The following is a 144,179-nucleotide window of genomic DNA, read 5'->3' on the forward strand; positions in this document are numbered from 1 at the left end:
CCCACTCCTCTAGCCCCGCCCTTTAGTCCTAAAAGGCCTCTTAGGGGAGATGTAGAGGCTCAGCCCTGTCTCCGGCACTTGGTTTCTTCACTCCACAGACGTGGGAGCTCCACGAAAGCTGGCTGCACTGGATCAACTACCTCAGCGAGGAAGAGCTCGAGTACAGCACGCGGTACCACTACCGGGTGCGGTGGAGCATCCCCACGTGCCGCAAGCCCATCCCGCGAGCCACGGCCTGCGTCTTCTTCATCCTCGAGATTTCCAAAGTCAGGCCTGATGTAAGTGTTCCGCTTCCCAGAGTCACATCCCTTTCGTTCTTTACGGCACAGCATTTAACGACGTCTTCTTTTCCATTTGCAACAGACTTTGCCCATCGAAGTATACTTTGTGGTGGAGACAAACAAGCTCATTCACAGGTATGTTCACAGGTATTGTGGGAGTTGGGAGTCCAAAACACCTGGAGGGTCGAAGTTTGACCATGCCAGCGTTAGACGGCCAGCTCTCTCTATCTCTCAGTGCCGATATCTGAATATTTCGAATTCCAAATTCCAGTTCTGAATATTTCAAATTCCATGAAATACTTACCGTATATACTTGAGTATAAGCTGACCCGAATATAAGCCGAGGCTCCTAATATTACCGCAAAAAAACTGGGAAAACATTGACTCCAGTATAAGCTGAGATACCAATAAAATTACCGTATATACTTGAGTATAAGCCGACCCGAATATAAGCCGAGGCACCTAATTTTACCACAAAAAAACTGGGAAAACATTGACTCCAGTATAAGCCGAGAATGGTAAATTTCAGAAATAAAAATAGATACCAATAAAATTACATGAATTGAGGCATTGGTAGGTTCAATGTTTTTGAATATTTACAGAAAGCTCAAATTTAAGATAAGACTGTCCAACTCTAATCAAATCATTATTCTCATCTTCTTCAATGTAAATGGGCTTATGTATCCTTTTTAATAATAATAAAGTAAAACAATACATGTAATAATAATAATAATAATAATAAATAATACAGGAAAATAATACATGGATAATAAATAGAGTAAAATAATAAATATAATAATAATATCAGAGTGAAATAATAAATGTATGAATAATAATAAGATCAAAGTGAAATAATAAATGTATTAATAATAATAATAAAAATAGAGTAAAATAAATGTAACAGTAGCAACAATAGAGAAAAATAATAAATGTAATAATACCAATAATAATAGAGAAAAATAATACATGTAATAACAAAAATAATAAATAATATGGGAAAATAATACATGTAGTAATAAATAGAGTAAAATAATAAATATAATAATAATTAGATCAGAGTGAAATAATAAATGTATAATAAGATCAGAGTGAAATAATAAATGAATGAATAATAATATGATCAGAGTGAAATAATAAATGTATGAATAATAATAAGATCAAAGTGAAATAATAAATGTATTAATAATAGAGTAAAATAAATGTAATAGTAGCAACAATAATAGAGAAAAATAATAAATATAATAATACCAATAATAATAGAGAAAAATAATAAATGTACCATATAATCTCGAGTATAAACTGACCCAAATATAAGCCAACCAGGACCCTCATCCGAGTATAAGCTGAGGGGGGCTTTTTCAGTCTTATAAAAAAGGGCTGAAAAACTAGGCTTATACTCGAGTATATACAGTATTCTCTCTGCTATTTGTCCTTTACAGGCCGGTAGAATCTCGATTTAAAGAAAAATGGCTCAAAGACGTCATTGAGAGCAAAACTTGCCTGATGGAGATGATCAACTTTTAGTACCGTTGGAACTGCAGTTAGTTAAAAGCTCGTATGCATATTTTCCTGCTTTTCCTATTTGGAAATAAACATTTCATTCCTCTGTAAGCCAGAGTATGCTGTTTGATTTGCGGATAGTAAAATAAACATAACCTGAAGGTGGTGAACCTTGCACTTGGTCAGGGATGGGAGATCGCAGAGGTCAGATCTCCATAGACTGCAACAACATTTGAGTCCACAAAACTGCAATTCTCTGAAATAATTATTATTATGCTTATTTGTACCCTGCTTTTTCTTCTCCACAAAGGAGACACATTGGTTATAGTGGATAAGGCTGATGGGAACCATAGTTCACTGTCATCTATATGGATAAGTTGCTGAACACTTTCAACAGAAAGAAGAAAATCAGGAAAATGAACAAAATCTGGTCACAAGTATTTAAAAAAACCAAAAATCAGGATAGTAAATAAAGAACACCACTAAGAAAACAGGCAAATTCAAGACAGAAAGAAAGAAGAAAATCAGGAAAATGAACAAAATCTGGTCATAAGTATTTAAAAAAAACCAAAAATCAGGATAGTAAATAAAGAACACCACTAAGAAAACAGGCAAATTCAAGACAGGAAACAATCAGGGCTAGGTAACACCTCCCAACAAAGGATTCCCCCCCAGACAAGAAGCAGCCAGGCTTTGAAGCTGAAAGGCTATTCAATGCTAATCAAGGTGGCCAATTGCAATTCACACTTGCCTCAAACAGACAAGAGTTCTCTTTCCCACCCTACAGATATATAAACCCCACTTGCCTAGTTTCCAACAGACTCACAACCTCTGAGGATGCCTGCCATAGATGTGGACGAAACATCAGGAGAGAATGCTTCTGGAACATGGCCAGACAGCCCGGAAAACTCACAACAACCCAAAGGTCAGAAATATATACATTACTGTCCTAGTTTCCAACAGACTCACAACCTCTGAGGATGCCTGCCATAGATGTGGGCGAAACGTCAGGAGAGAATGCTTCTGGAACATGGCCAGACAGCCCGGAAAACTCACAGCAACCCAAAGGTCAGAAATATATACATTACTGTCCTAGTTTCCAACAGACTCACAACCTCTGAGGATGCCTGCCACAGATGTGGGCAAAACGTCAGAAGAGAATGCTTCTGGAACATGGCCAGACAGCTCAGAAAACTCACAGCAACCTAGTGATTCTGGCCATGAAAGCCTTCGACGATGGATTAAGTTTTCATAAAGCAAGTGGTAAATGTAAAGATTGGTACCAATAGCTCTCCAAAATAATATAATATAATAATCAGGCGTACTTGGAATCAGCAATTTATTTAAACGTTCTCAGAAATAATACAAATATTGAGAACTGTGCAAAGAGAGGTACTTAGATAAAACCCACTCCACCCTCTATATATATACATCCTGCCTTGGGAAGAAGGGGCATTTCCTATGGCACCTTCGCAAGCTTTTTGTGTAGTGCGTTCCGTTTACTACACAATGGTCCAAGGTTTTACCTAAAATATGGCTGACTTTGAGTAAATAGCAGATTAAAAAAACTCCTGATTCCGACCCAAATATTGGTTGTGTTCCCCCCACAGAAATTCTACTTATAAATCCAACTGGATATTCTTCAAACAGTTCTCTCTTTCGTTAAGATGGGGTCAGGTTCTTCCACCTCCTTCAATGTACAATATTCCAAAAAGGAAGGAATAAAATCTGTCTTATTTACAACGGTTTAAAGCTGCTTTTGATGCATTAAAATAAAGAAACGATTTAAAACAACCGAAATATTTTACATCTATTCTGTGAAGTAATCAGCATGAGGCGGCATCCCCTTGTTAAGGATGTTTTTGCCTCATTTGGATCCAGTTAATTGTTTTTGGTTTCATACCATGGGCTCAAATACAAATGCAAACAACCTGAATAGAACCCTCAGATTTCGTTCCTGTTTATATGCTCAGAATTTTTTTTTTTTAAATGCTGTTTTCCAAGATTACCGAGCTGGTTCCCAACAACGTGTTTGCATAAATCTTCAGGATTGCTGTTTTCTCTATTTCTGACTCCATGTGTTGTGTTTTTGTATTCCGCAATGTCCTCGAAAGCATTGCAAACGACCCCGGAAAGGGCTCTTTGTCTGATATCCATATCCTTGCAAGTACACGCATTTGCAAATCTCTACGGACAGGCGATACAAAGCAGCACGCCGTTCATTTCTCATCCTTGCCCTTGGTTTTCCGGTAGACCATCTCCCGGAAGCTGGCCAGGATCTTGTTCTCCCTCTTGCGCCGCTCCTCCTGGTTGAAAGACGCCAGGGCCCGTTTCTCGTCCGCGCTGTAAATCTGGTTCTCTTTGCGCAGACGCACGGCCTCCATCCGCCGGTGCCTGGAGAGAAAGAGAAGCAAGTTCTCAGTCACCATATGGCTATCCCCCTATTTGGATTTCTGCAACCAATAAAACCAATAAATCATTTAATATATTACGATCCAGAAAGTAAATTACATTTTGGAATTAAAAATGAACGAAGTATAGGAGAAAACATTTACCATATGCAGTTGAAAGCCACACCCAAATACCACATCTCAGCATAGTCGCCATTCAAATCTAGGCACTTATCATAGCGATGAATGAGCTTGGCAACTCCTTCCCCACAAAACTTTGCCACTTGCGTCCTTTTATCTGTGACTTGTTTTTGTTGTACAGGCCTGTGCTGTGATTTTGTGGTTGCATGTCAATAAAGTGTGTGTGTGTGTGTGTGTGATAAGAAGGAACACTCCGCAATAACACTGTCCAACCAACTAGTAGCAAAAGAAGACTTTCACAAGGCCACCTGCCATTATTTGTAACACAAACACCTCTCTTTTTCTTCTTCAAAGCACACAGTGTTCTCAGTTCCCCATAAAACGCTTACCTGCTGCCACTCATGACATAGCCGGACTTCTCAAACGATGCAATCTCTTCGCTGGTTAGACCAATCTCACCTCTTCTAGGGATACGTTTCCCCGCTTTGACATACTCTGCCATGGCAGCACCTTCACCAGGGAGCAGAGCGTGACCGTAGCTTCAAGAGATAAATATATATACATATTTGCAATTTCAACTGACAACAACAATAACAAAAAACAAATGCAGTCTTCCGAATCAAAATGTATCCCATTTACAACTAAACAATTCTAGGAGGCTACACACCTGCAAAATGTGTTGGTCTAATTAAGTTTAAATAAAATATGAAGTTTCTAGGGTTTAGTTATAAGTCTAGAAACCTCATCTTTATTGATTATTATGTATATTATTTATTTATTAATATCCCTCATTTATATACAGTAGAGTCTCACTTATCCAACATAAACGGACTGACAGAATGTTGGTTAAACGAATATCTTGGATAATAAGGAGGGATTAAGGAAAAGCCTATTAAACATCAAATTAAGTTATGATTTTACAAATTAAGCACCAAAACATCATGTTAGACAACAAATTTGACAGAAAAAGTAGTTCAATACGCAGTAATGCTATGTAGTAATTACTATATTTACGAATTTAGCACCAAAATATCACGATGTATTGAAAACATTGACTACAAAAATGCGTTGGATAATCCAGAATGTTGGATAAGCGAGTGTTGGATAAGTGAGACTCTACTGTATTATTATAATGTCCTGGGATGCCTACTTATTATGATATAATTATTTATTTATATCCCACATTTAAATTATTATTGTTGTTGTTATTATTATATTTTATCCCAAATTTATATTATTATCAATTTATATATGTCCCACATTGATCTTATTATGTATTTATTTATATTCCACATTTATATTGCTATTATTATTATAATATCCCACAGGTGCTCTGTACATTTCAACGTTCCTAATTAGAGCAGTGTTTGGCATTTACATAAGATAATGTTCGATTACAAGAGCATTACAAAAAAACACAGAAAACTTACTTCAAGGGTCGGTCATCCTGAGAAGCATGGGTAATAGGAGCTTCTGGGCCAATGAAATCCACTGCGTCTGCATTTTCTGCAAGAGAACAAGAAACAAGAAGGGAAGTACGCCGGGTCAGAGTGGTATAGTGGTTTGAGCTCTGCATCACAGCTCTGGAAACCAGGCTCAAATCCATGCTTGGCCAGAGAAACCCATTGGGTGACATTTGGGCAAGTGACACTCTCTCAGCTTCAGAACAAGACCAAGGCAGCCTATGTAAATGGAATTTTGCCAAGCCTACGATCACTTACTTGACCTTTCGATCCACAGCTCATCCCCTGGGATGGTCTCACTGTCGGAATCTTCACTGCTTGAGTCGGTGGAGTCCTTCTTGCTCCTCTTGCTCTTTTTCTTCTTAGATTTCTTTCTGACGAGACACAAGAGGGAATTTCTAGAGACCAAGGATACATTAGGGAATGCAGAAAGACATGAACATTACAAATATATTTTTCTCACTTTCTGTGCTTCTTTTTCCTCTTCTTGGCTCTTTTCTTTTCCTCCTCACCTGAAATGTTAAAAACAAAACACTGAACAGAGAAAAGGCATGACATACTCAAGGTCAACAGAGATGGTAAGTTTTAATAATAGTAATAATAATAATATTTAATACCCGCCTCTCTTTTTGGCTTGAGGCAGGGCACAACATAGTTAAATACATCTATAAAATTACATATTATAATATTATATTAGTATTATTTCTATTGTTATTATTATTATTACTACTACTACTAATATATTATTATCATTTAATACTATATTATTTAATATTATAATATGACTCTTATTACTATTATTATTTAATATCTGCCTCTCCTTTTGGCTTGGGGCAGAGCACAAAATAGTTAAATACATCTATACATCTAGTACTACTACTACTACTAATATATTATTATTATTTAATACTATATTATTTAATATTATAACATGACTCTTATTACTATTATTATTTAATACCTGCCTCTCCTTTTGGCTTGGGGCAGAGCACAACATAGTTAAATACATCTATACATCTAGTACTATTACTACTACTACTAATATATTATTATTATTTAATACTATATTATTTAATATTATAACATGACTCTTATTACTATTATTATTTAATACCTGCCTCTCCTTTTGGCTTGGGGCAGAGCACAAAATAGTTAAATACATCTATACATCTAGTACTATTACTACTACTACTACTAATATATTATTATTATTTAATACTATATTATTTAATATTATAACATGACTCTTATTACTATTATTATTTAATACCTGCCTCTCCTTTTGGCTTGGGGCAGAGCACAACATAGTTAAATACATCTATACATCTAGTACTGTTACTACTACTACTACTAATATATTATTATTATTTAATACTATATTATTTAATATTATAATATGACTCTTATTACTATTATTATTTAATGCCCGCCTCTCCTTTTGGCTTGGGGCAGGGCACAACATAGTTAAATATATCTATAGAACTACATATTAAAATACAGCTAAAATGCAACCATAAGAGCAAATACTAAAACATACACATAGTAAAATACCTGAGACAAACGTTAAAACATAAAAAAGATTGTGTTTTAAAAGTCATAGTTCAAACGGACTCTGTATCCCTGCCAGAAGAGATAGGTCTTCAGTTGTGTTTTAAATTCTGACAGCTCATTCAGCTCTTTAGATCTCTTCTGGCAAATGATTCCACAGTTTTGGAACATTAGGCCTACATGGGAAGTTTGCACATACGTGAAGCAGCTTTTCTCTTCTTTTTCTTTTTCTTCTTCTTTTTCTTCTTCTCCTCCTCTGGAAAAATATGGCAAAGAACATGTTTTAACCATGGAGCACAAGGATGTTGTTGCACAAGGATGGGAGCTATCATTTGAAAACAATTTGCTTATAGACACTAGAGAAATATCCCCAAGTCAGAATACCTTCAGAGCTGGAATCTGAGGAGCTGCTCTTCTTTGAAGTCCCATCTTCATCTTCTGCAGGAGTATGTTCATCAGAACTAGAGCAAAGGCAGAATGAAAACAGCATTAATGTTCTGAGAATTCAGCGCATATGTGGCCAAAATCAAAGAAATGTTAATGTTTAGCATAGCTATTATTACAACAAATTCCAGGGTCTAAAGTCTCATTTTTTCCTGTTTTATTTCCTGTTTAACTGTTATTTTGGAAGAAGTTGTTATATTCCAGAAACTGCCACAAACTATGGTGAATTGGTTGAGACTCGAGATATTTATTGAAAAACTATAGCAAAATATGCTGCAGGATATCCCACAAAAACAAAGTTAATACATTTTCCCCATGTTTTTATGATAGAAAAGGAGATTGATAACCCAGGAACAAAAATTGTGTGACACAGTGTAATTTGCCCTGTTTGTAAACCACCTTCCTCTACATTTTAGATGAGGAATCAGATAAAGACTCCAGAAAACCAGATACAGGAAAAGGAATCAGAGAATATATATTCCATACCGCTGTAAAGAGACTGACAAAAGGAAGAAAAAATTAAATTAAAACTAAAATTATTTACTCTGGCTCAGGAACTTTCGGCGACAATCCCCAAACTTCAGGCGCTCCCAATTCACCTATTCGTTCCCTCTCATTTAATCGCCTGCAAAAGAGACATCAGTGAAAACAATGAGAACACAATTTCACTGTATAAACATTCAATACAGGAAACAGAGATGAGAAATAAACAGCAGTTGTTTGTTTATAGAGGCCCCTTCTACACTGCCATATACAATCCAGAGCGCCTGCTTTGAACTGGATTAGATGGCAGTGTGCCATACAAAATCCAGATTATTAAGGCACATCACCCACATTGCTTGCTTTGAACCAGATTATTTACTCTGCCATATGCAATCCAGAGAATATGCTTTGAACTGGATTATATGAGGCCCCTTGTACACTTCCATGCACAGCACAGATGATCTGCTTTGAACTGTATTATATAATAATAACAATAACAATAATAAATTTATATACCACCCTATCTCCCCGAGGGGACTCAGGGTGGTTTCCAATCAAAGCAACATACATTACATAGTCAAAAATTGGGAATATTAAAAAATACAACTATAGTAGAGTCTCACTTATCCAAGCTAAACTGGCCGGCAGAGCCTTGGATAAGCGAATATCTTGGATAATAAGGAGAGATTAAGGAAAAGCCTATTAAACATCAAATTAGGTTATGATTTTACAAATTAAGCACCAAAACATCATGTTGTATAACAAATTTGACATAAAAAGTAGTTCAATAAGCAATAATGTTATGTTGTAATTACTGTATTTACGAATTTAGCACCAAAATATATCATGATATATTGAAAACTTTGACTACAAAAATGCCTTGGATAATCCAGAACCTTGGATAAGCAAGTGTTGGATAAGTGAGACTCTACTGTATATACAATATAATTTACAATAATATATATTATATCGTAATTGCATATAATATTATTTTGTAATATCATATAATACTAATAATACAATATAATAATATTAATTATATATTGTATGTAATATTACTAATAATATTACACTATATTGATATAGTAAGGCTCTTGCACAAGGTCTGATGGATGACTGGCATATATATTCGGCGTTGCACTGTGTTAAATCTTTTATATATTATATTTTACTATGTTATTTAACTATTTTAATTGTTGTATTATTTTATTGTATTATGCCAGTTGTGTAAGCCGTCCTGGGTCCCCTCGGGGAGAAGGGCGGGGTAGAAATATCGGAAATAAATAAATAATAATAGTACAATATAGTAATTTAATGCTAGTATTGTGCTATGCTAATAATATAATATTGTATGTAAATTTAATTTGTAAGCCGCTCTGAGTCCCCTTCGGGGTGAGAAGGGCGGGATATAAATATATTAAATAATAAATAAATAAATATTATCGGATTTTCTGTTTTGATAATCCGGGTTATATGGCTGTGTAGAAGGGCCCTGAGTCTGCACTGCCAGATAACCCAGTTCAAAACCGAGATTGTGGATTGTACATGGGAGAGAGGAGAGTCTGCACTGTGGCGTGGATACGCTTCTATCCCGCTTCAAGGCCCGCTCCCTTGAAATAAATAAATAAATAAATAATAGTACAATATAGTAATTTAATGCTAGTATTGTACTATGCTAATAATATAATATTGTATATAAATAAACTCCCGCCCCAGACTGGCCTCTGCCGCAGCGCCTCCTCCTGCTCCTTGCCGGCCTCTCCGTGCCACAAGCCCCGCGGAGGCGGGCCAGGCCTCGGCCGGGACCTCGACCTCGACCGGGACCTCGACCTCCGGGCGCGGCTGCTGCGCGGCGGGGAAGGGCTCCGCGAGCGGGACACCGGCGCCATCGCTGCCTTCCCAAAACACAGGCCGCACTTCCGGGTCCTGACGTCACTTCCGCCGGTGCCGCCACCAAAACAAACAGGCAGCCGAGGCTCCGCTCGCCATAACGAAGACGTCACTTCCGGCCTTGTGCTCGTTCGCTCTTATTTCTCCCTATCTCCAGGTGCAACACGAATCTCCCTCCGCCGGAGCCTCCAACGGGTGCATCCCTTATTAGCGCCCGTGCAGCTAGCGGGCCGCTCCTTAACGTTCCGTGCGGCCGTCCCTTTGTGAAAAAGCGGGAAGCGCGAGGATGGATCCCGGCGCCATGAAGGAGGCGGGGAGCGAGGCTCCGGGTGAGAGAACCTTTCCCTAGCTTCCTTTGGATGCATCTGCACCGTGGAATGAATCTAGTTCGATGCCGCTTTAACTGCTAGGGCTCAATCCTGCGGGGGTCCTGGGATTTGTAGCCTGTTCAGGCCTCGGGCCCCTTCCCATCTGCACCGCCATAGACAGTCCAGATGATCTGCTTTGAACTGGGTTATCTGGCAGTGTAGACTCATATAATCCAGTCCAAAGAAGATAATCTGGATTGTCTGCTTTGATAATCGGGATTGTATGGCCGTGTAGAAGGGGTCTCTCTTGATTCCGTAGCATCGAGCCAGGACAATTCAAGTGGTGTCAAACTGCATTAATTCTTCAGTGTAGATTCATTTGTTCATTTGTCACAGCCTCATTTGTTTTATGATCTGTTTTATTGCTATGTTTTTGTCTGTTGCCTGGTCTTGGCCCCATGTAAACCGCCCCGAGTTCTTTCAGGGAGATGTGGCGGGGTTTAAAAATAAAATTATTATTATTATTATTATTATTATTATTATTATTATGACACAGCAAACAAGATAGATATGCTGGATTTCATATCACAAAACCACAAGTCGAACACTTCCCAAGTGTCTAGGACTGTGTGATGTATTTTTGGATGATGTGTGCAGAACCCAGTTGGGTGGCCTTTTGCAGTTGGCAGATCGTAATTTTGTCAATGTCTATTGTTTCCAAATGCCGGCTGAGATCTTTTGGCACAGCACCCAATGTGCCCATCACCACCGGGACCACCTGCACTGGTTTCTGCCAGAGTCTTTGAAGTTCAATTATTCATTAATTAATTCTATTATTATTATTATTATTATTATTATTATTATTATTATTGATGCCCAGTTTCTGACACTGTAAGCTTTTCATCAAAGGTGCCTTCTACACTGCCATATAATCCAGATTATCAGAGCAGATAATCCACATTAACTGCTTGGAACTGGATGATATGAGTCTACACTGCCATACAATCCAGTTCAAAGCAGATACTCTCGATTCTTTGCTTTTATCATCTGGATTATATGGCACTGTAGAAGGGGCTTCATATAATACAATTCATAGCAGACCATTTGGATTATATGGCACTGTAAAAGGGGCCTCATATAATCCAGTTCAAAGCAGATACTCTGGATTAAACCAGTACAGGTGGTCCCGGTGGTGATGGGCACACTGGGTGCTGTGCCAAAAGATCTCAGCCGGCATTTGGAAACAATAGACATTGACAAAATCACCATCTGCCAACTGCAAAAGGCCACCCTACTGGGATCTGCACACATCATCAGAAAATACATCACACCATCCTAGACACTTGGGAAGTGTTCGACTTGTGGTTTTGCGAAACGAAATCCAGCATCTCTATCTTGTTTGCTGTGCCATACAACGTTGTTGTGTTGATAATAATAATAACTTTATTTTTATACCCCGCCCCATCTCCCCAAAAGGACTCGGGGCGGCTTACATGGGGCCTTGCCCGATAAAACAATCAAATATCAAAACACAGCAATAAAACAGTTATCCAATAAAAACATCAGCAGTTATCCAATAAAAACATATAGCAGTGTAGAAGGGGCATCATATAATCCAGTTCAAATAAGATAATGTGGATTTTATATGTCAAAGTACAAGCAAGTGTTGTCTTGCTTTTGTTATTATTTCCCCCAAAATCTGGTGTGATGTAGGCTGGATTTACACTGCCAAATAATTCAGATTATCAAATCAGATAATCCAGTTCATCTGATTTGAACAGGATTATATGAGTCTACACTCTGATGAGGCTAATAGAGGAGTTGTGGACCAAAACACTGGAGGATCAGTGAAGCTCAGGCCCCTTCCACACAGCTGAATAAAATCCCACAATATCGATTTTGAACTGGAATATGTGGCAGTGTGGACTCAGATAACCCAGTTCAAAACCGATATTGTGGGATTTTCTGCCTTGATATTCTGGGTTATATGGCTGTGTGGATGGCACTGGATTAGTCATACTCTTCTTGAATTAATTCATAAAGTCTTGGGAATAATAAAAGGTGCAAAAAAAAGATCTACAGATACCTCACACTGCATTATTGGAAGGCCTATGCAAACTTCCTACAGGGTTCTTGCAGTGTGTATTCGAGTTGTTGATTCTTTTTGAGTTGTTAATGCTCTTTCAGGGAAAGCTGGGAAAGTACAAGAGCAATTGTTGCCATTTCAGATGAATGGGCTGCTGATTCCATATGAAAGGGAAATGGCAATTGCTGTCATTTCAGGCTGATAGGTCTTTAGCTGCCTAACTCAACATGCTATTCTAATTTTACATACATACATATATATAAAATATACAATAATTTATAAATATATAATATATTGTATATACTTATAATATTGATAATAATATTATTATAATGTAATACAATATTATATTAATTTATAATATAATATTAATTATATATTAAATGTAATATTACTAATAATATTAGCATAAAATTATATAGTACAATATAGTAATTTAATTGCTTATATTGTGCTGTGCTAATAATATATTGTATGTACATTTGATTTGTAAGCCGCTCTGAGTCCCCTTTGGGGTGAGAAGAGCGGCATATAAATGCAGCAAATAAATAAATAAATGTATCATGTATTATCATGCATTTATTATTATTATTCACGTATTATGTTAATATTATTATTATTAATAACATAATACATTAATAATAATAATACATGCATAATACATAATACATAACTAACAATAAATAAATATATATTATTATTAATAATACTATTAATATATATTTATTTATTCATTTATTTATTGTTAGTTATGTATTATGTATTATGCATTTATTATTATTATTAATGTATTGTTATTATTATTAATAATAATATATTATTATATATTTATTATTCATCCATTTATTATTATTTATGTATTATGTATCATCATGCATTTATTATTAATATTCATGTATTATGTTGTTATTATTATTATTATTATTGACACAACGACGTTGTATGACACAGCAAACAAGATAGATATGCTGGATTTCGTATCACAAAATCACAAGTAGTAGTAGTAGTAGTAGTAGTAGTTATTATTATTATTATTATTATTATTATTATTATTATTATTATTATTATTATTATTATTATTATTATTATTATTATTATTATTATTATTGGAGAAGAGGCTTCCAGTCCTTTCCCGGGCCCTGGCTGCACGTGGCTCGCCTTTCCAGCTGCCGGGTGGTTCATCCAAGGCGGAAAAGCCCGAACCCGGCAGCCGGAAAGCCCCGAAGCGCCTTCGCTTGCTTGAGCGGCTTCCGAAGCCTCCCGATCATTGATTTTCCGGAAGCAACCGAGCGCCTTCCCCCCCTCCGCCGTCTCCGGAGGTTGCCGAGCGCGTCCCGGGAAGGGCTGAGCGCCCGTGTAGCCTCCTCCCCCGCCCCTCAAGGGAGGGCGAAGGCTTCCGGAGACTGCCGAGCGGCGTCCGAGCGTGCGAAGGGACGCGGCGGCGTCGGGCCTGGTCGTTTTCGGGCGGAAAGGAAGGAAGAAAGGGAGGAAAGCGAGAGGTAGGGCGGGCCTCCGAAGGGGGGGTCCCGGGGGTCCCATCCCCGCCTTCCTTTGTTCCAGGAGCCCCCCCCCCCCCACGCCCTCCCCTTTTGTGACCCCAGCTGTCAATCAAGCCTCCCCTCCCGCCCCCTTTCCTCCATGTTTTCCTCTCTTTGAATCAACCCCTTCCAGTTCAAGGCAGGCAACCCGGATTATATGGTAGTGTAGACTCAGATCATCCAGTTCAAGGTGGATAATCTGGATTATATGGCAGTGTAGATTCATATCGCCAAATTCATGGCAGGTAATCTGGATTATATAGCAGTGCAGACTCATATCATCCAGTTCAAGGAAACTAATCTGGATTATATGGAAGTGTAGATTCATATAATTCAGTTCAAGGCAGGCAACCCGGATTATATGGTAGTGTAGACTCAGATCATCCAGTTCAAGGAGGATAATCTGGGTTATATGGCAGTGTAGACTCATATTATCCAGTTCAAAGCAGGCAATCTGGATTATATGGCAGTGTAGACTCTTATAATCTAGTTCAAAGCAAATAATCAGGATTATATGGCAGTGTAGACTCATATTGTCCAGTTCAAGGCACGTAGTCTGGATTATATGGTAGTGTAAACTCAGGGCCTTTCTACACTGTCATATGAACTGGATTACTAACTCAGATCATCCACATTATCTGCTTTGATCTGGGTTATATGAGTCTGCACTGCCATCTCATCCAGTTCAAAGCAGATCATCTGTATTACATGGCATTGTAGACCCAGGGCCCTTCTACTCTGCCATATAATCCAGATTATCAAAGCAGATTATCCATATGCTGTGCTTTGAACTAGATTATATGAGTCTACACTGTCATCCCATCCAGTTCAAAGCTGATCATCTGGGTTTTTATTCAGCAGTCAAAGGGATCTCATAATAATAATAATAATCCAGCATGTCTATCTTGTTTGCTGTGTCATACAATAAAATAATAATAATAATAAGTTTATTTGTATCCCGCCACCATCTCCCCCGGAGGGGACTCGGGCTGGCTCACAGAAATATCAGATGCAAAACAATAACAATGTATCGTAGCAAATGAGGTGAATCCGATAAACAATAACATGTACCAGTTATAATATTTAAACATTGACCAGAAAATGACACATACTTACTAAAAAACATAGAATTAAAAACAGTGAGGTTCAATGACAGATTAACAAAGTGCACATTATAAGTTGCGATAAATAATAATAAAGTATAATATGATCCGGTTCAAAGCAGGCAGTGTGGACGATCTGCTTTAATACTCTAGATTTTATAGCCGTGTTGATCTATTTTAAGGCCCTTCAAGATGAACCGTTCTATCGTAGGGAGAATAAATTGGACGTGCTTCTTTGTTGTTATAGGTATGGAGACCAGAAAGCTAATTACCGCAACAGACAACCAGTACTCTGGTATGCTCTTAAAGGCCTTGGACGAGCAGCGTGGCCATGGACTTTTCTGTGACGTCACCGTCATTGTGGAGGACCGGAAATTCCGAGCCCACCGAAACGTCCTCTCGGCCTCAAGCACTTACTTCCAGCAGCTCTTCTCGGTGGCCGGGCAAGTGGTGGAGCTGAACTTTGTCAGGGCGGAGATTTTTGCGGAGATCCTCAACTACATCTACAGCTCCAAAATAGTCCGAGTGAGGTCGGACTTGCTTGATGAGTTGATCAAATCGGGGCAGCTGCTGGGGGTCAAGTTTCTGGCCGACCTGGGGGCCCCTCTGCAGCAGGTGAAGAACATGTCCGGCGGGATGGGGCCCGGCGCTTCGGACATCCCCAACCCGGATGCAAACAGCCTCGAAGCGCAGAACCCTCCGGCCCAGCCCAAGACGCGGAATCTCATCGATGAGAGACCGGTGATAATGGAGACGTTTTCTCTGTGCGACAAGGAGTGCGACAACACGAAAATCACCATTAGCGATTCCGACGATGATGACGACGACGTCATTTTCTGTTCGGAGCTCGTGGCACCAAAGGAGCCCAAAGCGGCGACCCCAGGCCAGGCTTGCTCAAGCTCAGTGGGGGCCTCTGAGCAAACAAATTGTAGCAACAACACCTCTCCTCAATCTGTTGCGGCTTCGAGGCTGGACTCCTCCGCCGTTCAGCCAAACCCAAGCGAAAGCCAAGCACCGGCTGAACCGTCTGCGCCTTCTGCTCCGAAGGCAGCAGCTCCTAACATCCTGACATCGCCGGATGTTAGTTCGTCGCACGAAATAGAGGTGTCTCCTATCCCTGAGGAGAATCAGCCGCCGTGCCACAATGATTCTTTGACAGACATGGAAACCAACGCCGTTGACGAGGAGGAAGATGAGGACGAGGATGTGGAAGATGACGACGACATCCTTGGCGCGTCCAGCCCGGGCTCGGCGAGCAGTAGCTCCTTGGTCCAGCAGCCCACTACTCCCAAGCCTACTATTGCTGCTGCTGCTACTACTAGTACTACTACTGATGTTACTACTGCTGCTGTTGTGTCTACGACCGAGAACACGGGGCTTCAGAAGACGCAAGCGACCTCCCTCCTGCAGAAGCCGGTCCCACAATCGAACGAGTTCAACATAAAGATTTCGAACGTTATTTCTGCGAGTAAAAAGGAGGCTCCGCCGGGCGTTGGACCGAAGCACATAACCGAAGGCCAGAAGACGATCACTTTGGACACAGCCACGGAGATTGACAGCTTGTCGACGGGTTGCAAGGTGTACGCGAACATCGGCGAAGACACCTACGACGTGGTCATTCCGGTGAAGGACGAGGCCGACGGGGAGGTCCGGCTGGACGACGTGCCCAGGACGTCGGGGGACGATGCCACCGACAGGAAGCGGCTGAAGGTCAAGCACGACGACCATTATGAACTCATCATGGACGGGAAAGTTTATTATATCTGTATCGTGTGCAGGAGGTCCTACGTTTGCCTGACCAGTTTGCGGAGACATTTTAACGTCCACTCCTGGGAGAAGAAATACCCCTGCCGCTACTGCGAGAAGGTTTTCCCTCTCGCCGAGTACCGCACCAAGCACGAGATCCACCACACCGGGGAGAGAAGGTACCAGTGCTTGGCGTGCGGTCAGTGCTTCATCAACTATCAGGTCATGGCGACACACCTGCGGTCCGTGCACAGCCAGGATCCTTCCGGGGAGTCCAAGCACTATCGCCTGCACCCGTGTCGCTCTCTGCAGATCCGAAATTACGCATATATTTCAGGTAGTTCTAGCAATAATATTCCGATGGCGAATGACAATGCTCTCGTTTATCCCGTTGCTCCTGCAAAAGATGCTTCTTCTCAGGAACCGGCCCCGAACCCTCCGACAAAGCCAATGACATGGGATGATATCTTTGTTCCGCAGGGGAACGAATCCCTCTTTAAACAAAACCCATCCGACGGCAGTACTGAGTTTGAGTTTGTGATACCCGAATCTTATTGAAACGATCAGAAATGGAAATGTGTCTTTTTAAAATATACATAAAAAAGCAAAGTTAAAAAAAAATATCCCCACAACTCCTTAAATGGGCTGCTCGGAAAAAAAAGTTGTAGAACATCTCATGTTATGTAACAAAGTCTGTGTGTTTTATACCTAGCCAGCAAAAAGGTAGTGTTTTAAAAGTAGAATACCTGTGATGTTTTGGGTGACCTTGTGAAAGATGCTTGGACGGAAGGGAAACACCTTTATTTGAGTACAGGCAAAGTTGTTTAGGAAATTACACACTCGGAGCACTTAGCTCATCGGTATCAATCCGGATCTGGAACGTTTTTGTTTGGAAAAGCATTGTTTCTTCCCAACCACAACAAAATGTAGAATAATGGGAATATTGCCACCTGAAACACTTACTATGTATTCCCTTCTTTCATATTAGCACTTTAAAGCAGAAAGTCCTTTCATCATTAAGGCTTGAGACTGCAAAAGGGCAGTCGGGATAGGTTTTTAAAAAATATAAATCAATACGGTATTTGGGTTGCTGTGAATTTTCCGGGCTGTATGGCCATGTTCCAGAAGCATTCTTTCCAGACGTTTCACCCACATCTATGGTAGGCATCTTCAGAGATTGTGGGGTCTGTTGGAAACTAGGCAAGAGGGGTTTATTATATATCTGTGGGAGAAAGTTGCAATTAGTCACCTTGATTAGCATTGGATAGCCTTGCAGCTGCAAGCCTGGCTGCTTCCTACTTGGGGAAATCCTTTGTTAGCTGGTCCTGATTGTTTCCTGTCTGGAATTCCCCTGTTTTCAGAGTGTTGTTCTTTATTTACTGACCTGATTTTAGTTTTTAAAAAAAATACTGGTAGCCAGATTTTGTTCATTTTCATGGTTTCCTCCTTAATGTTGAAATTGTGGATTTCAATGGAATATGAAACAATCAGGGCCAGCTAACAGCAACAGAGGATTCCCCCAGGCTGGAAGCAGCCAGGTCTTGAAGCTGCAAGGCATTTCAATGCCAATCAGAGTGATTAATTGCAACATTCACACCTGCCTCGAACAGACAAGAGTTCTTTCTCCCACCCTGGACATTATTCCAGATATATAAATTCCACTTGCCTAGTTTCCAATATACCTCTGAGGTTGCCTGCCATAGAAACATCAGGAGAGAATGCTTCTGGAACAAGGCCATACAGCTCAGAAAACTCACAGCAACCCAGTGATTCTGGCCACGAAAGCCTTCGACAACACAATAAGGTAGCTTAGCTCAGTGCGGGTCCAACAGTCTTATTCACAAATCCCATTATTTTTTGGGGAACGCACCCTAATTCCATTTTTTTCTGCCTAAAAACACTCAAGGTGAATGTGAGCCATCCTGGGGAAGAAGTGAGATCCTCTGAATGGGGGGAACTCGGAAGTTTTATTTATATTTGGTCTTGAAATTTATCCGGTGGCTGGACCATCTTTTGACGTTCTGTCAGTCGAAAGTCCAAGTGATGCTGATGGAAGAACAACCTTTTGTTTTTTCTGATACTGAGGAATTATGTTGGACCTTCTTTTCTACTGAAAATACCTTGATGTCTTGGATTAAGTAGCTGTTTTGCCTTTTTTTTCTTGTTGCTTCTTATGGGGAAAAGTGGTGACAGATAGAGTTGTGCAGGTTCTTAAGGACATAGAAGCTGCTTCAGAAATGATGTTTTTGGTTTCAGAACCTATTTCAGGAATCAAGTTCACACACTTGAACATCTTTTGGTCAGTTTATGGCATCCACATTTCATTCCTTCGGTGGTCTGCTTCCCTTGCAGATTGATACACATGTTATATAATGTTTGGGTAAAAGCACGAGCAAGAAATACTCACCCTGAACATTCAATTATCATGTAGTCTTGTTGCTTTGTCAAGTATTCCCAATTGTGTAAGTTATAATACAGGGAATATTGAAGCAAACCCTCTAAGGACTCTCACGATTAGATCACATCAGTGGCATGTAATTACATTTTTTCCCCATATTTTGGGAATATTTTTAGTTTTCATTGCTGTTTTCCCAAGTAAGCCTCTGTTTCATATTGAAAAGAATAATCCCTGGACCTTTTTAAAAGTCAGTTCAAAAGTCAATGTTTTGTTGGAGTAAACGACTGATCTGTATCAAGCCGTGGGAATCAGTGCGTGTAATAACAAGACGAAGAAAAATGACGTGATGTTGATGTAAAACACAGCTCTTCTTGTTCTTTAGGCCGAGACTAAACTTGTTTAGAGGTGGAGTTTATGAAAGTAGTTTTGTAAACCATGTTTTGAAACGGGCACTTCGTATTTAAGTGCATGGTTGGTGATTTTATTTTGGTCATGCAGTCGGGTACAAGAGGCATCCTTCACTCACGTTTTAGGAGTTTGGATCTTTACAAAAAGAACATTGGATTGAAAAAGCTGCTTTGTGCACAATGGAAACTTGCCTCTTATTGTGATCCGTGATACCTTTTGAGATGTTAAACCAGTGCCTATTGAGACTGAATATTGCAAAGGAAGGCTGGAAGATTAGGGTTCGGAGCGGTGCAGTTTTGCACTTCCCATTCCTCTCAGGTTCCTCGTTTTGCTGAGGAAGATAGCTTCCCATATCCAAAGTTGGAAGAGTTCATATAAAGTGCATGTTTTTATGTTTTCATGAAATCCTTGCTTCCAAAATATTCTGGGGCTGGAAAGAAGCTGGGTCCCCTTTGCATCCCGCCATTGCAAACCCATTGCGTGCTGTTCCTTTTTATTATGAGGATTTCTCCAAACCATAATAATGTCAAGCTCACCTTTCCATAGATATGAAAATATTGCCTCCTGGAAGACCATATTCTCAGGATGCTGCTCTGACTAAAATGTACTTTGGAGAGAAATGTTGCTTATTGCAATTTTTGCAAATTTGCACCAACCCAGAACTCAAGTGTGTTCTGCAGCGTTCGTTTTGGTATCCATTGCAGTCCTTCCACCTGGAAGAACTTCTTTCCTGCTTGTAATGCTCTTTTTTTGTGCTGGTTTCCTTCATATTGGGAGAGAAAAGCCTCTTTTGCGACTGCAGACTAAAGGGATTACAGTCCAGAATGGTCTCACTTCATATTGTATCACGTTTGCAAACAGCGCTTATAGTCCTAAAGCCAACGTCTTGGGGAAGGAGTCTTGTTCAACTTCTCTTTAATTCCTTTCTTTTTAAAGAATTCACATCACGGCATTCCATTGTATGGCTATAAAACACAACAAAACCCCGATGCATTGCGTATTTATTTCCTATCGAAGCATATTAACAAAAAAGATGCAAAGGTGGTTTTGTAGCTCAGTGGGTTTTACTGAGCTGTATTTTTTTGGAGGAGGAGGAGGAAAAAGAAATCCAAACAGTACTGTAATGTATATATATATAACTTGTACAGTCTTTTCCTTAACCTACGTTTTTGGGAATTGTGTTTCCTTTTAACTAATACTTGACCTATAGTTCTTAGAGCTTTGTATGGCGAAAATAAAACAAGCTTTTAATTCTACCAAAGTGACGTTGGTTATTTTGAGAAACAAATGGTGCCTCTTCTGCTTGGGATTTTATCAGATATGGATCTGGCTTATAGTCTTGCACATATGCATCTTCTGCCTTCTGTAAAGAGGCAATTACTCTGAGTGGTAAACAAGACTCTGTTCTAATATGTATACGCATTGAAGCGTATAGGGGTGATTGCGTGGTGCTAAGACACCCAAGCCTTGGAACAATTTTTTTAAAAGTAACTTGCAGCATTTTTGTCATAGTTCTTACTGTTTGCTTTCTGTGCTTCTTGTTTATTCTTAAAATGAAAAGCACACGTCTTTGTTTTAGATAGATTAGGAATCATTTGATTTTCTCTGCAATAGGCAGTAAGAGCACCTAAAGCTTCAGAGAGCTTCTGGGCGGTGATGGCATGATCATCAGCATAGATGAAACTCTCTGTACCTTCTAGTAATAGGCAGTAAGAGCACCCAAAGCTTCAGAGAGCTTCTGGGCAGTGATGGCATGATCATCAGCATAGATGAAACTCTCTGTACCTTCTAGTAATAGGCAGTAAGAGCACCCAAAGCTTCAGAGAGCTTCTGTTTAACCGTTTCAAAGGCCTGTGCTTGAGCGGTGATGGCACAATCATCAGCATACACCTGTTCTTAATAAGGAAAGCATACCTCTGCATTTTAGATGGGTGAGGAATCAGCTCGTTTTCCTTGTAATAGGCAGTAAGAGCACCTCAAGCTTCAGAGAGCTTCTGTTCAGCCATTTCAAAGCTCTGCTTGGGCGTGATGGCATGATCGTCAGCATAGATCTGTTCTTAAGAAGGAAAGCATATGTCTGTTTTAGATGGATTAGGAATCGGCTGGTTTTCCCTGTAATAGGTAGTAAGAGCACCTAAAGCTTCAGAGAGCTTCTGTTCAACCTTTTCAAAGCTCCCTACTTGGGTGGTGATGGCATGACCGTCAGCGTAGATGAAATTCTCTGTACCTTCTGGCAGTGGCTGATCATTTGTGTAAATGTTAAATGTTGATGGAATAAGCACACTCCCCTGAGGCAGGCTGTTCTGTTTTCGCCATCTGCTTTTCTGACCCTGGAACTCAACAAAAAAGCTGCTTTGCAGCAGATTTCCTATGAAGCAGATGAAATGGGTGAATTGTGAGTATTTTAACACAGAGATGCAAACTGATTACACAAACCTTTGGGGGTGATTGCGCCGTGCCCAGAAACCCAAGCCTCTGAACAAAATCGTCACCGCTTTTATTTTGATTTTATAAATTATATCCAGAAGGTGCGTGAATTGTACGTATATATTACATTCCCAGCAGAAATGGATTTCAGGATGGATACAGTGCATATGACTCTTATTTACATGTAGAATTCATCGATATACGCCTACCGAGTCGCGGTCCCTGAGACTATTGGGAGGCCGGGCTATCATTTGGGAAGAAAAAACACGGAACGGATTCCTATGTCTTATATGTAAGAGAATTAAAAGCCATGAAAGGATAATACAACGTCGGAAATGAAGAAGAATTTTAACCAATATAACCTTAACCAGTATATTAATGGGAAGTGTGGGCTTGCTTTTGGCTGATGAGAGAGTCAAGTTAATTCTCTCTCTCTCTTTGCTATGTGAATGGCTGTGGCATGAGTGGAGCATAATAATAATAATAATGGAGTGAATGGTGAGAACTGGGAAAAAGCCTTGACAGGCCGGATGTGGCCCATAGACCTTAGTCTGAGGATATTTCTTATAGATTATGAACCACAGCTCTCCTGACGATTGGCTATGCTGACTCTGATAGCTGGGAGTTGCAGTTCATTAAGATCCCACTCTTGTCCTCAGGGCCGGCCCAAGGTAACTTTCAAGTGTAGGCGAACAGAATTTTGGCCCCCCCCCCCCAAACCAATCACTGAAAAATAAAAGCATTGGATAAGCGAAAATGTTGGATAATAAGGAGGGGTTAAGGAAAAGCCTAAATAAAGAACAACACTCTGAAAACAGCGGAAATCCAGACAGGAAACAATCAGGACCAGCTAGCACCTCCCAACCAAGGATGCCCCCAGGGAGGAAGCAGCCAGGCTTTGAGTCTGCAAGGCCATTAAATGCTAATCAAGCTGGCCAATTGCAACATTCACACTAGCCTCAAACAGACAAGAGCTCTTTCTCCCACCCTGGACATTCCACAGATATATAAACCCCACTTGCCTAGCTTCCAACAGACCTCACAACCTCTGAGGATGCGCCACAGGCAAGTGCCTAATTTGCCTCACGGTTGAACCGCCCCTGCTTGTCCTAAAAGAGCAACCCCAAAGCCATCTATACAATCTCTTTGGCACTCAATAATAATGAAATGTCAGTCTACTCTCAGACAGAAGGAATCCCTGACATCTTTTAGCATAGGAACAACAAGGCAGGGGGATTTTGGCCAAAAGAATAGGCAAATCTATGCCAAATTGCTGTCTGAATCATCCATATGGAAAACTAAGAGCCGCATGGTTGTGAATGACACAAAATGGCTTAATGCAAGAATGTGCTCATTTGAGCTCCTGATGCAATAAAAGTCTTTGTGACGTGGCATGGATGCTGTTAGCGCATGGTGAGCGTGTTGCAATATTCCAGTCTGTCGCACATTTAATGGCGTCTGTCGATCACAATAACATGCTCTGACGGCTAATACGGGTCTCAAAGCCCATCTGAACGAAACCGCTCCCGTCAAGGAAGGTGTTCATGACGTGCCTCGATGTGACCTTAAGCCCAAAGCTCTTCGATCGCAAAGACGCCTTGTTTCATATATCTGTGGATGCGGTGGCGACGGATTCCAGTACAAAAAGGTCTGCAACCAGTCCCAGTGGGCGTGCAACTCCTACGGCGTGTACGGCGGGGGCTTCTCGAATGGAGGGAAGTACGGCGGGGAGTAACGGGGAGGCGCCGTGGGCGTCCACACATAACTCGGCGACGGCGATAAGGACGGAGGCTCCTCCGAAAGCCCCGACGGCACGGAGGCCTGGAACAGGGTGGAATGCTGCAACGAAACGGGAGAAAGAAAGAGGCACGTTGTGATGCCCAAAAGAGAGGCAATGCTACAGAAGGGATCCCTCCTGAAATGAGAAGAGAGCCTTCCTTAGGAAATGGCTTGAGTGGCTTGCATCGTAGTTTTGGAGACTAGCCCGGAGGGGAAGTAAAGGAGAGAATTCCAGGAGAGCAATAAAACAGATAAGGCAAAACAGCTGTAGATACACATTTGTGGGTCCGTACGTCGCAAACAAAAAATTTATACTTCTTGGCTTATCTAAAATTGACCAATGGCTGAGGATCTTCCCCACCTTCCACACCTACAAGTGATACCAATGACCTAACTTGTTTACTCTGAGCTTTCTTCTCTCTCTGGATCTTCCTGAAGAAAGGCACCAGCTTACAGGAAAGGAGGGACACAGGTCCTGTGTTGCACATACTACTTTGGTTCATACAAAGTGCTTATATTGTCTATATAAAGGCTATATGATATATTTATTTATTTATTTATTTGCAGTATTTATATTCCGCCCTTCTCACCCCAAAGGGGACTCAGGGCGCATCACATCTATATATATAAAAGGGTAATGGAATCATGGCACCGGACAAAACAACTAAACGCCCCACAACCTTGAAAATTGACAGCACAACCTCTCACCCACGCCTCTATGTTCATACAACAAAAAGAAAAGAAAAATAAAGTCCTAGCCACAGCAACGCGTGGCCGGGCACAGCTAGTTACATATATAAGGCAAACATTCAATGTCTTGACATAGAACAAAGACAGAGACAAACGCAGGCTCCGAGCTGGCCTCAAACTCATGACCTCTTGGTCAGAGTGATTTGTTGCAGCTGGCTGCTCACCAGCCTGTGCCACAGCCTGGGCCCAATATATGCAGAGGCAAAGCTATGTTAGGCAAAAGTTTACTATTTTCTGGCTTATGGTCCCTATAGTAGCAAAGAGTGGAGAAACCTTATGGCAACGGGCCGTCCCCAAGACTTAGAAACAACTCCTAGTTTAGAGCTGAGACAACAGGTAGAGAGAGAAATCTACCTCTAAGAAGGGAAATCCACTCCTGGAAGATCTATTGTCAAGGGGAAAAGGGTTCTCCACTGAAGCTTTATCCCCACAACAAGCCACATTTTCCAAAATGCAGTTTCACAGGGACAGAAAGTGAGGTGGAATCTTCTGAACACAAAGCACACAAAGCAACACTACCTGGAAGTCATATGCTGAATATGGTGGCAGGTGGGGCGTGCTGTGGTAGTAGGTGTTGTACGACGTCACTTGGGGTCTCGAATAGTAGGAAACGGCTGGGCGCGGGTTTTCGACCGTGCAGTTCAGAGCCGGGAGCGAAGGAGTCTGCAGACAGAACGGAGAAAGGACAAAACATGGTTGGTAGACTGAACGGGAGAGAAGAGACCCGGGAAATGGCCAGAGGGATCTGAGAAGAGAGACGAATCCTATTCACTTCTGATTCTTCGACAAGTCTTTTATGACTTGCAAAACCACACAATGCAACAAAATTTGAAAAATGTTCTGTTCCTAGTTTGAAAGTGTTATTCCTTTTTAATTGTGCAGTCCTCACTTTGACATCAGTTGTTTTCCTCCAGAAACTTTGTTGTTTTTGTGGCACAAACTAGGCGGAATTGCTTAAGACTCGGTGATGAGATACTCATTGAAAAACTAGAGCAAAATGTGCTATAGCAGGATGCCCAGCCAAAACAAAGTTTTTGCAGCTAGGGCTTCTGGAAACTGAAATACAACAAATCTGAAGACTCAAATCTGCTTTAGATCAGGATTTTCCACACTTGGGTTTTCCAGGTATTTTGCATTTCATTTCCTGACCATTGAAGTCTAAAACACACAGAAGACTAAATCCGGGGAAAGCACTGCTTTAGATAAAATATGGCACAGATGGATGAGCAGAGTCGAATTCAGTCTATTTTCATATTATCTAGCTTGGAATTTGTGATGATTTTTTCCATTATGCAAAAAAACTGGACCCAATGACGTGGCCTTACCATATCTTTGAAGCCACCCAGGATGGCAGCCGTGATGATCCCCAGAAACAATCCCACGATGTTCAGGATGGTGGCCGACCAGAGCAAATGGTACAAGTGGATGATATCTTGACAACTGCTGACGTCGATGTACTCGTAATAGCCGCCGGAGATCTGCACTCTGCTGAAGCCAAAGAAGAGCCGGCTTTGAGAGAAATGCCCGGCTCCCCAGGTATCGTCCCTCGTCCCATGATGATGATGAGGAGGATGATGGTGACCCATGCTTAGCTCCCTCCCCTCGTCCACTCCCTCCTCGCTCACCTTCCACAGTTGTACAAGTCGCAACAGAAACAAGTATTGGTTTTGATCTTCGGCATGCAGCTCGCACCCGGCCTAGTGTTGCAGATGGCCTGAAGGAATGGCAAGAAAATAGAAGATATTGGCAGTAGTCTCCTCCGTTATCCCAAAAGACATAAGCACCGGGCCCAGATGGCCTAACACCAATCTATATATATAAAAGAGTGATGGCATCGCGGCGACCCACAAAACAACAAAACTACAGGCCCCCCAACCTCGAAATTTGACGACACAACCCATCATCCACGGCTCTAGGTTGATACAACAAAAAGAAAAGAAACATAAAGTCCTCATTAGCGGGAGAGGAATAATTGTTTTTATCCAGTTGCTGCCAGTTAGAAGGCTAAGCTCCTCCAACTTGGTCTCCTAGCAACCCAATAAAAAATAATAAAAAACACTAAAAAAGAATTAAAAACACTAAAAAATTAATACAATAAAATACCATAATAACAAAAAATAACTAAAAATTATACAAGAAAATAATAAAATATAATAAATAAAAAGATAACTTACAATAAAATTAATTAAAAAATAGAAATAACGTCAAATAAAATTATTTTTAACCAATACCACCACCACTTTGCCACAGCAACAAGTGGCCGGGCACAGCTAGTTTACTATAAAAGATTGAAAGATGATCTGATACCCCACTTACAAAAAGTTATGAATAACGCCCTTCGTCAAAAACAGATACCTAAATCTTGGAAAGAAGCTAACATAATACTGTTACCTAAAGACAATTCGGACCCCAATAACACCAAAAATTATAGACCTATTTCCCTATTAAATACGGATTATAAAATTATTATAATTAATTATTGCGGAAAGACTAAAATTATATTTAACAAATTGGATAAAAGAAGAACAATTGGGATTTGTAATTGAATGAAAAACATAATCAAAAAGAAGTAGCCATAATGACAGTTGATGCGGAAAAGGCATTTGACCGTATAAATTGGGATTTATTTAAAATGTTAATGAGAGAAATGGATATAGGGAATAATTTTATGAATGCGATACAAGCTGTATACGAAGACCAGTCGGCAAATATCTGGGTAAATGGTCAATCATTCAACAAAATTAGGGTGGAGAAGGGGACTAGGCAAGGATGTCCCCTATCCCCGCTAATATTTGTAATGTCATTGGAATTACTCCTTAATAATTTGAGAGATTTATTACAATTTAAAAGGCTTAAAAATAGGCAAAGAGACATACAAACTCCGTGCCTTTGCGGATGACTTAGTGTGCATTATAGAGGATCCATTAAGTAATATCAAAAAGTGGCTACGGGAAATAGAGGATTTCGGCAAAATATCAGGTTTCAGAATAAATAAAGATAAATCCGTGATATTAACCAAAAATGTATCGAAAGAAAGACAATCCCAGATAAGTGATATCGCAGGTATGAAAACGCCAACCAAAATAAAATATCTAGGAATATATCTAACGACATAATGGGATGGTCTTAAAGACCCTTCTCCTCAAATAAGGACTTCTCCCAAGGTGTTGGACGGACTCCCCAAAACAAGCAGGACATTGTCTATAATATAATTTGCTATAGTAGGTCGTGGAACCAAACCTTCGTGGATACCAAGGACCCGGTGAAAACATTTTCCCAACTGCAGAAATCTAGGAGCCCTCAGTGCTGCAGCGGGTTAAACCGCAGAGCTTTTGAACATGCTGACCAGAAGGTTGGCGGTTCGAATCCGGGGAGCGGAGTGAGCTCCCACTGTCAGCTCCAGCTTCTACCAATCTAGCAGTTCGAAAACATGCAAATGTGAGTAGATCAATAGGGAAGCTAACGGTGCTCCATGCAGCCATGACAACTGCCACATGACCTTGGAGGTGTCTATGGACAACGCCGGCTCTTTGGCTTAGAAATGGAGATGAGCATCAATGCACAGAGTCAGACGCAACTGGACTTAAGTGGAAGTAAGTGTTTTTCTTTGTTTAATGAGTGTTAAACCAATGAGAAATTGTTTAATGTTACTAGGTGCTGGCAACAGCAAATCTATTATGTTGTCTTTTTAAAAATATAGTTTACAGAAGCTTCAGAAAAGTCTACAAACACATGAAAGAACCTTCAGAAACTACCTGAAGAAGGGATTTTGACCCAGAAACAAGGGTTACAAAATACCCGGGAATCCTTGTTATTCTACATTCCTTTTGCGCATCTCCAAAACATTAACTTACATGGGACAATGATGAATTTATTTAAAGTGCGAACCACAATATACAGTTGTTTATTCCTTTGACCATGCATTTCTAAGACTTATCTACGTGGGACAATACTGGAATTCAAAGTGTTGTACTCAGTTACTGTAACATACTGATTTGTTACTGAAAAAACATACAAACATGAATATAATCTATATATATGAAAGAGTGATGGAATCCTGGCGACCGACAAAACAACAAAACTAAACACCCCACAACCTCGAAAATTGGCAGCACAACCCCTCATCCACGCCTCTAGGTTGATACAACAAAAAGAAAAGGAAAATAAAGTCCTAATTGGAGGGAGAGGAATAATTGTTTCTATCCAATTGCTGCCAGTTAGAAGGCTAAGCTCCGCCCACTTGGTCTCCTAGCAACCCACTCAGCCCAGGGGACAGGCAAAGTTAGGCCTCACTTAGGCCTTTTCCACACTGCCTATAAAATACAGACACCACCAGGCAACGCCACACTAACGCATGGCCGGGCACAGCTAGTGTTTGATATAATGCTGTAAACAGTTTGCATTTGTGCATTACTCATGCGCCAGTAAGGATTATAATTTGTCTGTTACCATTGTTCTATTCTGTATATTAGTTAGTAATATGACAACTGTATCTTTACACGTATTATAGATTTCTGTGTACTTTAGTGCAACTGGACTTAACGTCAGGGGAAACCTTTACCTTTAGTAGAAATCTAGTGTGCAAGGATACAACTGCATTAAAGCCCTTTATGTATGGAAACTAGATTTCTAAACAACTGGAGATCTAACACACTATCTGCTACATTGCCCCTTGTATAAGGATCCTAGGAAAAATCTCCTGGGAACACTCTTGGAAGAAAGGGCAGCATGGCAACAATCTGCTGTGATCTGTGACTTGCTAGCAGATTATTCCAAAAATATAACCCTAAAGGTTGCCACATTTGCAATTGCAGTCCAAAAGATCAGAGCTAAGGTAGCAAAATCCATACTTGAGGTCAGTGATGGTTTGGGATGATACAAATCAGACACTGTCATTGTTATGTTGCTGCTATCATAATTTTAAAGAGCCTGTTTTAATTTTTGAATAAGTTTTAATGTTTATATTGGAAAGTGTTTATAAAGGTTGTATATTACTGATGTCATGGCCTATGGCTAGTACAATAAACAATTCATTCAAATTCAGATTTCTAAACAACTGGAGAGCACAAGAAAAGCAATATTCTCTGATTCAGACTTACCTCTGGCGAGGCTGTGGTTTTGGAGTAGTAGTGACACCGTCCCGCGTACAGCGGCCGAAGATCCTGCGAGAAGGAAAGAACAACAGCAGCCTTTTTAATTGAAGGGAACGGAGATGAAGTCCAGGCTCCAACAGAGAAAAATCCAGTCCTAGATGGAGGCGTTAGTTATGTTTACATCGCAGATTTCCTCTAACAAACGTGGTGGGAACTCACCCACGTAACTCTTGCACTTGACGTTTACTCACTATGTGCCTGGCTGCGAAAACGCCGTCCACGATGGCACAGCAGAAGGCGGCGATGACACCAAAACTGATGAACACAATCGAAGCAACCAGCTGCAAAGGGAGAAAAAAAGAGAACGTTTCGAGTTGTGAAATGTGTCGGTGTTAAGCGTGTCAACAACACACCTCAATGCAACATGTCCTTCTGTGATGCCCTAAGGCACAGCTTTCCAAATTTAGATATAGATAATAATAATAATAATAATAATAATAATAATAATAATAATAATAATAATAATGGTCCCGGTGGTGATGGGCACATTGGGTGCCGTGCCAAAAGATCTCAGCCGGCATTTGGAAACAATAGACATTGACAAAATTACGATCTGCCAACAGCAAAAGGCCACCCTGCTGGGATCTGCACGCATCATCCGAAAATACATCACACAGTCCTAGACACTTGGGAAGTGTTCGACTTGTGGTTTTGTGAAACGAAATCCAGCATGTCTATCTTGTTTGCTGTGTCATACAACGTCGTTGTGTCAATAATAATAATAATAATAATAATAATACTTTATTTATACCCCGCCACCATCTCCCCAATGGGGACTCGGGGTGGCTTACATGGAGCCATGCCCAAAACAATACAACGTAAACAGCATATACAGTAGAGTCTCACTTATCCAACACTTGCTTATCCAACGTTCTGGATTATCCAATGCATTTTTGTAGTCAATGCTTTCAATAAATCGTGATATTTGGGTGCTAAATTTGTAAATACAGTAATTACTACATAGCATTATTTCATATTGAACTACTTTTTCTGTCGAATTTGTTGTATAACATGATGTTTTTGTGCTTAATTTGTAAAATCATAACCTAATTTGATGTTTAATAGGCTTTTCCTTAATCTCTCCTTATTATCCAACATATCCGCTTATCCAACGTTCTGCCGGCCCGTTTATGTTGGATAAGTGAGACTCTACTGTATTAAAAAAAAAAAAAACAGCACAGCACAAAACAATAAGCAATATAGTAAATAATATCCTTTACAAAATAAAACAAGGAGACAATGAAAACAAGGGCAGACCACATGAACATTAAGTTAAAACTCGGGGTGAGAAAGACATAAAAATAAAATGAGCTTTGCCCGGCCACGCGTTGCTATGGCTTATGCTATCAGAGTGTTGCTCTTTATTTACTGTCCTGATTTTAATAATAATAATAATAATAATAATAATTATTATTATTATTATTATTATTATTATTATTATTATTGACAAAAATTACGATCTGCCAACTGCAAAAGGCCACCCTGCTGGGATCTGCACGCATCATCCGAAAATATATCACACAGTCCTAGACACTTGGGAAGTGTTCGACTTGTGATTTTGTGATATGTAATCCAGCATATCTATCTTGTTTGCTGTGTCATAATAAAACAATAATAATAATAATAATAATAATAATAATAATAATAATAATAATAATACATCACACAGTCCTAGACACTTGGGAAGTGTTCGACTTGTGATTTTGTGATATGTAATCCAGCATGTCTATCTAGTTTGCTGTGTCATAATAAAATAATAATAATAATAATAATAATAATAATAATAATAATAATAATACATCACACAGTCCTAGACACTTGGGAAGTGTTCGACTTGTGATTTTGTGATACGAAATCCAGCATGTCTATCTAGTTTGCGGTGTCATAATAATAATAATAATAATAATAATAATAATAATAATAATAATACATCACACAGTCCTAGACACTTGGGAAGTGTTTGACTTGTGATTTTGTGATACGAAATCCAGCATATCTATCTTGTTTGCTGTGTCATAATAAAATAATAATAATAATAATAATAATACAGCAAAATCAAATACAAAGCAATGATAAAATATGAAACATCAAAGAACAATAACAAAACCAATAACAACATATACACAATAACCAGGGGGAAAAACACAACGCAGTATTAAAACCAGGGATTATTAGATATTATATTGTTCTGTATGATTATACCACAGTAATTATTTCATATTATATTTATAATCTTATATTATCTGCTTAGGAGTGGATTATATGAGGCCCCTTCTACACAGCTGTATAAAATTCACACTGAACTGGATTATATGGCGGTGTGGACTCAAGATAATCCAGTTCAAATCAGATACTGTGGATTATCCGCCTTGGCATTCTGGGTAATATAGCTGTGCGGAAGGGCCTTGAGTCTACACTGCCATATAATCCAGTTCAAATCAGATAATCTGTATTTTATAGGCAGTGTGGAAGAGGCCTGATTGAAGAGGCCCTGGGCGCCATTAAATGGCTGAGTGGGTTGCTAGGAGACAAAGTGGGCGGAGCTTAGCCTTCTAACTGGCAGCAATGGGAATGAAACAGTTCTTCCTCTCCCTCTAATTAGGAATTTATTTTTCTTGTTTTTTTTTAATGACCATGTCTTTTGTGGCCAAATTTGGTGTGTTTTGGTTGTGTAGTTTTGCTGTTTAAGTTAAGGGAAAAACTATCAGAACATTTTAATATAGATAGATATATAGATATAGATCTATGCCATGCATGGGCAGACTTTGTTCTTCCCTCCAGGTGTTTTGGACTTCAACTCCCACAATTCCTAACAGCTGGTTTGCCCATGTGTGACACATACACACTAAAGAATGTATTATATATATATCTATATCTATATATCTATATATATATATAAAAGAGTGATGGCATCAGGGCAGCGGACAAAACAACAAAACTACAGGCCCCCCAACCTCGAAATTTGACAACACAACCCATCATTCACGGCTCTAGGTTGATACAGCAAAAAGAAAAGAAAAATAAAGTCCTAATTACAGGGAGAGGAATAATAGTTTTTATCCAATTGCTGTCAGTTTGAAGGATAAGCTCCGCCCACTTGGTCTCCTAGCAACCCACTCAGCCCAGGGGACAGGCACAATTAGGCCTTACTTAGGCCTCTTCCATAGATTATCAGATTTTAACTGGATTATATGGCAGTGTAGACTCAAGGCCCTTCCACACTGCTATATAACCCATTTAGAATCTTATATTATCTGCTTTGAACTGGATTATCTTGACTCCACACTGCCATATAATCCACTTCAGTGTGCATACTAAACATAAAGACTACCATACAACAGACATTCAATACCACCACTACCTCAACAATTTCTCACCAACACTACCAGACAACGCCACAGCAACGCGTGGCCGGGCACAGCTAGTGTGTGTGTGTGTATATGTGTGTGTGTGTGTGTGTGTGTGTGTGTGTGTGTGTGTGTGTGTGTATATATATATATATATATATATATGTTTAATATACCACTAGGTAACAAAACTTGAAAAATATCCTCAAAACATACAACAACTCTGTCCTGTTCCTGGTTTGAAAGTGTTGTTCCTGTTGAACTGTGCGGTCCTTACTTTGCTATACTCCAGAGTGGTACCTATTGATCTACTCATATTTACATCCCAAGAACATGCTCCAAGCCTTCACTCCAGCCATGTGCTCGAAGTCTTCTCCTCCCAAATTCCCGGGACGCATTAATGTTGCTCCGAGGACCTGTCGAAGGGAGCCACCAACCGTGGCGACTGCTGATGCGATGAAGACCAAAGATCCGGAACGTTGGAGAGACAACCGAGAACGTGCCACGGAACGGAATGAGAAGGTCCTCATGTCCTTCCTGAAGCCTGGGCAACTGGCCTTTGAGGAAAGCTACCATGACCCACATCCCAGCCCCATAGGCTGCCAGACCCCGGTTGCTCCACCTCCTTGACGTCTACTTCTCTACTTCGTTGTTTATCCCAAGGTATGGGCAATTTATTTATTATGTTGAATTGGCCTTCTTTCCTTCTCAACCTTCCTAATACCACGACCCCTTACTACAGTTCCTCATGTTGTGGAGACCGCCAACCATAACCTTGTTTTCGTTGCTACTCCATAACCGTCATTTTTGCTCCTGTTATGAATCGTCATGTAAATATCTGACATGCAGGATGTATTCTCATTCACTTGACTAAATTTCACCCAAATACCCAATACACTCACATTTGAATACGGGTGGGGTTGGTGAAGGGATTGATTTTGTCATTTGGGAGTTGTAGTTGCTGGGATTTATAGTTCTAACTAAATAAGTGTCTATAATGCACAGCAAAAAGGAAACTTATGGTATATAATATATTCCGAGGTAAGTAGTGTTCAAGTTATGTACTTCTATTGTAATGAAATCCTTTATACATTCTAAATGTAACAACAATTTATATATTCAAAACTGTATGTGGTTCTACGCCCTTTCAAGTCTGAACTGGGTTTAAATGAACCCGGTGATTGATCGTACATCCAACAGGTAATGGTAATCTTATTATTTCAGTTCAAATAAACAACATGTGATATAGGATATAGGTATCCTATAGGAATATACACCTCTTAACATAAAGATATACATCACTCAACTCCATCACTCAACTCCGTCACTCAACTCCGTCACTCAACTCTGTCAATCAACTCCATCACTCAATCTGTCACTCAACTCCATCATTCAAATCCAACACGCAGCTCCGTCACTCAACTCCGTCTCTCAACTCCATCTCTCAACTCCGTCTCTCAACTCCATCACTCAGCTCCGTCACTCAGCTCCGTCACTCAGCTCTATCACTCAGCTCCGTCACTCAACTCCGTCACTCAACTCCATCATTCAAATCCAACACGCAACTCCGTCACTCAACTCCGTCACTCAACTCCGTCACTCAGCTCCGTCACTCAGCTCCGTCGCTCAGCTCCGTCGCTCAGCTCCGTCGCTCGACTCCGTCAATCGACTCCGTCAATCAACTCCGTCAATCAACTCCATCACTCAACTCCATCACTCAGCTCCATCACTCAGCTCCATCACTCAGCTCCATCACTTAACCCCATCACACAATTCCATCACTCAACTCCATCACTCAACTCTTTCACTCAACTCCTTCACTCAACTCCGTCACTCAACTCCATCACTCAACTCCAGTAGGCTGTTAGGAATTGTGGGAGTTGGAGTCCAAAACACCTGGAGGGCCAAAGTTTGACCATGGCTGGTCTAGCAGAATAACAGGTCATTTAAACTATTTTCTCCTCCTTATATGTGTGATATATACAAAACAGTCATTTCACAGCCATTACTTACCATTTGTCTTTTGTTTTCGATCAAGTTTGATCCAATAATCCCAAGAAATGACCCAAAACCGAGCTGAAAAGCAAAGATTTGTGAAAAAATAAATTAAATTATTGTATATTAAAACATGCAATAATAAAATAGTTCATCATTATATATTATTATATACTATCAGTAGTAATATACTGAATGTATGATTATATTATTATATACTATCAGTAGTATTATACTGAATATATTATTAATATATATTAGTAGTAGTAGTAGTAGTAGTAAATTTATTGATTAGCCCTTAGGCCATATCACAGTATCAAAAAGGCTTGATAAAACATACTTACACACCATATAGTAAGTTAAATACAACACTTATAACAATACAGTAAATAAATATAATAAAACTGACATCACGCTTCTGTATAATGGAATACTACTAATAATACAATATAATATGTATAATAATAAAAAGGAGTAGTAGTAAATTTATTGATTAGCCCTTAGGCCATATCATAGTATCAAAAAGACTTGATAAAATATATTTACACACCATATAGTAAGTTAAATAAAACACTTATAACAATACAGTAAATAAATATGATAAAACTGAATATATACATCATGCTTCTGTATAATGGAATACTACTAATAATATAATATAATAATAATAATAATAATAAAGGTTATTATTATATATTATTATATTGTATTATTAGTAGTACAGTAGAGTCTCATTTATCCAACATTCGCTTATCCAACGTTCTGGATTATCCAACGCATTTTTGTAGTCAATGTTTTCAATACATCATGATATTTTGGTGCTAAATTCGTAAATATGGTAATTACTACATAACATTACTGCGTATTGAACTACTTTTTCTGCCAAATTTGTTGTATAACCTGATTGTTTTGGTGCCTAATTTGTAAAATCATAACCTAATTTGATGTTTAATAGGTTTTTCCTTAATCTCTCCTTATTATCCAACATATTCGCTTATCCAACATTCTGCCGGCCCGTTTATGTTGGATAAGTGAGACTCTACTGTAGTATTCCATTATAATATAATTGATATAATATGTATATATAACATATTCTGAGGATGCCTGTCGTAGATGTGGGTGGAACGTCAGGAGAGAGTGCTTCTGGAGCATGGCCATGCAAAGAGGAAAACTCACAGCAACCCAGTGATTCTGGCCATGAAAGCATTCAATAACACAAGTTTTTGCAGTTTGATAAACTTTCCCCATGTTTTTATGATGGAACCAATTAGGAAATGACATTGATAACCCAGGAACAAAATATGTACATGATGGCAAGGAAGCTAAACAGTTGGATCAATATTATAAAAGCCTTTCCGTTCTCTTCCGTCGTCTATTTGCTCACAACGTTCATCCTGGATGAGCCTTGCATTACATTGGAGAAGAGCACGGAGAAGCCAACGGTTGCTGTGAACTCTCTGCTATGTCAAGTATGTGCCGGGCAGCTCAACACACTTTTCTATGTTCTCATGTATACGAAGCCACCTTAGGTCACTACTTATTCCTGGCCAGCTTACGATTTTTAAAAATATACCTGAAAGAGGCGGACAACAAACGCAGCACTTCCAAGAGAGCAGCCAGCCAGGCCCGGTTGATAATACGAGGGCTATCCAGAAAGTAGATTACGTTTTGTAATTAAAAATGAACAAAGTATAGGAGAAAATATTTACCATATGCAGATGAAAGCCACACCCACATACCACTTCTCAGCATAGTCACCTCAACTCCGTCACTCAACTCCATCGCTCAACTCCCTCACTCAACTCCCTGACTCAACTCCATCACTCAACTCCCTGACTCAACTCCATCGCTCAACTCCATCGCTCAACTCCATCGCTCAACTCCCTGACTCAACTCCATCACTCAACTCCCTGACTCAACTCCATCACTCAACTCCCTGACTCAACTCCATCACTCAACTCCCTGACTCAACTCCATCACTCAACTCCCTGACTCAACTCCATCACTCAACTCCCTGACTCAACTCCATCACTCAACTCCCTGACTCAACTCCATCGCTCAACTCCATCGCTCAACTCCATCGCTCAACTCCCTGACTCAACTCCATCACTCAACTCCCTGACTCAACTCCATCGCTCAACTCCATCGCTCAACTCCATCGCTCAACTCCATCACTCAACTCCCTGACTCAACTCCATCGCTCAACTCCATCGCTCAACTCCATCGCTCAACTCCCTGACTCAACTCCCTCGCTCAACTCCCTGACTCAACTCCCTGACTCAACTCCATTGCTCAACTCCATCGCTCAACCCCATCGCTCAACTCCCTGACTCAACTCCCTGACTCAACTCCATCGCTCAACTCCCTGACTCAACTCCCTGACTCAACTCCATCGCTCAACTCCATCGCTCAACCCCATCGCTCAACCCCATCGCTCAACTCCCTGACTCAACTCCCTGACAACTCCATCGCTCAACTCCATCGCTCAACTCCATCGCTCAACTCCCTGACTCAACTCCATTAGTCAACTCCCTCACTCAACTCCATCACTCAACTACAGCACTCAGCTCCATCACTCAACTCCATCACTCAACTCCCTCACACAACTCCATCACACAACTCCCTCACACAACTCCATCACTCAACTCCATCACAGCATTTTGGCAATGATGCGCAGGTGAGGAAAAAGGTGACCGGTTGGTTGAGGACGCAAGCGGCAGAGTTTTGTGGGGAAGGAGTTGCCAAGCTCATTCATTGCTATGATAAGGGCCTAGATTTGAATGGCGACTATGTTGAGAAGTGGTATGTGGGTGTGGCTTTCAACTGCATACGGTAAATGTTTTCTCCTATACTTTGTTCATTTTTAATTCCAAAACGTAATCTACTTTCTGGATAACCCTCGTACTATGCATACACAACTTTTGTTCTTGGGTTATGAATATCATTTCCTAATTGGTTCCATCATAAGAACATGCGTGAAATTTATTAAACTGCCAAAACTTGGAAACGGACATCCTGCTATAGTTTCGTTTTTTGATGGATGTCTCATCAAATCTCAACTAATTCTATCAAGTGAACCTGAAATAGTGAAGGTCACGATGGACTACAGAAGAAGTGGGGACATCATTCAAGAGAATCAGGATATAGATTGGTTCAAGCACAACTTTATTGATGCAAGCACCTAATATCATAGTCAGGGCATCCATACATTTATCTACAGCTTGAGACCAACTCAACATCCAAAATGTAGAGTAGTCTATAAAGGACACTGTAATGCTGTAGGCCACCCATCTCAAACAAGAAGCAAAAGCAAGTGATTGAGCAGATATCAGGACTGAAAGACACATTTGGAAACTTCATATGGACTTCAGTGGTGGACACAAGGTTTCCCAACCTACTGAAGAAGTCTATACTTACAATAACGCCTGGGTAATAGCCTCCGACAGAGACATTCTGGGTTCTTGTGGTAGCGGCCAAACCAACCGTAAGAATCAACAGAGACACAATGAGAAGGGTCACCGTGACGTAGAGGGAATTCTTTTTTCTTCTATTGAAGGACCCTAGAAACACAGAAAAGAGCGTGCTCATTCCATTAGCTAAGTAGCAAGAGGTATAGCATCTAGGTATCTCTAGAATCTAGAGGATGCTCACTGGAGGATCTAGAGTCTAGATCCTCCAATGCAATTCTGTGTTCAGCTTCCCATGGAAGGTGACAGAGTCATCTTGGAGGACCTAGAACCCATCTCTAGGTATCTCTAGACCCTCCCGTGCAATTCTGTGTTCAGCTTCCTCTGGAAGATGATGATAGAGTCATGTTGGAGGACCTAGAACCCCTCTCTAGGTATCTCTAGACCCTCCAATGCAATTCTGTGTTCAGCTTCCCATGGAAGGTGACAGAGTCATCTTGGAGGACCTAGAACCCATCTCTAGGTATCTCTAGACCCTCCCGTGCAATTCTGTGTTCAGCTTCCTCTGGAAGATGATGATAATGTTGGAGGACCTAGAACCCCTCTCTAGGTATCTCTAGACCTTTCAGTGCAACTATATGTTCAGCTTTCACTGTAAGTTGACGATAGAGTCAAGTTGGAGAACCTAGAACCCCTCTCTAGACCCTCCAGTGCAATTCTGTGTTCAGCTTCCTCTGGAAGATGATGATAGAGTCAAGTTGGAGAACCTAGAACCCCTCTCTAGACCCTCCAGTGCAATTCTGTGTTCAGCTTCCTCTGGAAGATGATGATAGAGTCAAGTTGGAGAACCTAGAACCCCTCTCTAGACCCTCCAGTGCAATTCTGTGTTCAGCTTCCTCTGGAAGATGATGATAGAGTCAAGTTGGAGAACCTAGAACCCCTCTCTAGACCCTCCAGTGCAATTCTGTGTTCAGCTTCCTCTGGAAGATGATGATAGAGTCAAGCTGGAGAACCTAGAACCCCTCTCTAGACCCTCCAGTGCAATTCTGTGTTCAGCTTCCTCTGGAAGATGATGATAGTGTCAAGCTGGAGAACCTAGAACCCCTCTCTAGACCCTCCAGTGCAATTCTGTGTTCAGCTTCCTCTGGAAGATGATGATAGTGTCAAGCTGGAGAACCTAGAACCCCTCTCTAGACCCTCCAGTGCAATTCTGTGTTCAGCTTCCTCTGGAAGATGATGATAGAGTCAAGTTGGAGAACCTAGAACCCCTCTCTAGACCCTCCAGTGCAATTCTGTGTTCAGCTTCCTCTGGAAGATGATGATAGAGTCAAGTTGGAGAACCTAGAACCCCTCTCTAGACCCTCCAGTGCAATTCTGTGTTCAGCTTCCTCTGGAAGATGATGATAGAGTCAAGCTGGAGAACCTAGAACCCCTCTCTAGACCCTCCAGTGCAATTCTGTGTTCAGCTTCCTCTGGAAGATGATGATAGTGTCAAGCTGGAGAACCTAGAACCCCTCTCTAGACCCTCCAGTGCAATTCTGTGTTCAGCTTCCTCTGGAAGATGATGATAGAGTCAAGCTGGAGAACCTAGAACCCCTCTCTAGACCCTCCAGTGCAATTCTGTGTTCAGCTTCCTCTGGAAGTTGGCAGAGTCATGTTGGAGGACCTAGAACCCCTCTCTAGGTATCTCTAGACCCTCCAGTGCAATTCTGTGTTCAGCTTCCTCTGGAAGATGATGATAGAGTCATCTTGGATGACCTAGAACCTCCCTCTAGGTATCTCTAGAACCTCCAGTGCAATTCTGTGTTCAGCTTTCACTGTAAGTTGGTGATAGAGTCAAGTTGGAGAACCTAGAACCCCTCTCTAGACCCTCCAGTGCAATTCTGTGTTCAGCTTCCTCTCGAAGATGATGATAGAGTCATGTTGGAGGACCTAGAACCCATCTCTAGGTATCTCTAAAACCTCCAGTGCAATTCTGTGTCAACTGGAAGTTGACGATAGTAATGTCACCTGGATAGTTGACAATAGTTGACGATAGTAGTGGTAGCTGTGGAGGACCTACAATTCCTCTCTAGGTATATCTAGATCCTCCATAGATGTTATTATTTTCTTGCGATCCCTCGGTGGCATTGTAAGACAACTATTGGTCCATCTAGCACATTATTCTGTTTTAGGAGATGGCAATTCTTCCAGCAACCTTTCTAATGCTCACCCCTTTTTGCTCATAATTTTTCACACACCCTCCCCCCCCCCCAATTTGGGATGACAATTCCCAAAAGCATCAACAGCCATGACTGGGGATGATGGGAGCTGTAGTCCCAAGATGTCGCATTTCCAAGGCTTGCGAATGACATGGCTCTCTCTCTCTCTCTTACTTTCAATCTTTCAACCAGTTCTTTGCCTTGAATTGTGCAAGTCACTGGAAATATTCCAGAGAGCACACTGTGGAAGCTGAACTCCCAGGGAAAACAGTCCAGGTTTCACACGGAAAGAAATTTAATTTCCCAGATTCATTAACTTGAAGGTGGAAGAAGAGGTGTAGTTCACCCAGAAAGGAAGTCTAGAACTCCCCTCCTCCCCAATGAAATGTCAATTATGAGATCATCTAGATGGCCTTTGAGGGTCCCTTTCCTGACCTATGGTCTTGTAAAACCATCTAGATGGCCTTTGAGGGTCCCTTTCCTTACCTATGGTCTTATGAAACCATTGAGATGGTCTTTGGAGGTCTCTTTGCTTACCTTATGAGATCGTCTAGATCAGGGGTCCCCAAACTAAGGCCCTCCAGGGTCATTGACCTGGCTTCTGTCCTAAACTTTAGACTTCGGGTTGAATTAAGTCTGAAACAACTTGAAGGCACACAACAACAACCATCCTAATTTTGGACTATTTTATCATGTGGTCACGTGGCCATTGGCATGACTGCACGGAGCACCAATGTTACCTTCCCGCCAGAGCGGTACCTATTGATCTACTCACATTGGCATGTTTTCGAACTGCTAGGTCGGCAGGAGCTGGGGCTAACAGCGGGCGCTCACTCCGCTCCTGTGGTTTGAACCTGGGACCTTTTGGTCTGCAAGTTCAGCAGCTCAGTGCTTTAACCCACTGAGCCACCGGAGGCTCCTTGGGGGTCCCTTGCTTTGGGAAAAAGGAGAAGGATTGGGGTGGAAGGGAAAAGGCCCCTTTGCTTTGGGGAAAAGGAATAAAAGGGTCCTTCGCTTTGGATATAAGAAAAAGGGGTCCCTTTGCTTTGCATAAAATGGAAAAGGAGCCTCTTTACTTTGGGCCAAGGGGTCCCTGGCTTTGGGTAAAAGGAGAAGGATTTGGGTGGAAGGGAAAAGTCCCCTTTGCTTTGGGGAAAAGGAAGACAGGGAGTCCCTTGCTTTGAGTCAAAGGAAAAAAGGGTCCTGCACTTTGGATATAAGAAAAAGGGTTCTTTTACTGGAAAGGAGGACTGTTTGCTTTGGGTAAAAGGAAAAAGGGTCCTTTGCTTTGGATAAAATGGAAAGGAGGTTCTTTAGTTTGGGCCAAGGGGTCTTTGGCTTTGGGTAAAAGGAAAATGTTTGCTTTGGATATAAGAAAAAGGGGTCCCTTTGCTTTGCATAAAATGGAAAGGAGGCCCTTGACTTTGGCTAAAAGGGGTCTTTGGCTTTGGGTAAAAGAAGAAGGATTTGGGTGGAAGGGAAAGAGACCCTTTGCTTTGGGTAAAAGAAAGACAGGGGGTCCCTTGTTTTGGATAAAAGGAAAAAGGTTCCTCTGCTGGGAAGGAGGACCCTTTGCTTTGGGTAAAAAGAGAAAGGGTCCTTCGCTTTGGATATAAGAAAAAGGGTTATTTTACTGGAAAGGAGGACTGTTTGAATTGGGTAAAAGGAAAAAAAGGGTCCTTCGCTTTGGATAAAATGGAAAGGAGGTCCTTTAGTTTGGGCCAAGGGGTCTTTGGCTTTGGGTAAAAGGAAGACGGGGATCCCCTTGCTTTGGGCAAAAGGAAAAAAAGGGGTCCTTCGCTTTGGATGTAAGCAAATGGGGTCCCTTTGCTTTGGGTAAAAGACAGCTAGAGGGGACCCCTCGGTTTGGAGAAAAGGGAAAGGGGTCTCTTGACTTTGGGTGGATATAAGACAAGAAGAGTCCCTTGACTTTGGCTCAAAGGGGTCTTTTGGGGGAAAGAAAGAGGGGGGTCCCCTTGCTTTGGGTGGAAGGCAGGGGAGGGGAAGGGTCTCCTGGCTTTGCGTCAAAAGAGAGCGGATCCAGGCAGGATCATACCAACCAACCACCCCGGTCATGCCAGTCCCGACCCCAAGGGAAGACCCTCGTTGTTCTTACCCAGGGAGACGGAGAGCGGGAGGGAGGTGGGGCGCGGCTGGGTGAGGGCCTGGCGCATCTCGGCTCCGGAGACCCCCGCTTGTGGGGGGAAAGGGCCCGGCGGTCTGGAGGAAGGAAGCCTCGCTCCCTGCGGCGCCTGCGCAACCACGGAGCCAGCCCCCCGCCCCTCCCGAGGAGGCTCAAGGGGGGAGGGGGGGGAGGGGGGGGAGGGCCGGTTGGGCTCTCCATCCCTTTGGCCTGGCATCTCTTCTCTTCCTTCCATTGGGACCCCAGGCAGCTCCAAACGCAGCATTCATTGCCCAATATAATATAATAATAATAATAATTTTATTCTTATATCCCGCCCAAGCAAAAGTCAAGGGAAATGAAAGGCACTGCAGACTCACTCAGCCAGAGAAATCAGCCATAGCAGAGACCTTGAGCAGGGGTCCCCAAACTTTTTGAACTGAGGGCCAGTTCATGATCTTTCGGACCGTTGGAGGGCCGGACTATAGTTGGCCACCAAGCAATAATAATAATAATAATAATAATAATAATAATAATAATAATAATAATAGGGTTGGAGGGAGACCCTTTGGGCCATTGAATCCAATCCCCTTCTGTCTTTGGGCACCAAAAACTGCTGTAAGAAAATCGCACAGACAGACTACAAACAGAGGCACAACTATGTGGCCCAAAGGATTCATTGGAACTTATGCCTCAAGTCCCACCTCCCTGCAGTAAAGAACTGGTGGGATCACAAACCTGCAAAAGTATTGGAAAATGAGCACGCAAAGATACTGTGGGACTTCCGAATCCAGACTGACAAAGTTCTGGAACACAACACACCAGACATCACAGTTGTGGAAAAGAACGAGGTTTGGATCATTGATGTCGCCATCCCAGGTGACAGTCGCATAGATGAAAAACAACAGGAAAAACTCAGCCGCTCTCAGGACCTCAAGATTGAACTTCAAAGACTCTGGCAGAAATCAGTGCAGGTGGTCCCGGTGGTGATGGGCACACTGGGTGCTGTGCCAAAAGATCTCAGCCGGCATTTGGAAACAATAGACATTGACAAAATCACCATCTGCCAACTGCAAAAGGCCACCCTACTGGGATCTGCACACATCATCAGAAAATACATCACACAGTCCTAGACACTTGGGAAGTGTTCGACTTGTGATTTTGTGAAACGAAATCAGCATATCTATCTTGTTTGCTGTGTCATACAACGTCGTTGTGTCAATAATAATAATAATAATAATAATAGGGTTGGAGGGAGACCCTTTGGGCCATTGAATCCAATCCCCTTCTGTCTTTGGGCACCGAAAACACAAGCAAAGCACCCCTGACAAATGGCCTCCCAGCCTCAATGTTAATAATAATAATAATAATAATAATAATAATAATAATAATAATAATAATAGTTGGAAGAGAAGAAGAGAACCCTTGTGTCATTTAGCCCAACCCCCTTCTGCCTTTGTGCCGTGGGGGCCGGATAAATGGCTTTGCTGGGCCGCATGTGGCCCCCGGGCCTTAGTTTGGGGACCCCTGCCCTTGAGGAACCAACCTGGACACAGGATATTATCTGAGAACATAGACATGCTGGACCACTCCAACAACTATCATGTCAGACGACACAGAGAAGCCATTGAAATCCACAAGCATGTGGACAACTTCCAACAGAAAGGAGGATACCATGAACATGAACAAAATCTGGCTACTAGTATTTAAAAAACCCCCAAAAATCAGAACAGTAAATAATAATAATAATAATAATAATAATAATAATAATAATAATAATAATAAGACTGTGCAAGGAAACCGACGAAACCATGGATCATCTCCTCAGCTGCTGTAAGAAAATCGCACAGACAGACTACAAACAGAGGCACAACTCTGTGGCCCAAATGATTCATTGGAACTTATGCCTCAAATACTGTGCAAGGAAACCGACGAAACCATTGATCATCTCCTCAGCTGCTGTAAGAAAATCACACAGATAGACTACAAACAGAGGCACAACCATGTGGCCCAAATGATCCATTGGAACTTATGCCTCAAATACTGTGCAAGGAAACCGACGAAACCATTGATCATCTCCTCAGCTGCTGTAAGAAAATCGCACAGACAGACTACAAACAGAGGCACAACCATGTGGCTCAAATGATCCATTGGAACTTATGCCTCAAATACTGTGCAAGGAAACCGACGAAACCATTGATCATATCCTCAGCTGCTGTAAGAAAATCGCACAGACAGACTACAAACAGAGGCACAACTACGTGGCCCAAATGATTCATTGGAACTTATGCCTCAAATACTGTGCAAGGAAACCGACGAAACCATTGATCATCTCCTCAGCTGCTGTAAGAAAATCGCACAGACAGACTACAAACAGAGGCACAACTACGTGGCCCAAATGATTCATTGGAACTTATGCCTCAAATACCACCTCCCAGCAGCAAAGAACTGGTGGGATCACAAACCTGTGAAAGTATTGGAGAATGAGCATGCAAACATACTGTGGGACTTCCGAATCCAGACTGATAAAGTTTTGGAACACAACACACCAGACATCACAGTTGTGAAAAAGAAAAAGGTTTGGATCATTGATGTCGCCATCTCAGGTGACGAAAAACAACAGGAAAATCTCAGCCGCTCTCAGGACCTCAAGATCGAACTTCCAAGACTCTGGCAGAAACCAGTGCAGGTGGTCCCAGTGGTGATGGGCACACTGGGTGCCGTGCCAAAAGATCTCAGCCGGCATTTGGAAACAATAGACATTGACAAAATCACGATCTGCCAACCACAAAAGGCCACCCAACTGGGATCTGCACGCATCATCTGAAAATACATCACACTGTCCTAGACACTTGGGAAGAGTTCGACTTGTGATTTCGTGATGCAAAATCCAGCATATCTATCTTGTTTGCTGTGTCATAATAATAATAATAATAATAATAATAATAATAATAATAATAATAATAATAATAATAAAACTTTATTTATATACCGCCCTATCTCCTGGAAGGGACTCAGGGTGGTTTCCAATCATAAAAACAACACAAACATTACATAGCAACATAATAACACATTATTAAGCAAAGTGAAATGATACAATTATAGCAATAAATAACACTTACATGACCTGATCAAGGGGACGGGAACCATAAACCCAATATATTAAAATGTATCATTTTAGGCTAGAGAAATCTTGTGCAATATAATCAGGCCCAGAAATTGACGGTATTCAACACTCTGAAAACAGAGGACCTAGAACGTCTCTCTAGGTATCTCCAGATCCAATGCAATTCTGGTTTCAGCTTCCTCTGGAAGTTGACTGTAGTGTCATGCTGGAGGACCTAGAACACTGTTCTAGGTATCTCTAGATCCTCCCATGTAATTCTGTCTTCAGTGTCCACTGGAAGTTGATGGTGGTCATGCTGGAGGAACTAGAACACCTCTCTAGGTATCTCTAAATCCTCCAATGCCATTTTGTTTTCAGCTTCCACTGGAATTTGATAATAGAGTAGTGTTGGAGGACCTAGAACATCTCTATAGGCATCTCTAGATCCTCCAATGTAATTCTGTGTTCAGCTTCCACTGGAAGTTGACGATGGCCATGCTGGAGGACCTAGAACACCGTTCTAAGTATCTCTAGATCCTCCAGTATAATTCAGCTTCCACTGGAAGTTGACGATGGTCATGCTGGAGGACCTAGAACACCGTTCTAGGCATCTCTAGATCCTCCAGTATAATTCAGCTTCCACTGGATGTTGACTATGGTCATGCTGGAGGACCTAGAACACCGTTCTAGGTATCTCTAGATCTTCCAGTATAATTCAGCTTCCACTGGAAGTTGACGATGGTCATGCTGGAGGACCTAGAACACCGTTCTAGGTATCTCTAGATCTTCCAGTATAATTCAGCTTCCACTGGATGTTGACTATGGTCATGCTGGAGCACCTAGAACACCGTTCTAGGTATCTCTAGATCTTCGAGTATAATTCAGCTTCCACTGGGTGTTGATGACAGTCATACTGGAGAACCTAGAACACTTCTCTAGGCATTTCTAGATCCAATGCAATTCCGCTCTAGCTTCCATTGAAAGTTGATCATAGAGTCATGCTGGGCAACCTAGACTTTTCTAGACAGGGGTTCCCTAAAATAAAAACAAATAATATTTTTCAAAGCTTTTCACTTTCCAACTCTGCTGTAAATAAAGCCTTGCCTTTGGATCCATTTCAGCCAGGAGAGGGCAGAGGAGAGTTTAGAAAGAACCGAGAAGTGAACCCACTTCACATGGAGCAACTAACAGTGGCATCAGACCCAAAACCAAAATAGAAAACATGTCTGTCTGCTTTGGAAACGGTGTTACTTTAGGTAGCATTGAACGTGTCCTCTTTCCATGGTAGTCGGGCTGTCACTCATCGGAGGCTTTAATGTGCTGGCGTCCAGATTGCAAAGTATCTTGCAAAACATCCTTCTTTTTAAACGAGTGTTAGTATTTTGAGACTTCGGGGAAAAGAGCATTGAAAGGAATCAAGACGGGACATTTAATCTGGAAGTTTGTGGGCTTGGAGCATGTCGTTGCCATTGCTACAGACCCACCGTGCAAGCCAATAACCCACAGACATAGAGGCAAAATATTAAGATTTTGGTGCATATATCTCTTTACTATTGTATTAATGTTCATAGATTCTGCATTTGTGGCCTTTTGCACAGACTAGTCCTAACCCATGGGTTTTTACTACCTCCATCGAGCTCGAAACAGATAGAAAGGAAACAACATGGTGTAAAGCCCCGTCTACATTGCCATATAATGCAATTTGAAACTGTATTATATAGTCAGTATGGACTCACCTAATGCTGTTCCATGCAGTTAAACCACATTATATGAGTCTCAACTGACTATATAATGCAGAAGCAGACCATTTTTCAAAATATACAGACTGATTTCCAATTATCTGTGATTCTGTCGCTAAGCTTGACAAGATGTCAACATCTGCAGGCCATCATCTGTCACAATGTTCCCATCTATTAAAATGGATCATGGTGGAGGAGATAGAACACCTCTCTAGGTACCTATAGATCCTCCAAGCTGAACACAGGATTGCAGTGGAGGATCTAGAGATACCTAGAGAGATGTTCTAGGTCCTCCAGTATGTCTCTACTGTCAATGCCTAGTGGAAGTTGAACACAGAATTGCATTGGATGATCTAGAGATATCTAGAGAGGTGTTCTAGGTCCTCCAGTATGTCTCTATAGTCAACATCCAGTGGAGGTTGAACACAGAATTGGATTGGAGGATCTAGAGATATCTATTGAGGTGTTCTAGGTCCTTCAGCATGACTATTGCCAATGTCCAGTGGAAGTTGAACACAGAGTTGCATTGGATGATCTAGAGATATCTAGAGAGGTCTTCTAGGTCCTCCAGCATGTCTCTATTGTAAACGTCCAGTAGAAATTGAATGTAGAATCGCATTGGAGGATCTAGAGATACCTAGAGAGGTGTTCTAGGTCCTCCAGTATGTCTCTATAGTCAACATCCAGTGGAAGTTGAACACAGAATTGCACTGGAGGATCTAGAGATACTATCTAGAGAGGTGTTCTAGGTCCTTCAGCATGACTATTGCCAATGTCCAATGGAAGTTGAACACAGAATTGCATTGGAGGATCTAGAGATACCTAGAGAGGTCTTCTAGGTCCTCCAGCATGTCTCTATTGTCAACATCCAGTAGAAATTGAACGTAGAATTGCACTGGAGGATCTAGAGATACTTAAGAGGGGGGTTCTAGGTCATCCAGATGCAACCTGGTCTTTGCCTCCCAGGTTGTTGTGAGCGGCACAGGAGAGGGACTAGAACCAAGATGGCGAAGAAGGCCTACCAAGCTTCATTTTCAGCAAATCACTGAAAAGCAGGGAACGAGTGTTGGCTTTGCCCTTGTGTGGATAATGGGATCCCCAACACCACAACTCGGGCTTGTGCTGCCCGCCTTGTCTCTCTTCCAGGGACCTTTCGGATGGTCCCTGGAATCTGAGACGGTTGGGAAACCGACCCTGCAGAATCCCAGCCTTGGCCTAGTCTGAATGCGGAGGGATAAATATAGCAACTCCGGGGCGGCTGCAGAGATTTTGGAAGGATTCGTAGAGGGGGGGGGGGGGCTGTGAGTGACAGCAGCATAATGCCATGTCGCCTGTCCTCTCGTTTAGGGTCTAGCGATTTAATAGACCCCTTGCACCCCGTGTAGCAAAGACAATAGCAATTCCCTGGCCAGGGAGCCTCTCATCTCTCCAGGGTTTCCTCATTTGGAGACTGCTTTGTGTACGTTAATACGTTGTAGACGAGAGCTTTCGTCTTGACCGGATTCCTGTCGCAGGGTCTCAGATACCTGATGAAAGCAATCTATTTATTGCACGGTCTCCTGCAACGGCGAAGCTCCCGAAAGACGTCTCAATCTTTTCCGTTGGGTTTCATGGTGGCCTCTGGCTTTCCATAGGGACCGAACCACGTCGGTGCAGGCGTCGGATGCTTCCAAGTTTGAGATTCGGGATAAAAAGAAAAGAAGGCGAGCCTTGGCTTGTGGTCATACGGCAACCAGGGGATTTCCTACTCAATTAATGACTGCATTTCCTTCCCTTTCCCTCTCTTTTGCACCAAGCCATGGAAGCGAATGCCAGATTGAGAGGTGCCGAGGACAACCAGCACAACCCGGTAAGTTGGCAACCTCGGATGGGACTCGGGAGGGTTGGCCGATATATTTCATGTATAAAGATACAGTAGTCCTATTACACAGAATAAAACAATGCTAACAGACAAATTATAATCCTTACAGGCGCATGAGTAATACACAAATACAAACTGTTTATAGCATGACATCAAACATTATATTCATGTTTGTATGTTTTTTCAGTAACAAATAAGTCTGTTCAATAATTGAGTACAACACTTTAAATTCCAGTAGATAAACGTCTTAGAAATGCTTGGTCAATGGAGTAAACAACTATGTATTGTGGTTCACACTTTAGATAACTTTATCATAGTCCCATGTAAATTAATGTTTTGGAGATGCGCAAAAGGAATATAAACCATAAAGGAATGTAGAAACAACAAGGATTCCTGGGTATTTTTTAACCCTTGTTTCTGGATCAAAATCCCTTCTTCAGGTAGCTTCTGAAGGTTCTTTCAAGCGTTTGTTGTAGACTTTTCTACAGCTTTCACAAACTATATTTAAAAAAGACAACATAATAGATTTGCTGTTGCCAGCACCCAGTAACATTAAACAATTTCTCATTGGTTTAACACTCATTTAAACAAAGAAAAACACTTACTTCCACTAAGGAGTTTGTGGCTCTGCTGTAGCACTTCAATTGTGGATAATGATCCTACTGCCTTCCATTTGTGAGCAATTAGCTCATGGAGGTAGCTCCCTTTTTAAGGATTGCTAGCTACTTGGAGCATCATTAAGGGTAATTACAAAAAACAAGAGAGATCTAATTTATCATTTAAGCCAGGGGTCCTCAAACTTTTTAAGTGGAGGGCCGGTTCACAGTCCCTCAGACTGTTGGGGGGGCCGGACTATGATGAAATATTCCAAAATTAGGATGGTTGTTGTTGTGTGCCTTCAAGTCATTTCACACTTAGGTCAACCCTAAGTCTAAAGTTTAGGACAGAAGCCAGGCCAATCACCTTGGAGGGCCTTAGTTTGGGGACCCCTGATCTAGACAATCTCATAAGACCATAGGTAAGCAAAGAGAACTCCAAAGACCATCTAGATGGTCTCATAAGACCATAGGTAAGGAAAGGGACCCTCAAAGGCCATAAGGCCATCAGAAAACCATAGATAAGGAAAGGGGCCCCCAAAGGCCATCTAGACAATCTAATAAGATCATAGGTAAGGAAAGGGGCCCCCAAAGGCCATCTAGACAATTTCATAAAACCATAGGTAAGGAAAGGGACTCTCAAAGGCCATCTAGACGGTCTCATAGGACCATAGGTAAGGAAAGTGAGCTCCAAAAGCCATCTAGATGGTCTCATAAGGCCGTAACTAAGCAATGAGACCTTCAAAGACCATCTAGACGATCTCATAAGGCCATAAATAAACAAAGAGACCTCCAAAGACCAGGTAGACTTAGGTCAACCCTAAGTCTAAAGTTTAGGACAGGGGCCGGGTAAATGACCTTGGAGGGCCGCATCCGGCCCCCCGGGCCTTAGTTTGGGGACCCCTGATTTAAGCCATGCGGATGGACTGTCTATAGATTCTGCCTTCCTAATAGCTGTGTTTATGATTCTGATAGGATAACCTCTCTCCTTAAACTGTTTCTTAAAGATAGACACTTCTGTAGCAAGATCCTCAGGGGAACTAGTGTTACGTTTCAATCTTATTAATTGTGCAAAAGGTAAATTGGTTTTTAATTTAAAGTGTTGTACTCAATTATTGAACAGACTTATTTGTTACTGAAAAAACATACAGACATGAATATAATGTTTGATGTCATGCTATAAACAGTTTGTATTTGTGTATTACTCATGCGCCTGTAAGGATTATAATTTGTCTGTTAGCATTGTTTTATTCTGTGTAATAGGACTACTGTATCTTTATACTTCTTATAGATTTCTGTGTACTTTAGTGGATATATTTCATGCCCTAATACAGGACTAATTGCTCCATCATTAGATGGCTGCCTGCAACATGAAAGTCCCCAAAACATGTCCCAAGGAGGGCTGCTTTGTGTTACCTTATGGCACTCAATGTTGTTGTTTTTTGCAAAGTAATATATATATATATATATATATATATATATATATATATATGTATGTATGTATGTATGTATGTAATGTACGTTTGTAGGATTGAGTAAACAACAAAACCACGGGACCAAATCACACCGCCCTATCTCCCGGATGGGACTCAGGGCGGTTTCCAGTCATAAAAACAACACATACATTACATGGCAACATAATAACACATTATTAAGCAAGGTAAAACAATACAATTATCTAGCAATAAATAACACTTACACAACCTGATCAAGGGGACGGGAACCATAAACCCAATCCAGTAGAGTCTCACTTATCCAACACTTGCTTATCCAAGCCTCTGGATTATCCAAGCCATTTTTGTAGTCAATGTTTTCAATATATCGTGATATTTTGGTGCTAAATTCATAAATACAGTAATTACTACATGGCATTACTGCGTATTGAACTACTTTTTCTGCCAAATTTGTTGTATCACATGATGTTTTGGTGCTTCATTTGTAAAATCATAACCTAATTTGATGTTTAATAGACTTTTCCTTAATCCCTCCTTATTATCCAACATATTCGCTTATCCAACATTCTGCTGGCCCGTTTACTTTGGATAAGCAAGACTCTACTGTATATTAAAGTGTATCATTTTAGGATAGATAAATCTTGTGCAATATATAGAAGTACCCAGGCTTCCAAGCAGCAAGCCTATTCCGTTGGATTCTAACTCACCAAACAAGGATTCCCATAAGAAGTAAACGGCCAGGCTTTGAGGCTGCAAGGCCATTCACTGCTATTCCAATTGACCATCATAGGATTCCCATACGCCACAGCAACGCGTGGCCAGGCACAGCTAGTAGAGTTATATTATTTACTAGCTGTGCCGGGCCACGCATTGCTGTGGCTTATGCTTTCAGAGTGTTGTTCTTTATTTACTGTCCTGATTTTAGAGATTATATTGTTCTGTATTATTATATCACAGTAATTATTACATATTATATTTATAATCTTATATTATCTGCTTAGAACTGGATTATGTGAGGCCCCTTCTACACAGCTGTATAAAATGCACACTGAAGTGGATTATATGGTAGTGTGGACTCAAGATAATCCAGTGCAAAGCAGATAATATAAGATTATAAATGTGTTATACAGCAGTGTGGAAGGGCCTTGAGTCTACACTGCCATATAATCCAGTTAAAATCTGATAATCTGTATTTTATAGGCAGTGTGGAAGAGGCCTAAGTGAGGCCTAACTCTGCCTGTCCCCTGGGCTGAGTGGGTTGCTAGGAGACCAAGTGGGCGGAGCTTAGCCTTCTAACTGGCAGCAATCGGATAAAAACAATTATTCCTCTCCCTCTAATTAGGACTTGATTTTTCTTTTCTTTTTGTTGTATGAACGTAGAGGCACGGATGACGGGTTGTGCTGCCAAGTTTAGTGTTTCTGGGATGTGTAGTTTTGTTGTTTTGTCCTAGGCCGAAATTTCATTATCCTTATATATATAGATTAGCATAGCACAATATTAGCATTGTATATTACTATATTGTACTATACCACTATACCATATTATTATTATATATATAGACAGTCTTTTACTGGAATGTATTCAGATTGCAACTCAGCCACGGATTCCAGGACTTGGAGTCCAAAAATCTAGTATTTGCAAGCTTTTATTCTTGCTGTCAATGCAAAGCTGACTTTCCCAGGTATCAGAAGTAAAATCGATTGTCCGTCTAGGACTGGAAGCATCGGTTTTCTCACTGATGAGACTCAGTTAATTTGTCTGTGACCGCTTCGGAAGCACATGATGTGAACCAAACACATTCCTCACCCAAAATGTGTTCCATTTGGGCAGTTTTCTAACAATGCTGGTGTTTATTTACAAAACTTTTTGAGCTCGGAATATTTTCCATAGTGTCGCCCAGCAAGTCTTTCCCAGCCGGGAGCCAGGCCTGACCAGCGGAGACTTTCTAAACCACAACAATGTAGTTGCATCAGTTGCACAGTTGTGATGCCATTGGTTCTGTATTTGTGCAACATTGTGGTTGTTGAGGAGACTTTACTTGGATCATGGTTCCAGACAGCAAGGCCATGATAGCCATGGGATTCTGGAAATAATAATTTAAGGACTGACTTTTTTGATCTCTGAATTGCAATGTTACCATCTCCACGTGAAATGCCACTTTGAGATTCAGTGAAGGCCTGCGGAGACCCTAAAACACCTTGTGTTCAACACACACACACACAACATTATTTCCAAATGTCTACCAGGTTTTTAAGAACAGTTTGTATGATTGTTTTGCATTTAGTTTCTTTTGTGGAGAGAAAAAGCAGGGTATATATAAACATAACTTTCATGACCAGAATCAATGGATTGTTGTGCATTTTCCGGGCTGTGTGGCCATGTTCCAGAAGCATTCTCTCCTGACATTTTGCCCACATCTATGGCAGGCATCCTCAGAGGTTGTGAGGCATATAGCAAGGAAACCATACAGCAACTTAAAACCATATGCAGTAGAGTCTCACTTATCCAACCTTCGCTTATCCAACGTTCTGGATTATCCAACGCAGTTTGCCTCCCGCCCCGATCCACAGCTGTTTCTCTAGGCAGCAAGGATTGAACTTTTTATGGATTTAATTTCCAACAATGTTGCTACTTTACGTTCATTTTTATATAAAATAATCTTTATTAGTTTTAACAGAATAATATTTCGTATATCAAGCACCTTTATCAACCAATCGTCTTCCTCTGGGGTTTCTTCTTTCTTCCATAATTTGGCATAATCCATAATCCTTGCCGCTGTTGTTAGTAAGAATAATAATTTGTCTTCATTATTTTCTATGTTTATTTCATGTATCCCTAATAAAAATGTTTCTGCTTTAAATGGTATTCTAATATCTAATATTTTTTCTAATTTTATCCCACCAATTTTTTTTTGATCGGCAAACCCTATTTCTTTATCTTTTTTGTAATACTCCTGTATCTGCAAAAACTTTACGTTCATTTTATGCAATTCTATCTTTATTTCTAGTCAATTTGTTAGTAGCCAATGTTATTGTAGTCATTGTTTCCAATATATTGCAATGTTTTGGTGCTAAATTCATAAATGCAGTAATTACTACATAATGTTACGGTGTATTGAACTGCTTTTTCTGTCGATTTGTTGTAAAACATGAGATTTTGGGTGCTTAATTTGTAAAACCATAACGTAATTTGACATTTAATAGGCTTTTCCTTAATCCCTCCTTATTATCCAACATATTTGCTTATCCAACGTTCTACCGGGACATTTATGTTGGATAAGTGAGACTCTACTGTATTCAACATCTTTGATCGTCAACCTTTTCTCTGATTTCTGTCCTTTTCTAAGTATTTTCTCTGATTTCTGTCCTTTTCTCTCTTAATTTCCTTGGCTATGCATTCGCCGTCTTTTCCATATTTGGGTTTATTACATAAGCCTAATACTTTAATCCAGTTTTTATTTCAACATTGAAGTCCCAATTGATTTATGGAAAGGAGTTTTTTTGTATTCGGGATCCAGTGAGGGCTCTCTCCGTATGTTCCTATTTTAATTTCCACTTTCTCTCGCTTCTCATGTAACACTCACGACGCATTGATGGACAGTTTGTCCCCGGCGTCTCCATTATGTAAGTGACAGGAAGCTGTTCCCGGGCCAGACGGGATCGGGATTGATGGATGGATGGATCAGGTTGTCCTGGCTCGGCCCCTTCTTTGATGGATGGACCCATGACAAGCTCAACGTGCTGAAGGAGCTTAGTTTATCCCAAGAAGATTTGCCTGGAAAAGGGATTTTTTTCCTTTTTTTCCTTTTTTCTTTTTTTCTTCTTCTTGTTCTCTTCTTTTTTCTCCCCTTTTCCCCTCAAAGGGATTTTTTCCCCATTAATTATTATTATTTTACATACCATAGTTAGTGACCATACTTGGTTATTTTATAACCATAGTTACCATACTTTTGCAAAGTAGAAGCCCATCTCAACACTCATTTGGAATTTTTTTCTTTTTTTCCCTTCTTTTTCTTTTTTTTCCTTTTTTCTTTTTTTCTTCTTCTTGTTCTCTTCTTTTTTCTCCCCTTTTCCCCTCAAAGGGATTTTTTTCCCATTAATTATTATTATTTTACATACCATAGTTAGTGACCATACTTGGTTATTTTATAACCATAGTTACCATACTTTTGCAAAGTAGAAGCCCATCTCAACACTCATTTGGAATTTTTTTCTTTTTTTCCCTTCTTTTTCTTTTTTTTCTCCTTTTTTCTTCTTCTTTTTTCTCCTTTTTCCTTTTTTCTTCCCCTCCCCAAAGGGATTTTTAAAAATTAGTTATTGTTATTTTACATACTATAGTTACCATACTTCTTGTGCAAAATAGAAGCCCATCTCAACACTCATCTGGCACTTTTTTTCTTCGTTTTTCTTTTTCTTTTCTTCTTCTTTTCTCTTTCTCTCCCCCAAAGGGAATTTTTCATTAATTAATTAATATTTTATATACATAACCATAGCTACCATACTTCTTGTGCAAAATAGTAGCCCATCTCGCCACTCTTCTGGCACTTTTTTTCTTCTTTCTTTTTCTTTTTTTTCTTCTTTTTTCTTTTTTTCCTTTTTTCCCCCCGAAGTGAATTTTTTTATTAATTATTATTATTTTACATACCATAGTTAGTTACCATATTTGGTTATTTTATATACCATAGTTACCATATTTCTTGTGCAAAGTAGAAGCCCATCTCAAAACTCATCTGGCACTTTTTCTTCTTCTTTTTTCCTTTTTCTCCCTTTTCCTCCCCAAAAGGGATTTTAAAAAAATTAATTATTGTTATTTTATATACCATAGTTACCATACTTCTTGTGCAAAGTAGAAGCCCATCTCACCACTCAACTGACACTTTATTTCTTCTTTTTTCTTTTTCATTTTGTCTTCTTTTTTCTCTTTCTCTTTTTTTCCTTTTTTCCCCCAAATGGGAATTTTTTAAATTAATTATTGTTATTTATTAATTATTGTTATTTTATTAATTATTGTTACCATATTTCTTGTGCAAAGTAGAAGCCCATCTCGCCATTCAACTAGCATTTTTTTCTTTTTTTTCTTTTTTCTTATTTTTTTTTATTTTTTTTCCTTTTTCCCCGCAAAGGGAATTTTTAAAATTAATTATTGCTATTTTATAACCATAGTTACCCTACTTCTTGTGCAAAGTAGAAGCCCATCTCTCCACTCGGCTGGCACTTTGGGTGCATCTACATTGTGGAATTTATGCCCCACGTTAACCACCATGCTTCAATGTCACAGAGATGACGGGGCAAATTTGGTTTCAGTTGCTCCAGGATCCAAACCAACGGGCTCAAATGACAAGCAAGGGGATTTTGACACAACATTAGGCGAAACCTGTTGAAGTACAAGGCGTCCAAATGCGGAACGGACTGTCCTGGAAGCCAGAATAGTCGTGTCAGAAGAGGTGGACTAAATATACTTAAAAAGCACGGTGCATCTGCACTGCAAAATTAATTTATTATTATTTATTTATTTACAGTATTTATATTCCGCTCTTCTCACCCCGAAGGGCGGATCACAATGCATATACACATGGCAAACATTCAATGCCATTAAACATACAACATAGATAGACAGACACAGAGGCAATTTAACATTTTCCAGCTTCCGGCTTCATGAGGGAATGCTCGATTCCGGCCACAGGGGGAGCTGCTGCTTTATCATCCACTGTGACACCTTGATGGATACTTCCTTTTCGCACGCTGCTGGAAGTTTTTTTTTTATGGGGTCGTAAATTAGTTAAATTAGCCTCCCCGCATAAAGTGGTACCTAAATTTTCTACTCGACAGATGCAACTGTCTTTCAAGCTGCATAGGTTTTTGTGTGTGTCAGGAACGACTTAAGAAACTGGTGTGAGAGAATTGGCTGTCTGCAAGAACCTTAGGCCTCTTCCACACTGCCTATAAAATACAGATTGTCAGATTTGAACTGGATTATATGGCAGTGTAGACTCAAGGCCCTTCCACACAGCTATATAACCCATTTAGAATCTTATATTATCTGCTTTGAACTGGATTATCTTGACTCCACACTGCCATATAATCCACTTCAGTGTGCAGTCGGACACAACTGGACTTAATGTCAGGGGAAAACCTTTACCCTTGACCTTAACTACCACCAATTCCTCAATATTTTATTTCCCATACCACCAGACTTCGCCACAGCAACACGTGGCCGGGCACAGCTAGTAATATAATATATTGTACTAGCTGTGCCCGGCCACGTGTTGCTGTGGTTAGGACTTTATTTTTCTTCTTTTTGTTGTATGAACGTAGAGGCGTGGATGAGAGGTAGTGCTGTCAATTTTCGAGGTTGTGGGGTGTTTAGTTTAGTTGTTTTGTCCGGTGCCGTGATTCCATTACCCTTTTATATATATATAGATGTACCTACAACTTGTAAGCCACTCTGAGTCCCTTCCGGGGTGAGAGAGGGTGGAGTATACATGTAGCAAATAAATAAATAAATGTTGTTGTTGGGGGGTTTTTTTGCACTACAAATAAGACATGTGCAGTGCGCATAGGAATTTGTTCGTTTTTTTTTTATCCCAAATGATAATTCGGCCCCTCAACAATCAGAGGGACAATGGACCGGCCTCCACTTTAAAAGTTTGTTGACCCCTGGGTTGATGGAATATTTTGCTGAAGCTGGTGGGAAAGGGGCACGAAAGCAAAGCCAAAGCGTGTGTGCATGGAGTCCGTGTGGGTCTTGTTTCTGTCCTCGTTCCAGGAAAATAGACAGCTGACGGCGGAAGAGGAGGAGGCGGCGAAGAAAGGGAGAGCGGCGGAGAAGAAGACCTGGGGAGAATGGGCCAGGGGTGTGAAGCTTTTCCTATGGAACCCGGAAACACGGCAGTTCATGGGCAGGACGGGTCAGAGCTGGGGTAAGTCCAAGACAAACCCTGCACCCGCACTGTCAAAGTGATGCGGTTCGGTACCACTTTAAGCACCACGGCTCACTAGGGAATCGTTTGGTGAACATTTTGTGTTCATTTATTACACTTAATAATGTGTAAAGCTACACTTATTATTCCATAGAGTGGTGACAGACTGAGGCTGGATGGGTTGGAGCAGGGGTCCCCAAACTACAGCCCACAGGCCACATGCGGCCCATCAAAGCCATTTATCCGGCCCCCATGGCACAAGGGCAGAAGAGGGTTGGGCTAAATGACCCAAGGGGTCTCTTCTTCTCTTCCAACTCTCATCATCATCATCATCATCATCATTATTATTATTATTATTATTATTATTATTATTATTAACATTGAGGTTGGGTGGCCATCTGTCAGGGGTGCTTTGCTTGTGCTTTTGGTGCACAAAGGCAGAAGGGGATTGAACTCAATGGCCCAAAGGGTCTCTTCCAACCCTCTTTATTATTATTATTATTATTATTATTATTATTATTATTATTATTAACATTGAGGTTGGGTGGCCATCTGTCAGGGGTGCTTTGCTTGTGCTTTTGGTGCATAAAGGCAGAAGGGGATTGAACTCAATGGCCCAAAGGGTCTCTTCTAACCCTCTTTATTATTGTTGTTATTATTATTATTATTATTATTATTATTATTATTATTATTATTATTATTATTATTAACATTGAGGCTGGGTGGTCATCTGTCAGGAGTGCTTTGCTTGTGTTTTTGGTGCACAAAGGCAGAAGGGGATTGGACTCAATGGCCCAAAGGGTCTCTTCCAAGAGAGCAATAAAACAAGCCTTTTATTATTATCACAGCTGATGATAAGGTGAAACAACCGTAGGCACCCACTTCAGTGGGTCCATACCATGCAAATGGTGTAGCAAGCAAAGGATTTTATATCTTGGCTTATCTAAACTTGACCAATGGCTGAGGATCTCCCTCACCTTCCACACCTACTTTGGCATAAGCGATACCTGTGACCTCACTTGTTGATTTCAAGCTACCTTTTGGTCTTGGAACATTCTGGAGAAAGGCACCAGCTCACAGGAAGGGAGGGGCATATGCACAGGAAAAGCTACATAGGCAACAGCTTACTATATTTCTGGGTTATGGTCCCTACACATCCACACTAATATATAATCCAGATTGGATCACAATGGCACGAATGTACGTTTCAGAGTTGCTGTGTGCTTTCCGGGCTGCATGGCCATGTTCCAGAAGCATTCTCTCCTGACGTTTCGCCCAAATCTATGGCAGGCATCCTCAGAGGTGTATACCTTGCAACCTCTGAGGATGCCTGCCACAGATGTGGGTGAAACGTCGGGAGAGAATGCTTCTGGAACATGGCCATACACTGAGGATGCCTGCCGTAGATGTGGGCGAAATGTTGGGAGAGAATGCTGCTAGAACATGGCCATACACTGAGGATGCTTGCTGTAGATGTGGGTGAAATGTCAGGAGAGAATGCTGCTAGAACATGGCCATACACTGAGGATGCCTGTCACAGATGTGGGCGAAACATCGGGAGAGAATGCTGCTGGAACATGGCCATACACTGAGGATGCCTGCTGTAGATTTGGGCAAAACGTCGGGAGAGAATGCTTCTGGAACACGGCCAGACAGCCCGGAAAACACACAACAACCCAATAATAATAATAATATACTTTGTTTACATTCCGTTCTATCTGTTGTTATGCAAGTGACAAAGACAGACGATACGTAAATGCAGGATATAAATAAATGGATGTGAGAGTGTCTGCACACATATTTTAGCACTCACTAACCTGTGTGTATTCTCTTGCCTTGCAGCCCTGATCATCCTCTTCTATCTCGTTTTGTATACTTTCTTGGCCGGCATGTTTTCCTTCGGTTTGTATGTCATGTTGCTCACGATGAGCCCTTACACGCCGACCTACAGAGACAGAGTTGCTCCGCCAGGTAGGAAACCCTGGAAGTGCCACTATGGGACTAGAGTAGGCATGGGGCAAACTTCGGCCTTCCTGGTGTTTTGGACTACAACTCCCACAATTCCTAACAGCTGGTAGACTGTTAGGATCGGCGACCCCAACTGATTGATGAGCCAGGTCTCACCTCTGCTCACCCGTCAGACCACTTTGCAAGAGGCGAAAGTGGCACTGACCAAGAACAACAACTTCACTGATATTATCTGCTGATCCCAGCGGCACTGAAGCTTTATTTACATTAATATATACAGTGCTAATTGACCAAAGCTGTCAGGACACATCTTGCATCCGCAAGACCAAACACGGAACTTCCCCGTCTCTCTCTGAGTCTGTTCTCTGTATACTGAAGCACCTCCAAATTCCACAGCCTGTGATGTATCTTCCTGTAAGGTAGCACAAACGGAAGTCTTTGTCATTTGCCCTTCCAGCAATCAATCAGGGCTCGCTGCAATTAACCTCTTGACTGCTGGAATGCTTGCCGGAATGAAACACATACATTTCCACAGCAACAATGGATTAAACATTTCACTGCATATTACAAAAACACAGTTAGGAATTGTGGGAGTTGGAGTCCAAAACACCTGGAGGGCTGAAGTTTGCCCATTCCTGGACTAGAGTATGATGGGCTCTATTGTCATGAATACCTTTTGAACCTTAACAATGTTCTTTAATAATATTTGATGATACTGATTACACAGAGTTCACATTTACTCTCACATTCAATCATAGTCCATTCATTCAACCATTCGTACTCACCATCCTTCTTCATTTAGGCTTCTTGAAATAATAATAATAATAATAATAATAATAATAATAATAATAATAATAATAATAATAAAATCTTCTTTGCTTTCTTTTGCATTATTCCACTGAGTCTGCTGTTCTTTATGTTTTCCTGAAGTAAAGCAGTTTTCATTTACTTACCACAGTGTTTTAAGGCTGTTCTTGAAAAGACAAAACAGGACACACCAGCTGCTTCTACAAACAATAGCAGCGCTGACGATGCACCATAATAATAATAATAATAATAATAATAATAATAATAATAATAATAATAATAACAACAACTTTATTCTTATACCCTGCCCCATCTCCCCGAAAGGACTCGGGGCGGCTTACATGGGGCTATGCCCGGACACAACAGCACAAAATCAAAACAAAAACAATAAACAAATCAGCCAACAATAAAATATCAACATGGATTAAAACGCCATAAAAGGTCAATATACAAAATAATGTTAAAATCATGAGTTGGATCAAAAGATCTGGGCCAAACCTGGCTTGGAGTCAAAACAAATCAAAGTCTCTGTAGTCTTGGAGTAGTTCTATAGGACTCCTCGGGATGTAAATGCAGTCAATTGGCTGTAGATGTGGATGAAACGTCACTTTTCAGATTGTGAAGGGAAACGGCCAAAGAAAATAGAGACAATAGAGAGGTAGACAGCCGTAAAGACCAGAGTTTGACTTTCTCTCTCCATTTCTGTTTCTCTTCTCATTCCCATTCTAGGCGTGATGATCAGACCATATGTGGACAATACGGTCAACATTGCTTTCAACATCTCCCGTCCGCATTCGTGGCAACGTTATGTGGATAACTTGGAGGCGTACTTACAAGGTGGATTCCTTTTTTAAAGATTTTGCACACTCTTGAGGTCTGAGACTCTCTAATGGTTTTTGAGAAGGCGAATCAGTCATGTAGACACATGCTTTAGCTTCTCCTGATTCTCGAGCTGGCCTCAGTTTATGGCTTTTATGTCTGGTGTAGTCTCGGAGTGTGTTTTGTTTTTGTGGTTATTGTGGAGGCCGGAATGTCTTGCGCAATGACTACGATTTCCCAGAGATGTTCTATTTGCTCGAATCTAATTCCAGTATTATATTTATCATTCTTCCTTCTCACCTTCAACACGTTCACTTTGTGCCTTGAATAACTAGAATTTATTAATCGCCATACTCGTATTTACATATACCGTATATACTCGAGTATAAGCAGACCCCAATATAAGCCAAGGCACCTAATTTAACCACAAAAAGTTGGGAAAACATTGACTCCAGTATAAGCCGAGAGTGGTAAATTTCAGAAATAAAAAAAGATAAATAAAATTACATTAATTGAAGTATCAGTATATACTCAAGTATAAGCCTAGTTTTTCAGCCCTTTTTTTAAGACTGAAAAATCCCCCCTCGGCTTATACTCGGGTGAGTGTCCTGGTTGGCTTATATTTGGGTCAGCTTATACTCGAGAATATATGGTACATTTATTATTTTTCTCTATTATTATTGGTATTATTACATTTATTATTTTTCTCTATAATTGTTGCTACTATTACATTTATTTTACTCTATTTTTATTATTATTAATAATACATTTATTATTTCACTCTGATCTTATTATTATTATTATTATTTTACTCTAATTATTACTACATGTATTATTTTATAATATATAATTCTATATATTACATGTAATATTACTAATGTTGCAATACAGTTGTATAGTACAATATAATAATAAATAATGCTTATATAGTGCTCATATTGTGCTATACTAATAATATAATATTCTAGCTGTGCCCGGCCACGCATTGCTGTGGCTTATGGGAATGCTTTGTTGGCCAAGTGGAATAGCAGTGAATAGCCTTGCAGCCTCAAAAGCCTGAACCCTGGCTGTACCCCGTCACCATTGTGGCCGAGGGGGTTGCTAGGAAATGAAGTGGGCGGGGCCTAAAGGGGGCAGGGCCTACCCTTCTGACCAGCAACCAGGGTTGGAAACGGCTCTTCCTCGTTCTCTAATTTGGACGTTATTTTCCAGGGTTTTTTGTTTGAAAGAAATAGATTGGATGACTGTGTCTTTTGTGGCCAAATCTGGTGTGTTTTGGTTCAGTGGTTTTGTTGTTTACTCAGTCTTACAAATATACATTACATTTATATATATATACTAGCTGTGCCCGGCCACGCGTTGCTGTGGCGAAGTATGGTGGTATGGGAAATAAAGTATTGAGGAATTGGTGGTAGTTAAGGTAAACGGTCCCCTGGGCTGAGTGGGTTGCTAGGAGACCAAGAGAGTGGAGCTTAGACTTCTAACTGGCAGCAATTGGATAAAAACAATTATTCTTCTCCCTCTAATTAGGACTTTATTTTTCTTTTCTTTTTGTTGTATCAACCTAGAGGCATGGATGAGGGGTTGTGCTGTCAATTTTCAAGGTTGTGGGGTGTTTACTTTTGTTGTTTTGTTCGCTGCCGTGATGCCATCACTCATATATATATATATAGGTAATGAAATTTCGGCCTAGGACAAAACAACAAAACTACACATCCCAGAAACACTAAACTTGGCAGCTCAACCCCTCATCCATGCCTCTACGTTCATACAACAAAAAGCTTCAGCTATTCCAGAAAACGGCCAGGCTTGAGACTGCAAGGCTATTCACTGCTATTCCACCTGGCCAACAAAGGATTCCCATAAGCCACAGCAACGCGTGGCCAGGCAAAGCTAGTGTGTGTGTGTGTGTGTGTGTGTGTGTGTGTGTGTGTGTATATATATATATATATATATATATATATATATATAGTATATAGTATGTATACATATCTTGTAAGCCACCCTGAGTCCCCTTCGGGGTGAGAAGGACAGGATATAAATGTCTCTAATAAATAAATAATAAATAAATTTGCAGTCTTACATTGGGGAGATCATGCCCGTCCTCAACAACAACACTACATCAACCCAGGTCCTCCATGAACCATATTTCTGTTTCTCATGGGCCAGCAATTGGGATCCACTGATCTAGATCCATCATGATCCAGTACAACGCTCTAACTCCTGCACGGATTCCCTTTCGGCTCCTAAGAGGACCGACAGCTATTCATGCAATAAGCCTGAGCTGAAATATCCATTTTCTCTGTTTCTTTTAGATTACAATGACGCTGCGCAAGAGTCCAAAAACATCATGTGCAACCCAGGCCGGTATTTCTTCCAAGAGGACGAAAGCAAACCAAAGAAAGCTTGCCAGTTCAAGCGATCCGTGCTGAGTCATTGTTCTGGATTAGTGGACAAAACGTTCGGCTACTCCACTGGGAAGCCTTGCATCCTTCTGAAGATGAACCGCGTAGGTTGACTTAATCATCCCTTCTATCTCACCAAGCCGTTTTCGAGACATCACACGTTGAAATGGAATCGGGAGCGAGATAATTACGAGATTGCTTATTTTCACAGATTGTAGGCTACAAGCCTGGATATGGGACTCCGGTGACTGTGACCTGCAGAAAATTCGTACGTTTTCTTTTCTTTACTACTTAATATACTTCAAGGTCGGCATCGGCACCGTTGATCACTCTCCAGATTCACTTAGGGTGGCCATTTATTCAAGGAGGGTGGAAAAGGGACATAAATTGGCATATAGGTAGAGGGTACAAGGTTACGAATGGGTGTCTTGGGTGCCTATTTATCCGTGGGTTCATGGGCAACATTAAGAGCTCAGCTCTTCTTTTTCCAGGCTTCATGGAAGACTTGGACTTCCCAATAAACCCCATGTTGCTTTTGTCCGCTTTGTATTTCCCAGTTGGTGGTGTAGAAATACGTTCTATGAGATTGTGGCAAGTCCTGTAGTAGAAAGAGTTTAGCAACTGTAAATTCATTTCCGAGTCCTTGTTGCTTCGCATAGATTTCACGGTCCTTGAGAGCTGTGACTCATTGGCTTAGTATCTGTTTTCCAAGCAGAAGCTCTTAGGGTTAGCCCTTGACATTGGTTACGAAAGGACCCTGCTTGATATGGAAGCACGGCAGGGGACGAGGGTTTACTCGATTAACCTTTGCAACACCCTGATTTATTGGTGAGACAGATCCTCTCACCTTCTCCTCTCCAGTCAGTCTAAGAATCCAGCAAAAAGCAGCACCGACGAACCGACACTACACTCGTAATTCAGCTGATCCCAGCGGTTCTAAGGCTTTATTATATACATCTATATACAATTACAAAGTCCATCACTCATAGGACTCCAGTCAGACTGCTTAAGCATCCAGCAAAAAGCAGCACCGACGAACCGACACTACACTCGTAATTCAGCTGATCCCAGCGGTTCTAAGGCCTTATTATATACATCTATATACAATTACAAAGTCCATCACTCATAGAACTCCAGTCAGACTGGTTAAGAATCCAGCGAAAAGCAGCACCGACGAACCGACACTACACTCGTAATTCAGCTGATCCCAGCGGTTCTAAGGCTTTATTATATATATCTATATACAATTACAAAGTCCATCACTCATAGGACTCCAGTCAGACTGCTTAAGCATCCAGCAAAAAGCAGCACCGACGAACCGACACTACACTCGTAATTCAGCTGATCCCAGCGGTTCTAAGGCTTTATTATATACATCTATATACAATTACAAAGTCCATCACTCATAGGACTCCAGTCAGACTGCTTAAGCATCCAGCGAAAAGCAGCACCGACGAACCGACACTACACTCGTAATTCAGCTGATCCCAGCGGTTCTAAGGCTTTATTATATACATCTATATACAATTACAAAGTCCATCACTCATAGGACTCATGCTTTCCCTAGCAAGGGTAAAGCATGCACTCTGATGACAAATGTCCTGTCAGCGCTGCAGAGTCTGGAAGTCTCGACCTATAGGTTCTGCAGACCATCAATCAAGCTGGCTTGTGATTAACCCATGTGCTGCTGGAACACAGATGCACAATCCAAACAGCAAACTATTGATCTAATATTTCACACTAACAACAAATAACACCAACACTTGAAACCTATAGAAATGCCGGCCTTGGTTACAGTCCAATGTGCTTGTTTTAGCCAATGTCTGTCCATATATCGCGTGTTGTAGGTGACTTGACTGACTCTCTCTTTCAATTTTATTATAATTTGCAGAAAGGCGATGACAGTCCTCTTCGTGGGGTGGAATACTACCCAAGTAACACATTCAATCACATGTACTTCCCTTACTATGGCAAACAAACACACGTAAGTGGAAACGCAGGGCTTTGGATACAGTGGGAGTCCAACTTTCATGACTTGCTGGGAAACTAGTGGTCTTCCAGATTGGTCTTGCATGCCTTGTTTACAATGGTCTCTTAGTGTATTGACAAATTTTTGCTAACTTTTGTTTGCCTTTCGTATACATGATAAATATCTGAGGTCGCTCAACTTCATAAGGAAGTCCTCCATCCCTTAACTCTTATCTTTGAGTAGATTATTATTATTATTATTATTATTATTATTATTATTATTATTATTATTTGAAACACAACAAGATGAGTCCACAACAGACACTGTGCTGGCTGTTGTATTGGATCACACGTCAGACACTTCCCAAGTGTCTAGGACTATTATTATTATTATTATTATTATTATTATTATTATTATTATTATTATTATTATTATTCCCCGCCTTTTCTCTCCACAAGGAGACTCAAAGCGACTGACATTAAAAGCATGTCAATACAAATGAGAACCTACCGATATACAAACATTAAAACAGAATCAAAACCCATAGGTGTGATTTCACAGAGACCACGATGAAGAAATGGGATCATTACTAAAGGGAGTAACATTACGGCTTTAAAAACCATTGAAACCCCCAGAAATATGAAATAATCTATTATTGTCTATTGCTGTGTTTTATACTGCTACTGTTTTTATTCGGGCTTGGCCCCATGTAAGCCGCCCTGAGTCCCCTCCGGGGAGATAGAGGCGGGGTATAAAAATAAAGTTATTATTATTATTATTATTATTATTATTCACGTTTTATTGATTACCCCATTGGCCGTATCAAAACAATTCTCAGCTGTGTTGCTTTGAATAGGAAAAGGGCTGTTTTGTGTGTTATTTTAGGATTCTGGCCGGCCAACAAAAATGAAGTTTTAATATGTGGGTCCCAGTGTGTTTTGTGAATAATGTATGGCCCAAGTCATTGGTCTCTCTCTTTCTTATACAATTCACAGCTGAACAGTACATGTACGATATCCTCCACCTCTGATGCTCCACAAATACAAAATATAATAATAATAATAATAATAATCATCATCATCATCACACAGTCCTAGGCACTTGGGAAGTGTTCAACTTGTGATTTTGTGATACGAAATCCAGCATATCTATCTTGTTTGCCGTGTCAGACAATGCCGTTGTGTCAATAATAATAATAATTATTATTTTTATTAACATTGAGGCTGGGAGGCCATCTGTCAGGGGTGCTTTGCTTGTGCTTTTGGTCCACAAAGGCAGAAAGGAGTTGGGCTAAATATATTATTATTATTATTGTTGTTGTTGTTGTTGTTGTTGTTCAGTGGCCACCTGGGCAACTATCGTCCGGCCCTCCAATGGTCTGAGGGATCGTGAACTGCCCCCCAGTTTTAAAAGTTTGGGGACCCCTGATCTAGTGTTTCTATCTAAGGAGAACTCCTCTCCCTCGCTGCCAGCGCCACCTGGACTTTGTTGATTTTGACAATGCTGTGAAATCCTGTGAAAGGTCACCCTTATCACTAACTTCAGCATCCCTGCTAAACTCTGAGCTTTCCACATTCCCCTGATCAGCCTTCAACATGTCCTGAATCAACCTGGAGTAGCATTACAGCTTTAAAAACTATTGAAATTTCCAGAAATATGAAATAATCAGTATCCAGAAGTATGAAGAAACGGTGTATCCATTTCAACAGGAATTTTCTTTCTCCTTCCCAATTCATTTCCTTAAATGTCTGGCAGAGATGGGCAACCTCATTGGGTCTCTTGATATGTTAAAGAAGGGAAGACTCAATGGCTTAATGTATGTGTGTCTGATTGTTGCTTCACACTCCAGAGTTATTGCAAATCCTTACTGGCGTTTCCGGTGTCTCTTCTTCCAGGGCACCTATGCGCAACCCTTGGTGGCCATGCATTTCACCAACGTGACCCGGAACAAGGTCAATACCATTCAATGCCAACTGAACGGAAAGGGCATCATCAACGACTACAACAGCGACCGGTTCCTGGGGCGCATCATTTTCATGTTGCAGGTCGGAAACTAGACCGGGGAGCCGCCCGCCTGCACCGTTTCAGAGGCTAATAAAACTCTTCCCACCTCGGACGGAGAAACAAACGGCCGTTGACAAGAGCCGGGGGGATTCAGACCTGTTTGGGGAGGGGGCTATTTTGGTTTGTGTCTATGATGTATAGACTGTAGAATTAAATGTAATCGGAGTCGTTCACTTTGCAAACAAATACCCGACTCATGCAAGATCATATTCTGCAGGGAGTGTTTAAAACACCCAAGATACACAGATATCTATAGTAAATGCCAAAAAGCAAAACAAGTAGTCAACTGTTATACACAATTGTATTGTACAGTACTAAAGCTCATGAGCCAATTTAATCTAGAAATGAATAGCTTAACATAGAGTAAAATAAATGTAATAGTAGCAACAATAGTAGAGAAAAATAATAAATGTAATACCAATTTAGCACCAAAATATCACAATATATTGAAAACATTGACTACAAAAATAAAGTCCAAATTAGAGAAGAACTGTTTTTCCCCTTGCTGCCAGTTAGAAGGGTAAGCTCCGCCCACTTTGTCTCCTAGCAACCCACTCAGCCATTTAATGGCGCCCAGGGCCTCTTCACTCAGGCCTCTTCCACACTGCCTATAAAATACAGATTATCTGATTAGAACTGGATTATATGGCAGTGTAGACTCAAGGCCCTTCCACACAGCTATATAACCCATTTATAATCTTATAGTATCTGCTTTGAACTGGATTATCTTGAGTCCATACTGCCATATAATCCAGTGGATTTTATACAGTTGTGTAGAAGGGGTCTCATATAATCCAGTTTTAAGCAGATAATATAAGGTTATAAATATAGTATGTAATAATTACTGTGGTATAATAATACAGAACAAGAAGCGGAGAGCTGTGATATTAATGCCAATAACAAAATCCAAATTTAAAATTTACTATGGACAAGCCACTAGTTTTACTTACCTTTGCCCCTGCTTAAACCTTACTTTAAGGGAATAATTAATTTGGATTTTAATCTTTTTATTCTGTATTTGCACAAATACCTAGGAGTGGGTTGGTAGGCTAGTAGGCCGGGATGCTTTGTACATGGTTTTACTGTATGTATGGAATACAGAACAATATCGTCTCTAAAACCAGGACAGTAAATAAAGAGCAACAGTCTGAAAACAGGGAAATTGGGAATTCCAGAACGGAAACCATCAGGGCCAGCTAACACCTCCCAACCAAGGATCCCCTCAGGCAGGAAGCAGCCAGGCTTTGAAGCGGCAAGGCCATTAAATGCTAATCAAGGTGACTAATTGCAGCATTCATACTTGCCGCACTGAGACTATTCATTGCTATTCGACCTGGACAAACAAGAATCCCGCAAGGTAGAAAGTGGCCAGGCTTGCAAGCAGCGAGGCTATTCAGTGCTGTTCAACCTGGCCAACCAAGATTTCCCCTAGATAGAAAGTGGCCAGGCTTTGAAGCAAGGCTATTCAGTGCAATTCAAATTGGCCACAGCAACGAGAGTTGTATATAAATTCCGCCTTTGTGTTCGGTACGGACATAGTGGGGAAACACATGGAAGTGGCAAAGCTTTACTTCTTTAGGGGTAAAAATACATTCAAAAAAGATCCTCTTGAAGGGGACATCCACGTTTTGCTCGCCTGACCATTTGCCCAGCTTCTCTTCTCTTTTTTCGTCACTGTCGGGGAAATTCTGAACTCGGAAGCGTCTGTTAAGAGGTAAGGAAAAACAAACAACAGAAGAGGAGCAGCAGGAGCAGGAGCGGAAGCCAAGGGCTATACGGCTTGGTAGGCGCTGCTCTCCTTCCGCCTCCCGACCATGAAGCAGATGAAGGCGGCAATGAGGAGCAGGCCCACCACCACGGCCACCACGATGGGGATGATGAAGAGCAGGTCGGACGTCTTGCACTCCTCGGCTGCGGGACGGCGGGGAAGGAGACAAGACAGGAAGCCACGCAGTTAGCCAAGCAAGCCAGCAAGCAAGCAAGCCGAGGCGCGGAAAGGAGTCGGGGCAACGACAACCCCAAAAGATACATTTGGGAAACCAACGCAAAATACTTAATCTCATTTTTGGAATACTTATCGAGTATCTATACTTATCTGGCTAGGAATGAGGCGACAGCTCTGGAAATAAGAGAATGCATGGCACTTACCTGTTGCATTCGCCTGTGCATTTGCACATTTCCACAGCTGCATGCTAGACGCAATTGCAACCGCAGCTTTGTGTTAAATTATCATTTAAAGATCCTAAAGTATCTTTGCAAAATACTCCATTGTGATGCACCATAGAATCCAGGGCTCTTTGAGTAACACAACACCTGCTGCATTCGCCTGTGCATTTGCACATTTCCACAGGTGCATACTAGACACACTTGCAACCACAGCTTCATGCTACATTCCCATTTAAATGTAGGATATCCTAAAGTATATTTACAAAATACTCTGTTGCAATGCTCTATAGAATCCAGGGCTCTTTGAATAACACAACCCGTTGCATTCACCTATTTGCACATTTCCACAGCTGCATGCTAGGAAATCCCAAAGTATATTTGCAAAACACTTTGTTGTGATGCTTCACAGAATCCAGGGCTCTTTGAGTAACACAACACCAGTTGCATTCACCCGTGCATTTGCACATTTCCATAGCCACATCCTAGACACACTTGCAACCACAGATTTGTGCTACATTCTCATTTAAATTTAGGATATCCTACAGTATTTTTGCAAAATACTCCATTGTGATGCACCATAGAATCCAGGGCCACCACAAAACCTGTTGCATTCACCTGTACATTTGCACATTTCCACAGCCGCAAGCTATACACATTTGCAACTGCATATTCGTTGCACATTCCCATTTAAATTTAGGATCCTGAGTAACACAACACCAGTTGCATTCACCTGTGCATTTGCACATTTCCACATCTGCATGCTATACAGACACACTTGCAACCACAGCTTTGTGTTAGATTCTCATTTAAAATTAGGATATCCCAAAGTATCTTTGCACAATACTCCATTGTGATGCTCCACAGAATCCAGGGCTCTTTGAGTAACACAACACCAGTTGCATTCACCTGTACATTTGCACATTTCCACATGCGTATCCTAGACACATTTGCAACCGCAGATTCGTGCTACATTCCCATTTAAGATTAGGATATCCTAAAGTACCTTTGCAAAACACTCTGTTGTGATGCTTCACAGAATCCGGGGCCAACACAACACCTGTTGCATTGACCTGTGCATTTGCACATTTCCATAGCCACATCCTAGACACACTTGCAACCACAGATTCGTACTACATTCCCATTTAAATTTAGGGTATCCCAAAGTATCTTTGCAAAACACTCCGTTGTGATGCTCCACAGAATCCAGGGCTCTTTGAGTAACACAACACATGTTGTATTCACCTGTGCATTTGTGCATTCACCTGTGCATTTGCACATTTCCACATGCGCATCCTAGACACACTTGCAACCACAGTTTCATATTACATTCCCATTTAAGATTAAAATATCCCAAAGTATATTTGCAAAACACTTTGTTGCGATGCTCTATAGAATCCAGGGCTCTTTGAGTAACACAACATCTGTTGCATTCATCTGTGCATTTGCACATTTCCATAGGTGCACACTAGACACATTTGCAACCACAGCTTCATGCTACATTCCCATTTAAAATTAGGATATCCCAAAATATCTTTGCAAAATACTTTGTTGTGATGCTTCACAGAATCCAGGGCTCTTTGAGTAACACAACATCTGTTGCATTTACCTGTGTATTTGCACATTTCCACATCTGTATGCTAGACACATTTGCAACCGCAGATTCGTGCTACATTCCTATTTAAAATTAGGATTATCCCAAAGTATCTTTGCAAAATACTTCGTTGTGATGCTCCACAGAATCCAGGGCTCTTTGAATGACACAACATTTCAAAAAGCACGCTTTTTATTTAAAAGTTTATTTTATTTTTTAGTACCGAGAATGAGTTCAAAACAGCTATTTCAGCAAGTACAGACACCAAAGTAAACAACTGCGGTTGAGACTCTTGGCAGCACCCATTTCCATTGAACCACAGCTTCCTAGATCACCTGAACAACAAACTGTGGTTAACTGTTAACTATGGTTAGTTTTAAAAAACGAGCTTCAGAAACCAAGGCATGAACATGAGCAATATTACCCAGCATTGCTTGTTTAGTTGATAGGTTGAAAACTGAGCTTCTCAATGCCGTCTGTGGCCTATGGATAAGAGGTAGGACGAGTCGAAGGAAGGCAAAAAAATACCATTGCTACTTATTCCAAATTCTGTATGTCATGCCAAGCTATCCTTTCAATGTGACATGCAGATTTTAGAGAAACATTAGTGTATCACATGAACAGGGGTGGCATGCACACGCTATTTAAGACACTTCAAGATTAAATCAAATTTAATCAACGTCACTGCAAAGCCAAGGCTTCGTATTGATATTACAAGAATTAGGACACATTCTGATTATTCTGAACGGTTGAAAATAAAAACCAGAAGGCAAAGCCTGAGTAAGAAATTTGGGAAAATCAACACGTTCAGTGCATTTAATGGACAGAGAGGATGGCCATGCTCCAATGTCCATAAATGAGGCTCAAAGTGTTCAATAATATGCTCAAGAGCATGATCATTCACTCTTTTTTCAATACATTATTCCATTTCCTGGGCAGAGAACCAGCTCAGTTTTCCAACACTCTGCATTAAGGTTGCTGTGAGTTTTCCGGGATCTAGCGCCATGTTCCAGAAGCATTCTCTCCTGACGTTTCGCCCACATCTATGACAACCATTTTCAAGTTGCGAGGGGTGTTGGAAAACTATGCAAGTGGGGTTGATATTTATCTATGTCCTTGTCTGTCGGAGGCAAGTGTGAATGTTGCAATGGACCGCCTTGATTAGCACTGAGTGGCCTTGCAGATTCAAAGCCTGGCTGCTTCTTGCCTGGGGGAATCCTTTGTTGGGAGGTGTTAGCTGGCCCTGATGATTGTTTCTTGTCTGGATTTGCCCCGTTTTCTGAATGCAAGGCCAGACTTTGAAGCTGCAAGGCCATTCAATGCTAATCAAGGTGGCCAATGGCAACATTTCACACTTGTCACAGACAAGAGTCCCTTCTCCCACCCTGGACATCATTCCACAGGTGTGTGTGTGTGTATATGCATGTGTATATATGTATGTATATACAGCAGAGTCTCATTTATCCAACACTCACTTATCCAATGTTCTGGTTTATCCAACGCATTTTTGTAGTCAATGTTTTCAATACATCGTGATATTTTGGTGCTAAATTCGTAAATACAGTAATTTCTGCATAGCATTACTGCCTATTGAACTACTTTTTCTGTCAAATTTGTTGTATAACATGATGTTTTGGTGCTTAATTTGTAAAATCGTAACCTAATTTGATGTTTAAAAGGCTTTTTCTTAATCTCTCCTTATTATCCAACGTTCTGCTGGCCCATTTATGTTGGATAAGTGAGACTCTACTGTATATGTATGTGTATATATGTATGTGTATATGTGTATATATGTATGTGTATGCATGTATGTATGTGTGTATACGCATGTGTGTATATGCATGTGTGAATATGTATGTGTATATATGTATATGTATATAAACCCCACTTGCCTAGTTTCCAACAGACCTCACAACCTCTGAGGATGCCTGCCATAGAGGCGGGTGAAACATCAGGAGAGAATGCTTCTGGAAGATGGCCAGACAAGCCTTTAAAACTCACAGCAATCCAGGAACACGGAAAGCCTTTGACAACACAGTGTGCATTAAAATGCACAATGCTCAGTGCACCCCAAACAAATCCATCCAATTCCATGCAACGGGTTGTATCTGGTCTTTCGTACATTGTTTTAAATGAGTGCCATTTGAACGGTGTTTCTCTGCAAGTCGGGACTTGCATTTCAGAAGCGAGACTTGGCGATATGTGGCCCGGTTGCCTTTTCCGGATTCCTAATTTTCCTCTCGTTCTCGTAGTTTCACATCCAATATACACCGCCTCGCGTAAATATAACTTTGGCCAAGACATACCGTAGTGTTTGCATCCGAAAGGGAGAGGAAGCCACACCGACTGAGGCACCGTGGTTCATTGGGAAGCCCGTTTTAAGGACCAAGGCAAATTACACTGGACCGGGTGTATTGGCACGGCTTAAATTACAATACGAAACGAGTCCGTTTCTGCGAATGAAGAGCCGGCGCAGCACGCAGGGAGCGTTGCACGGAGACCGGCCTCGTTCTCAAGGTGTGCGTTGCAGTGGCCAACTCTTCAGAGGCACATCTCGCCCAGAACATCCCTTCTCAGAAATGCTCATAGCCAACCTGGCGGGTCCCGCGGCCAAAAACATAAGCCAAGAGAACCAGGGAAATCAATCCCGCCAGAGCCGCTCCCACCATGATGGGCACAAAGAAGTTGTCCACCTCTGGGCTGCAGTCTTCCGCTGGACGGAGAAAGGACAGAACAACACACAGTTTAAAGCATTCGGACCCCATTCCGGTCTTGGTCACAACAGCATGCAACGGTTCTCTCATTCAAAGCAATGGAGAGGACCGCTTTGGCTATTCCTCCAAGCTACAACTCCCGTCAAGCTTCAACCGACTTGGCCAATGGTCAATATAGTAGTAGTAGCAATAATATTTATTTTTATTTATTTACTATATTCATATTTATTTATTTATATTTATTTACTACATTTATATTTATTTATTTTTATTTATTTACTACATTCATATTTATTTATTTATATTTATTTACTACATTTATATTTATTTATTTATTTTTATTTATTTACTATATTCATATTTATTTATTTATATTTATTTACTACATTTATATTTATTTATTTTTATTTATTTACTATATTCATATTTATTTATTTATATTTATTTACTACATTTATATTTATTTATTTATTTTTATTTATTTACTACATTCATATTTATTTATTTTTATTTATTTACTACATTTATATTTATTTATTTTTATTTATTGACTATATTCATATTTATTTATTTATATTTATTTACTACATTTATATTTATTTATTTATTTTTATTTATTTACTATATTCATATTTATTTATTTATATTTATTTACTACATTTATATTTATTTATTTATTTTTATTTATTTACTACATTCATATTTATTTATTTTTATTTATTTACTACATTTACTTATTTATTTCTTTTTATTTGCTACATTTATATTTATTTATTTTATTTATTTACTACATTTATATTTACTTATTACATCACTTTTTCCCCCGCCCTTCTCACCCATCCGGGGACTCAGGGCGGCTTACAATATAAACATACACATGATAATATTTATTTATTTACTACATTTATATTTATTTATTTATTTATTTTTATTTATTTATTACATTTATATTTATTTATTACATCACTTTTCCCCCCGCCCTTCTCACCCATCCGGGGACTCAGGGCAGCTTACAATATAAACACCTACACAATAATATTTATTTATTTACTACACTTATATTTATTTATTTATTTATTTATATTTACTAGATTTATATTTATTTATTACATCACTTTTTCCCCGCCCTTCTCACTCATCCGGGGATTCAGGGTGGCTTACAATATAAATATACACATAATAAATTTATTTATTTACTATATTTATTTATTTATTTTTATTTACTACATTTATATTTATTTATTACATCACTTTTTCCCTGCCCTTCTCACCCATCCGGGGACTCAGGGAGGCTTACAATATAAACATACACATAATAATATTTATTTATTTACTACATTCATATTTATTTATTTATTTTTATTTATTTACTACATTTATATTTATTTATATTTATTTATTTACTACATTTATATTTATTTATTACATCACTTCTACCCCGCCCTTCTCACCCATCCGGGGACTCAGGGCGGCTTACAATATAAACATACACATAATAATATTTATTTATTTACTAAATTTATATTTATTTATTTATATTTATTTACTACATTTATGTTTATTTATTACTATATTGTACTATATCCTTATATGGTAATATTACATTTAATATATAATACACACACACACACATGCACACACATGAATATATATAATATTAATATTAATAATATTATGTTGTAATACAATGTAATAATAATTATAATTCACTATTATAATTGTATATTTATATTACATGCAATATTACTAATAATATTGCAATATAGTTGTATAATATAATATATTGTATGTATATATACTTGTAAACCGCCCTGAGTCCCTTTGGGGTGGGAAGGGCGGTATATAAATGTCGCAAATAAATAAATAAATAATAATTATTAATAATATTATTGTTACTCGCCTCTCCTCGTGGCTTGAGGTGGGTTACAGTATAAGGATGATGGGAGTTGCAGATGAAAACATATGGAGAAACTCACTATGAAGTCTCGGATACATCATTTATTGGTCTTTAAGAGGGGCTTTTTCAGTCTTAAAAAAAGGGCTGAAAAACTAGGCTTATACTCGAGTATATACGGTATTCATAAAGTGCGTGAACAAGATCAACACCTTCTTCCTACAACTTGTTGCTTTCTTTCTTCCCAACGAACTCAAACTTTTGCCTTTGGGATGAAAAACCCTGAATGAAGCAGGATGACCAAGCCGCCTTAGGAAGAGAAAAGCCTTTATTCAAGCGTTTGGTACAGACAAAACAACCGAGTGCCCAAGCAAGAGATACAAAGATGGCAGGTTAAAAGCAGACATGAACATTGGAAGTGTTTACAAGCCAGTTAACTCTGAGGTTAGATCAAGTGTTTTGATGCCTTTAGTTTTAGAAACACTCAACTTCTCACTTTGGGGAAGCAATGGCTATCCGAAACATACATGATGTGCAGAGACAATTGCATTGACAAATACAATAAAGCACAGAAACAAGCATGCATCATCATCATCATCATCAATCAGAGTTGTTTCCCAAAGATTTTGAACTACAAGCAAGGAGGTCAAAGCAGACCGAGAGTCATAAAAGTGATTTCCAACAGCGGCGAGAGAAACGGACCAACTCGGTGACGGCGATGCGCAAGGATCTCTTTGGAGGCGGTTTTGGAAAAAGTTTTGCAAAAACTATGGCTTCGGTGCTGTTTGGTAAATAAAGCGAACCGAGCAGCCGTGCCGCTGTTGTGTGCAGACAAGTGGTAATGTGGGAATTCACTCCTTAGACCAGGCATGGGCAAATTTGGGATCTGTAAGTGTTTTGGACTGCAAATCCCACCATTCCGCTGTTAGGAATGGTGGGAGTTGCAAAATATGAATATAATAGCCCGACCAAGAACCCATGAAATCGTACCTTACACACCTGGCCTTCCTTTTCCCCTTTAGCATTAATGAACCTACGATGCTTTACGAAGCATGGCTGTGTTTTCCAAGTATTTGTAAACTTTCTTGAGCACATAAATAAGCGAAAATGGTAGCGTCTGAGGCAGCGGCTAAATCTAAAAAAGCCTTTCATAACAAATCCAGACTTTACTGTACAAACTAAGGACACTTAAAAGAAGTAGTAAGTTCTTATTCTCGAAGGAAACTGAATTGGAAGTTCTTCTTTCTGTTCTCCGAACCTTCTCCAAACCTATCACGGGACACTATTGAGGTTTACAAGCAAGTTACTATTGCAATGGAAAGAATAAGAAGTGCTTCTTAGTGTTTACCTTCTTGCCCTGCATTAGTCAGGCCTAAGATATTATTGTTCAGTGTCCAGAGCTGGACGAGGACCGTTTAATGTACTATAAATTCCAGGCTACAGTCATGTAAGTGGCCAAGGCAACAGCAACAACCTCCAGATTCTCTCTAATATACTGAACGAGTCCAAGTAGAGAGTACGGTAATTCCCTTTTCCGTGGCCGACTCACAGATACAGGTTAACGTTACATACACGAATGCTTAAAGCTAGCTTTGCCACAGCCTCCAGTCTGTTCCAGTGAATGTTAACCAGTCCGTATTAGGATCGGAAGAGGTATGTTCTCGGTCAATGGCTTTTAAAACAAATCTGGGGCACCTCCGCCTTGTTAAGAGTCTCGTTCCCGTCGCGGTGCAGCGTTATCCCAGTCGCTAGGTTTTTACAGGGTCTGGTATCCAGCGTAACTTTTCCTCCGCCCAATTACGTACGCAACCACTATCATGACAATCAGGGCTGCCAGAGCGGCGCCAACTACAATGGGGATTAGGACGGCGTCGTCGTCCAGCAAACACTCTTGCGCTGCAGGAGAGAGAGTGGCGACAAAGGGGGAGAGACAGGCGCCGGGCGTTAGGAAGGGTGGGAGTTGCAGTCCAAAACACCCGGACCGGGCCCACGCTGGCCCACACTTGCTCTAGATCAGGGGTCCCCAAACTTTTTAAACAGGGGGCCGGTTCACGATCCTTCCGACCGTTGGAGGGCCGGAATATAGTTGGCCACTGAGTAATAATAATAATAATAATAACCAATAATAATAATAATAATAATAATAATGGTTGGAAGAGACTCTTTGGGCCATTGAGTCCAATCCCCTTCTGCCTTTGTGCACCAAAAACACAAGTGAAGCACCCCTGACAGATGGCCACCCCAGCCTCAATGTTATTAATAATAATAATAATAATAATAATAATAATAATAATAATGGTTGGAAGAGACCCCTTGGGCCATTAAGTCCAACCCCCTTTTGCCTTTGTGCACCAAAAACACAAGTGAAGCACCCCTGACAGATGGCCACCCAGCCTCAATGTTATTAATAATAATAATAATAATAATAATAATAATAATAATAAGAGTTGGAAGAGACTCTTTGGGCCATTGAGTCCAATCCCCTTCTGCCTTTGTGCACCAAAAGCACTAGCAAAGCACCCCTGACAGATGGCCTCCCCGCCTCAATGTTAATAATAATAATAATAATAATAATAATAATAATAATAATAATGGTTGGAAGAGACCCCTTGGGCCATTAAGTCCAACCCCCTTTTGCCTTTGTGCACCAAAAACACAAGTGAAGCACCCCTGACAGATGGCCACCCAGCCTCAATGTTATTAATAATAATAATAATAATAATAATAATAATAATAATAATAAGAGTTGGAAGAGACTCTTTGGGCCATTGAGTCCAATCCCCTTCTGCCTTTGTGCACCAAAAGCACTAGCAAAGCACCCCTGACAGATGGCCACCCAGCCTCAATGTTATTAATAATAATAATAATAATAATAATAATAATAATGTGTTTTTGTGATACAAAATCCAGCATATCTATCTTGTTTGCTGTGTCATACAATATAGTAATAATAATAATAATAATAATAATAATAATAATGGTTGTAAGAGAAGAAGAGACCCCTTGGGTCATTTAGTCCAAGCCCCTTCTGCCCTTGTGCTGTGGGGGCCGGATAAATAGCTTCGATGGGCCGCATCCGGCCCCCGGGCCTTAGTTTGGGGACCCCTGCTCTAGATGATGAAGTAGGCATTTGTTACACGAAACTGTAGTTATTATTATTATTATTATTATTATTATTATTATTATTATTGGTTGTTTTGTCAAATGTCGAGGTTGGGGGGGCTGTAGTTATTATTATTATTATTATTATTATTATTATTATTATTATTATTATTATGGGTTGTGTTGTCAAATGTCAAGGTTGGGGGGGCCTGTAGTTTTGTGGGTCGCCGTGATGCCAGCACTCTTTTATATATATAGATGTATTAGATAGATTATTATTACTATTAAGACTTACAAATTTATTAACACTAATGCCAACACTCTTACCCTTCCCCGTTTCCCGATCATGCCGTTTAGAAATAAATAAAAAATAAATAAATAACGGGGGGAAAGAGTTGTGCTAACAGTATAACAAGTTAGAAAATAACTTTTGACCCAACGGAAAGTCTAATTGTGACGGAATCTCGATATGGCAATGCTCCGGATGGCTCCGTCCTTACCTGTGGCGTACTGGTTGTCCTTCACGTCGAACGGCTGGACCTTCAAGTCGAAGATGTTCAGTTTGTAGCCGGGCGTCACGGCCAGCGTCTCCTCCTTCCGGCACATGTAGGAGCTCCCCACGGTCGCGTCCCAGTAATCGAGGCTCCGGTTTGCGGCATTGAGCGTCGCTAAAGGAAACAAAGTCATGTTATAACGAAACTGCCTTGCGCGGTTGAGGTCCCGTCTTATTTCTAACATCATCTCTATATATAAAAGGGTAATGAAATTTCGGCCTAGGACAAAACAACAAAACTACACATCCCACAAAGACTAAACTTGGCAACACAATCCCTCATCCATGCCTCTACGTTCATACAACAAAAAGAAAAGAAAAATAAAGTCCTAATTAGAGGGAGAGGAATAATTGTTTTTATCCAATTGCTGCCAGTTAGAAGGCTAAGCTCCGCCCACTCGGTCTCCTTGCAACCCACTCAGCCCAAGGGACAGGCAGAGTTAGGCCTCACTTAGGCCTCTTCCACAGATTATCTGATTTTAACTGGATTATATGGCAGTGTAGACTCAAGGCCCTTCCGCACAGCTATATAACCCATTTATAATGGACTTAATGTCAGGGGAAAACCTTTACCCTTGACCTTAACTACCACCAATTCCTCAATACTTTATTTCCCAGACCACCAGACTTCGCCACAGCAACGCGTGGCTGGGCACAACTAGTCTATATATATAAAAGGGTAATGAAATTTCAGCCTAGGACAAAACAACAAAACTACACATCTCAGAAACACTAAACTTGGCAGCACAACCCCTCATCCATGCCTCTACGTTCATACTACAAAAAGAAAAGAAAAATAAAGGCCTAATTAGAGGGAGAGGAATAATTGTTTTTATCAAATTGCTGCCAGTTAGAAGGCTAAGCTCCGCCCACTTGGTCTCCTAGCAACCCACTCAGCCCAGGGGACAGGCAGAGTTAGGCCTCACTTAGGCCTCTTCCACACTGCCTATAAAATACAAATGATCCGATTTTAACTGGATTATATGGCAGTGTAGACTCAAGGTCCTTCCACACAGCTATATAACCCATTTATAATCTTATATTATCTGCTTTGAACTGGATTATCTTGACTCCGCACTGCCATATAATCCACTTCAGTGTGCATTTTATACAGCTGTGTAGAAGGGGCTTCATACTTCGCCACAGCAATGCGTGGCCGGGCACAGCTAGTAGCTATATAATGTGGAAATCATGTCACTGCTATTTATTAATATTTATTAATCCGTGTTAGTAAATGCTGGAAACCATGTGTCTGGATGGCCCGACGTAGTCCACTCAGAAAGAATGTATTTATTTACTTTATTTATTAGCAATATTTATATCCCGCTCTTCTCACCCCAAAGGGGACTCAGGGTGGCTCACAAGTGCTATGTACATACAATATATTATATTATTTTTATAGCACGATATAAGCATTATATACAGTAGAGTCTCACTTATCCAACACTCGCTTAGCCAACATTCTGGATTATCCAACACATTTTTGAAGTCAATGTTTTCAATATATCATAATATTTTGGTGCTAAATTCGTAAATACAGTAATTACTACATAGCATTACTGCATATTGAACTACTTTTTCTGTCCAATTTGTTGTATTACATGATGTTTTGGTGCTTAATTTGTAAAATCATAACTTAATTTGATGTTTAATAGGCTTTTCCTTAATCCCTTCTTATTATCCGACATATTCGTTTATCCATCGTTCTGCCAGCCCGTTTATGTTGGATAAGTGAAACTCTACTGTATTACTATATCGTACTATAACACTATATTGTAATATTATTAGTAATATTACAGCAGAGTCTCACTTATCCGAGCTAAACGGGCCGGCAGAAGCTTGGATAAGCGAATATCTTGGATAATAAGGAGGGATTAAGGAAAAGCCTATCAAATTCGGTTATGATTTTACAAATTAAGCACCAAAACATCATGTTATACAACAAATTTGACAGAAAAAGTAGTTCAGTGTGCAGTAATGTTATGTTGTAATTACTGTATTTACGAATTTAGCACCAAAATATCACGATATGTTGAAAATATTGACTACAAAAATGGCTTGGATTATCCAGAGGCTTGGATAAGTGAGGCTTGGATAAGTGAGACTCTACTGTAATAATAATAATAATAATAATAATAATAATAATAATATAATATTATTATACGAAATCCAGCATATCTATCTAGTTTGCTGTGTCATAATAAAATAATATATTATTATTATTATTATTATTATTATTATTATTATTATTATTATTATTATTTTCCCTTCTTCTTTTGCCTCGATATAGATATGACGGGTGTTTTATTTCTCTGGACCACTAGTAATATAATAATAATAATATATTATAATATTATATATAATTATACTTATTATTATTATTACAGTAAAGTCTCACTTATCCGAGCTAAACAGGCCGGCAGAAGCTTGGATAAGCGAATATCTTGGATAATAAGGAGGGATTAAGGATAAGCCTATTACACATCAAATTAGGTTATGATTTTACAAATGAAGCACCAAAACATCATGTTATACAACAAATTTGACAGAAAAAGTAGTTCAATACGCAGTAATGTTATGTTGTAATTACTGTATTTACGAATTTAGCACCAAAATATCATGATGTATTGAAAACATTGACTACAAAAATGGCTTGGATAATCCAGAGGCTTGGATAAGTGAGACTCTACTGTATTAACAAACAGTCAAGCTAACTAGAAGCCAAAGGATGGTTCACGACAACAAAAACACTTACCGTTCTTCGATTCGATCACCGTGATGTTCACTTCCGTCAGAGAAAATCTTTCGATGGTTGTGTTTTTCTGTATAACAAAAGCAATTCGTCAAGTTATAGACACAAACTAGTGTATCTACCCCGCGTTGCCCGCTTTCTTTCAACCTATTTTCTTTTCCCCCTCCTTTTCTTTTCTTTCTCTTCCTTCCCTCCTTTTTCTTTTTATTTCTTCACCTCCCTCCCTTCTTTTTCCTTCTTTCCTTCTTCCTATCCCTTTTTTCTTCTTTCCCTCCTTTTTCTTTTTATTTCTTCACCTCCCTTAAATTAACTGCATTTCCCTCCCTTCTTTTTCTTTCTTTCCTTCTTCCTATCCTTTTTTTATCTTCCTTCCCTCCTTTTTCTTTTTATTTCTTCACCTCCCTTCCTTCTTTTTTTCTTTCCTTCTTCCTATCCTTTTTTATCTTCCTTCCCTCCTTTTTCTTTTCCCTCCCTTCCTTCTTTTTCTTTCTTTCCTTCTCCTTCCTTCTTCCTTTCATTTCTTATCTTCCTTCCCTCCTTTTTCTTTCTTCCCCTCCCTTCTTTTTCTTTCCTTCCTTCTTCCTTTCCTTTCGTTTATCTTCCTTCCCTCCTTTTTCTTTTTCTTTCTTCCCCTCCCTCTCTCATTTTTCTTTCTTTCTTCTTCCTTTCGTTTTTTATCTTCCTTCCCTCCTTTTCCTTTCTTCCCCTCCCTCCCTTCTTTTCCTTTCTTTCCTTCTTCCTTTCTTCTTCCTTTCCTTTATCTCCCTTCCCTTCTTTTTCTTTCTTTCCTTCTCCTTCCTTCTTCCTTTCCTATTTTATCTTCCTTCCCTCCTTTTTCTTTCTTTCCTTCTTTCCTTCCATCCCTCCCTCTTTCCTTTCTCAGTTTTCTTTCTCTTCCTTCCTTCCCTTCTTTCCTTTCTCCTCCTCTTTCTTCTTCCTTCCTTCCCTTCTTTTTCCTTTCTCTGTTTTCTCTTCCTTCCCTTTTTCTTTAGTTCTTTTCTTCCCTCCCTTCTTTTTCTCGTTCCTTCCTTCCTTCCCCTCCCCATTCTCCTCTTTCCCTCCCTCACAATATTTCCATGGCACTATATATATATATAATTTATTTGTTCACACAGCATATATATATATATATATATATATATATATATATATATATATATATATATATAATTTATTTGTTCACACAGCATATATATATATATAAAATTTATTTGTTCCCACAGCATATATATATATATATATATATATATATAAAGTTTATTTGTTCACACAGCGCATATATATATATATATATATATATATATATATATATATATATAAAATTTATTTGCATATATATATATATATATATATATATATATATATATAAAAAATTTATTTGTTCACACAGCATATATATATATATATACTAGCTGTGCCCGGCCACGCGTTGCTGTGGCTGAGTCTGGTGGTGTTGGTCAGTCTACATTAGGTTGTATTTATGCTGTGACCTCCACCTTCTTTATACTCACATTAGTAGTAGTATTTGAAGTCTGTTACCTTCTTCAATTTTTGTGTTGATTGATAATTGCTTGAGATCCCTGTTGTCTTTGGTTTGTTGTTAGTTGTAATGTCTGATTCTGCTGAGTGTGGTTTATATTTTTATTGTGGTACAATAGTCTTTTTTTTGCCTGTGTAGGTGTTTATTATTATTGTTGTTGTAGTGGTCATGAAGGTTGGATAAGTTAGATGCTACTGTATTTTTTGGAGGCCCAGTGTAGCACTGACTGGCCTCTCAGCCTCAGTGCCTGGCTGTTTCTTGCCTGTGATGGTGTTGATTCTTATTGCTGTTGTTGTTGTCATTGTTATTATTGTAATTGTTTTTTTTGGAGGCCAAGTGTGAATGTAGGGATTGGGGAGGTGGATGAGTTGTGTTGTCAAATTTTGTATTTGTTATAGTCACAATGCGTTGTTGTGAGTTTTGTGGGTCCGGATTGTGGTTTTGTGGTGTGGTTGTGTTGTTACAACCGGGAGGCAAGGTTTTTGCATTGTGTTGTCAAGTTTTATATTTCTGGAGTGTTTAGTTGTGTGCCAAGTTTCGTATTTCTGGGACGTTTAGTTGTGTTGTTATAGTCATGATGCATTGTTGTGAGTTTTGTGGGTCCGGATTGTGGTTTTGTGGTGTGGTTCTGTTGTTACAACCTGGAGGGAAGGCTTTGGCGTTGTGTTGCCAAGTTTCGTATTTCTGGGGCGTTTAGTTGTGTTGTTATAGTCATGATGCGTTGTTGTGAGTTTTGTGGGTCCTGTGTGGTTTTGTGGTGTGGTTGTGTTGTTACAACTGGGAGGCAAGGCTTTTGCATTGTGTTGCCAAGTTTTGTATTTCTGGGGAGTTTAGTTGTGTTGTTATCGCATGATGTGTTGTTGTGAGTTTTGTGGGTCTGGATTGTGGTTTTGTGGTGTGGTTGTGTTGTTGTAACCTGGAGGCAAGCCTTTTGCATTGTGTTGCCAAATTTCGTATTTCTGGGATGTTTAGTTTTGTTGTTATAGTCACTGCGCAAACAACTTTATCATTTTATATATATAGATATATAAAATTTATTTGTTCACACAGCATATATATATATATATATATATATATATATATATATATATATATAAATTTATTTGTTCACACAGCATCTTTCTTTCCCAGCGACGTCACAGAATAAAGTACCGAATATACTCGAGTATAAGCCGACCCGGACACCTCACTCGAGTATAAGCTGAGGGGGGCTTTTCCTGCTCTAAAAATGGGCTGAAAAAATCAGGTTATACTCGAGTATATATGGTATCCATGCATGCACATGGCGGGGAAATGCTCACCACGGCAAAGACGAAGTCCACTTTGCATCTGTCGTCGGTCAACGTGAGCACAGAGACTTGGCTGCCGCAGCTACCACTAGCAACCGTGGTGTTCGGATTGAAGTTAATGATCAGAGGAACCTTGAAAAAGAGAGGGTCAAATAGTCAAACATGGGTGATTTGGACTGCAACTCCCACCATTCCTCACAGCCTCAGACCCTTTCCTTTCCCCTTCAGCCGCTTAAGCCAGGTGCCAAAGGGACGACTTCATGGGTTCTTGGTAGGGCCTGAGCTTAAATTAATATAATTAAAGGAAGACTGACATGGTCTAATGATTTCTAGGCCCTCCAGAATTACTCAATTTCCAGCATTAGGTGGACCATACAGGATGTAAAGATTCATAGCTAGGATATACATAAATAATATATAAATAAATAATAAACAATAATAAATAAATAAATAAATAATATATAAAAATATATAAATATATAAAATTACATAAAAATAATACATAAAAATACATAATAAGTATATAAATAAATAATAAACAATAATAAATAAATAAATAAATAAATAATATATAAAAATATATAAATATATAAAATTACATAAAAATAATACATAAAAATACAAAATAAGTATATAAATAAATAATATACAAAATATATATTAAAATATATATGTATATCAATTTTTAAAAATATATAAAAATAGATATAGAAAAATATATAGCTAATATATAAATAAATAAATATATAAAATATATATTGAAACATATAAAAAAATTAAAATCTATATTAATATATATTAAAATGTTTAAAAATACCTAAAAATAATATATAAAAATACCTAAAAATAATATATAAAAATGTATAATAAATAATATATAATAAGTAAATCGTCGTATTCTTGTCCAATTTTTCCATTTAGTTGTTTAACCATCCATAGCAGTCAATTTGTTTTTTATTGTATCAAGAAAAATGATATATATATGTTAAAGAAAATGTAACACTGTTGCTTACAAATCTTGCAATAAAAATAATTTTAAAAAATAAAAATAAATAATATATATATAAAATATATATTAAAAATATAAAAATATAATATATATATATCAATTTATAAAAATATATAAAAATACATAAACATATAATATATAATAAATTATATATATATATATATATATATATATATATATATATATATATATAAAATAATATAAAATATATAAATAATATATAAATATGTGTGAGTATGTCTGTATGTTTCTTTTTCCAGCGCAGGGCCTATTGCATTATCCAAACTGGGATGCTCTGTTATTATTTCCATCTCTTATCAATAATATTTATGACCGCCTCCACTTGCAGGGCACAACAGGGTATTCAGAAGCATTTTCAATGTATGTAATAATAAGATGCACTGTTTTTCTTTTCCAACCATACAACAGACCATACAAGTCAGCAGTTACAAATATGGGAAAAGGCACTTAATTTATGCACATACTTTATAAAATATTAACATTGATATGAGCCTGGTTTCCTGCTTGTGTCACTGCTGTTGAAGTGTTTATAGTTTAATGTTATATATATATAAATAAATAAAAGAGTGATGGCATCACGGCGACCCACAAAAACAACAAAACTACAGGCCCCCCAACCTCGAAATTTGACAACACAACCCATCATCCACGCCTCTAGGTTGATACAACAAAAAGAAAAGAAAAATAAAGTCCTAATTAGAGAGAGAGAGGAATAATTGCTTTTATCCAATTGCTGCCAGTTAGAAGGCTAAGCTCTTCCAACTTGGTCTCCTAGCAACCCAATAAAAAAAATAATTAAAAACACTAAAAATAATTTAAGACACTAAAAATTAATACAATACAATAATAAAATATAATAAATAAAAAGATAACTTACAATAAAATTAATTAAAAAAATACAAATAACGTCAAATAAAAATTACACAACAATTTTTAACCAATACCACCCCCACTTTGCCACAGCAACGCGTGGCCGGGCACAGCTAGTATATATATATATATGTATAGATGTAAGTCAACCTTTTGGGAGATGTTGAGCTGGAGGCCCAGGGTGGCCAGAAGGCAGGTGACGCTGTGGTCGCTGAGCGAGTAGCTCCCCGTGGCGGGCGGTTCCACCGGCACCAACGTGGGCAAAGGAGGCAACGGAGGCTCCGGGGTGGGAGGAGCCGTGGGGGTGTTTGCTGCGGCGGTGACGGCAAGCGCCGTGATACGCATGGTAGATATTACTGTGGTGGTGACCACGATGTCTTTGTCGCAAACAGTCTCTGGAAAAAGGAGAAACATACATGCCAAGTACTGCCATTACAACCTGGAGCATTTACATATCAATACAGGTAAAGGTTTCCCCTGACATTAAGCCCAATCGTGTCCGACTCCATTTCTAAGTCGAAGAGCCGGCGTTGTCCATAGACACCTCCAAGGTCATGACTGCATAGAGCACCATTACCGTCCCACCGGAGCAGTACCTATTGATCTACTCACATTTGCATGCTTTCGAACTGCCAGGTTGGCAGAAGCTGGGGCTAACAGCGGGAGCTCACCCCACTCTCGTGGAGCGCCAATGTTACCTTCCCGCCGGAGCAGTACCTATTGATCTACTCACATCTGCATGTTTTCGAACTGCCAGGTTGGCAGAAGCTGGGGCTAACAGCGGGAGCTCACCCCACTCTCGTGGAGCGCCAATGTTACCTTCGTGCCGGAGCAGTACCTATTGATCTACTCACACTTGCATGCTTTCGAACTGCCAGGTTGGCAGAAGCTGGGGCTAACAGCGGGAGCTCACCCCACTCTCGTGGAGCGCCAATGTTACCTTCCCGCCGGAGCAGTACCTATTGATCTACTCACATCTGCATGTTTTCAAACTGCCAGGTTGGCAGAAGCTGGGGCTAACAGCAGGAGCTCACCCCACTCTCATGGAGCGCCAATGTTACCTTCATGCCGGAGCAGTACCTATTGATTTACTCACATTTGCATGCTTTCGAACTGCCAGGTTGGCAGAAGCTGGGGCTGATAGCGGGAGTTAACCCCTCTCCTATGGAACGCCAATGTTACCTTCGTGCCGGAGCAGTACCTATTGATCTACTCACACTTGCATGCTTTCGAACTGCCAGGTTGGCAGAAGCTGGGGCTAACAGTGGGAGCTCACCCCACTCTCGTGGAGCGCCAATGTTACCTTCCCGCCGGAGCAGTACCTATTGATCTACTCACATCTGCATGTTTTCAAACTGCCAGGTTGGCAGAAGCTGGGGCTAACAGCAGGAGCTCACCCCACTCTCATGGAGCGCCAATGTTACCTTCATGCCGGAGCAGTACCTATTGATTTACTCACATTTGCATGCTTTCGAACTGCCAGGTTGGCAGAAGCTGGGGCTGATAGCGGGAGTTAACCCCTCTCCTATGGAACGCCAATGTTACCTTCGTGCCGGAGCAGTACCTATTGATCTACTCACATTTGCATGCTTCCGAACTGCCAGGTTGGCAGAAGCTGGGGCTGACAGCAGGAGCTCACCCCAATCCCTGGATACAAACTGCCGACCTTCTGGTCAGCAAGTTCAGAAGCTCAATGGTTTAATCCACTGCGCTACTGGGGACTCCAGAGTTTGAATAGATAACAATAATAAAATAATAATAATAATATAATAATGATCTTTATTTACCATATATACTCGAGTATAAGCTGACCCGAATATAAGCTGAGGCACCTAATTTTACCACAAAAAAACTGGGAAATTAAAAATTAAAGGCATAAAAATAAAATCACAAGTGAAAACACAGTGATAAAATAATAAAATAAAACAATATTAATAATATAAAATAATATTAATAAAATAAAATAAAAATAAAACAATATTAATAATATAAAATAATATAAATAAAATAAAATAAAAATAATATAAATAAAATAAAATAAAATAATATAAATATATAAAATAAATAAAATAAAATATTCTTCTTCTTCATTTATATTCCGCTTTATCTCCCCGGAGGGACTCGGAGCAGATTGCAGTACACACATAAGGCAAACTTTTAATGCTTTTTACACAACAAACATGTACCCTAACCACATGGATCATGAGTAGTTTTGAAACCTCGGCAACGTCTTCTTGCGCCAACGACTCACCGATGTTACTCTGGGCCCCTTGGTCGAGGAACGCCTGCAGAGTGACGTCCCAGATCTCTTGCACCACGTTGTCGGACTCAATGGTCTCGATGCTTCGGCAGCTGTAAACCGTGTCCAGCTTCACAGCCTCCGGGGGGTAATTGGCGGAGACGGTGACAAGCCCTGCAAACGAGAGAGCAGAGGTTTCAAAACAACAAAGCCAGGCCAAGAAAGGTTTCAGCCAAGGAAAAACTCTGTTGTCGTGTTGCACATGCAATGCTGTGATAGCGACGTCCTCTTTCCTAAAACTCTTTGGCTTACGGTTAGAAATACACATCTATTAACTAATCCCTTTTCCTCGACCACAATAGTGTCTCCCATTTAACTCTGATGCCTTGGGTAACAAGCAGAGAAGTGGATTATTAAATGTTTCATACAAATATCTGGATTCTTTCTTGTCAAACAGCTTATTGTTTTCCCCCTCTTCAGCTCATGCAATACAAACATTGTCGTTTTCAGGCAAATGGTTTTGTGAGCGCAGCTCATCCATACTTGCTTTTGGTCTATAACAATTATATTTAGCTTACGATGTCGATTTCGTAGAGGGGAAAGCATTCTCTCCTGCCGTTTCGCCCACATCTGTGGCAGGCATACTCAGAGGTTGTGAGGTTATGGCCATGGTCCAGAAGCATTCTCTCCTGCCGTTTCACCCACATCTGTGGCAGGCATACTCAGAGATTGTGTAGTTATGGCCATGGTCCAGAAGCATTCTCTCCTAACGTTTCGCCCACATCTGTGGCAGGCATACTCAGAGATTGTGTAGTTATGGCCATGTTCCAGAAGCATTCTCTCCTAACGTTTCGCCCACATCTGTGGCAGGCATACTCAGAGATTGTGTAGTTATGGCCATGGTCCAGAAGCATTCTCTCCTAACGTTTCGCCCACATCTGTGGTAGGCATCCTCAAAGGTTGTGAGGTTATGGCCATGTTCCAGAAACATTCTCTCCTAACGTTTCGCCCACATCTGTGGCAGGCATCCTCAAAGGTTGTGAGGTTATGGCCATGTTCCAGAAGCATTCTCTCCTAACGTTTCGCCCACATCTGTGGTAGGCATCCTCAAAGGTTGTGAGAGCTCCGGTTTCAGACCCTCTACAAACACTTTAAAGGTCCGAGTCAGGCTTAAAATTGAGAATTTAAAAATAACAAACTAAAGTTTTATCGAGTCTGGGTTGAGGATGCCTGCCACAGATATGGGCGAAATGGCAGGAGAGAATGCTTCTGGAACATGGCCATAACCACACAACCTTTGAGGATGCCTGCCACAGATGTGGGCGAAACGTTAGGAGAGAATGCTTCTGGACCATGGCCATAACCTCACAATCTCTGAGGATGCCTGCCACAGATGTGGGCGAAACGGCAGGAGAGAATGCTTCTGGAACATGGCCATAACCTCACCACCTCTGAGGATGCCTGCCACAGATGTGGGTGAAAGGGCAGGAGAGAATGCTTCTGGAACATGGCCATAACCTCACCACCTCTGAGGATGCCTGCCACAGATGTGGGTGCCTCCAGGCAACAACAGCCAGGCTACCTCTAAATAAATAATTTGCCAAAAATATTTCAGAAAAAAAAATATTCGAAGGAAAAATTCAGAAAAAATATATCCGTCAACGTTTTCACGTATTTACTATTCCGCAGATAGCAAACAATCCGGTGGCAGCGAACCCTTCCCAAACGGTGGGTGCCTCCTGGCAATAACAGCCAGGCTAACTGACTGACTTGCAAACTTCATGGCTAACTCAATGTCATATAGACGCCATGAGCCCCAGACGCAGGCCAAACCTCAGGAGAGAATGCTTCTGGACCATGGCCATAACCTCACAATCTCTGAGGATGCCTGCCACAGATGTGGGCGAAACGTCAGGAGAGAATGCTTCTGGACCATGGCCATAACCTCACAACCTTTGGGGATTCCTGCCACAGATGTGGGCGAAACATCAGGAGAGAATGCTTCTGGACCATGGCCATAACCTCACAACCTCTGAGGATGCCTGCCACAGATGTGGGCGAAACGGCGGGAGAGAATGCTTCTGGGACATGGCCATAACCTCACCACCTCTGAGGATGCCTGCCACAGATGTGGGCGAAACGTTAGGAGAGAATGCTTCTGGACCATGGCCATAACCTCACCACCTCTGAGGATGCCTGCCACAGATGTGGGCGAAACGGCAGGAGAGAATGCTTCTGGACCATGGCCATAACCTCACCACCTCTGAGGATGCCTGCCACAGATGTGGGCGAAACGGCAGGAGAGAATGCTTCTGGACCATGGCCATAACCTCACCACCTCTGAGGATGCCTGCCACAGATGTGGGCGAAACGTTAGGAGAGAATGCTTCTGGACCATGGCCATAACCTCACAACCTCTGAGGATGCCTGCCACAGATGTGGGCGAAACGTCAGGAGAGAATGCTTCTGGACCATGGCCATAACCTCACAACCTTTGGGGATTCCTGCCACAGATGTGGGTGAAACATCAGCCCAGAAAACACACAGCAGCCCTAGAAGCCAATCGGTTGGTGCCGTATTGAGAAGAGAGAGAAATGACCACGTGCTCACCCATCCTTTTTGCGTCTGGAAACAACTGCGCATCGTTGGTGTTGTAGGTGAAGGTAATGATCCCTTGGTAGATGTCGGCCTTCTCGGCGAAGCTGATGACCCACGAGTGCTCGTCCCCAAACTCCACGGCCAACATCGGGCCGCTCGTCTCGTTGCCGCACGTGCTTCCGTCGTACCGCAAGGCCGACGGGAGCATGAAGGCCACGGTTTTCTGAAATAATAAAAAACTTCCTTAAGATGCATTTCTGAGCCACAAAGACACCTCCAAGATCACTGGAATGGCTGCATGGAGCACCGTTGCCTTCCCGCCAGAGCAGTACCTATTGATCTACTCACATTTGCATGCTTTTTTAAACAAATATATTTTTTTTCTGAAACTGTGAGACACAAATATAGTGAAATAGGAACAGACAAGACTACACATAGACCAGCAACACATAAAAAACCATGTGCCAACCAAAGTGAGAGAAGAGAATAAATAAATAATAATATTAATAATAAAAAGGGGAATAAAATAAAATGAAAAAAGATGACATAACATATTAATGTATACACACAAATATATATATATATATATATATATATATACACACACACACACACACACATATATATATAAGCAGTAGAGTCTCACTTATCCAAGACTCGCTTATCCAAGCCTCTGGATTATCCAAGGCAATTTTGTAGTCAATGTTTTCAATACAGTAGAGTCTCATTTATCCAAGCTAAACAGGCTGGCAGAAGCTTGGATAAGCGAGTATCTTGGATAATAAGGAGGGATTAAGGAAAACCCTATTAAACCTCAAATTAGGTTATGATTATACAAATGAAGCACCAAAACATCATGTTATACAACAAATTTGACAGAAAAAGCAGTTCAATACGCAGTCATGTTATATTGTAATTACTGTATTTAGCACCAAAATATCACGATATATTGAAAACATTGACTACAAAAATGCCTTGGATAATCCAGAAACTTGGATAAGCGAGGCTTGGATAAGTGAGACTCTACTGCAGGGGTCCTCAAACTTTTAAAGAAGAGGGCCGGTCCACAATCCTTCAGACTGTTGAGGGGCCAAATTATCATTTGAAGAAAAAAAAAACGAACAAATTGCTACACACACTGCACATATCTTATTTATATTGCAAAACAACAACAATAACAATGAAAGAACAATACAATATTTAAAAATCAAAACAATTTTAACCAACATAAACCTATCAGGATTTCAATAGGAAGTGTGGGCCTGCTTCTGGCCAATGAGATAGTCAGGTTAATTAGGACTGTTGTTGTTGTTGTCTGTCTTCAAGTCATTTCAGACTCTGGGCGAGCCTAAGTCTAAAATTATTTGGGTTGTTGTATGTATCTATGGCAGAAGTATTCTCTCCTGACGTTTCACCCACATCTATGGCAGGCATCCATGCCTCACAACCTCTGAGGATGCCTGCCATAGATGTGGGTGAAATGCCAGGAGAGAATACTTCTGGAACATGGCCATACAGCCCAGAATACATACAACAACCCTGGGATCCCGGCCATGAAAGCCTTCGACAACACACTAAAATTATTTATTTATTCATTTACTACATTTATATCCCGCCCTTTCTCACCCCAAAGGGGACTCAGAGCAGCTGTATGTACATATAATATATTATATTATTAGCATAGCACAATATTAGCATGATATATTACTATATTGAACTATACCACTATACTGTAATATTATATGTAATATATATAACATATAATTAATATTATTATATGGTATTATTATTAGTATAATATTGTATAAAATGATAATATTATTATCAATATCGTATGTATATGCAATATATTATATTATTAAAACTGATATAAAATATTATATTATAAATGAGGGCGGGGGCCAGGTAAATGACCTTGGAGGGCCGCATCCGGCCCCCGGGCCTTAGTTTGGGGACCCCTGCTCTACTGTATATCACACACCATAAACAGAAACAAAATCACAACCCTTACCAACTTGTGTGAACATAAAAACAGACTTCCATCAGATGCCCAATGTCTCTACAATATGCGCCTTCATTAATTAATAATCTTGTACAGGTAGCCCAGTCTCTTATTTTCCCTCTTTGGGATAATTATCTAATTTGCATGCTTTTGAACTGCTAGGTTGGCAGAAGCTGGGGCTAACAGCAGGAGCTCACCCCAGTCCCCGGATTCGAACCGCCAACCTTTCCGTCAGCAAGTTCAACAGCTCAGCAGTTTAATCTGCTGCACCACCGGGGGCTCCTTACTCAAACAAAGCTATGTGAATGTAGCCAAGTTTAACATAGTTTACACAGAAGTGTTCAAAGTACACCTTGGAACGGACTATAAACACACGTTGTTCACTCTGAAAGCGTCGGAGGCAATGCCAAGACTCACGTATGTATCCTCTTGTGTTTCATACTTGATGGAGATGTTCACCATCAGCTTCGCGTAGAGACAAGTCATGTTGTCCTCGTCTCTCACCTCGACGTCCAAAGCTCGCGTCTGGAAAAGAACTAGGACAGGGTTTCGGTGGTAAGACGATGCGGAAACAAACCAGTTTCATTGCACAATTTTTCCTCCTGGGTTATCAATGTCATTCCGTAATTGGTTCCATCATAAAAACATGGGGAAAAGTTTATTACACTCCAAAAACTTTGCTTTTGCAGGACGGACATCCTGCAGCACATTTTGCTCTAGTTCTTCAATGTATATCTATATATCTATATCTATATCTATATATATATAAAAGAGTGATGGCATCACGGCAGCGGACAAAACAACAAAAGTAAACACCCCACAACCTTGGAAACTGACAGCACAACCCCTCATCCATGCCTCTAGGTTGATACAACAAAAAGAAAAGAAAAATAAAGTCCTAATTAGAGGGAGAAGAATAATTGTTTTTATCCAATTGCTGCCAGTTAGAAGGCTAAGCTCCGCTCACTTGGTCTCCTAGCAACCCACTCAGCCCAGGGGACCCTTTACCTTAACTACCACCAATTCCTCAATACTTACCAGACTTCGCCACAGCAACGCGTGGCCGGGCACAGCTAGTCTATATATATAAAAGAGTGATGGCATCATGGCGACCCACAAAACAACAAAACTACAGGCCCTCCAACCTCGAAATTTGACAACACAACCCCTCATCCACGCCTCTAGGTTGATACAACAAAAAGAAAAGAAAAATAAAGTCCTAATTAGAGAGAGAGGAATAATTGCTTTTATCCAATTGCTGCCAGTTAGAAGGCTAAGCTCCTCCAACTTGGTCTCCTAGCAACCCAATAAAAATAATAAAAAACACTAAAAATAATAATAAACACTAAAAAATTAATACAATAAAATACTATAATAACAGAAAATAACTAAAAATAGTACAAGAAAATAATAAAATATAATAAATAAAAAGATAACTTACAATAAAATTAATTAAAAAATACAAATAACGTCAAATAAAAATTACACAACAATTTTTAACCAATACCACCACCACTTTGCCACAGCAACGCGTGGCCGGGCACAGCTAGTCTATATATATATAAAAGAGTGATGGCATCACGGCGACCCACAAAACAACAAAACTACAGGCCCCCCAACCTCGAAATTTGACAACACAACCCCTCATCCACGCCTCTAGGTTGATACAACAAAAAGAAAAGAAAAATAAAGTCCTAATTAGAGGGAGAGGAATAATTGCTTTTATCCAATTGCTGCCAGTTAGAAGGCTAAGCTCCTCCAACTTGGTCTCCTAGCAACCCAATTAAAAAAATAATTAAAAACACTAAAAATTAATACAATAAAATACTATAATAACAGAAAATAACTAAAAATAATACAAGAAAATAATAAAATATAATAAAAATATAACTTACAATAAAATTAATAAAAAAATGCAAATAAAGTCAAATAAAAATTACACAACAATTTTTAACCAATACCACCACCACTTTGCCACAGCAACGCGTGGCCGGGCACAGCTAGTCTATATATATAAAAGAGTGATGGCATCACGGCGACCCACAAAACAACAAAACTACAGGCCCCCCAACCTCGAAATTTGACAACACAACCCCTCATCCACGCCTCTAGGTTGATACAACAAAAAGAAAAGAAAAATAAAGTCCTAATTAGAGGGAGAGGAATAATTGCTTTTATCCAATTGCTGCCAGTTAGAAGGCTAAGCTCCTCCAACTTGGTCTCCTAGCAACCCAATTAAAAAAATAATTAAAAACACTAAAAATTAATACAATAAAATACTATAATAACAGAAAATAACTAAAAATAATACAAGAAAATAATAAAATATAATAAAAATATAACTTACAATAAAATTAATAAAAAAATGCAAATAAAGTCAAATAAAAATTACACAACAATTTTTAACCAATACCACCACCACTTTGCCACAGCAACGCGTGGCTGGGCACAGCTAGTCTGATATAAAGTCTCCACCAATTCAATGTATGTTGTCGAAGGCTTTCATGGCCAGAATCACTGGGTTGCTGTGAGTTTTCCGGGCTGTCTGGCCATGTTCCAGAAGCATTCTCTCCTGACGTTTCGCCCACACCTATGGCAGGCATCCTCAGAGGTTGTGAGGTCTGTTGGAAACGAGGCAAGCGGCGTTTATATATCTGTGGATAAAGAACTCTTGTCTATTTGAGGCAAGTGTTAATGTTGCAATTGGCTACCTTGATTAGGATTGCATGGCCTTTCAGCTTCAAAGCCTGGCTGCTTTCTGCCTGGGGGAAGGATCCTTTGTTGGGAGTTGTCAGACAAAACAGAGAAGCCACTGAAATCCACAAGCATGTGGACAACTTCAGCATAAAGGAGGAAACTATGAAAATGAACACAATCTGGCTCCCAGTATTAAAAAAAATCCAAAATCAAGACAGTAAAAAATAATAATAACAACAACAACAACAACAACAACAAGACATGTGATCCAATGCAACAGCCTTCAGAGTGTCTGCTGTGGACTCATCTTGTATTTCAAATAATAATAATAATAATAATAATAATAATAATAATAATAATAATAATAATATAAAAACTTTATTTATAACTCATTTCTATCTCCCCAAGGGGACTCAGAGTGGTTCACATGGGGACCAAGCCCGATCAACAGATAAAACAAAAATAAAGAACAAAACAGGGGAATTCCAGACCTCACACAATCAGGACCAGATAACACCTCCGAACAAAGGATTTCCCCCATGCAGGAACCAGCCAGGCTTTGAAGCTGAAAGGCTAATCAAGGTGGCCAATTGCAACATTCACACTTCCCTCCAACAGACAAGAGTTCTTTCTCCACAGATATATATATATATAAATCCCACTGACCTATTTTCCAACAGACCTCTGCCTTAGATGTGGGCGAAATGTCAGGAGAGAATGCTTCCAGAACATGGCCATACAGCCCAGAAAACTCACAGCAACCCAGTGATTCCGGCTACTCAGGTAGCTTAGTACTTCTTGAATCGTTTGTGGTATTTATTTAGGATTCACCGGATCATTGTAAACAGCACTCGGTTGCACGGTTGAGAGCGAATCTTTTCTGGTGTTATTGTTTGCAGGCCAAGCGGACATTGGAGCAAGACTTAAAAGGAAAAGCAAACAATTGAAAAGTTTTGCTAAATAAACTTGCCACTGAGTTGCAAGCGTTGCCTCCTCTAACCAACAACGCAAATGGCTTGAAATGGATTCTAGAGAAAGTATATTTTCGCTGCTTAAAATGACATTTTCTGCATTTCTCTTTGGGGTTCGGTCTGGAGATTCTGGAAGCATCGAAGAGCACAAAGATATCCTTGGGCTGTCCTTGCTCCTATCACGAGCTGTTTGTTTCCCCCCCTTTTTTTTACACTTTTATTTTTTATTACCGTATATACTTGAGTATAAGCCGACCCGAATATAAGTCGAGGCACCTAATTTTACCACAAAAAAAATGGGAAAACATTGACTCCAGTATAAGCCAAGGGTGGTAAATTTCAGAAATAAAAATAGATATCAATAAAATTACATTAATTGAGGCATCCATAGGTTAAAAGTTTTTGAATATTTACATCAAGCTCTAATTTAAGATAAGACTGTCCAACTCTGATCAAATCATTCTTCTCATCTTCTTCCATGTAAATGTGCTTATGTATCCTTTTATTAATAATAGAGTAAAATAATACATGTAATAATAATGCAGTAGAGTCTCACTTATCCAACATAAACGGGCCGGCAGAACGTTGGATAAGCGAATATGTGGATAATAAGGAAGGATTAAGGAAAAGCCTATTAAACATCAAATTAGGCTATGATTTTACAAATTAAGCACCAAAACATCATGTTTAACAACAAATTTGACAGAAAAAGTAGTTCAATACGCAGTAATGCTATGTAGTAATTACTGTATTTACGAATTTAGCACCAAAATATCATGATGTATTGAAAACATTGACTACAAAAATGCGTTGGATAATCCAGAACTTTGGATAAGCGAGTGTTGGATAAGTGAGACTCTACTATATTTACATAAAGCTCTAATTTAAGATAAGACTGTCCAACTCTGATCCAATCATTATTCTCATCTTCTTCAATGTAAATGTGCTTATGTATCTTTTTAATAACAACAGAGTAAAATAACACATGTAATAATAATAGTAAATATAGGAAAATAATACATGTAGTAATAGAGTAAAATAATAAATATAATAATAATAAGATCAGAGTGAAATAATACATGTATTAATAATAATAAAAATAGAGTCTAAGCCAAGATACCAATAAAATTACATTAATTGAGGCATCCATAGGTTAAATGTTTTTGAATATTTACATCAAGCTCTAATTTAAGATAAGACGGTCCAACTCTGATCCAATCATTATTCTCATCTTCTTCAATGTCAATGTGCTTATGTATCCTTTTAATAATAACAGAGTAAAATAATAAATGTAATAATAATAATAAATACAGGAAAATAATACGTGTAATAATAAGTAGAGTAAAATAATAAATGTAATAATAATAATAATAAATACAGGAAAATAATACATGTAATAATAAGTAGAGTAAAATAATAAATGTAATAATAATAATAAATACAGGAAAATAATACATGTAATAATAAATAGAGTAAAATAATAAATGTAATAATAAGATCAGAGTGAAATAATAAATGTATTAATAAAAATAGAGTAAAATAAATGTAATAGTAGCAACAATAATAGAGAAAAATAATAAATGTAATAATAATAATAAATACAGAAAAATAATACATGTAACAATAAATAGAATAAAATAATAAATGTAATAATAAGATCAGAGTGAAATAATAAATGTATTAATAAAAATAGAGTAAAATAAATGTAATAGTAGCAACAATAATAGAGAAAAATAATAAATGCAATAATAATAAATACAGGAAAATAATACATGTAATAAATAGAATAAAATAATAAATGTAATAATAAGATCAGAGTGAAATAATAAATGTATTAATAAAAATAGAGTAAAATAAATGTAATAGTAGCAACAATAATAGAGAAAAATAATAAATGTAATAATACTGATAATAATAGAGGAAAATAATAAATGTACCATATATTCTCGAGTATAAGCTGACCCAAATATAAGCCAACCAGGCCCCTCACCCGAGTATAAGCCGAGGGGGGCTTTTTCAGTCTTAAAAAAAGGGCTGAAAAACTAGGCTTATACTTGAGTATATACAGTAATTTGTCAATCAAAATGTGTAAGTAAACATTCTTTCTTCATTTTACAATATCTTCGACATATCACATCGCATACAATCTGACAGTTAAAAAAAATCAAGCGTATTTCTTAACAGTTTTAGCTTTTCCATTACAACTTTACTACATATCCCTCTACATATCCCTCTACCTTTTATCTACTTATACATGTTTTATTATTATTATTATTATTATTATTATTATTATTATTATTATGATGTTTACGTATACGTTCTTTCCTCCTTTTACAATATCTTAAGACATATTGTATTGTATACCATCCAACAGTAAAGAAAAATCAAAAACGTCTTTAAGCATATTTCTTATCAGTTTCTAACTTTTTCCATTTTCTATCAGGAACTGTTTATTGAATGCAAAGATAAGCAGCAGGAGAGGGCAAGGCTCACGTTGTGACCCCGTTCGGAGGCGAGCTTTGGCACCTTTCCGCCCACCTTTCCAGCCGCAATGAAGTCACAAAAACTCAGGCTGGAAGGCGCAGCTGGAGGCCTTCTTTTAAGACAGATTAACGGGGCATCTTTTCCAAAACTTTCAATAAACACAGATGGCTTTAGAAAAAGCTTCAATGCCGAGGAGATGCAAGTGAAGCCAATGAAGACTTATACTTACACTTCTTCTTACTATCATACCTATTATTACTATCATTACCATTCTATTTATTGTTACAATTATTGCTATTATACTTATTGTTACTATTGCTACTATTGTGACTATAATACTTATTGTAACTACTATTACTATTGAACTTATTGTTGTAATTGTTATATTATACTTATTGTTGCTATTACAGTAGAGTCTCACTTATCCAAGCTTTAGCACCAAAATAACATGATATATTGAAAACATTGACTATAAAAATGCGTTGGATAATCCGGAATGTTGGATAAGCGAGTGTTGGATAAGTGAGACTCTACTGTATTACTATAATTTTATTGCTACTATTAATACTGTTCATACTTATAGCTGCTACTATTACTATCACACTTATTGCTACTATTATTACTGTTGCTACTGTTACTATTATACTTACTGTTGCTACTCTTACTATCATACCTATTGTTGCTATTCCTGTTGCTAGTACTATTCTTATTGTTACTATTATTACTGCTATACTTATTGTTGCTACTACTGTTATAACATTGTTGCTGCTACTATCATCATATTGTTCCTACTACAGTAGAGTCTCACTTATCCAACATTCTGGATTATCCAATGCATTTTTGTAGTCAATGTTTTCAATAAATCGTGATATTTTGGTGCTAAATTCCTAAATACAGTAATTACTACATAGCATTACTGCATATTGAACTACTTTTTCTGTCAAATTTGTTGTTAAACATGATGTTTTGGTGCTTAATTCGGAAAATCATAACCTAATTTGATGTTTAATAGGCTTCTCCTTAATCTCTCCTTATTATCCAACATATTCGCTTATCCAACATTCTGCTGGCCCATTTATGTTGGATAAGTGAGACTCTACTGTATTACTGTCATATTGTTGCTACTATTACTCTCATACTTATTGTTGCTACTATTGCAATTGTACTTTCTGTTGCTACTCTTGCTATCATACCTATTGCTGCTACTATTACATTTGCTACTATTCTTATTGCTACTATTATTACTGCATAGTTATTGTTGCTACTATTACACTTACAGTTGCTACTACTACTACTATCCTAGCTATTATTGATACAGTAACTATTATAGTTATTGCTGCTATTGTTACTATTACTCTTACTGTTCTACTCATAGTATCATTATCATCCATTACACAGCAATGCAGCTAAACTCCAGGTAGGTGGCATCTACACTGCAGAATTAACCCAGTTTGATCCCGCTTTATCTTCCCTGGGAGTTGTAGTTTAGAGAAGGCCAAAGGCCTGCAAGAACTGTCATTCCCAGGACTCCATTGCATTCAAGTGGTATCAAACTGGATTAATTCTACAGTGTAGCCATAGTTCTCTCAATCTTGTCTTAAAACAAAACAAAACAAGGGCATGGCCGTCTCCTTCACTATGGCATATTCCACTGAAGGTAGGTCTGTCCACACTACAGAGTTGTACCGCTTTGGTCCCACTTTAGTGTCTGAAACAAAACAGAACCCTAGGACTTGTTGGCATTGAGCCAGAGCCTCTCTCCTGCGCATGCGCATCCCAAGAAAGGCTCCTCACGTTGAGGCAGGCCCGCCTTCTGCGCATGCGCGCCCCAAGAGAGCGTCTCCCTGCCCTCCCGCTCCCTTTAGAGTCTTCACTCACCGGATCCGTCGAGCAGCAGCAAGGCGAGCGGGAAGAGAAAGCGGCCGAAGAGGCTTAAACGCGCGTCCATCGCGATTCACAGCGGCGGGAGAGGCGCGAAAGAAGAAGACGCGGGCGGGCGCAGCAAGCCCAAGCGCCGAAGCCGGTCATATGAGGAGGGGGCGGGGCTTCCCGAGCGCTGCCAGCCAATCGCGTCGCTCGCCCGAGCCCTCTGCTTTGACTTTGCGATTCACGGACAACAAGCCGGCTTCTCCGTACGCGAGGGCGGGCGGGTTATCCTTCTAAACCTCCAATAAACTTTCCAAACTGCATTATTCTTCCATTTACTTTCTGCAGAAAGCATTAAAAAGCATCACAATACAATTTATATATATACACACACTATGATTATGATGATATTTATCTGTAGTATTGTTGAGTCAAATACCTCTTTGGAAAAACCTTACATAGACTATGACTTTAATATAGATTATGCAATTGCTTGGTTTGGTTATGGTCAGTAGAATTAACTTTTAATGTATTTAAGTGTGTGTGTGTGTATATATATATTAATATATATATATCTAAATATATGTAATAGTATACATATAATATATAAAATCATATATTACATATATATATTATATATGTAATATAATATATCTAAATATTATATATTATTATTGGTTTATATATATAAATAATATATAATCTAATATATAGATAGCATATACTATAAAATATATAAAATATTAAATACTGGATATTATTTACACTTTAATATAGATTATGCTATTGCTTAGTTTGGTTTGGTTGTGGTCAGCAGAATTAACTTTTAATGTATTTAAGTGTGTGTGTATATAATATAATATATATATCTAAATATATGTAATAATATATATATATATATTATAAAATCATGAATTATATATAATATATGTAATATATATATTACATATATAGTATCTCTAAATATTATATATCATTATCGGTTTATATATATAAATAATATATAACAATATATATATATATATATATATATATAATATAAACAGCATATATTATAAAATATTAAATGCTGTATATTATTTACATACAATATATATATAATATATATATATAATACATATACATAATAGATATCATAAAATATATAAATATAATATAGCATATATTATACAACATATTATACAATATATAAAATATTAAATACTGTATATTATTTACATATATAATATATATTATTTATATATAAGTAATATAATATATAGTATATATAATAATATATATCATATACATAATATATCAATATATATATATATATATATATATATATATATATAATACTATTATGTGTATGAAATTTATGTGAGATATATATATTATATTACATATATAATATATGATTTTATATATTATATATATACTATTACATATGCTTAATATATAGTATATATAATATATATCATATACATAATATATCATAATATATATATAATATATATCATACTATCATGTGTATGAAATTTATGTGAGATATATATATTATATTACATATATAATATAGGATTTTATATATTGTATATATACTATTATATATACTTAGATATATATATTAATTATATATACACACACACTTAAATACATTAAAAGTTAATTCTGCTGACTACAACCAATATGGGAATTGCAGTTAAAGTGATGCCAAACTGCTTTAATTCCATAGTGTAGATGCACCTGTCTGCTTTTGCCCTGATGAATAAGTTTGCTTTCACTTTGGGAAGGGAGAAAAAACACAAACAGAAAAATCGGAGGCGGCGGCGCCCGCCAACCAAACAATCAAAATCCTTCCCGATGGGCCGCCAAGCCCAAGCAGTTGCTGAGTTTCCCCGGGGAAAAGTCACGTGATGCTGTGTAACAATTGCAAAATAAAGGGGAGCCTTGTCACGAGGATGCAGCACCCTTTGCACAGCTGACTCCCTCCCAGCCTTGGAGATGGTGGTTTGCAGGCTGAGCAAAGGCACTGGTGCTCTGGAAGCATCATGCATGTCACAATAAAGATTTTTGCCATGCAGCCTGGCACCAATTTCATGCCACATACTGTAGCCTTTCCTGCAAAACAAGGGAATAAAAGAGCTGTGCTTGGATCCACACTAAATAGTATAAACACAGTGTTGCTGTGAGTCTTTTGGGCTGTATGGCCAATGTTTCAGAAGGAAAATAAAGGATAATAATAATAATCATCTATATATATAAAAGAGTGATGGCATCACGGCAGCGGACAAAACAACAAAAGTAAACACCCCACAACCTCGAAAATTGACATCACAACCCCTCATCCATGCCTCTAGGTTGATACAACAAAAAGAAAAGAAAAATAAAGTCCTAATTAGAGGGAGAGAAATAATTGTTTTTATCCAATTGCTGCCAGTTAGAAGGCTCACCTCTGTTCACTTGGTCCCCTAGCAACCCATTCAGCCCAGTGGACGCTTTACCTTAAGTACCACCAATTCCTCAATACTTTATTTCCCATACCGCCATACTTCGCCACAGCAACGCGTGGCCGGGCACAGCTAGTAATAATAATAATAATACAGGATTGCTGTAATGCTGGGCTGTTGTGAGTTTTCTGGGCTGCCTAGCCATGTTTGTTTATTTATTTGCTACATTTATTTCCCGCTCTTCTCACCCCGAAGGGGACTCAGAGCGGCTTACAAATCAAATGAACATACAATACAGTAGAGTCTCACTTATCCAACATAAACGGGCCGGCAGAATGTTGGATAAGCGAATATGTTGGATAATAAGGAGGCATTAAGGAAAAGCCTATTAAACATCAAAATAGGTTATGATTTTACAAATTAAGCATGAAAACATCATGTTAGACAACAAATTTGGCAGAAAAAGTAGTTCAATACGCAGTAATGCTATGTATTAATTACTGTATTTACAAATTTAGCACCAAAATATCATGATGTATTGAAAACATTGACTACAAAAATGCGTTGGATAATCCAGAACGTTGGATAAGCAAGTGTTGGATAAGTGAGACTCTACTGTATATTATTAGCATAGCACAATATAAGCATTAAATTACTATATTGTACTATATCATTGTATGGTTTATTTATTTCGTGTCAAAAGCATTGTACAACAAATACATTTCAAATAATGGAAATAAAAATAAAATAAAAATAAAAGAGCTGTGTTTGGATCCACACTAAATATTATAAACACAGTGTTGCTGTGAGTCTTTTGGGCTGCATGGCTATGTTCCAGAAGCATGCATTTTACCTGTTTGATGATGTTGGTTATATGTGCATTTTATTTTGTTGACTTTGGGCTTGGCCCCATCATGTTAGCCAGCCCGAGTCCCTGCGGGGAGATGGAGGCAGGATAGGAAAATAAAGTATAATAATAATAATAATAATAATAATAATAATAATAATAATAATAATAATAATACAGGATTGCTGTAATGCTGGGCTGCTGTGAGTTTTCTGGGCTGCCTGGCCATGTTTGTTTATTTATTTGCTACATTTATTTCCCGCTCTTCTCACCCCGAAGGGGACTCAGAGCGGCTTACAAATCAAATGAACATACAATATATTATTAGCATAGCACAATATAAGCATTAAATTACTATATTGTACTAGACCACTATACTGTAATATTATTAGTAATATTAGATTTAATATATAATATTATTATATTATATTATTATTAGTATAATATTGTATTCCATTATAATATTAATATTATATGTATATACAATATATTATATATTTATAAATTATTATAAATTGTGTATATATGTGTGTGTGTACTGTGTATATGTTCCAGAAGCATTCTCTCCTGACATTTCGCACACACCTGTGCTCGGCATCCTCGGAGGTTGTGAGGCCTATCCAAATACATATCTTGTTTGCTGTGTAATACTATGTCATTGTGTCAATAATAATAATAATAATAATAATAATACAGGGTTGCTGTAATGCCGGCCTGCTGTGAGTTTTCCGGGCTGCCTGGCCGTGTTCCAGAAGCATTCTCTCCTGACGTTTCACCCACATCTGTGGCCGGCATCCTCAGAGGTTGTGAGGCCTATCCAAATATTGAAAACGATTACTACAAAAATGCGTTGGATAATCCAGAACGTTGGATAAGCGAATGTTGGATAAGTGAGACTCTACTGTATCTTGTTTGCTGTGTTATACTATGTCGTTGTGTCAATAATAATAATAATAATAATAATAATAATAATAATAATAATAATAATAATAATAATAATACAGGGTTGCTGTAATGCCGGCCTGCTGTGAGTTTTCCGGGCTGCCTGGCCGTGTTCCAGAAGCATTCTCTCCTGACGTTTCACCCACATCTGTGGCCGGCATCCTCAGAGGTTGAGAAATATCCAAATACATGGCTATACAGCCCGGAAAACTCACAACAATCTTGTGATTCCAGCCATGAAAGCCTTTGACAATACATTATTATATTACAGTTCAGACTGCAGACTTCAGAGGAGATGGATGCAGGATACAAATAAATTTATTATTATTATTATTATTATTATGACACAGTAAACAAGATAGACATGCTTGATTTCGTATCACAAAATCACAAGTCGAACACTTCCCAAGGGTCTAGAACTGTGTGATGTATTATTATTATTATTATTATTGTTATTATTATTGTTATTATTATTATGACTCAGCAAACAAGATAGACATGCTTGATTTCGTATCACAAAATCACAAGTCGAACACTTCCCAAGGGTCTAGGACTGTGTGATCTATTATTATTATTATTATTATTATTATGACACAACAAACAAGATAGATATGCTGGGTTTTGTATCACAAAATCACAAGTCGAACACTTCCCAAGTGTCTAGGACTGTGTGATCTATTATTATTATTATTATTATGACACAGCAAACAAGATAGACATGCTGAATTTTGTTTCATAACACTTCCCAAGTGTCTAGGACTGTGTGATGTATTATTATTATTATTATTATTGATATGGCAGCATAGACCCAGGCTTTATTGTATGTGAAATGACACTACAGGGATTCTGCTTCTAACACGAGAAGAGCAACTGAAAGGAAAATCCACATTTTTGGCTCCATGTGAAATAATGAACGTTGTCCTGCCAAAATTGCGGAAGCCCAGACGGAGGGAAGGCTTTCCGATGGGCTTGATCCTCTTTCAGGATTACCTTTTTCTGCTTCAAACCGCTCTGTGACCTCAATATTACAAGGCTGCTGAGTCACAAAGGGCTCCTGCTGATGCTTTTTCCTCTCATTTCTCCAATGGATGTATTTGGAAAACAGATCAAAACATTTGGAAAACAGATCAAAACAAAGGTTTTCCGATGCCATGAATGAATGAAGGAAACTTTGTGTTGTTGAAGGCTTTCATGGCTGGGATCATTAGGTTGCTGTAAGTTTTCCAGGATGTCTGGCCATGCTCCAGTAGCATTCCCTCCTGACGTTTCTCCCACATCTGCGGCAGGCATCCTCAGAAGCTGTGGCTTCGCAACCTCTGAGGATGCTTGCCATACACATATGGCCATGCTCCAGTAGCATTCTCCGCTGACGTTTCTCCCACATCTGTGGCAGGCATCCTCGGAAGCTGTGGCTTCGCAACCTCTGAGGATGCCTGCCATACACATATGGCCATGCTCCAGTAGCATTCTCCGCTGACGTTTCTCCCACATCTGCGGCAGGCATCCTCGGAAGCTGTGGCTTTGCAACCTCTGAGGATGCCTGCCATACACATATGGCCATGCTCCAGTAGCATTCTCCCCTGACGTTTCTCCCACATCTGCGGCAGGCATCCTCGGAAATTGTGGCTTTGCAACCTCTGAGGATGCCTGCCATACACATATGGCCTTGCTCCAGTAGCATTCTCTCCTGACGTTTCACCCACATCTGCGGCAGGCATCCTCAGAAGCTGTGGCTTTGCAACCTCTGAGGATGCCTGCCATACACATATGGCCATGTTCCAGTAGCATTCCCTCCTGACGTTTCGCCCACATCTATGGCAGGCATCCCTGGAGGTTGTGAGGTCTGTTGGAAACTATGCTAGTGGGGTTTATATATCTGTGGAATAATATCCAGGGTGGGAGAAAGAAAGAACTCTTTGTCTGTTGGAGGCGAGTGTGAATGTTGCATTTGATCATCTCCCCATGTGAACCGTTCCGAGTCCCCTCGGGGAGATGCAAGTGGGTTATAAATAAAGTTTTATTATTATTATTTATTGACACAACAAGATAGTATGACACCGAAAACAAGATAAGCTGGATTTCGTATCACAAAATCGCAAGTCGAACACTTCCCAAGCGTTTAGGACTGTGTGATGTTATTGTTATTATTATTATTATTTGAAACACAACAAGATGAATCCACAGCAGACACTCTGCTGGCTGTTGCATTGGATCACACGTCAGACATTTCCCAAGTGTCTAGGACTGTGTGATGTATCGGCGAATATTATTATTATTATTATTATTATTATTATTATTATTATTATTATTATTATTTAGCAGTGAATGGCCTTGCAGCTTCAAAGCCTGGCTGTTTCCTGCCTGGGGGAGCCTACAAACTATCTAACAATATCCAACAAATGCTACACTCAGCAAAGGACAAGAGGGATCCTCTCACCTCTGGAGGAGTCTATCTTATCCCAATGCAGCTGTGGACAAGTCTACACAGGGATCCCCAAACACAGCAACAAGCACCAAAACATCATGTTTTACAACAAAATTGACAGAAAAAGTAGTTCAATACGCAGTAGTGCTATGTAGTAATTACTGTATTTACGAATTTAGCACCAAAATATCACAATGTATTGAAAACACTGACTACAAAAACATTTGACTACTAAAAGGCAGACTGCGTTGGATAATCCAGAATGTTGGATAAGCGAATGTTGGATAAGTGAAACTCTACTGTATTCCATTTATTATTTTTCTCTATTATTATTGCTACTATTACATTTATTTTACTGTGTTTTTATTATTATTATTATTAATAATACATTTATTATTTCACTCTGATATTATTATTATATTTATTATTTTACTCTATTTATTACTACATCTATATATATAAAAGGGTAATGGAATCAAGGCACCGGACAAAACAACTAAACTAAACACCCCACAAACTTGAAAATTGACAGCACAACCTCTCATCCACGCCTCTACGTTCATACAACAAAAAGAAAAGTAAAATTAAGTCCTAGCCACAGCAACGCGTGGCCAGGCATAGCTAGTGTATTATAAGCAAATGGATAAGCAAATGTTGGATAAGTGAGACTGTACTGTATATAAACCCCACTTGCCTAGTTTGCAACAGACCTCACAACCTCTGAGGATGCCTGCCATAGATGTGGGAATAACGTCAGGAGAGAATGCTTCTGGAACAAGGCCAGACAGCCCGGAAAATTCACAGCAACCCAGTTCCAAAGACGGCTTTTCCACATGCAACATACCAAGATGTACACGGAACACGCTACTACTCCAGGCACGACAGAAATGAAGAGTTTAGCAACACGAAAACTGTTTATTATTTATTAAATGACACAAAATACCTAGATAACAGACTCACTCTTTTTTTTTTTTTTAAAGGACATGTATTTACATTATTTACCAAAGAAGAGACTCTCTGTACCCAATCCACTTCTTAAGAAACATTTGACCTACTTAACTTTTTGTTTTGTTTTGTTTGTTTGTTTGTTGTTGTATGGAACGACGCCACGCGGACATGTCCCGTTGCGTCAGCAGAGCGTTTCCAGTACAAACCAGTAAAACTTTTTAAGCGGCCCATTAAAAAACGGTGCCTTTCCCCCCTTTTCCGTCGCTTCCTTCCAGCTTCGAAGGGACTGATTCTCTTCCGAAGAACGTTTTTTTTGTACAAAAAAGTATATTACATTTTCGAATGCTGCTGGACTCTTGGAACTTTTTAAACAAATTATTTTCCCTATTTAGAGGGGAAAATAAAATCAAAGTGGTATCCTCAAATGCACAGAACCAAAAAAAGAAAGAAAAACCCACACATTAGAAAAAAAATGGTTTTGCCTTGGAGAAAGTTCAGAAACCGGGAGACACATATATTATTACACACACGGAAAATGAGCAAAACAAAAAGAAGAAGGTAAAAGCACAGCTCGCATCGCTCTAAATGAACAATTGCCTATTTTTCTTAATTTTTTTCAATTAACTATATCTGTACTTTGGCACCTTTTTTAAACAATTTATACAACGCTTTTGCTACTCGTGTCGGAACAAAACGGATGCGTTTTAAATCATCCCAAAAAAAAAGTTGGTGTAGAAAGTTCCTTAAAAAATAATAAACAAAACAACACACCCAAACTATATCCTAATAAATTGCAGTTTCTTTATAAAGGAGTCTGCTATAAACTGCATGCAACGGTAGGGCGAGTTTTTTGGAAAACGTATGGAGAAAGTCTACGGATATCGTTCTGTTATAAATATCAATAAAAAAGAGGAAAAACAGTTGCTGGAAAGTATAGATTTTAAAGCTCGACGTGGAAATTTAAGAGGTTGCAAATGCCGTTTCCAGCATTGACACGAGCAAACTCTGCAAATGTTCCCGGTCAGAGGTGTTATTATGGGCAAATTTGGGACCTACAAGTGTTTTAGACTGCAACTCCCATCATTCCTAACAGCTTCAGGCCCCTTCCTTTTCCCCCTCAGCCGCTTAAGCGGCTGAGGGGGAAAAGGAAAGGGCCTGAGGCTGTTAGGAATGATGGGAGTTGCAGTCCAAAGTATGAACAGCCCGACCAAGAAGCCATAAAATCATACCTCATGCACTTGGCCTTCCAAACGTTGCTCTTTCCAGATGTTTCGCTGTTTCTAGGAGTTTGGGAATCATAAGATATGGCCGAGAATCGTGACAATCCCCGCCTAAGATTTTGCTAAGTTGGAGCTTTAATAGAAAAAAACTACAAATTAGATAGGCAACCCCTGCCCAAGTTTTTGCTGAATTGGAAATTTAAACTAGACTGGTGAATTGTTAAAGCCACACTGAGAAAAAAGGAGGTTCCGAGATGTAAACACGCACAACTTAATGACGTCAGATCTCTACCAAATATGGACAGATTCGAGAAGTAAAAGGAGAGGGACAAGAAGAAGAAAAAATATGCAGATTCTCATTTGCAAAGTTGGATCATCTTGCAATGTTTTGCAGAGACACAAACTTAATATGTTGTCAGATCTCTAAAACTTACCAAAATATGTATAGATTGGGGAAGTCAAAGGGAAAAGGAAAGGGCCTGAGGCTGTTAGGAATGATGGGAGTTGCAGTCCAAAGTATGAACAGCCCGACCAAGAAGCCATGAAATCACACACAACTTAATATGACGTCAGAGATTCTTGTTTGCAAAGTTGGATCATCTTGCAATGTTTTGCAGAGATATCCACAACCTAATGAGATTAGATATCTAAAACCTACCAAGAAATATGTATAGATTCCAGAAGTAAAAGGAGAGGGGCAAGAAAAAAATATGCAGATTCTTGTTTGCAAAGTTGGATAATCTTGCAATGTTTTGCAGAGACACGCACAACTTAATATGACGTCAGAGATTCTAGTTTGCAAAATTGGATCATCTTGCAACGTTTTGCAGAGACACACACAACTTAATATGACGTCAGAAATTCTTGTTTGCAAAGTTGGATCATCTTGCAATGTTTTGCAGAGATATCCACAACTTAATGAGATCACATCTCTAAAACCTACCAAGAAATATGTATAGATTAGGGAAGTAAAAGGAGAGGGACAAGAAGAAGAAAAAATATGCGGAGATTCTAGTTTGCAAAGTTGGATCATCTTGCAATGTTTTGCAGAGACACACAACTTAATATAACGTCAGATCTCTAAAACTTACCAAGAAAAATGTAGATTAGGGAAATAAAAGGAGAGGGACAAGAAAAAAATGCAGATTCTTGTCTGCAAAGTTGGATCATCTTGCAATGTTTTGCACACACACACACACAACTTAATATGACGTCAGAGATTATCGTTTGCAAAGTTGGATCATCTTACAATGTTTTGCAAAGATACACAACTTAATATGACGTCAGATCTCTAAAACTTACCAAGAAATATGTATAGATTAGGGAAGTAAAAGGAGAGGGACAAGAAGAAAAAATACGCGGAGATTCTCATTTGCAAAGTTGGATTATCTTGCAACATTTTGCAGAGAGACACACAACTTAATATGACTTCAGATTCTCGTTTGCAAAGTTGGATCATCATGCAATGTTTTGCAGAGACACATAACTTAATATGACGTCAGATCTCTAAAACTTACCAAGAAATATGTATAGATTAGGGAAGTAAAAGGAGAGGGACAACAAAAAGAAAAAATACGCGGAGATTCTCGTTTGCAAAGTTGGATCATCTTGCAATGTTTTGCAGACACACAACTTAATATGACGTCAGATCTCTAAAATTTACCAAGAAATATGTATAGATTAGGGAAGTCAAAGGAGAGGGACAAGAAGAAGAAAAAATATGCAGAGATTCTTGTTTGCAAAGTTGGATCATCTTGCAATGTTTTGCAGAGACACACACAACTTATTATGACGTCAGATTCCAGTTTGCAAAGTTGGATCATCTTGCAATGTTTTGGAGAGATATCCACAACTTAATGAGATCAGATATCTAAAACCTACCAAGAAATATGTATAGATTTGAGGGAAAAGAAGAAGAAAAAATATGCGGAGATTCTCGTTTGCAAAGTTGGATCATCTTGCAATGTTTTGCAGAGACACAAACTTAATATAACGTTAGATATCTAAAACTTATCAAGAAATACGTATAGATTAGGGAAGTAAAACGAGACAGACAACAAGAAGAAAAAATAAGCAGAGATTCTCGTTTGCAAAGTTGGATCACCTTGCAACGTTTTGCAAATCTCTGCTGTCTTCAAAGGGAGGCACGTGGTAGGAGAGGACGGCCTCTCTACATTCTTTAAAAAGGGGATTTTGGCAGGCTGGTTCAAGGAATGCCTCTCAAAGCGTGAACTTTAGGTAAGTAACATCAGCGATGACGCGGAGATATGAAAGGGCTGTGATGCTGGCTGAGCCTGCAAAGGCTTGAAACAAGTGTCTCCACGAATAGCCAGTGGCTCCTCGGAGTAGAAGCAGAAATAATGGAGAAACGGAAGGGGGAAAAAGGTGGCAGGAACTTCCTCAAGGCAGGCTTTGTAGTGTTGCATCAGAAAAGAAAAGAAAATCCAAACTGCAGTGTTCAGAAATTCAACGATAGAAAAACAGGAGGAGGGAAGGGCCCTCATGGCAACTCTGAAATATTTTCCCAAGTATTTACATTTGAAGACAGAGGGGACTATATCATTGATCTAAATGCTACGCTTTTTATCATGGGCTTTGCAGCACCAATCAAAAAACTTTGGATAGTCACCAACGAATGGGTTACGTCACCTTAGAAGTCCATGAACGAGAGCTGCAAATGGTTTTATGGATTCATAGATTCTCATTTTCGATTTGATCAACAAATTAATTCCAAACGGGAAGTCGTTTGCATGCAGTTTAAGCATTTGTAAAACAAAATAAAAAGGTTATGTTTTTACCCTTTTGTTGTTTTGAGATGGAACAAAGTATCTGTATGGTAAAGACTGGGGGGAAATGGACTCACAAAGACCGGAAACTTCCTTCTGGTTTCCTGCACACCATACCAAACATCATGCAAAGAGTTCAACAGCATTCTTCTTAAAAATGTAAATACTAAATCCTTCAATGGGCACGTTGCAGCCATTGAGAAAAGTTTGCCCGGTTACGTCACCCCCTTTCCCCCCATTACGTTGCTTTTCCATTTCAGTCACTGGTAGTAGTAGTAGGGGGAAAAAAAATAAGGTTAATTTAATGGGATCAACGGGTGGCTTCTCCACCGGTAACCAAGTAGGAAGGACATCGGGTGTGCAGAAAAAGAAAAACAAAACAAAACAACAAAAAAAGGCTGGTTGGATATTTATGCAATGTAGTTATACTGGTTGGGGTTTTCCTTGTCTCGTTCCATGTAGTCTCTGTCAATTAACGATTCTATTCTCTTCTTAAGGTCAGCAGGCTGCAAAGCAAGGCGGAAAGTCAGCAAGGTTGACATATTTTGACACAACATAACCCTGTTCATTCATCTGCAGAATATTTTTATGATAATTTTCTTTTATTCTAATTGACATGTTTTTTAATTGTCTTGTTTTCCATACGCTGTGACTGACATCATGTTTGTAAGATCTACTGATAGGAGGAAACAATAACAACCACGCCCTACCTTTACTGGGAATTTTAGCTGGTTATAGACTTCCGACACCAGCAGATTGTGGCTCAGCGTCTTGCGCATCTTCATGATTCTCACGATGGCTGCGTCGATTTGGTATTGCCGGTCTTGAAACACCCTCTCCGTAGTGCTGGCTTGTTCCTCTACCTGCAAAGGGAGAAAAAGAGGGGATGGGACACACATTAGGGAACAAAATCTCTCTACCTGGGGCAGCAAAAAGCGAATGGATTAATTCTGAGCAGTTTTTGGCTTGAGCTGTAAGACTAAAGAGAACAAGGGAGGGTTCAAACTGACCCTCAACCAAAAACTAGAGAACGACGTGTGTAATTCCATGTACAACAGAGCTTTAATATTTCTGGAAATGTCAAGATTCCACAGTCTAACTTCACACACACACAGCCTTTGTTGGCAGGCAACAACAACATCACAACCCAGGCAGATACACCAAGAGGAAGTCACAGATAGAAAGAACAGCATAATTAAGTCTCACAAAATAATGCATCAGAGCTGTTCAGAATATAAGAAATTTTAGAGATCACAGTGAAAAAATGGAATTCCTGTGTGTCATCTGTATAGTAGGAACATGTATTAAAACAATAGGAACATATATAAATACAGCTAAAAGTAATAATAATAATAATAATAATAATAATAATAATAATAGTCCTAAACACTTGGGAAATGTTCAACTTATGATTTTGTGATATGAAATCCAGCATGTCTATCTTGTTTGCTGTGTCATACAATAAAATAATAAATCCAGCATGTCTACCTTGTTTGCTATCTCATACAATAAAATAATAATAATAATAATAATAATAATAAGAAGAAGAAGAATAGTCCTAAACACTTGGGAAATGTTCGACTTATGATTTTGTGATACAAAATCCAACATTTTTATCTCATTTGCTGTGTCATACTATGTCTTTTTGTCAATAATAATAATAATAATAATAATAATAATTCCAGCATATACATCTTGTTTTCTGTGTCATACTCTGTCTTTGTGTCAATAATAATAATAGTCCTAAACACTTGGGAAATGTTCAATTTATGATTTTGTGATACAAAATCCAGCATATATATCTCATTTGCTGTGTCATACTATGTCTTTCTGTCAATAATAATAATAACAACAACAACAACAACAACAACAGTATCATATTTGGGCGTACAAACAAGGAATGGTGAAGTGTTTCAACAGAAACCAAATCACAAGAACAAACCCTTTAAGAATGTTCCATATATTTGTATTTCCCATCCAAAAGAGCTGATGGCAACACATTACATCTTGCAGTCGCCAAAACTCTCCTCTGGGTGGGATTAAGCAAAATGTGCAGATAATAAGCTGCCATAATAATTCCATGCTCGCATGGAATGAATGACGTGGTAGGGGAACAAGCTCTCTTTGCTGCAAGAGTCAGAAGGCATATCTGACATATCAAATCGTTCCAGATTATTTGCACTGCTAAAATACGAGAATACTTATGATAACAGTCTGAAACGAAAAAGAAAAGACAAGATACCGTTTCTTTCATCTGAATCTGGTTGATTTTTATCCTGAAGAGCTTGTGTCTGAAGTCATCGTTGCAGGTAAACTTGTCTCCGTCTTCCACGTCTTTGCCTTTGGGGCTTTTTGTCAGCACTCTCGCCTTGCCACAGGCTAATGACTGAAGCGTCCGCCGCAGCTCTCCGTCTTCTGCAACAGAGAAAGGAAGCTTAGGATCTGACTCATTAATGCAAATTGTGGGAGTTAAAGTCCAAAACACCTGGAGGGAGGGCCGAAGTTTGCCCATGCCTGCATTAATGACAAGGAGCCACAAGACTGACCTATTCCAGTGGCTTGCTTGACTTCTTCCAAACTGAACTCTTCGCCTTCATTAAACATAAGTAGCACTAGAGTCTGGAACAAAGACACTTGCAGCTCTTTTTTGCCCTGTTGGGAAAACAATAAACATGGCTGCCCTGACTCTGAAAATGTGAAGCACAGGAATAGCAGCTATAAAAAGAAAATACTGTATATACTCGAGTATAAGCCTAGTTTTTCAGCCCTTTTTTTAAGACTGAAGAAGCCCCCCTCGGCTTATACTCAGGTGAGGGTCCTGGTTGGCTTATATTTGGGTCAGCTTATACGCGAGAATATATGGTACAATTATTATTTTTCTCTATTATTATTGATATTATTACACTTATTATTTTCTCTATTATTATTGATATTATTACATTTATTATTTTTCTCTATTATTGATATTATTACATTTATTATTTTTCTCTATTATTGTTGCTACTATTACATTTATTTTACTCTATTTTTATTATTATTAATACATTTATTATTTCACTCTGATCTTATTATTATTAATGCATTTATTATTTTACTCTATTATTACCTGTATTATTTTCCTATATTTATTATTATTATTACTACATGTATTATTTTATTCTATTATTATTAAAAGGATACATAAGCACATTTACATTGAAGAAGATGAGAATAATGATTTGTTGGCTTCAACTTGGTCTGGACTAAGGTTTATGTATAAGGTTTTGTGGATGAATGGCTCAAGTATTTTGTATTATTTTAAATTTGTATTGAATTGCTTATGTTTTATTCTTTTGTACTGTTGTGTATTGGCATTAAATTCTGCCAGTTTTGTAAGCCGCCCTGAGTCCCTTCGGGTGAGAAGGGCGGGATAGAAATGATGGAAATAAATAAATAATAAATAAATTTGGTCAGAGTTGGACAGTCTTATCTTAAATTTGAGCTTTATGTAAATATTCAAAAACATTTAACCTACTGATGCCTCAATTAATGTAATTTTATTGGTATCTATTTTTATTTCTGAAATGTACCACCCTTGGCTTATACTGGAGTCAATGTTTTGCCAGTTTTTTTGTGGTAAAATTAGGTGCCTTGCCTTATATTCGGGTCGGCTTATACTCAAGTATATACAGTATCCGTATGCACAGTGTAGTGGACGCCTGCAAATCTACAACGTGGCTTCCACTTGTGAAAAACCAGCCTACTAACTAACCAAGAAAGCATACCTTACCTCTTTAAATTCTGCTTTGAGTACACAGTGTCCTAATGTTGATTGCCACTGAAGTTTTCTGCCACTGTGTTTTCCTAGATAAAATGTTTTAAATATCTCCTGGAGCTTTACCATCTAAAGGGAAGAGGAAAAGGCAAACATATAAATCAATTGTCATTTTCTCCCCTAGGTTCCCAAATTATGTTCCCTGTTTGTGGCAGCACAAAAACAACAAAGTTTCTGGAGTAGAGCAACTACTTTCAAAGTAAGGACTGTACAATTAAACAGGAATAACACTTTCAAACCAGGGTCAGAACAAGTAGGTGGTTATGACGTTCTTGCGTTATGAAACTGCTGTAAATCTGTCTCACCTCTGCTGGCAGGTGAACCTCCATAGGCACATAGGTTGGCCAGTAGCCCATTGTCAAGATATTCACGGTGAGTTCAATGTTGCCAGGTACATTCTGGTTTTGCATATACTGCAGAGCAGAATCAGAGACAAAGGAAATGATGACACAGAGGTGTAAACAAGTTACAGCTTTGGATTCAAATACATTTAAAATGTATTTTATGGTTAACTATTAATTTTTAATGGATACTATTGACGTTTAAATCTATGTTATGGGTTTTGAATTGTATTGAAATGCTTCTCATGTTAGCTGCCTTGAGTCCTCTTTGTGGAGAAAAAGGGAGGTATAAATAAACATAATTTTAAAATTTATTTACAGCATTTATACCCTGCTCTTCTCACCCTGAAGGGGACTCAGAGAGGCTTACATATACGGTGAACATTCAATGCCAGTTATATAATTAACAAGAACAGACAGAGTAGACAGAGGTAAATTTAGTTTTTCCCATCTTCCTCCCGATAAAGGGTGCCTTTATTACTTCACCGCTAAAAGCGGTACCTATTTATCTACTCACATTTCTGCTTTCGACCTGCTAGACGGGCAGGTGAGCTGGGGCTAACAGTGGGTGCTCACCCCATCCGAGGCTCGAACTGCTGACCTTTTGATCGGCAGGATTTTTCTGCAGCTCAGTGGTTTAGCCTGCTGAGCTAAACCTGGCCCCTAACACTATGTAACACTATGTTTTTTGTTCCTGGGTTATAAATGCAATTTCCTAATTGGTTATATCATAAAAGCATGGGAAAAACTGATTAAACTGCAAAAACAGAATTAGATTAAACAGAAGCAGCATGGGAAAGGAATAATAAACAGTAGACGTTGTGCCCATACCTGTTTAAACTGTATCATGATGTCTTTAGAAAGCTCCATGTCTTTAAACATTCCTTCAAGTTTGCTGGTAAAAGCAGCTCCACATTCTATAAAAGGAGAGATGGATTAAAATTTCACTCAGATTTACGCCACCAAGAGAAGGTTTAGAGCAGGCATGGGCCAACTTGGGCCCTCCAGGTGTTTTGGACTCCAACTCCCACCATTCCTAACAGCTACCGGCTGTTAGGAATGGTGGGAATTGAAGTCCAAAACACCTGGAGGGCCCAAGTTGGCCCATGCCTGGTTTAGAGAGCGTGTCATCAACACAACGTGAAGAGGCCTTTCTTCAGAATAAGATTCCGGCTACATTAGGAGTCTGACTGAAGTTAAAACAACGTCGGACAGATTACGGAGATTTGTCAACAACCGGTGAACTCTAGACCAGCACAGCATTTTAGTACACATTTGGCAGGCAGAAGTCCCCGATCAATTATTATCTAGTCCCACGATCTGTTTAATTCTTCCAACAGCAATTGTTGTTATAAGCAGCAATACCTTTCAAAAGAAAATTCTGGAGATTTCCCAGGGATGTATTAGAAATTCCCTTTTTCCCCTACACAAGTTCAGTCGTCTTGCAGAAAAAGTGTAATATAATGTGTAAATAATAATAATAGGGAAGTGTCCGACGTGTGATCCAATATGACAGTGTCTACTGTGGACTCATATTGTGTTTCAAATAATAATAATAATAATAATAATAATAATAATAATAATAATAATAATAATAATAGGGTTGTTGTATGTCTCACAACCTCTGAGGATGCCTGCCATAGATGTGGGCGAAACGTCAGGAGAGAGTACTTCTGGAACATGGCCACACAGCCCAAAAGACATACAACAACCCTGTGATCCCGGCCATGAAAGCCTTCGACAACACAATAATAATAATAATAATCGGGAAGTGTCTGACGTGTGATCCAATGCAACAGAGTGTCTGCTGTGGACTCATATTGTTGTGTTTCTAATAATAATAATAATAATAATAATAATAATAATAATAATAATAATAACAACAACAACAATAGGGAAGTGTCTGACGTGTGATCCAATGCAACAGAGTGTCTGCTGTGGACTCATATTGTCGAGTTTCTAACAATAATAATAATAATAATAATAATAATAATAATAATAATAATAATAAGGAAGTGTCTGACATGTGATCCAATACAACAGAGTGTCTGCTGTGGACTCATATTGTTGTGTTTCAAATAATAATAATAATAATAATAATAATAATAATAATAGGGAAGTGTCCGAAGTGTGATCCAATACAACAGCCAGCAGAGTGTCTGCTGTGGACTCATATTGTTGTGTTTCAAATAATAATAATAAATAATAATAATAATAATAATAATAATAATAATAGAAATTGACAAAATTACAATCTGCCAACTGCAAAAGGCCACCCTGCTGGGATCTGCACGCATCATCCGAAAATACATCACACAGTCCTAGACACTTGGGAAGTGTTTGACTTGTGATTTTGTGATACGAAATCCAGCATATCTATCTTGTTGGCTGTGTCATAATAAAATAATAATAATAAAACTTTATTTATATCCTGCCACCATCTCCCAGAGGGACTTGGGGCAGCTCACAAAATACTCAAGGTGTGACACAAAATACAACAAGTGCAAAACAAAATACAGGCAATAAACAGTCAACACAACATCATAAATTCACAGTACCCCCTGGTAAAAACAATAACATACAGCAATTGCTGTAGATAAAACAGCAGTATTCGAATATGTAAGGGGTTATATTCCAGGCCAAATGTGTATACACACACACATCCACACAGAAAAGGCACCCAGGATCAAACAACAAACCTTACCGTGTTTGAGTTTCGACAGCATGGATTTCTCAGCATCTACGGAGGCACTTTTGCCCACTAGTAGCCGCTTGGCTAGATCCTTTTTGTAAAAGGCTTCGAAAACATCCTTCCCTGTAGAGGACAGAAGACTCATTTTTATAAAAACCTTATTGCAAAGCCCAACTGCAATTGTTATATACCTTATAGGAAACCCTATAATACCCCCAACCAGGTTTCCTGATAGACTTAGCAGCTGGTCAGGCATAGATGCCACACATATTCCTTCCTACTAGTTTGTTAATTCCTGAGAAATACATGCATATAACAGGGCCAGGGAATATGTTGTCATATTATCACTACCTTCATTGCTTATACAAAAGAGACCTGGAGGGCTTCAACTTTGCCATTCCAGGTACCAAGGGGTTCTAGTGGGTTAAGAGCAAATAACCTGTTATATAAATAATATAATAATAATAATAATAATAATGTTAAATAACACAAACTGGAATCAGTGAGCTTGGTCGGACCTAATTTAGCTTGAATTGTGGCTGCTTAGTGTGACGACAGAAGCCCAGCTCTTACCATAGATAAACCTAAATATAATCATAATTTTATCCAGCATCTTTTCAAGCTCTTCGTCGGTAGCTTCTTTGTTTCCAGCGCGAAGCTTTGAATCCACATACTTGGCTTTGGGGCAGCAAAGGAGACAAAACAGAAAGCAAATCATGGGATTCATACACGCATTTCTTCAACAAAATGTTATATATTAGGCCAGTCTTGTACTTCGTTCTATTTTTAATAAACATAAAATGCTAATGAGGAAGCAACTCTTCTCTCTAGTTTACTTCTTTGCTCCTAAATGCTTTGCTTGACGTTAGAGAATGCAAAGCTGTGTCATGCAAATGGAAATGCACTAGGTATATAACACGATTTTTGTTCCTGGGTTCTCAATGTCATTTCTTAATTGGTTCTATCATAAAAACATGGGAAAAGTTTATTAAACTACAAAAATGTTGTTTTTGCGGGATATCTTGCAGCACACTTTGCTATAGTTTTTCATTATCGAGTCTCAACCAATTCAACTTAGTTTGTGGCAGCCACAAAAACAACAAAGTTCCTGGAGCGGAACAACTACTTTCAAAGTAAGGATCATAGAATTAAACAGGAAATAACACTGTCAAAACAGGAACAGAACATTTTTCAAATTTTGTTACGGATATGGTTCTATTGGACACCACATTTGGGAAAGATTGCCACAACGAAACACATACCTATGAGTTCAGCAGGCTTATTTGGTCTTTTGTTGATGAAGGTTTCAAAGGCTTCTTTCATGGCATTGACAAATTTCTCATTCTTCAAAAAGCAAACGTCAATTATATGGTCAACTTTATCCTTGAAGTCTAGCAGCTCTTGGACCATGGTTTTGTCCTTCTCCGGATTTATCACAATCGTGCTGCCAAATGCCTGGGAAAACCAAAATATAATTTCTAATGCACTCACGTCGATGCCTCAGAAAACGTAAATGAACAGCACACAGGTCTCAAGTTTTAAATAGAGGCAAAGCCCATGAAAATAGTGGCCAACTTTATACCAGTTTTTGATATTTTACAACCAGGAGCAAAATAACAGAGAGAAAAAAAATACAGCCCCTAGATGCCAAATGCAAGAAGTACAATAACTCTGTAATATGCTACCATAACATTTTAAATAATCATTAAACGACTGTATGTGCCGAAGTTAACTTTTTATTCAGCCTTGCGAAGGCCAACATAATCAATTTTAGAGCTCTTTATATTTCAAAAGGTAGAGGAACAGTAAAAACACTGAAAATAGTAACATTTTGGGAAAGAAAGAGGCAGGGTTTACAATTACTGTATATACTCGAGTATAAACCTAGTTTTTCAGCCCTTTTTAGGACTGAAAAAAACCTCGGCTTATACTCAGGTGAGGGTCCCGGTGGGCTTATATTCAGGTCGGCTTATACTCAAGTATATATGGTATATTTATTTTTCTCTATTATTATTGGTATTGTTACATTTATTATTTTACTCTATTAATTATTATTATTACATTTATTATTTTACTCTATTATTGTTGTTACTTTTACATTTATTTTACTATTTTTATTACTAATAATACATTTATTATTTTACTCTATTATTACATTTATTATTTTACTGCATTTATTATTATTATTATTATTACATTTATTATTTCACTCTGTTATTATTAAAAGGATACCTAAGCACATTTACATTGAAGAAGATGAAAATAATGATTTAATCAGAGTTGGACACTCATATCTTAAATTACATTTTGATGTAAAGTTTCAAAAACATTTAAACTACTGATGCCTCAATTAATATAATTTTATTGGTATCTTGGCTTATATTGGAGTTAATGTTTTCCCAGTTTTTTGTGGTAAAATTAGGTGCCTCGGCTTATATTCGGGTCGGCTTATACTCGAGTATATATGGTATTTTCTGGAAATGCCTGGAATCAGAAACAAGCCGCCCGAGTCCCCTGATGGGTGAGAAGGGCGGGGTAGAAGTGATGTAATAAATAAATAATAATTTTCTTCTGCAGTTTCAAACTTTTAAAATCATATGCTGTTATTAGAAGGCTAGGACAGCAGCTTGATCTCATATACCTGTTTTAAACTCTTTCCACAAATGCTGGCAGTGTTGGGTGTGTGCATACGTTCTCTTTTGGGAGATAAATGTCTTACTATACACACACACGTTTTCCTGCTCCAATATATTTAAACCACCTCCCCCAAAATTAAATCATGCGCTAGTACCTTGATATATTCGATCCATTGCTGCAAAAGAGCTTGCACGCCATTTTTCACTCTACTAAACAACTGATATAGTAGCGATAAATCTTGAATTCGGTTTTCATCCAGGAGATGATTTAAACCTGCAAGACGAGGATGCATTTTATTTAGTTTTTGAAAACAAGTATCCCATCTTTCTCCTGGCCTAGGGATCCGAGGCGGCTTACAAATGCTAAAACAAGACCCTTCCCCCTTTCTAAGCAACAATTCATGTTATTCATGTTATTAAAGCAGGATTTGAGGCTGTTTGGTAATGTGGTATTTATTTACTAGGGCTGTGCAAAGCTTCAGAGGTCCATTTCATAATTCTGAAAGTTTGTGGGATTGATGCCTTGCTTATGTTGTCTCACTGTGCAGAAATTCAAGAGGATACCTCTTGTAATTAATATATATATATTTGTAAAAACCTTTAAAATTTTCTAAAAATCAGTGGATGACCAAAACGTTCTGAAACTTGGCAGGCTTAAAGTCGTAAATGTTGCCGACAAGTGTGCCAATTTTCATCCTGATAGTGGTAAAAATGACAGAGAAACGAGCCTTAAAATCTTCCCCATTGCCGCTAACTGAACAAATCTTAATGAAACAATTATGAAGCTTTTGAGATTTGGATTACAGAATGAAACAGGACCTCTCCAAATGTTTACAAAACAAAGCAGGGGCCACCTGAATCTCCGAAATGAATTACTAATAAGATTTCAGCTGCTTCGCACACCTCTAGTATTTACAGCCCCTTAGGAGTGGCAGCTATCATTGTCTCCTTGTGAAAATCATTGTGAAAAAAGTGCTTCCTGCCTGCAAAATGCTGCAGCAGATTTGTCAAACGCTGTGCCTTGAAGCAGCACTCTTGCCTGTTCATGCCATTCAGGATGGACAAGTTTATCAGACAACCTCCGTTCACATTTGCAGATCTTAGCGACATTAGTTTGCATGCTGAGATTCATCGGACGGCATGAGCGTCGGCTCCTTACCTCCAAGGAGGAGATCGGGACGTGCGGCAAACCCTCCCGGGCCACGTTCAGTGCTATTTCATGAACTGAGTATGCAAAGGGGGTTAAAGAAGAGGCAGCACCTGACCGGGCCATTTCCATCCAGCCCAGGGAACTGAAAGCCCCGAAGAAGCAGTAAACAAAGAGTTCTATAAAGAAAGATAGGTTACCTTTCTGTAGAATGGCGGTTAAATGTTCACCTAGCAGCTGTTTTTCTACAGTAGCAATTAGTGGTTTCCTATAGGAAAAAGCGTTTAGAATTACATTCCTTTTGCTCGCACTCAAACCATTTCAAAAGCCAACTGGAACAGCAGGATGAATGATGTTTCGTACAGTAAACGCGACCGCCTGCTGCTTATATAAGATCCATGGCATTTTAAATGAAGACCTTTGACAAAGCAGGAACAAAAGTCTGGAGGTAGGAATAGAGAACGCATGCAGGCACCCAATTTTGTGCCTATTAGGCTGTGAAAACCCCAAATTATGTGCAAAGTGGCTGTAAATCCAATGTCAGTTTCCATTTACAGGATGCTTTAGGGTCTGTAATGGGGTATAAATATTTTTTCTTTCTGTGTCAGAAGCAACTTGAGAAACTGCAAGTCGCTTCTGGAGTGAGAGAATTGGCCATCTGCAAGGACGTTGCCCAGGGGACTTGCCTGGATGTTTTGATGTTTTTACCATCTTGTGGGAGGCTTCTCTCATGTCCCCGCATGGAGCTGGAGCTAATAGAGAGAGCTCATCCATGCTCTCCCTGGGTTGGATTTTAACCTGGCAGCCTTCAGGTCAGCAACCCAACCTTCAAGTCACTACGCCACCGGGGGCTATATGGGGTATAAATGACACTATGTAACAAAATTTGAAAAAAATCCTAGTTTCAAAGTGTTATTTCCTTTTTAATTGTGCAGTCCTTACTCTGAAAGTAGCTGTTCTACTTCAGAAACTATTTTTGTGGCTCACACTCTGTGTAATTGGTTTAGACTCTATGAGATATTCATTGAAAAACTAGAGCAAAATGTGCTCCTGCAAAAGCAACATTTCTGCAGTTTAATACACCTTTTCCTTCTTTTTATGGTAGAACCATTTAGGAAATGACATTTAAAACCCAGGAACAAAAATTGTGTTACATAGTGTTAGCCTTCTAGTAGCCTTCAGGAGGGGAAAGTGACATTTTCAGGGTCTTATGCATTACATTTTATTTCTCTTATGTAGATTGGATGGTAAGGACATTTAACGTATGGACAATGAATGTAGCTATCTTTTACATTATTGCTTCTATTTATGGAATTGGCCTACAATGACAAAAAAAAATAAACCCAACCCTGGAACTACTATAAAGGGATGTAAGCACTTAATTAAAAGGGAGCACACACTTACTGAGTGCTTTGATCCAAGTATGTGATAATCCTGTCTGCCTCTTCTTCCAAACGTTTGTTGACATGATGAAGATACTCTGGAACCTGGCACACGAGACAAGTTGAGGAGAAAAATTTCAACAAGAGAATAGAGTTATATGCCAAGTCTAACTGGCTTCCACCCTTGCGAGATCCTAAGTCATACAATTAATACTAAAATCATTAAAAGTCAAGGTATTTATGAACTTATTTTCTGTGGACTGCAAACTCAACTTGCATCTGAAGAAGTAGCCTGCTTTTCCAAATAAAGTATGATAGTTTTCAAGGTACTTAGAGAGATACTCTTGTTTCTGCTGCAATGGGTCCCCTAAGGCGATATCCACGAATTCCTTGGAAATTATTGCTGCTGCATTCAGTCACCCTCAGCAGCACAGAATGAATCATGCTTTGCCCCCAGAGTTTAGGGTAAAATGTTCACTGCACCTATTGAGCCATATTGTAATACGATATAATACTAATAATATAATATAATAATATTAATTATATATTATATTTTATATGTAATATTATTTTATTTATTTATTTCAATTATTTATACCCTGCCCTTCTCACCCGAGGGGACTCAGGGCGGCTTACAAGTGGCAATTGATGCAGTTACACTCATATACAATGAACTAAAACGTTAAAACAGTTAAAATATTACTAATAATATTACAATATATTGATATAGTACAATATAGTAATTTATTGCCAGTATTGTACTATGATAATACTGTAGACATATATATATTGTAATATAGTACAATATAGTAATGATATATAATGAACTAAAACATTAAAACAGTTAAAATATTGCTAATAATATTACAATATATTGATATAGTACAATATAGTAATTTATTGCCAGTATTGTACTATGCTAATACTGTACACATATATATATTGTAATATAGTACAATATAGTAATGATATATAATGAACTAAAACGTTAAAACAGTTAAAATATTACTAATAATATTACAATATACTGATATAGTACAATATAGTAATTTATTGCCAGTATTGTACTATGCTAATACTTTACATATATATATATATACATATATATTGTAATATAGTACAATATAGTAATGATATACAATGAACTAAAACGTTAAAACAGTTAAAATATTACTAATAATATTACAATATACTGATATAGTACAATATAGTAATTTATTGCCAATATTGTACTATGCTATTACTGTACACACACACACACACACATATATATATATATATATATATATATATATATATATATATATATATACACACACTGTAATATAGTACAATATAGTAATGATATACAATGAACTAAAATGTTAAAACAGTTAAAATATTACTAATAATATTACAATATATTGATAAAGTACAATATAGTAATTTATTGCCAGTATTGTACTATGCTAATAATATAATACTGTATGTAAATTTAATTTGTAAGCTGCTCTGAGTCCCCTTCGGGGTGAGAAGGGCGGGATATAAATGTAATAAATAAATAAATAAATAAGGTCACAACATACCTCTCTTTCCTGCATCAGCCTCTGTCCTTCTGCTGCATAGAGTCGGTTAGTTTCTTCCAAGAATCTGTGCTCGAAAGAATCCTGATAGATCTAGGGAATATAAAATATATTATATATATTTATATTTAAAATATTTAAATTTATATTTAAAATATAAAATAGGGGTATAAAAATAAAATTATTATTATTATTATTATTATTATTATAATAAAGGAATTGAATTTTTTTCTCTTAGGGTGTTCTCACTGCTTAGCCTTGACATCGCATGCGTGTTTATCACAACTCTTCCTCACCTGCAGGTCAGAAAGCATGCTTAGAAGGCTGCGGAGGAGGCTCCTGTCAATCGCCTCTCCGTTCCTCTCCCTCTCAATCAAGAGAAGAATGCCATCGATGGTCTTATTCTGAACTTTCTGGTCACTAATTATATGGGTCCTGAACAATTCAAGTCCCATATCCCTGGAAAACAACAACAGAAACTGTCAAAAGCAAGTGGAATACTAGGACAGAGCCAGTGTAGGTTCATACAATTTGGTAAATTATACATATTCTTAGTGATCCTAGGCTTGCTGTTTTAACTGAATCGTAGCTTTCAATGGTGACCCCCCAAAAGCCAAGATTTTACATTAAAGGGCTGAGAGTGTGTGTGTGTTTGTTTGTGTGCATATACAGACAATAAAGTTGATATATTTCAGTCTTCTCTACTCACAGTACAACTCACAATCAATCAATATGAAAACAGGGTGTGTGTGCTGCTAATCTTTTTATCTTGACAGCCTGAAATCAATACTATACTTTTATCCTCACCAAATTGATGGCAGCATTGAATTTTGAAGAACGTAGGTTCGATCCAGGAACAAAAAGATACTTCTAATCATGATCTGTAATGGTAAGAATAAGCCATCAAGATTTTGACAGATTTTCAGCACTATGTTTGCAATATGCACCCAGCTTGAGATCACTCTTGTGACCCAACCACAGGTGCTTGAGAATATAATTCTTGTGCCACAACACTTATTTGGAAGGAAAGACTGTTAACTGATGTGGGGCTTGCTTTCTAACATGTTTACTAACTGCAGCTACAAAGTCATATAAGAAGACATTCTGACTGACTTAACAAAAAGAAATCCTAACATGAAGCAGTGGAAATATCTTTCAAATCCATTTCTTTTGTAGAACAATTACAAAATAAGCTAGTGTTTCAAGAATGGGATTTTTAGTTGTTGATGTGCACTCCAGAAGATATCACGGCTATATTTAAATATATTGCATAGCTTTAAGGATTCTATTTTTTCTACTAAAAGATTTGCTATGCTGCATGGCAGCAATGGCCTTCAACAGTCACAGAAGAAAACAAGTTGTCAGCAGATTAAAAAACTAGGTTGACTGAAAAAAGTTCTGAGCACCAATTACTAGTATCTTTCCCAAGCTTGCTATAAACCAAACATCATGCTGCACACCGTATATACTCAAGTATAAGCCAACCCGAATATAAGCCGAGGCACCTAATTTTAAAACAAAAAAACTGGGAAAACCTTGACTCCAATATAAGCCGAGATACCAATAAAATTACATTAATTGAGACATCAGTAGTTTAAATGTTTTTGAATCTTTACATCAAACTGTAATTTAAGATATGACTGTTCCAACTCTGATTAAATCATTATTTTCATCTTCTTCAATGTAAATGTGCTTATGTATCTTTTTAATAATAAGAGTGAAATAATAAATGTAATAATAAATGCAGTAAAATAATAAATGTATTATTAATAATAAAAATAGAGTAAAATAAATGCAAAAGTAATAGAGTAAAATAATAAATGTAATAATAATAATTAATAGAGTAAAATAATATATGTAACAATACCAATAATAGAGAAAAATAATAAATATACCATATATACTTGACCTGAATATAAGCCCACCAGGACCCTCGCCCAAGTATAAGCTGAGGTTTTTTTCAGTCCTAAAAAAGGGCTGAAAAACTAGGCTTATACTCGAGTATATACAGTATATATAGGTCCGACAGATATAGAGGTTTATATTGTACTTTCGTATCCAAAGCCAGTGGGAAACAGGACTTTATTCTCCTGCCTCTGCAATACTCTGAAGGATTACAAAACAGCCCAGAGGTTTCTCTATATTTCTACTTGAGGTTTTCAGAACTTCCAGTTGGGACTGAGAGTCACCACTTATGGTAGAAGCAAAAGATCTAGTACACTAGTATGAAATGTATAGAAATATTACAGGAAGGAAAGCAAGCCTTACCATTTGTCTGCAATGATCTTGCCAACATTTGTCTATTTTCTTGAGAAAAAGAACACTGTCCAATGAATCCATGAGGAAGCAGTTAAGGCTTTAACAAAACAACTGAAACAACAGCAACAGAGAACAGCTGGTCCTATCCAGTAAACTAAGAACATTTATTAGGTTAATCAAGGAGGGGCTTTCTTCCAGGATTTGTAGGTTTCTCTCTTCCTGAAACCTTAATCTCCTCAGTTTTCCTAGCACGACTCCAGTTCAAGCATCTGTGACATATAAGTGGTGGATGGCATTTCACAATTAGATTAACCAACTTTCTCTTCTACTATAACCAAGCAAGTACTTCCTTTCACAAAAGGCAGACAATCATTAAGCTTTATGCGATCCCTGTTGAAAGGCCAGACAGGCACCATAAAGGCTTGGCACAAACATCGTGAAAATCCACAAATAATAACACTATGAAACTCTTATCCATGAGATTACCGTCACTGCCTACAGGCATCTAAATCACAGACTGGCTTGCCAAATTCATTTCAATTACAAAAGGATATTCTCTGAACTGATGAATCTGTGCTTTGATATGATCTTCACAAATCTGTCTCAACTGCTTGTACAAATTTGCAGAAATCTTGTAGGAGCAGAGATTTTCAACAGCCTAAAACAGAGAGTAGAAAACATTCAAGGGGAAAAAAGCCACTTCCACACTGTACTAGATTTCATACTTAACACAAAACATATTTACATGTTGGTAGGAATGTAATGACGAATAGCACAATTTCCAACTATATTAGCATATGAATGGCTAATGGCCATGTAATGATTTCAAATGCCACAACTACCCACAGAAATTGGGATTGCAAGGATTATTGCAACAGAGAGAAAATCAGAAAGTTATAATATCATAAACTGAATTCAGTTCACTTAAATCACCTATAACTTATACAACTCTTATTTGGAATTAGTTCTATTTACCAGGCAGCTCCTCGTAAACAAAACTGTTTTATTTAGTATTCATTTCAGTAGCAGTTTAGCTATTTTTAATACCCAAGATGCTAAAAATAGATCCAAACAAAATAGTGTCAACAGAAAATGCTGCTGCTTTGCTTTCATAATATCCAGTCCGAGCCTAGAGCTTTCATTGAAAACGTATTAGTAACAAGGGTTCCTTAAGGCCCTTGACCTTAAAAGGGTGAAAGGATGGTAAATCCCTAGACTGATGAACAAATGAAGCTGACCTCTGGATAAACAGAGCATCAATTGAATGCTCTGATAATTAATCCACGTTATTGATGGTATGTGAGCAAATATCTACCACAGAAAGGGATTTAAATTGAGAGGAAACATGGATAATGATCACAACAACATTAGATTTAGATCATAATTCTTTTTCCACCTGCTCCCCCCCCCCCCCCGAGATAAATAAAGCAAACATTTCCAGAAATATTCCTTCAGTGGCAATACTTTGATTGCAAACTAAGTGTCAATTATCCTATTATTTTCCTGTTGGAAACCAGAAAAGGTATTGTTCAACTGTGCTTCCCAGAGTTCCCCAGGTAATGGTTGGGCAATTTTGGGAGCGGGAATATAAAAAAGACTCTGACTATAATTAATGGCATTATCAAACTGCTCTCAGCATTAAAATATTTATCCTAATATTAATTGAAAATACACTTTTCTTATTTGGATCTCTGGGGCAATACAGAAAACTGCGGGCTAAGTGAGGGTCCACACTGATCAAGACTCCATCAACTTGAATTTTGTGGCTGTAGGTTTTGGTTATGTGAGTGCTGTAATTAGCATGACATAGATTGATTGAAACATTGTTCCTTTTTGTCAAAAGATCCAGGAAACTACAGCTCAATCAGCCTAACCTAAATGCCAGTAGCAATAACAGAACAGAATAGACATGAGTCCATCTGCATGTGTTTTCATGACAATACAGTTATTGGCACGGGGTTTACAAAAACAAATTCTGCCAAACTAATCTTATATCTTTTAGTAGTTTACTAGATAGTAGGAATGTTGTGGATGCCATTTATATGAATTTCAGCAAAGCATTTGAAAAGGTTCGTCACAATATTTTGATTGGCAAGCTGACTAAATGTGGAATTGACAGAAACCAACAGATGCAGCCATAATTGGTTGGAAAACTACTCAAAGAGTTGTCAAAGTGGTTGTGCTTAAAACTGGAAGGAGGCCTCAAGTGCAGTGCTTGGGGCCAACACTCCTCAATATTTTATCAGTTATTGAAATGATTGAGTGAAGGGCATTCTTACTAAATCTGAGAAAATTATGATCTAGAAGGTAACAGTACAAAAATCTCCATAATAAAGGTTTTTTCTCTATTTAAAAAATAGCTATGTTGATCACTATTCTTTTTCAATCTATGTTTGATCCTAGGAAAGAATTACCTTCTGTACAGACATAATTTAAAAACAATTTTAGTTTTTCTGTGTATTAAATACACAATGAGCCGGCTTAGAAATGAATATATGAATCGTTATTTCAAAGACTCATTCCCACTGAAGCAGAGGTGTTACAGAAGATACTAAATAAAGACCATATGTTTCTTTATCATTTACAGTTTAGGGGTAAAATCTATTCTTTAACACTATACAGCGTGTGTATATTAAACTGCATTTGACATTTACAAGTAAGTTCTTGAATTTACAACTCATCTGTCTTAACAGAGAAAAATGTCAAGTAATTCTAAAAAAATCATATGCAATCAGGTTATAAAGTATTAACCAGAGGATTAATGGGAATGTGAAATATTGTGATTCCAGAGAAATCTTATTGAAGATTTATTTGTAAATCATAATATTTCACAGACTTATTAACCTTTGACCAAGATGCCTTCTACTATAAAGTCTAAAGCAAAAAGACATATGCATAGTCAAGATAATGTAGTCAGGTTACATAACTGTAAAAAATAAATGTCATATATGTTAATGTAGACTGAAGACTGGCCCAAAGCTTTGAGCCAAGTTCTTCAACAAATTTGCACATGTAAAAAGGGCTCAGAGTAAACCAAGAAGAGAAAAGAGCAATCCTATTAAAATGCATTAAACTGATATAATAATAATATGAACACTTTATTTCTATACAGTGCTAATATATGATGCCCCTTTAAGCAAAGTGATAACTGTCATTATCAATGTGAACACAGTATCAATTTGTCCAATTTGTGGCTGTACCTCAGCTATTGAATGATAACAGAATCACAAACACTTCCCATGTGATTTAAGAGCAAGATATCACTCAGAGTTTGGATAATAAAGAAAAAACTTAGGTCCTGAAGATGACACGTTTTAATGCATACCTGATAGAGCTCTTCTAAATTATACTTTATTGAAGTACTGTTCTGAATAGCTTCTACTGCTTCTTTCAGTTTTTGCCAGGTTTCATCTGTGTAATTCTCAGGCAGTTTAGGTTTATCTGGAAGATAACAAAAGATCAACATTCATAGAAACTCATCATTCAACAATACAAGGTCAGGATCTGCTCAAAAGTCACAATGTTTTTCCATGCAGTCAACGTGTCTGCAGGATTCTGATGGAATCTCTCACTGAATTAACTCAACGTGTATCCAGATAGTCTGTAGAATATCAGCTATTTTCAGCTGATTGTCTGCCTTGATATTCCGCTTTATATGGCTGTGTGGAAGGGCCCTGAGTCTGCACTGCCAGATAACCCAGTTCAGATATTGTGGATGATCTGCCTTGATATTCTGGGTTATATGGCTGTGTGGAAGGGCCCTGAGTCAACACGGCCAGATAACCCAGTTCAAAGTAGATTTTGTGGGATTTTCTGCCTTGATATTCTGGGTTATATGGCTGTATGGAAGGGCTCTGAGTCGACACTGCCAGATAACCCAGTTCAAAGCGGATATTGTGGATGATCTGCCTTGATATTCTGGGTTATATGGCTGTGTGGAAGGGCCCTGAGTCAACACCGAGTCAACACTTTTTCTTTTGTATTGTTATGTATTGGCATAGAATTCGGTCAGTTTGTAAGCCGACCTTCGGGTGAAAAGGGAGGGATAGAAATGATGGAAATAAATAAAAAATACAAAATAACCCGTTCAACGCAGATGTTGTGGATGATCTGTCTTGATATTCTGGGTTATATGGCTGTGTGGAAGGGTCCTGAGTCGATACTGCCAGATAACCCAGTTCAAAGCAGATTTTGTGGGATTTTCTGCCTTGATATTCTGGGTTATATGGCTGCAGAAAGGCCCTGAGTCTGCATTGCCAGATAACCCAGTTCAAAGCAGATATTGTGGATGATCTGCCTTGATATTCTGGGTTATATGGCTGTATGGAAGGACCCTGAGTCAACACGGCCAGATAGCCCAGTTCAAAGCAGATAATGTGGACAATACCCAAACTACGGAGACAGTGGGTTACCTTTAAAATTCTTGATGACTAACTTCTTGGCCGAGCCGGGTTTACTATTGGCAAAACTGGAGACGCTGGAAGAGGCGGCTTTGGTCAGGCCGTTGGCGTGGTGTCCCGCGGCCACGGAGGACAGGAGGAGGCTTTTGCTTTTGAGCTGCTGCTGCTGCTGCTGCTGTTGGGAAGAAGAAGACGAAGAAGCCGCCGGTGAGGAAGAAGACTCCTCGGCCATCTTGACATCGAGTCCAATAAAATCCAAGGCGTCCTCGAAGCGGAGCTTCTTCTGCAGGTGATGGTTGGAGGAGGAAGAGGAGGAAGAGCAGGAGGTGGAAGCAATGACTGAGGAGGAGGAAGAGGAGGAAGAAGAGTGGTTCCTGGGGAGGAGAGAAGAGCAGGAGGAAGAAGAGGAGGAGGAGGAGGAGGAGAGGGGCTCTGTCTCGTCCTTCTCGCTGTTGTTTATCTTCCTCTTCTTGGAGGAGGAGGAGGAAGAGGAGGAGGAAGAGGAGCTGCTGCTGTTGCTGCTACCATCAGTGGCAGGCCTCACCTCCTGAGCGGAAGAGAAACCTGTGGGAAACATGAACACCCCGGAGCTGAGCCGCGGGCGGGCGGGCGGGCGGGCGGGTGGGCGGACTGGCACCCGCTCCTCCTCCTCCTCCTCCTGCTCTCCTCTCCCCTTTCGCCCCTTCCTTCTCCCTCCGCCCCGCAGAACCGGAGCCCAGCCCCGCGCCTTGTTATGGTCTCCACCACAGCCAGGGAAGAACCAAAAATGGCGGCGCTTCCGCCCGCGACGCACGCCGGGAAGACAACCCTACCGGAAGTGGCGGGTCTAAAAAAAAAAAGGCGGAAGGAGCCCTCCGGTGCCGGTCATGGCGCCCGCCTTCCCGCGCTGGGCCGCGAGGCCTTCGCCCACCCCGGCTTCCTGCTTCCCTCCCTCCTTCCTTCTAGAGATGGTTTTATTGTGACCTGTGTTTGTTACTCGTACTGTTTTTCAAATGTTGTGAGCCGCTTTGGGTCCCATTCAGGGAGAAAAGCGAGGTATAAATGCCAGATCAATGCCCGGCCACGCATTGCTGGGGCGAAGTCTGGTGGTAGAGGCAATAAAGTATTGAGGAATTGATGGTAGTTAGTTAAGGTAAAAGGTAACGGTTTTCCCCTGACATTAAGTCCAGTTGTGTCCGACTGCACACTGAAGTGGATTATACAGTAGAGTCTCACTTATCCAACACTCGCTTATCCAACGTTCTGGATTATCCAACGCATTTTTGTAGTCAATGTTTTCAATATATCGTGATATTTTGGTGCTAAATTCGTAAATTCATTAATTACTACATAGCATTACTGCGTATTGAACTACTTTTTCTGTCCAATTTGTTGTATTACATGATGTTTTGGTGCTTAATTTGTAAAATCATAACCCAATTTGATGTTTAATAGGCTTTTCCTTAATCCCTCCTTATTATCCAACATATTCGCTTATCCAACGTTCTGCCGGCCCGTTTATGTTGGATAAGTGAGACTCTACTGTATTTATTTATTTATTTGCTACATTTATATGCCGCCCTTCTCACCCCGAAGGGGACTCAGAGCGGCTTACAAATTAAGTTTACATACAATATTATATTAGCGTAGTACAATACTGGTAACAAATTACTATATTGCACTGTATCAACATATTGTAATATTATTAGTAATATTACATGTAAAATATGATATATGATTAATATTAGGGCAGTGTGGAGTCAAGATAATCCAGTGCAAAGCAGATAATATAAGATTATAAATGGGTTATATGGCTGTGTGGAAGGGCCTTGAGTCTACACTGCCATATAATCCATTTCAAATCAGATAATCTGTATCTTATAGGCAGTGTGGAAGAGGCCTAAGTGAGGCCTAACTCTGCCTGTCCCCTGGGCTGAGTGGGTTGCTAGGAGGCCAAGTGGCCAAGTAGCCTTCTAACTGGCAGCAATTGGATAAAAAACAATTATTCCTCTCCCTCTAATTAGGACTTTATTTTTCTTTTCTTTTTGTTGTATGAACGTAGAGGCATGGATGAGGGGTTGTGCTGCCAAGTTTAGTGTTTCTGGGATGTGTAGTTTTGTTGTTTTGTCCTAGGCCGAAATTTCATTACCCTTTTATATATATATAGATTATTATTATTATTCTCTCTCCTTTCCAACTTCCTTCCGTTCTTCTCTCTCTCCTTCCCTCCCTCCTTCCCTTTCTTCCCTCCCTCCCTCTCGCTTCCTTCCTTCCTCTACTTCCTCCTTTCATCCCTACTTGATTCCATCTCTCCTTCCTTCCTTCCTTCCCTCCTTTCCTTCCTTCCCCACACCTTCCTTCCCATCCTCCTTCCTTTCCTCCTTCCTTCCTTCTTTCCCTCCTTTCATCCCTCCTTGCTTCCGTCTCTCCTTCCCTCCCTCCTTGCATCCTTCCTTCGTTCCTTCCTTTATTTATTTATTTACAACATTTATACCCCAGCTTTCTCACCCGAGGGGACTCAGGGCGGCTTACAAAAATTGGCAAAATTTAATGCCCAAAATGCAATCATAAAAACAAAACAATATAAACAAATCCATTAATAACATTGTTAAAACACATTATAAAAACCTTAAAAACTTATATATAATTAATTCCATTTATTTATTTATAATACATTTATATGCCGCCCTTCTCACCCCAAAGGGGACTCAGAGCGGCTTACAAATTAAATTTACATACAATATATTATTAGCATAGTACAATAATGGTAATAACTTACTATATTGTACTGTATCCTTTCCTTCCTTCCAATCCTCCTTCCTCCCTCCCCTCCCTTCTTTCATCCCTCCATGCTTCCATCTCTCCTTCCTTCCCTCCCTCCCTCCTTCCTTCCCTCCACCTTCCTTCTCTCCTTATCTCTCTCCTTCCTTCCCCCTTCCTTGTTGCAAGTTTGGTCCAGATCTATCATTGTTTGAAATCTAAGGTGCTCTCTGGATGTACATGAACAACACCTCCCAAAGGACAAAATCAATCTCTCCCAACCCCACCAGTATACAAATTTGGGCGTATGGGGTGTTTGTGCCAAATTTTGTCCAGTGAATGAATATACACCCTGTGTATCAGATATTTATTTATTTGCCCCATTTATACCCCGCCTTTCTCACTGCGAAGGGGACTCAAGATATTGACAGGAAGCTGGAAGCTGGAGAAAGTTTAAATTGCCTCTGTGTCTGTCTCTTTCTCTGTTCTATGTTATATGGCATTGAATGTTTGCCTTATATGTGTACAATGTGATCCGCCCTGAGTCCCCTTTGGGGTTAGAAGTGCGGAAAATAAATACTGTAAATAAATAATAATAATACTTTATTTTTCTATCCCACCATGGTGTGATGCCCAAAACAAAACAATAAAGCAATTACAACGAATATCAAAACAAAACAGTAATAACATAAATCAAATAAACAATGTAAACATTATAAAAATACAATAAAACACATAAAATCAGAACAAATGAGTAACAGGAGCCAAATGACAGTTATGAAGCAGCAAAGAAAATAATTGTATGGTTGGGGGGTCACCACAATATGAGGAAATGGAGGCAGGATAGAAAAATAAAATTATTATTGCCTTGAAACGTTATATAAGATTCATCCATCCCTAATCGGATTGTTAGGATACTTGGCTAATGATCCCTGTCCTCTTGATTATGGCTGGTTTGTAATGGTTATTTATTGTCTATTTTAATTGTATAGTTTATGTGTTTTAATATTTATTTATTTATTTACAGTATTTATATTCCGTCCTATGTAATGTATTTATTATTTATTTATTTAATACATTTATATCCTGCCCTTCTCACCCCGAAGGGGATTCAAGAGTGGCTTACAAATAAAATGTACATATAATATTATATTATTAGCATAGCACAATTCTGGCAATAAATTATTGTACTATATCTATATATTATATTATTAGTAATATTACATGTAATATATAATATATAATCCATATTATTATATTGTATTGTTAATATTATATTGTATTACAAAATAATATTATTGATATTACAGTAGAGTCTCACTTATCCAACACCCGCTTATCCAACGTTCTGGATTATCCAACGCATTTTTGTAGTCAATGTGTTCAATATATCGTGAGATTTTGGTGCTCAATTAATAAATACAGTAATTACTACATAGCATTACTGCGTATTGAACTACTTTTTCTGCCAAATTTGTTGTCTAACATGATGTTTTGGTGCTTCATTTGTAAAATCATAACCTAATTTGATGTTTAATACTCTTTTTCTTAATCACTCCTTATTATACAAGATATTCGCTTATCCAAGCTTCTGCTGGCCTGTTTAGCTTGGATAAGTGACTCTACTGTATAGATATTATATTGTATTGTTAGTATTATATTGTACTAGCTGTGCCCGGCCACGCGTTGCTGTGGCTTAGTCTGGTGGTGTTGGTCAGTCTACATTAGGTTGTATTTATGCTGTGACCTCCACCTTCTTTATACTCACATTAGTAGTAGTATTTGAAATCTGTTACCTTCTTCGGTTTTTGTGTTGATTGAGAATTGCTTGAGATCCCTGTTGTCTTTGGTTTGTTGTTAATTGTAATGTCTGATTCTGCTGAGTGCGGTTTATATTTTTATTGTGGTACAATTGTCTTTTTTTTTCTTTTGCCTGTGTAGGTGTTTATTATTATTGTTGTTGTAGTGGTCATGAAGGTTGGATAAGTTAGATGCTACTGTATTATTTTTTGGAGGCCCAGTGTAGCACTGACTGGCCTCTCAGCCTCAGTGCCTGGCTGTTTCTTGCCTGTGATGGTGTTGATTCTTATTGTTGTTGTTGTCATTGTTATTATTGTAATTGTTTTTTTGGAGGCCAAGTGTGAATGTAGGGATTGGGGAGGTGGATGAGTTGTGTTGTCAAATTTTGTATTTGTTATAGTCACAATGCGTTGTTGTGATTTTTGTGGGTCCGGATTGTGGTTTTGTGGTGTGGTTGTGTTGTTACAACTGAGAGGCAAGGCTTTTGTGTTGTGTTGCCAAGTTTTGTATTTCTGGGGCGTTTAGTTGTGTGCCAAGTTTTGTATTTCTGGGGCGTTTAGTTGTGTTGTTAAAGTCACGATGCATTGTTGCGAGTTTTGTGGGTCTGGATTGTGGTTTTGTGGTGTGGTTGTGTTGTTACAATCGGGAGGGAAGGCTTTTGTGTTGTGTTGTCAAGTTTCGTATTTCTGGGGCGTTTAGTTGTGTTGTTATAGTCATGATGCGTTGTTGTGAGTTTTGTGGGTCCGGTGTGGTTTTGTGGTGTGGTTATGTTCTTACAACCGGGAGGCAAGGCTTTTGCATTGTTTTGCCAAGTTTTGTATTTCTGGGGCGTTTAGTTGTGTTGTTATAGTCACGATGCGTTGTTGTGAGTTTTGTGGGTCCGGATTGTGGTTTTGTGGTGTAGTTGTGTTGTTACAAATGGGAGGCAAGACTTTTGCGTTGTGTTGTCAAATTTTGTATTTCTGGGGCGTGTAGTTGTGTGCCAAGTTTCGTATTTCTGGGGCGTTTAGTTGTGTTGTTATAGTCACGATTAATTGTTGTGAGTTTTGTGGGTCCGGATTGTGGTTTTGTGGTGTGGTTGTGTTGTTACAACCGGGAGGCAAGGCTTTTGCGTTGTGTTGTTAAGTTTTATATTTCTGGGGCGTTTAGTTGTGTGCCAAGTTTCGTATTTCTGGGGCGTTTAGTTGTGTTGTTATAGTCACGATGCCTTGTTGTGAGTTTTATGGGGCCTGATTGTGGTTTTGTGGCGTGGTTGTGTTGTTACAACCTGGAGGGAAGGCTTTTGCGTTGTTTTGCCAAGTTTCGTATTTCTGGGGCGTTTAGTTGTGTTGTTACAGTCACGATGCGTTGTTGTGAGTTTTGTGGGTCCTGTGTGGTTTTGTGGTGTGGTTGTGTTGTTACAACTGGTAGGCAAGGCTTTTGCATTGTGTTGGCAAGTTTTGTATTTCTGGGGTGTTTAGTTGTGTTGTTATCGCGTGATGCGTTGTTGTGAGTTTTGTGGGTCTGGATTGTGGTTTTGTGGTGTGGTTGTGTTGTTGTAACCTGGAGGCAAGCCTTTTGCATTGTGTTGCCAAATTTCGTATTTCTGGGATGTTTAGTTTTGTTGTTATAGTCACTGCGCAAACAACTTTATCATTTTATATATATAGATTACAAAATAATATTATTGATATTATATGCATATACAATATATTATGACATTATAATAGTATATATTATTGTAAATTATATTGTATCTACAGTAGAGTCTCGCTTATCTAACATAAACGGGCCGGCAGAACGTTGGATAAGCGAATATGTTGGATAATAAGGAGGGATTAAGGAAAAGCCTATTAAACATCAAGTTAGGTTATGTTTTTACAAATTAAGCACTAAAACATCATGTTATACAACAAATTTGAAAGAAAAAGTAGTTCAATACGCAGTAATGCTATGTAGTAATTACTATATTTACGAATTTAGTACCAAAATATCACGATGTATTGAAAACATTGACTACAAAAATGGCTTGGATAATCCAGAACGTTGGATAAGCGAATGTTGGATAAGTGAGACTCTACTGTATTTATATATATGTATGTTGTTATTTTGATTGGAAACCACCCTGAGTCCCCTCGGGGAGATAGGGCGGTATATAAATAAAGTTTTATTACAGTAGAGTCTCACTTATCCAACACTCGCTTATCCAACGTTCTGGATTATCCAACGCATTTTTGTAGTCAACGTTTTCAATATATAGTGATATTTTGGTGCTAAATTCGTAAATACATTAATTACTACTTAGCATTACTGCGTATTGAACTACTTTTTCTGTCAAATTTGTTGTATAACATGATGTTTTGGTGCTTAATTTGTAAAATCATAACCCAATTTGATGTTTAATAGGCTTTTCCTTAATCCCTCCTTATTATCCAACATATTCGCTTATCCAACGTTCTGCCGGCCCGTTTATGTTGGATAAGTGAGACTCTACTGTATGTTGTTATTTTGATTGGAAACCGCCCTGAGTCCCCTCGGGGAGATAGGGCGGTATATAAACAAAGTTTTTTATTATTATTATTATTATTATTATTATTATTATTATTATTATTGTTATTGTTATTATTGTTATGATATCCTGTGCTCAAGCCAGATTTAAATGGATCCAGATAACCAACCTCATATAGAAATCCCTATGGCCGTGTAGATCCAGCCTGCCAATGAGCCCAACTCATTCCGTATGGCCTACACATTATGTTCAAGCCGAATAGAAAGTAAATGAAAATAAATGGGTGGATTGATCGAGTCATTTCTTTTGAAGCAAGCCAATGGAGGCCTTCCCAAGCCTGGAGGCCTAAGAAGCCTCCAAGCCGGGTTTGTGGGTCTCCATGGCAACGGCAGAACTGAGGGCGGAGTCAAGTTGCGGCCTTTGGATTTATTTATTTATTTAGTTAGTTTTGCGACGCCGGGAGCCGTCAAGCGGCGTTGCTTTCCGGCCGGGGCTGAGCAGGAAGAGACGAGAAGGAGGCAGGGCCGGAGAGGCCTGGTCTGACGGCGCGTGTCTCTCTCGGTGCGTGTCCGAAGGCGGAGGCAGGCGGGCCGGAGAGGGGGTCCGGGAGACTCCCAGGCCTCGGTGCGGCCTGCTCCGCGGGACTCAGGATGTTTAAGAAGTGAGTGGAGGGAATCCAGGGCGGGGTTGGGCTTCGGGCCTAAGCGGGGCGGGAGGCCTCAGGAGGCTAAACTACAACTCCCAGGCTTCCTTCTTTCTGCCCAACTTCGGCCCTCCCTCCAGGTGTTTTGGACTCCAACTCCCACAATCCCTAACCGCCGGAAGGCGGTTAGGGATTGTGGGAGTTGGAGTCCAAAACACCTGGAGGGAGGGCCGAAGTTGGCCCATGCCTGATCTATAACATTCATTCATTCATTTATTCCACAAGGTTTCTTCTGGATTATAACTGGATTATCTGTCAGTGTGGACACGAGGGGCCTTCCACACAGCCATATAATCCGGAATATCAAGGCCGATCACCCACAATAACTGCTTTAAACTGGGTTATACGAGGGCCCTTCCACACAGCTCTATAATACAGAATACCAAGGCAAGAAATCCCACAATATCTGCTTTGATCTGGAATATATGGCAGTGTGGACACGGGGAGCCTTCCACACAGCCATATAATCCGGAATATCAAGGCCGATCACCCACAACAACTGCTTTAAACTGGGTTATACGAGGGCCCTTCCACACAGCTCTATAATCCAGAATACCAAGGCAAGAAATCCCACAATATCTGCTTTGATCTGGAATATATGGCAGTGCGGACACGGGGAGCCTTCCACACAGCCCTATAACCCAGAATATCAAGTCAGATCACCCACAATATCTGCTTTGAACTGGGTTATATAAGGTCCCTTCCACACAGCTCTATAATCCAGAATACCAAAGCAAGAAATCCCACAATATCAGCTTTGATCTGGAATATATGGCAGTGTGGACACGGGGAGCCTTCCACACAGCCCTATAACCCAGAATATCAAGGCCGATCACCCACAATATCTGCTTTGAACTGGATTATATGAGGGCCCTTCCACACAGCTCTATAACCCAGAATACCAAGGCAAGAAATCCCACAATATCTGCTTTGATCTGGAGTATATGGCAGTGTGGACACGGGGAGCCTTCAACAGAGCCATATAATCCGGAATATTAACCCAGAATAACAAGGCAGGTAATCCCACAATATCTGCTTTGAACTGGATTATATGAGGGCCCTTCCACACAGCTCTATAATCCAGAATACCAAGGCAAGAAATCCTACAATATCTGCTTTGATCTGGAATATATGGCAGTGCGGACACGGGGAGCCTTCCACACAGCCCTATAACCCAGAATATCAAGTCAGATCACCCACAATATCTGCTTTGAACTGGGTTATATAAGGTCCCTTCCACACAGCTCTATAATCCAGAATACCAAAGCAAGAAATCCCACAATATCTGCTTTGATCTGGAATATATGGCAGTGTGGACACGGGGAGCCTTCCACACAGCCCTATAACCCAGAATATCAAGGCAGATCACCCACAATATCTGCTTTGAACTGGATTATATGAGGGCCCTTCCACACAGCCCTATAACCCAGAATATCAAGGCAGGAAATCCCACAATATCTGCTTTGATCTGGAATATATGGCAGTGTAGACACGGGGAGCCTTCCACACAGCCCTATAACCCAGAATATCAAGGCCGATCACCCACAATATCTGCTTTGAACTGGATTATATGAGGGCCCTTCCACACAGCCCTATAACCCAGAATATCAAGGCCGATCACCCACAATATCTGCTTTGAACTGGA

At 39.2% G+C, this 144,179-nt stretch overlaps 8 protein-coding genes across 15 annotated transcripts in view; 4 read left to right on the forward strand and 4 right to left on the reverse strand.

Moving 5' to 3' along the window:
* The window catches only part of akap14 (A-kinase anchoring protein 14), a 7,302-nt gene extending 5,410 nt beyond the window's left edge, over positions 1-1,892 (forward strand). For both annotated transcript variants that reach the window (XM_003229493.4, XM_008123598.3), the window contains exons 4-6: positions 99-278; positions 364-416; positions 1,721-1,892. In XM_003229493.4, the coding sequence (XP_003229541.2) occupies positions 99-278; positions 364-416; positions 1,721-1,728 (241 nt within the window). In that variant the 3' untranslated portion in view covers positions 1,729-1,892. The remainder of the gene's footprint in view (positions 1-98; positions 279-363; positions 417-1,720) is intronic.
* A 1,211-nt stretch (positions 1,893-3,103) lies between these two features.
* On the reverse strand, positions 3,104-10,210 carry nkap (NFKB activating protein). The gene is made up of 9 exons (XM_062963908.1): positions 9,973-10,210; positions 8,312-8,392; positions 7,708-7,784; positions 7,523-7,579; positions 6,239-6,287; positions 6,034-6,149; positions 5,743-5,818; positions 4,702-4,851; positions 3,104-4,175 (listed from the first exon to the last, which is right to left on the reverse strand). The coding sequence occupies exons 1-9, from the start codon at positions 10,137-10,139 to the stop codon at positions 4,001-4,003; spliced, it is 948 nt and encodes a 315-aa protein (XP_062819978.1). The 5' UTR covers positions 10,140-10,210; the 3' UTR covers positions 3,104-4,000.
* A 143-nt stretch (positions 10,211-10,353) lies between these two features.
* On the forward strand, positions 10,354-22,893 carry zbtb33 (zinc finger and BTB domain containing 33). Of its 2 annotated transcripts, none has more exons than XM_008123595.3 (2): positions 10,354-10,469; positions 15,423-22,893. In XM_008123595.3, exons 1-2 carry the CDS (start codon positions 10,427-10,429, stop codon positions 17,477-17,479), a joined length of 2,100 nt encoding a protein of 699 aa, XP_008121802.2. In that variant the 5' UTR covers positions 10,354-10,426; the 3' UTR covers positions 17,480-22,893. The 2 variants fall into 2 exon arrangements, with proteins under 2 accessions (XP_008121802.2, XP_008121804.2); XM_008123597.3 differs by lacking the exon at positions 10,354-10,469 and adding an exon at positions 13,721-14,033.
* Positions 22,894-23,584: 691 nt separating this feature from the next.
* tmem255a (transmembrane protein 255A) lies at positions 23,585-43,067 on the reverse strand. Of its 2 annotated transcripts, none has more exons than XM_008123594.3 (9): positions 42,903-43,067; positions 38,596-38,738; positions 35,197-35,259; positions 30,028-30,117; positions 29,783-29,845; positions 26,309-26,397; positions 26,009-26,171; positions 25,203-25,346; positions 23,585-23,993 (listed from the first exon to the last, which is right to left on the reverse strand). In XM_008123594.3, the coding sequence occupies exons 1-9, from the start codon at positions 42,958-42,960 to the stop codon at positions 23,835-23,837; spliced, it is 972 nt and encodes a 323-aa protein (XP_008121801.1). In that variant the 5' UTR covers positions 42,961-43,067; the 3' UTR covers positions 23,585-23,834. The 2 variants fall into 2 exon arrangements, with proteins under 2 accessions (XP_008121801.1, XP_003229544.1); XM_003229496.4 differs by having other exon boundaries at positions 26,009-26,168; positions 42,903-43,065.
* On the forward strand, positions 33,687-68,802 carry atp1b4 (ATPase Na+/K+ transporting family member beta 4). Of its 2 annotated transcripts, none has more exons than XM_062963909.1 (9): positions 33,687-33,846; positions 49,550-49,602; positions 58,431-58,584; positions 60,427-60,555; positions 62,089-62,196; positions 64,494-64,687; positions 64,795-64,851; positions 66,475-66,567; positions 68,448-68,802. In XM_062963909.1, exons 2-9 carry the CDS (start codon positions 49,552-49,554, stop codon positions 68,607-68,609), a joined length of 948 nt encoding a protein of 315 aa, XP_062819979.1. In that variant the 5' UTR covers positions 33,687-33,846; positions 49,550-49,551; the 3' UTR covers positions 68,610-68,802. The 2 variants fall into 2 exon arrangements, with proteins under 2 accessions (XP_062819979.1, XP_008121800.1); XM_008123593.3 differs by having other exon boundaries at positions 33,693-33,846; positions 49,388-49,602.
* On the reverse strand, positions 60,837-103,152 carry lamp2 (lysosomal associated membrane protein 2). 4 transcript variants are annotated; one of them, XM_062963907.1, is made up of 9 exons: positions 102,987-103,152; positions 95,374-95,492; positions 92,967-93,177; positions 90,369-90,530; positions 88,268-88,512; positions 86,230-86,349; positions 83,392-83,458; positions 80,584-80,751; positions 60,837-60,964 (listed from the first exon to the last, which is right to left on the reverse strand). In XM_062963907.1, exons 1-9 carry the CDS (start codon positions 103,054-103,056, stop codon positions 60,852-60,854), a joined length of 1,275 nt encoding a protein of 424 aa, XP_062819977.1. In that variant the 5' UTR covers positions 103,057-103,152; the 3' UTR covers positions 60,837-60,851. The 4 variants fall into 4 exon arrangements, with proteins under 4 accessions (XP_062819977.1, XP_062819976.1, XP_062819974.1 ...); XM_062963906.1 differs by lacking the exon at positions 60,837-60,964 and adding an exon at positions 68,899-70,527; XM_062963904.1 differs by lacking the exon at positions 60,837-60,964 and adding an exon at positions 72,563-75,086 and having other exon boundaries at positions 102,987-103,151.
* Positions 103,153-110,526: 7,374 nt separating this feature from the next.
* cul4b (cullin 4B) lies at positions 110,527-135,574 on the reverse strand. The gene is made up of 20 exons (XM_003229211.4): positions 134,817-135,574; positions 133,730-133,845; positions 130,959-131,062; positions 130,414-130,483; positions 128,953-129,026; positions 128,442-128,604; positions 128,149-128,238; positions 126,606-126,688; positions 125,402-125,469; positions 124,210-124,328; positions 122,681-122,873; positions 121,992-122,096; positions 121,431-121,541; positions 119,558-119,643; positions 118,691-118,798; positions 118,341-118,454; positions 117,118-117,223; positions 116,814-116,986; positions 115,282-115,434; positions 110,527-115,077 (listed from the first exon to the last, which is right to left on the reverse strand). The coding sequence occupies exons 1-20, from the start codon at positions 135,379-135,381 to the stop codon at positions 114,982-114,984; spliced, it is 2,697 nt and encodes an 898-aa protein (XP_003229259.3). The 5' UTR covers positions 135,382-135,574; the 3' UTR covers positions 110,527-114,981.
* Positions 135,575-142,298: 6,724 nt separating this feature from the next.
* Positions 142,299-144,179, forward strand: part of mcts1 (MCTS1 re-initiation and release factor) — a 6,501-nt gene continuing 4,620 nt past the window's right edge. The window contains exon 1 of the mRNA XM_003229209.4: positions 142,299-142,492. Within this exon, the coding sequence (XP_003229257.1) occupies positions 142,482-142,492 (11 nt within the window). The 5' untranslated portion in view covers positions 142,299-142,481. The remainder of the gene's footprint in view (positions 142,493-144,179) is intronic.

Source organism: Anolis carolinensis, unplaced genomic scaffold (assembly GCF_035594765.1).
Source record: "Anolis carolinensis isolate JA03-04 unplaced genomic scaffold, rAnoCar3.1.pri scaffold_12, whole genome shotgun sequence".
In the NCBI taxonomy this organism is placed as follows: domain Eukaryota; kingdom Metazoa; phylum Chordata; class Lepidosauria; order Squamata; family Dactyloidae; genus Anolis; species Anolis carolinensis.

What these genes read in the sequence shown, in the direction of transcription:
- nkap (XM_062963908.1), bottom strand. Translation starts at nt 10,139, where the DNA reads ATGGCGCCGGTGTCCCGCTCGCGGAGCCCTTCCCCGCCGCGCAGCAGC. An exon ending in CTCAGATTCCAGCTCTGAAG is followed by an intron (nt 7,580 to 7,707) that starts GTATTCTGACTT and finishes ATATTTTTCCAG; the next exon opens with AGGAGGAGAAGAAGAAAAAG. An exon ending in GAAGAGAAAAGCTGCTTCAC is followed by an intron (nt 6,288 to 7,522) that starts GTATGTGCAAAC and finishes TTAACATTTCAG; the next exon opens with GTGAGGAGGAAAAGAAAAGA.
- zbtb33 (XM_008123595.3), top strand. Translation starts at nt 10,427, where the DNA reads ATGGATCCCGGCGCCATGAAGGAGGCGGGGAGCGAGGCTCCGG. An exon ending in GGCGGGGAGCGAGGCTCCGG is followed by an intron (nt 10,470 to 15,422) that starts GTGAGAGAACCT and finishes TTGTTGTTATAG; the next exon opens with GTATGGAGACCAGAAAGCTA.
- tmem255a (XM_008123594.3), bottom strand. Translation starts at nt 42,960, where the DNA reads ATGCGCCAGGCCCTCACCCAGCCGCGCCCCACCTCCCTCCCGCTCTCC. An exon ending in GCTATTACCCAGGCGTTATT is followed by an intron (nt 35,260 to 38,595) that starts GTAAGTATAGAC and finishes TTTGCTTTTCAG; the next exon opens with CTCGGTTTTGGGTCATTTCT. An exon ending in TCGAAAACAAAAGACAAATG is followed by an intron (nt 30,118 to 35,196) that starts GTAAGTAATGGC and finishes CTCCCTTTGCAG; the next exon opens with CTGGTTGCTTCGATTGTGTT.
- atp1b4 (XM_062963909.1), top strand. Translation starts at nt 49,552, where the DNA reads ATGGAAGCGAATGCCAGATTGAGAGGTGCCGAGGACAACCAGCACAAC. An exon ending in AGACAGAGTTGCTCCGCCAG is followed by an intron (nt 60,556 to 62,088) that starts GTAGGAAACCCT and finishes TTCCCATTCTAG; the next exon opens with GCGTGATGATCAGACCATAT. An exon ending in ACTATGGCAAACAAACACAC is followed by an intron (nt 66,568 to 68,447) that starts GTAAGTGGAAAC and finishes CTCTTCTTCCAG; the next exon opens with GGCACCTATGCGCAACCCTT.
- lamp2 (XM_062963906.1), bottom strand. Translation starts at nt 103,056, where the DNA reads ATGGACGCGCGTTTAAGCCTCTTCGGCCGCTTTCTCTTCCCGCTCGCC. An exon ending in AGGGGCCCAGAGTAACATCG is followed by an intron (nt 88,513 to 90,368) that starts GTGAGTCGTTGG and finishes TCCTTTTTCCAG; the next exon opens with AGACTGTTTGCGACAAAGAC. An exon ending in TGGACTTCGTCTTTGCCGTG is followed by an intron (nt 83,459 to 86,229) that starts GTGAGCATTTCC and finishes TTTGTTATACAG; the next exon opens with AAAAACACAACCATCGAAAG.
- cul4b (XM_003229211.4), bottom strand. Translation starts at nt 135,381, where the DNA reads ATGTTTCCCACAGGTTTCTCTTCCGCTCAGGAGGTGAGGCCTGCCACT. An exon ending in TACTTGGATCAAAGCACTCA is followed by an intron (nt 125,470 to 126,605) that starts GTAAGTGTGTGC and finishes TTTTTCCTATAG; the next exon opens with GAAACCACTAATTGCTACTG. An exon ending in AGCTAAAATTCCCAGTAAAG is followed by an intron (nt 115,078 to 115,281) that starts GTAGGGCGTGGT and finishes CTTGCTTTGCAG; the next exon opens with CCTGCTGACCTTAAGAAGAG.